General features: G+C 41.9%; 2 protein-coding genes across 2 annotated transcripts; one reads left to right on the top strand and one right to left on the bottom strand.

Annotated features, from left to right (window-relative positions):
• Positions 1-25,080: 25,080 nt before the first annotated feature.
• clptm1l (CLPTM1 like) lies at positions 25,081-55,936 on the bottom strand. The gene is made up of 17 exons (XM_063185590.1): positions 55,396-55,936; positions 55,063-55,157; positions 54,420-54,609; positions 51,775-51,917; positions 50,578-50,656; positions 49,744-49,861; positions 47,851-47,945; positions 42,632-42,716; positions 40,856-40,959; positions 39,456-39,521; positions 31,934-31,984; positions 30,425-30,507; positions 28,204-28,238; positions 28,029-28,084; positions 26,686-26,730; positions 26,391-26,506; positions 25,081-26,023 (listed from the first exon to the last, which is right to left on the bottom strand). Exons 1-17 carry the CDS (start codon positions 55,558-55,560, stop codon positions 25,939-25,941), a joined length of 1,611 nt encoding a protein of 536 aa, XP_063041660.1. The 5' UTR covers positions 55,561-55,936; the 3' UTR covers positions 25,081-25,938.
• Positions 55,937-71,174: 15,238 nt separating this feature from the next.
• Positions 71,175-104,182, top strand: LOC134435977 (E3 ubiquitin-protein ligase TRIM39-like). Its single transcript, XM_063185008.1, has 7 exons — positions 71,175-71,411; positions 87,113-87,496; positions 87,614-87,709; positions 87,828-88,058; positions 88,598-88,620; positions 88,708-88,826; positions 103,638-104,182. The coding sequence occupies exons 1-7, from the start codon at positions 71,175-71,177 to the stop codon at positions 104,180-104,182; spliced, it is 1,635 nt and encodes a 544-aa protein (XP_063041078.1).
• The last annotated feature ends 3,577 nt before the right edge of the window (positions 104,183-107,759 follow it).

Below are 107,759 nucleotides of genomic sequence, written 5' to 3' on the forward strand. Positions count from 1 at the left end.
CAAAAATGTAAGAACTGTGAATTTGGACAAACAGAGAATGACATGATAAGAGACAAACTTGTATTTTCTGTGCCAGGCGTACACGATCTTGAGGTAGAGTCACTGTTCATATCTACAATGTCCTGTACTCAACCCAAACGCACTCATCAAGATAATTCGTGGTACACAACAGCCAACATAAAAGACACAGAGGTCAAGTTGAAATTGGACACTGGGGCAGATGCAAATGTGCTACCTCTGAGCATTTTGCAGAAGATTCCGGGTCCTCATCAGCTGCAACCCACACACATCACACTCGTCGCCTATGGAGGAACACGTCTGAAGCCGGAGGGCACCGTGAAGCTTACCTGCGATGTGGCCAGAACGACGACAGATCTTCTGTTCTTCATCACCAAGCACTCCTCCACTCCGATCCTAGGCCGAGACGCATGTGAACAGCTGCAGCTGGTGAAAAGAATGCAGACCATCGCACTCAAAGCGCCAGCCACGAAAGAGGAGCTAGTGGACGCCTACCCCTCCGTCTTCAGTGGGCTGGGACAGTTTCCTGGGGTGCACCATATCCACACAGACCCACATGTGGCCCCAGTTGTGCACGGCTGCAGAAAAATCCCCATCGCTGTCATGGACCGGCTGAAAACCACGCTACAAGACCTCGTCGAAAGAGATGTCATCGCACCAGTGACGAAGCCTACAGAATGGGTAAATAGTCTTGTCATCACAGAGAAGAAAAACGGGACACTCAGGGTGTGCTTGGACCCTCGAGACCTGGATGAGGCGAACAAAAGACAGCACTTCTCAATACCAACCCCAGAAGAAGTACTACACCAGCTGTCAGGGAAAACCATCTTCTCCATCCTAGACGAAAAGGACGGATACTGGCAAGTGAGTCTGGACCAGCCCTCATCGATGCTCTGCACATTCAGCACACCGTGGGGCAGGTTCCGCTTTAAGAGACTTCCTTTTGGCATCAAGTCCGCCAGCGAGGTTTTCCAGCAAAAGAACTGTGAGACATTCTGCAACATTGAAGGAGTGCACATCATTGCAGACGACATGATCATCGCTGCTGCGTCTGAAGAAGAGCATGATGCCATTCTACAGAAAGTAATGGACACTGCACAGAAAAACAACATCAAGTTCAACAAAGACAAAATACAGTACAAAGTGGACTCAGTCAAGTACATGGGCCATGTAGTCACCTCGAAGGGAGTGAAGCCGGACGAGTCCAAGGTGTTCGCCATCAGAGACATGCCGCAGCCAGACGACAAGAAAGCACTACAGAGACTGCTGGGAATGACAAGGTACCTCTGCCAATACATCCCAAATGAAGCCAGCATCACAAGCCCACTCAGAGAGCTGCTACGAAAGGACGCTGCCTGGCACTGGAGCCACCAACACACCGCTGCATTGGAGAAGCTCAAGACCGCCCTCATGCAAGCCCCAGTACTCCAGTTCTACGACCAGAGCAAGCCACTCACCATACAGTGCGACGCATTGAAAGACGGACTTGGCGCCTGTCTGCTGCAGGAAGGTAGGCCACTGTCTTATGCATCACGAGCACTCACAGACTCTGAGAAGAATTATGCTCAGATAGAGAAAGAGCTGCTGGCAATAGTCTTTTCCACCAAACGCTTTCACCAGTATGTCTATGGCAACACAGTGACTGTACAATCTGACCACAAGCCCCTAGAAGTCATCTTCAAAAAATACCTGAGCAAGGCACCAGCACGACTCCAGCGCATGCTATTGCAGCTCCAACGCTATGACCTGAGAATCGTCTACACAGCAGGCAAGGAGATGCACGTCGCTGATACCCTGTCCCGCGCTGTTGTCAGTGACTGCAAGGATGACGTGAAGGAAGACCTGTTCGAGGAGAGAGTAGTGCACGCAATGGAGGCCACAGCCGCACTCGACGAAGACACACTCTCAAAGCTCAAGGGGGCCACGGCGACAGACAGCACACTGCAACAGGTGATTGAGCTACACAAGAAAGGCTGGCCAAGACGACGGCGCAGTGTTCCCACCAACCTACACCGGTACTGGTCGATGCGACACAACATCAGCATCCGGGATGGCATCCTGATGACTGGTGACAAGATTGTGATCCCACAGAGTGTGAAGCAGCTGATGCTTGACAGACTGCACCTTGCACACCAGGGGATACAGCGGTCGAAAGCACATGCAAGAAAGGAGATGTACTGGCCAGGTATGAAACACGACATCGAAAACCAGGTGGAGAAATGCCGCCCGTGCCAACAACACCAGCCACAAAATCAGAAAGAACCCCTGATTCCCCACGAGATACCTGAGCTGCCATGGCTGAAGATTGGTGCAGACATCTTTGAGCTACACGGACAGTCATATCTCCTGATGGTGGACTACATGTCAAAATACCCAGAAGTGCTCAACTTACCTGACAAAACCGCCCACACAGTCATACGCAAAATGAAGACCATCTTCGCCAGACATGGAATCCCGAAGGAGCTGGTAAGCGATCGCGTCCCTTTCGCCAGCTCTGAAATGCGAGCACTGGCGATTCTAGGGGGGGGCAGGGGGTGGCCAGGGCCACCCCTGGGACGCTATTGTCCACCCTACTGGCCACCCTTGATTCGACAAGTAATTAATTAAAAAATATATTTTTAAAAATAAATAAATAAATATACAATAATAACAACAGTATAAGACCAATAATAGGTAATTATCAGGTAATCGTCAACCCAACAACAAACAGAGAAAACTGTCAATCCATGGTGATCGCTGGCTGACAGATCTAGGGTCAGTTTTACACTTTAACTAACACGACAGTCGTTGGACTGATGCTGCACAAGGCTGATTTCTGATCAGTAGGCTTACACGAGATGACCACTGCGTGTCGCCTGCTGCCCCTATAGTCGCTTATTTATCGTGAAAGATCTGGCAACCCCGCACCAGCGATGCTGAGGAGCACTGTGTCACCTGCAGTTCCTTCACGAGAGACCGCATCCACTAACTGCCTGGACAGTCTAATTTGGACAATAAGGTATGGCAATTTAATGATTTGTTGATTGTCTGAATGTGTTGGAAAACCTAATTTTGAAAACTTTATGCAAGTATTAGCAGCCAGGAAGAGCCAAAATACGAGATAGCTACACGAAACAACAACATGACTAAATGAGAGCAAGTTAGTGTTGTGGCAGCTGCAAACCAAGTTAGTAGCACAGCACAATCCTAACGTGCACGTCAGTTTATTTTTTTGTTGATAACAGGATAGTTAATATGAAACCGTTTGGATAGGGACATGGCATGGATAGCATTGGCCCATTGGCCACACATTGGAAAGGGTAGTCGGTTGTTATCTAACAGTCAGGATCGGTAGGTAGACGTCAGTACCTAGCTCGAAACCTAGCATGTGAAATGAACTAATGCTAAGCTGGACTATGATTGTTGTGATGCCTTCTCTCAGTGAGAAGCTTCTCCTTTGCTTCTTCGATTGTCTTGACTTTTCTTGGAGTTTAAATCAAACTTAAATGAAGTCGGAGTAAGTCATAGTAAAGAGCACCTCTGCCTCTTTAGAGTAAGCAAGTTCACATCAGTCACAGATGTGTTGCCTAAACCCACAGCGCTAGTCCACTTCAGAGTATGACTCCCCCCCCAATAGCTAAATTTGCGGTACATATTTGACCTCAAATGTGTCAATATATCGTAATCCTTTTGTTCAAACGTAACGAAAATAAATCGTCACTCACACAAAATCATGGTACAGATGTCAGTTTGTTCACCAACAAAATTCACGTCATGTAATTTCTTTGCTAAAACCCTGCAGCCACGGCTTTAGAATCAGCCACTGCTCACAGCTGTAATTGCCTTGCAGGCCGACGGCGCCTCAGACTTGAAATTCACGTCATGTAATTTCTTTGTTAAAACCATATGCCACTGCTTTGACATCTGACACTGTCAACATCAATAATATAGTTTTTTTTGTATTCTGACATTGTTAAATGAAGTCAAAGTTGTTACTCTAAGGGGAACCACAACCACGAACACAAAACTCATGAACACAACATGTGTACTCTGCCAATTCGACAATAATCCCTCTGATATTGTAGCCAGTTACTATGCTTAGAAGTGAGTTGATTGAATGATTAATTGGTTGCATTGATTTGATTACATTTCCTCCAGTGAGTGACATTAAGATGAAGAGAAGAAACGATATTGAGAGCTTCTTTCTCAAGAAAAAAAAGAGTCAGAGTCAGCTACAACCAGTACCAGCACCAGTGCAGATGCCCACACAAGCCAGCAGCCTAGGGATAGTGATGATGAGCAGTCCACTACCCCAATACAAGATGGTAGGTTGTGCATGGAAAGTTTGAATTAGTTACATGTAGCCCTTTCATGCACACCGTTCAACCAGTGGAACACTGTTATTGTCATCAAAAAGGTTCTGTCATAGTGCCACACTACATAACACAGGGTCTTTAGTAATACACTATGGTAACTCTGGTAACGACAAAGGTATAACGCCATGCATTAAAGGGTTTAACAGCTGACAAATGTTGAGACAGAAGATGATGAACTAAAGATTTGTATTATATGTATATGTGCATGGACCTGTCTGTCTGTCTGTCTGTCTGTCTGTCTGTCATTTTAAACTATCCTTGTATTACCACAGTTGACCAGCCACATTTGGAGGAGGAGGAGACGGACTGTGAATCTGTGTTGTCTGGATCTCCACCTACTGAGCATGGTATGTCAGGTTCAGATGTCATTCATGAAGTCGGTGTCTACTCTCTCATACTTCAGTTATTTAAAAATGGCCAATTATGCATATTTATATGTGAATCAGTAACGTGCGCTGGCGTTTATGGCTGGTGAGGCACTGACTTTTCCAATATCAGATTTTCAAATATACAGCTACAGTATTAGTAAATATTTGCCAAATAGGCCTACCGATAAGTTTCATATGTCATAGCTTTCTTAACATAAGGTAGGCCTACACAGTGCGGCGATACAGCAAGACTGTTGGGGAAGCAAAAAAAAATAAATAAAAATAAATATAAAGAAAAAGAAACGGAACATTCCCATGTGCAACTGCAACACATATCCATTCTGGCTATTGTATGTTAAAACGGCTTGCCATATGCTCGTGCCGTGCGCCAATGGAACTCTCAAACGCGACAGGCACACACACGCACACACACACACTGAAGGCAGGGAAGGAAGAGGCTAGTTGCCAGACCATGGACTATTATCTCCCGAAAATGTCTCCAGCAATCAAATCATACACCCGAATGTCCACACCTTTGTTTCTATTGACATTTTCATGTGCAATGTCACTCTGTCTACCTCCATCAGACCGGTATCAAAACTCGCAATCAAACTCGCAAAACTAATGACGAGGCAAAATGTGCACACACCGGGGGGAGACAGGAGAGCAAAGAAGCCAGCTGATTGACCATATATTACCATGGCCAAAAATATCATATGGGTCTATCATATCCAACAGACATATCAGATGTCAGTTTTGCAGCCCAAATAATACAAATATGCTGTGATTTTGAATTTCTAGTTGAAGTAGCTTGTAATGATGTAGTTCGCTACATTTTACAGATGGAGCTAGCTTAATATTTCTATTGGATGTAGCTTGTCTAGAGGAGCTAAATGTTAGCTTACTACTAGGTTCTACAAGTAGCTTGCGCTGCGCAGCCAGACACTGTTCTCGCTGCCTCGCACTGTACACTGTTCACTCCAGTCACACGCAGATGCCCAACAAACACAAGCGAATCTACACACATCACATTACATGGTAACTAAACCACCCTGGCAGCCCACCATGAATTCAGGAAAGGTGTGCATTTTTGAAAGTGGTGTTAGCTTGGTGACAGGATAGCACAGGTGCTTTGCTTTTAAGTGAGGGCTAGTTAGACGGAAGACAAGTAGACAGCATCGATAACAACATTGACAACAACATTGCCACCAAATAGTAAACTTAGTGCTTCGGCGAGCACATCAGGGGGGAAACGGATTTCCTACCTTATTCTGTCCTGTTCATTCCTGTTACTTGAAGCTCTTAGTTTCGTTATGAAATCCACTTCCATGGTAGCAGTCAAAGTGAACAAGCTAGCCAACACAAATGACACGACCGACTGAACTTCAGATTCGCTATGACGTAGCTGCCAGCAAGACTCTCAATGCCAGAATGAGATTGCGGCCAGACTGCTGCTGGCCTCAACACTGTATCTTTCAGTGGGCGTTATGCCAAAGCGGTCAGAGTAAAGAAATGATAATCACACGTAGAAAATAGTAAAAAATTATCAGGAAAATGAGGGCACACCATACATATTTCTATTAAGTGTATAAAAACGTTTAATACAATATTACCAGGTTGCATACACAGAACGAGCAAAATGGCGCATGCGCACAAGCTTGTTAACGAGGGATTGCGCAATCCGGCGTGAGGCAAACTAGGAGTTGCCCCAAATTCAGCATATTGGGAGCAATTTGACATGCAATGGGCAAATATTACGATTTTGGCCACGAAAATGATTGAAAATGATTGAAACTGTTTAACTACTGCACAAATGATACTTATGGTGCAGATGCTCGAAAACAATAGCCTAGTTATTATTGTTACATATTTACTGCATCTCATCATTCTCATGTAGGGTTGGTGAGGCACTGCCTCCCCTGCCGTATTGGAGCGCACGTGCCTGATGTGAATGCATAGCATTTAACCAGATTACACTGCACTTTCAATTAAAAGCCTGGCACATTAAAATAACTTAATGAGGATATGTGTGTGCATTTATCTTTAATTTCTGTGAATACGTACATAGAAAACAAAGACCTAAACATAGAACATTTCAATACTATATATATATATATTTTTTATACTACTACAAAATATTGTATTTGAAGTTCACTGGTGCTTTTCTTTAAAATGCAGGAAATAGCATAGAATAAATGCAACATTTTCTGTGTGGGAGGACCCCCGTACGTGTATGTATACCCCCGTATGTATGTATAATTCCATGATTCCATGGCCACCTCAGACTATATTTGTGTGTCGACTTGGCCACCCTAGTAAAAATGTCCTGGATACGCCCCTGATCGTCATGGGGCATAAAACTCATCCACTCCAGCCCTGGATATCCACAGTCAAACGGCCTAGCAGAGAGAATGGTAAAGACTGTAAAACATGCACTTAAAAAAGCAACACAGGCCGGCACAGACCCGCACTTAGCTCTCCTGTCACTCCGCAACACTCCAGTGACTGGAACAGAGTTTTCACCAGCACAAGTCCTGATGGGAAGAGTACTGCGAAGCACCCTGCCGACCTCCACAGCTGTTCTGCAACCAGCTGTGCCACACGGATTCCACTCACGGCTGAAACACCTTCAAGCCAGGCAAGTGCACTACTACAACCACAACACAAAGACACTGCCAGAGTTTGCTCCTGGCACTACAGTGCACATGTCAACACGTCGTGGCTGGAACCAGCTACAGTCCTGAGCAAAAGAGAGGAACCACGTGCATACAACGTCCAGACACCCAGTGGTGTCACGTTCCGGAGGAATCGACGTCATCTGCGGAGAATCCACCCCAGTCTTCATCGAGAGGACGACGACGATCTTCCAGAGCAGCCCATGGCTTCACAGAGAGAGGACAACACATCACAGGCCCAGCGAGACCAACGCACACCAGCCTGTGAACCATCCAGTCCCACTCCAGCTGCGCCCACCTACAGCACCAGAAGTGGGAGACTCGTGAAGATTCCTGCAAGGTTCAAGGACTATGAGTTGAAATAACACTTGAGTCCTGCCTACAGATAAGTCAAGTTCTGACTTTGTTTATGTACAGTATACTTGTTCTTGTTTAATGAGGTGAATACTTACCCAATTTTTCTTCCACAGAGAGACTGAAAATATATATATAGATCAACTGTCTTTAAAAAAAAAAAAAGACAGACACATGAAAAAATAAAAAATAAAAGAATCATCTGTGTCTTTGAAAAAAAAAAAAAAAGAACAGACACATGAAAAAAAAACATCTGTGTCTTAAAAAAAGAAAAGAAAAAAAACAGAAAGACAAACGTGAATGAAAGACTATGAATGATAAAATGTTTTTAATTGTATGCAATGTGATCCACAGGTTGTTTTTTACAGTACAAGAATGTAATTTAAAATGCTTAGTGCAAATGTTTATATCTTGTGGTAATCTTTAAAATGATAATTTAAAGATGTAGAGTTACAGTAAAGTTAAATATGATTCTCATGCTTAAAAAGGGAGGATGTAGTATATTGTTAGAATGTTCTGTGATCGATTGCTTTACCCTATGAGGAGCGCATTCACTCAGTGTTCGATATGCTTTGCCTGACTTCAGTCTGTAGTATGTGAGCGGCAATAAAAGTCACATACAAAGTGTCTCACCAGGTAAACAAGCCTCACCGTTTTATTTTATAAGAGTAACAAGTACTCAACAGACAGGAGCTTTGCCCTAATCTTAAAAAAAAATCACTAACAAGTTCAGCAAAATTTCTGTAACATCTGCTGCTGAGATGTTGCTTGAAGCTGGACCGGACGCCTTGCTGGTTTTTCCTTATGTATGTTTCACACGGACATCTCTGACAGCAAATGTTTGATGTGTGTGGAGGCTTTTGCATTAAAAATAGAAAAGCATAGCACAGCACAGCACAGCAATGCATGTACAGCACGGCACAGCGCAGCATGGCACAGCACAGCACAACAATGCACAGCACGGCACAGCACAACAATGCAGTGCACAGCACGGCACACAAACATGTACGCAGGCATGCAGTGTAGTGCTGTGACGTTCGCGAACTAGCCGATTCTTTTGAACGGCTCCCAGAAGTGAACAATGGGAACCGGATTACAGCTGGGGGAGCCACTCCACCACTCCGCTCGGCGCAACTTCTTACATTGGGGTAAAACACAATTTTCTGCCTTAAAGAGTGGCAGAAATGGTCTTAAGAAGCAGGAGGACAATCAGTTGTTGTTTGGACAAAATTACCGTGAGGCAGAGAGAGAGCAAAATATTACATTCTTAACACTGAATTAATAATTTTAAAAAGAGCCAAAAGAGCCAGTTTTTTGAAAGACGAGCCATTATGATCTGGATCCCGTCAAAGAGCCATAAATCCCATCTCTAACGCAGTGTCTCCCTGCCAACACTATACATGTAGGCCTTACATTTTCCAACTAAGAAAAGACAACAATGACAATAGTCATTTGTGTTGTTAAAGCAAATTATAGCAGGCTACCCTTCCATAGTTTTGTGGTTAGTTTGTGGGTGAAAAATAAAACTGCCAAAACTTTTGGCAGAGTTTAGAATTCTCTACGATGAGAGTCATGGAGAGTTTCTCAAAAGGATAGACACGCACACACACGCACACGCGCACGCACACACACACACACACACACACACACACACACACACACACACACACACACACACACACACACACACACACACACACACACACAGCCCCACCTTATCTTTGTGGGGCCCTCCCATTGACTTCCATTTAAATTAAGTTAACCCTAACAATAGCTAAAGAAAGCTAAACTGTGCCCAAACCAAAACAATCCCTAACCTTTACCTGTCAGGGAGGAAATGTTTTACCCTTTTACTTTTACCAGTAACAACAAAACTACCCCAGCAAAAGGGGTCAAAAGGATTTGGGCCCCACATGGAGCGAGGGCCCCACTTTGTTGGTGTGCTCCAATAGCAGTGAGTGGCATCATGCAGGTAGATTGGTGCAGTACACACACACACACACACACATACACACACACACACACACACACACACACACACACACACACACACACACATACACACACACACACACACACACACACTTTGCTAGTTCATCTCCTGACTGAGTGTGTGTAAATGTGTTCTTTCACATTGCTGAGACATAGTGTATATATTTAGTGGAGAACACTTGGCCCTTTCCTTGTCAACACGACTAAACTTGAATGTGTGATGTTCAACTCTTGCTCACACTTCAAGTCTGTTGTTCAAAACACACGCAGGAAACACCGAGCTGAGACAGTGCTGAATGGAATGCCAAGGCAAGATAACAGTGTGTGTGTGTGCGTGTGTGTGTGTGTGTGTGTGCGCGCGCCGTGCGTGCGTGCGTGCGTGCGTGCGTGTGTGTGTCTGTGTGTGTGTGCACGTGTGTGTGTGTGTGCATGTGCGTGTGTGTGTGTGTGTTTGTGTGAACATTTATTGCCTCTGTGAATTGTGTAGCTCTGCAGAACAGGATCTGACAGTGTATATATTACATCTGGGCTGTGTGAACAATTGTTGGAAATATGTGCGTAATAAAAGAGAATGCATCTAACCTCCCTCTGCTATCTATTACAAAAAGCTAGATCTTTGTCCATGACAACCACTCTTGGTAAGTGAGTGTGATAGTCAACACAGGGCCGGATTAAGATGGCCTGTGGGCCCTAGGCTACAGGTTGCTGTGGGGGTACCCTGGAGGGCAAATTTCGTGACATATTTACATAGACAGTGTCATAGTTACGAGCTGGGATAACATGTCTACCGACTGTAATCAACACCACAGATTCATTTTTAATATTGCATCTTGTCACGATTCTGCGATTTTTCACTTTTGGCCAATAGGGGGGAGGGGGGGGGCTGCCAGGTGGGGGCGCCTAGGCTGCAGCCATATCTAGCCTATGCATTAATCCGGCCCTCTAGTCAACAACAGAGAGGCTTTCAATATCAGCTGCACAGCAATCACTTTTATACCCTGGCTGGCTGCGTTTAGCGTTTAGCCCTTTCTGGAGGCTCAAGGGATATTTGATTTTAAAGGTGCACGGTGTAATATTTTCAGTAGGTTTTTTTTCCGAATTCATGATGCCCATTCAGAAATGTTATCTTTTCCACAAATACTTACCACCACCATCAAATCCTAAGTATGTATAATTACTTGAAGAATTGTGCATTTCACACACATGAAAAGGGGGATCTTCTCCATGGTCCGCCATTTTGAATTTCCAGAAATAGTAGTTTGAACTGTTTGGTAATGCTAATAAATATTAGTTAATTACCGAGTAAACATTCATGAAAAGATCAAATTTGGCTTTTGCACTTGGCTTTTTGGCTTTTGAGCAGCATAGTTGCAATATCTACTCTTGCCACCATCCTACACAATGCACTTTTAAGGTCGTATCTGGATTCTTACTGGATTAACCAGAGTAGCTGAGACACACAATATTTAATATTTAAAAAAAAATGTTTTTGAAAATGGTTATATATCGCATATATGTAGAAAAGATTTCAGGTTTAGGTTTTCATTCATGCAAGACTCTCTATGAATGCACGTCACGTTATGTAGCACGTACGTAGAGATATGAGAACCTGAAACTAACTGATTTTTTCTGTGTGGGTTATTGATTTTTCACATGAGTAAAGGGGAGAGTAGCACTGCTTGACCACCAACTTCAAGAGAAAAAAAAATCAGGAAGAAAAAAGAAAAAAAAAGAGAAAGCATTGAAATCGTAAGGCAACCTTCGAAAGCAGCTGGCATAGCAGGGTTAGACAGGGGTGGGGGGGTGGGTGTAGGGGGTACGGCATAGAAGAAGAGGGGGCGCTGGGGGGGGGGGTTAACGTGTGTAGGTAGGGGTTACGGAATGGAAGAAAAGGGGGGGTACGTGTGTAGGGGGTACGGAGGGAAAAAAAAGGGGGGGGGGGTTACGTGTGTAGGGGGTATGGAAGGGAAGAAAAGGGGGGGGACGTGTGTAGGGGGTACAGAAGGGAGGGAAAGGGGAGCGGGGGGTACATGTGTAGGGGCTAGGGAGGGAAATAAAAGGGGGGGTTACGTGTGTAGGGGGTATGGAGGGAAACAGGAGGGGTGGGGTTATGTGTGTAGGGGCTACGGAAGGGAAATAAAAGGGGGGGGGGAGGTTACGTGTGTAGGGGGTACAGAGGGGAAGAAAAGGATCACAGCCATGTGAAATCAGGTGTCATGGCGCAAGTCGACTCCCCGTCCGCCTGTCCTTTCATCTCCTGAAATGCACTTCAGCACCGGACAGCTCCGTGAGGAGAGGAGAGCAGCCAATAACGAATAGCGAGACGGAGCCTCTCTCTCTCTCTCTCTCTCTCTCTCTCTCTCTCTCTCTCTCTCTCTCTCTCTCTCTCTCTCTCTCTCTCTCTCTCTGTCTCTCTCTCTCTCTCTCTCTCTCTCTCTCTCCCTCTGTCTCTCTCTCTCTCTCTCTCTCTCTCTCTCTCTCTCTCTCGCTCTCCTTTGCCCTTTACCTTTGCTTATTTCTGATTCCAACCTATTCCGACCCTATCTCTCTCTCTCTCTCTCTCTCTCCCTCTCTCTCTCTCTCTCTCTCTCTCTCTCTCTCTCTCTCTCTCTCTCTCTCTCTCTCTCTCTCTCCTTTGCCTTTCTCCCTTTCCCTTTGCTTATTTCTGATTCCAATTCCTATTCTATGCTAGAATCCAAGATCAAGGCCGGCAGTAATCGGCCTGTTTGGCCACCGTGAACTTGGTTTGGACGCGGCGCCGCTGAGCCTGATGGAGTAGAGGTGTTTCCAGGAAATGGAATGAAAGCGTTGGAATGGGGGAAGTGGGATGAAAACTCTATTGCACGATCCAGGGCTGAGCTGGGGGTGAAATGGGGCCTGGGCATTTTTGACTGAAAGCTCTCCCCTCATAATTACAGTGTAGCGGCGCAGAACTGACTCACCGGTAGGCCCCACACGAGGGTGCAGGGGCCACAGGGAAATGCCCGCGATGCCAGATGGCCAGTCCAGCCCTGGTAGGATCTGGTGGTGGGTGGAGCAGCAGAATTTACAGCAGAGTGAACTGGGATGGAAACCCTGTAGGAACTGATGGCTGGTGATAGGAAAGCCGATGGGGGTCGGGGGGCAAGGGGACGATGAGGCAAAGGGGTCAGTTGTCCCGGGCCCAGGAAGAGGAGGGGGGCCCAGAACATAAAAAATAAAAACAAGAGTAACAACATTAACAAGACAGAGTCAGAGAAAAATTAAAACAACAAGACACAAATATTAAATAATTCGATTAAAAACATATCAAATAGGATAAAGGAAAATAAAGAAACCTTAAGCTAAACCATTAAACCATATAATTTTCTATAATCAGTTATTTTGTGAAGATTAAAAAATGGTATGTATTGAAGGGGGCGGGGGGGTGGGGGTCTTTCAGATGACTTTGTGCCCGGGCGCGGTCAAAGCTGCCAACAGCCCTGGGTGGCAGAGCAATTCACATCACATGAACGGAATGAACTGGAGAGACTGGTAGCAACAGGGTGTCTGAGAAGAGAGCAGAGTCAAGGCAGTGTCAAGGAGATCCAAAGGCCCTTGTGTTGTAGCAGTGCTCTGTGCTCTGCAAGGGTAGTGCTAGGCCGCGTGAAGGGCACAGCTAGAATTTCGTGGGGTACCTCCACTGAAAGGAAATTACATTTTTGGCCCCCGACCTAACCACACCGTACCGTCACTGCCAGGCAACCATGCCATCTATGGGCCCCTGTGAAGCGCAATGCAGCGGGATGGATGGGGGCAAATAGATATTGCGAGGTCCCCTGAATGAAATTACATTTTTGGCCACCACCCGACCTAACCATATTGGCTGTGGGCAACCATGTCGTATATAACCCCCCTGTGGTGTTCTGTTGGGCACCGCTTGGATTGTCCCGATCTACACAGCATGAAAGAATTGCCCTCCTGTGCCGTACTTTACTACCCCAATGTCTCCAGTGTTTTATCGTGTTCTACTCCCCATGTCACCAATGTTCGAAATCAAGTCCAGTCAAGTCAAGTCAGCTTTTATTGTCACTTTCTTCATGTGCACAAGTCATACAAGGAAAATGAAATTACGTTTTCTCTCTATACCATGCCAGGACACAGACATATACAAGACTGACATTTTACAGACTGACATAAAGTGCAAGACAGGACAGGTAACAGTTATGGACTGGTAATCTGTAATAAATAATAAATACAGTACAAATGAACATTTAATATTCAACATTGAGCATGTAGACATGCTCCCCTACAGGGAAGTCAGCATGGGTGGGGACAAAGGTGTCAGTTGTCCCAGGCCCTGAGTGAGGGTAGGGGGCAGAATTGCTACCATGGTTTAGAAGCTTCCACTGTGCTGTACTACCAGAGGTGTCCAAGTAAAAGTACATCTGTGGTGTACTGTAAGTACAACACTAGCACATGATATTACATAGCTGTTAGTGTTACACAATCTACCCCATTGTACCTGATGAGGTAGATATATAGACTGTGTTGTTACTGAAAAACACTGAAAACCTAACAAGAACCCACCACAAACTTGATCCAATCAGCGCAGAGTCATCTGATCATAAGACAAGACAAGACAAGTCACATGTGTTGAAGGGAAACTTTGTTTCTTTTTTTTCTTTTACTTTTGACACCTCTGTGTACTACCATGCTTCGAATATTCTACCGTACTGTCTCCAATGTTATTGTTGTAGGCCTACTTTTCCATTTCCTCTCTTCACAATCAGCGTGTTCCACATGAGGCGAGCTAACAATGGCGCAAGATTGTGCAGACCTGCGGCGTAACGATGGCATCTGTGAGTTTTACTCCATACTGATTGCTGTCGTCATGTTTTTTTTGTCTACTTGCCAACGTTTCAAAACAAGGCCCTTGAGCCACCCTACGTGACGAATACAATAGCATCCAACACATGGAGAACAGGACGGGACGGGAACTTGGGATGGAGGTGGAGGTGGGCAGGAAGGGTAGTGGTGGTGGTAAGCCACCCGACGTGACGCGAATACAATAGCATCCAACACATGGAGAACAGGACGGGATGGGATGGGATGGAGGTGGAGGTGGGGTTGAGTGGTGTGGGCAGGAAGACTAGTGGTGGTGGGAACATCCATCCATCCATCCATCCATCCATCCATTGTGTATTGTATATACATTCTTTCCCTCCTTCCTTCCTGCCTATCCATCCATATACCATTCCCCCATGCCAATCCTATCCCACCCCATCCCACCCCATCCCGTCCACTGCAATGTGTTGCGTTAATTTGCTCCCTCGCTGGAGGTACAGATTGTGAGTTTACTCCTGACTACGCAGGAATGCCGCTGCAGCTGTCTTGCTCTCTCTCTCTCTCTCTCTCTCTCCGGCAATCTTGCGGCCGTGATCGTGCCGTTCTACGCTGCGGCATGCATCTGCCCGCACCACCCCCCGTCAGCATGCCATGATGTGCCTGCCGTCCTCGCGTCCTCGCGTCCCGCACGGCGCGGTGCCACCCATGCCATGCTGATGAGATACCCAAAAGGCTGCACGGAGCGCATCAAGTGAGCCACGTGTAATGTACCCAAAACAGAGCGAAGTATATAGAGAATGAATACAGGAAGAAAACTCACTCACACAGGCACACACACACACACACAGTACTGGATGCTGGAGACAAAAACAGATGAGGGATGGGGGTGGTGTGTGTGTGTGGGGGGGAGAGGTATAGACTGTATAGGATGGAGAAAGGAAGACCAAAACAAAACAAAAATTCAAACAAAACAAACAAAAATGAAATGAAAAACTCACTCACACAGGCACAAGCAAACACACGGTACTGCATGTTGGAGACACAAAGACATGGGGAACAGATGAAGGATGGGGCTGGGGGGTGTGAGTGTGTGGGCGGGAGGGTATAGACTGTAGTGTATAGGATTGAGACAGGAAGACCAAAACAGAGCGAAGTATATAGAGAGGAAAACCTCTCACACACAGGCATACACGCACACACACACACACACACACACACACACACACACACAGTACTGGATGTTGGAGACAAAAAGACATGGGAAACAGATGAGGGACGGGGGTGGTGTGTGTGTGTGTGTGTGTGTGTGTGTGGGGGGGGGGGGAGGGTATAGACGGTAGTGTATAGGATGGAGAGACAAGGAAGACCAAAACAGAGAGAAGTATATAGAGAGGGAAACCTCCCTCACTCCCAGACACATGACTGACTGGCTGACTGAGCAAGTCTCTATTGATGATGCTCCGACTCCACACAAGCCACAAAGCCAACCGCAACAACAAAAGAGGAAGAAAAGAAAAAAACTTGGAGAGGAAGAAAGTTTGACATAAAAGCAAGCACAGACTCTGGAAGGTACGGTAAAGGGAAAGCGAGATTGAGAAAGAGAAAAAAAAAAGAGAAGGGAAGAAAAGAAAAGGAGTAGTGCTTTGAAGTTTCCCCCCATTGTTCCTGAAGGTCACTTTTCTTTCCGCACGGTGGAGAGCAGAAGTGTCTGCTACCTTGAGATTTGATGGATGTCTGGCCCCGCCACTGTGGCCGCCTGCCGTAGGAGAGCAAACGCTGTCAGAGGAAGGAGGCAGCGCTGCACCGACGGGAGGGACAAAGGGGTGTGTTGTCCCGGGCCCAGGGAGATAGGGGGCCCAGAATTGGCTCCCCATTACATTGTATGTATTGGGCTGGGGGCCCTTTCAAACAACTTTGTCCTGGGCCCAGGGAAAGCTGTCAGCGGCCCCGCCACTGTGGCCGCCCGTCGTAGGAGCGCGAACGCTGACAGAGGAGGCAGCGCTGCACGCCTGCTCACGCCCTCACGCCAGGGGCGGAGCAATAGGAGAGGCGAGCAGGTCATTTGTCCCTGGGTCCAGGGCCCTCCCGTATTGATAGTGGGGGCCCTATTGTGACCTTGGCAGGCTGTATGGGGGCCCTATCAGTGTTTTGCCCCGGTGCCCGGTGTGCAATTCTTCCGCCACTGCCTCGCGGCACGCCGCTCCGCTCCACGCCAGAGTTATGATCATTTCCAATTAAAAGTCAGCCATTTGCTTGTCAGTGAGGGGATAATGGAAATTCATGAGCTCCCATGCACTCCCAGAATCCCCCTCTCCCAAAAGGTAATACTAAGGTAAGGCAGTGGTGGTTCCCAAAGTTTTTCAGTGGGGACTAGGGCTGCACGACATTAGAAAAATATGCGATACACGATAACATGACTGTATACCGCGATATCGATATTACTCGCGATATTTAATAGGCCTACATACTTATATTTCCCCATCTCAACTTGCCATTCTACACTTCATCATGTATAAAAGAACTGAGAGCAATGTTTTATTGCCAACATTATTTGGTAACACTTTATTTTAGGGATACATCTATTAGCACTAATACATACAATATTAATGCCTGTGTAAGTAACTTGGAAGGCATGTACTAAGCAAAATAAGACAGTTGTTAAGCATGTATTCACAAATGTCTTGTTCATGCCCAATTAGGGATTTATTACTAATATAACCTCAGTAAGGACCAGTAAGCCTATATTTCTATTTATTAGTAAGTAGTAAGTGAAATAATACAATGTGTACAAGCTCCCAACACACTATGTGAACAAACCCTGAACAGTGTGAAAACAGATGTGGAATAAGGGTCCCTATTCTAAAGTGATACATTGGTCAGCCCAAACGGCTCATGGCCTCCACACTACCAAAGTCCCCCTCTTTACCTAGGGCCCCCACACCACCCAGGCCCGCACTACTTAGCACCCCCCCCTGATCTTCAAAGTGTAAGGGTGTATTGAATAATTAACACTCACCCAGTTGAGTTATCTCGTTTTCTTTTGTTCATAACAATAGAAAGAAGGGAACAGGAGCCTTTATATAGCAAGGATTGAACGTACACTTGTCAATGGCGGTGGGTTGATGAGATGTAATTGTTTTCATGTACCACTGAGCACTTTAATTGTAAAAAAACCCCAAAATGAATGCAGAACATTAGAATAATATTTTTGAAGCAAAACTAAAGTATTCTTTTGTGATAATTAAGTTAATGTTTGAGAACATTAGCTTCAAGATGTACAGTGCATGATGGGTACGCAATCTAGGCCAACAGGCAACCTACTCAGCTCTGAGCCTACGACCTTAGCTCCTCCCTTCACTCGTGAAATTGAGTTGCTATCCAAACAATTTGCCATGTACGTAACAACAGAAATATTATCATTGCTGCATTGGCCATGCATTGCATTTCTGACTAAGGGCGTACCCATCATGCACTGCACTTCTTGGAGATAAGTTTCTCAAACATTAACTTATTTATCACAAAGGAATAGCTTAGTTTCGCTTCCAAACTATTACCCATCGTTATATTCTGCATTTATTGTAGGGTTTTTACAATTAAAACTAATTGGTGTATGAAAAAATGACATCTCACCACCCACCGTCATTGAGAAGTTTACGTCCGATCCGTGCTATATAATGTTTCCAATTACTCATCCATGTATTGAGTAGAATAAGTGAAATTTCCATATCTAATGAGACTAATGTAGAATTAGAAATGTTCTTACACTTTGCTTCCCGGGGGGTGGGGGAGTGCCGGGGGGGTGGAGTGGGGGCCCTAAGTAGTGACGGGGCCCTAGATAGTGTGGGGTCCCTAAGCCACCTGGGCTGAGCATCGACTGACTTTAGAATAGGGAACCTTGTTCCAGTCTGTTTTCACACTGTTCAGGGTTTGTTCACACAGTGTACCAGGATCTTATACACATTGTATTCTGGCACTTACTACTTACTCATAAATAGAAATCTAGGTCTACTAGGTCCTTACTAAGGTTATATTGGTAATAAATCCCTTATTGTGCATGAACAAGACATTTGCGAATAAATGTCTAACAACTGTCTGATTTTGCTTAGTACATGCCTTACAAGTTACTTACTAAGGCATTAATATTGTATGTATTAGTGCTAATAGATGTATCCCTAAAATAAAGTGTTACCCATTATTTTTATTAGAAAAAAACATGGCTAATATACAGCATCAACTTAAAATGTCAACCTTTTTAAGGGACACTGTGCAGGAAATGGTCAAAAAAGGTACTGCAACTATGCTGCTAATTGAAACTGGGTTGGCTATCGCCAAATTTGATATTTACATGAAAGTACTAAGTAATAAACAAATATTGTCTAGTATGGTCCAAGTAGAGTCATTTTTGCACCTAAAAATGGCTATTTTTGGAAATTCAAAATGGTGGACCATGGAGAAAATTCCCCTTTTCATGTATGAAAAGTGCAATTTTTCCAGTCATAATGAATAGGCCTACTTTGAATTTGATCGTGGTGGTAAGTATTCATGAGAAAGGTAACATTAGTGAATGGGCAGCATGAATTCTGGAAATAAACAACTAAAAATCTCACACTGTGTCCCTTTAATACCTTTTTTATTTTCACCAAATTTGCTGTTATTAAAATTTAAAAACTAGGTATCGAATTTTAACCAACTTTTGTGATACGTGTATTGCAAGCCGTGATATCGCGATAACGATACATTTTCAATATATATTTCGACCCCCTTTTGTAGCCTGGGCAAAAGCTGACTCCGTCAAACAGTGTGGAGAAAGCTAAGAGGAATCCGTCTGCATGGAGGGTGGGAGATGGTCTGATCTTACTCTGCCATTAACATTCATTGGAGTTCCGAATTCAAATTAAAACTCATATTGTGCTTTAGTAGCATGGCTGTTACGATATAGTGTTGCAAAAGCATACAAATAACTAAACAAAAGTGTGAATAGTGTTACCGTAACCAATCAGTAACGGACTTCACGGATGAGTTCTGCGTCACCACTCTACGTTGTTTGCTGATTGGCTAAACAGTTTGCGAATCGAGCTAGGAGCTGAACGGAGCAAGTATCTTTGGGTGGAGTAGGCCTACATAGGATGGCGTCACCAGGCTACCCCTCTTGGAGTTTAGAATATTTTCGTGACTCCCCACTTACCATTGTCTTCACCTAGCAATGGATTTCTAGCAATATTAGCAGACAAACTATTAGTGGAAAATGTAACAATATTTATTTGTCCGTTTACTATTGCTAGCTTTTCCATTATCCGCTGATATGGCTAGAAGTCAAATCAAGTAGCCTAGGTTTTATTGTCAATTTCTTTACATGCACTGGTCATACAAAGAATTTGAAATTACATTTCTTGCTTTCCCATACATAGAAATCCACAGGACAGCAAATACATCTATTAACGATATAAGTGAATACAAGTCCCTTGTGTCGTCCTCGACCACCCTTCAGTACCTCCACGACCCCACCCCCCTCCCTCCCATTGGGGGTCCCGACCCCCAGTTTGGGAACCACTGTGTTAAAGGGACGCGGAGACACAGGGCCCGCCTGGAAGAGGATGAGAGTGACGATGGGACAATGTGCCCATTCGTTCAGACCCAAAGTACCCCTTGATTTATGCAAAAGACTTTTAAGGAGAGCAGCTGGGGTCGTTAAGAGCAAAGGACGGCGTAAGGGCACGTCAGGAGGCACGGTATGAGGAGGACAGGAAAACAGTAGGCTATGTGATATGCAGTAGTATAACAAAGAAATCATCTGAGGAAGACAGGGGATCCTCTTTCAGCACTTTTCAGCACTTGTGTCACTACGGTAACTATTATTTGTTATTTGATATTTCATAAGAGTATACTTAACTGTGGCATTTATGTGATTGATCTTGATTAATCTTGATTAAATATGTTCATCGATTGACAGCACCAAGTACAATACAATACTACAATGCAATACAACACAGTTCAACACAACAGAGCAGTACACAATACACAAGCACAATGAGATGAAACGTGTGCAGCAGCAGATCACTGGCTTCAATGACCAAGTTATAGTCATGGTCTTCACGCACCTTGCTTGCTTGCACTGCTGTGAATGTGCACCTTCGATATTGACACTGAATGCTTGTGTGACTCTCTCGTTTACCGGGAGTTTTAACAGCACTGACACTGCTAATATTAATTTCTGATCTTGATGCCAACACCATGAAACACTTACAGAGCATACCCAAAGAGGACGATTAATATTATACTATATAAGATAGATTATCATATTATAGATTCTACTCTACTTCTATTTCAGTTACTTTGTTTTTTCCAGCAATGCCCGCATCCTCTGCTTTCTTAAAGATGTTTCAAGATTTCACTCAAGGTTTCATTTACCAACCCCCCCCCACCCCCACCCACCCACACCCACACACACACACACAGCAAACACACACACACACACACACACACACACACACACACACACACACACACACACACACACACACACACACACACACACACACACACACACACACACACCGTCTTGAAGTTATTTAGCTGGTGCAGTACCTGCAGCTCAGTAAGAGCTCATCTGTGATTTGTATATGCAGTAGCTACTGGCAGCAGAGTTCTCAGAAAAAAAAGGGGGAGGAGATTTTGGACAACGGAAGCGGCATTCGTCAATCAGCTTCACATCCCTCCCTTCCCACACACACACACACACACACACACACACACACACACACACACACACACACACACACACACACACACACACACACACACACACACACACACACACACACACACACACACACACACACACACACACACACACACATCTTTGTGGCCCTTGTGGGACCATTCCTCTATCTTTGTGAGGCCCTTCCATTCATATTAACCGTAACAATGGCTAAAGAATGCTAAACTGTGGCCAAACCAAAAAACTTACCAGTAACAACAAAATTACCCCAGAACAATGGGTCAAAACATGTGGGGTCCAGGATTTGGGCAAGCTCCCTCCTCCTGACCCTGCTGGCTCAGAATTGTAATTTAGTAGAAGTACTCTACAGATGTAATTACAACACTAGTGGTAGGCCTATAATATTATATGGTTTTATCAAGTGGTCGAGTTGTAAAACCAAAGCAAGGGGGATGGACAGAGATGGATTCTGATTATTGGGAGTTTGGGGACAACATTCTGAAAATGTAGTTGTTAAAAGTGCAATTTTAACACATTATGTGAAGATGGAATGCCTGTTTTAGAGGGGGGTGAATTTTGACCATTTTCATAGAGGGGGATGATTTTAGACCATTTTCATTGCAGGGGATATGGCGCTTATTATCTAGCTTTTTATGCGTTATAACTACAAGGGTGTTATTTATCTATTTATCTTTTTATCTTTTTCTATACTTATATTTATTATAAGGCATTACAAGCCAGATGTATAGTTAAAACTGTTGATATAATACATCATGAAGCATTATGAGTGTAGCCATAATGCAATGTGACTAATTATGATGCAAAATTATAAATCCTTATAAATACACTCATAATGCACTATAGAATGAGCTGTAAGTAAAGTCTTGCCGTCTTTTTAATTTTTTATTTATTTTTCGTTTTTATTTATTTATGACAGGACAGCGAGAGATTTTGACAGGGAACGTGTGGGAAAGATAGATGAGGAAGATTTGGCAAAGGACCTGAGCCAGAATCGAACCCGAGCAGGTAGCCGACATAGCAGCCTAGTGCCCTACCATTAGAGTCACGGCAGAGATCAGTGTCATGCAACCAATGTCATGAGAGGCGTGGTATAATCATGGTTAGGAGAGCCGTAGTGTAATGGCTAGGGAGTACAGCAATTACCGTGAGAAACATGATTCATCATTGTCCACTGCCACCACATTGTGCACACTCTAGTTTGGCTTGAACGACAACGCCACCTACTCTGTGCGTGTGCGTGTGCGTGTGCGTGTGCGTGTTATTTCCTTTTTTTGGTGCACAGCTTTGAGAAAAAAGTGGAGATTAGTGGACATTAGATTTTCAGAATCTTTTGTGGTTTTAAAAAAATCCAGTATGCATGTGTGTGTGTGTGTGAGCATACATAAATGTGAGTGTATACAAACACAAGCATACAATATCTGTGTACGTGCGTGCGTGCGTGCGTGCGTGCGTGCTGTAACTGAGTCCTGTCTGGTCTTACAGTCACAGTCACTGCCGAGCAAACAGGGACATTGCTTCAGTGGCAGTACAGTCTAATGTTGGCTTCAATGGCAGCACAGTCAACCTGTAGAGGGACAATGCCTTTGTTGTTGTGGAGCGCTGGTGACATCTGCTGGCCAAAGGGTAAACTTGATATCTTTTTCTGGCCAGTTGGTTATTTTTTTCCATTTATTCTGATTGCTAATGGTCATTTTTTGTAACATATGCTGTTACTGCAAAACTCTTCGCACGAATACAACACAACATTAAACCAAATCAGCAAAAATGTGCAGATACACAAACCATAAATACAAATTCCAAGCTACTACAAAACAAATGGTTGAATAGACTACTGTATATACTGTAGAACTCCTGCCAAGCTGAGGAAGGTAGTATTGCCGGAGGACTTTGCTTGGCCAGAGAATGGAAATCAGAAGAACCGTGTGTGTTGGCACAATGGATGAACGGGATTTGTTTGTATTTTTACTATAGAAAGAATCAGTTTTACTTTAAATTGGAAATTAGACAAGATTTGGAAAATTTGGTATGTGTTTTATGATTTTCTAAAAAGTAATATTATTAAAGTAGAGGGCTGGGATACACTGGGAATTTGAATGGGAATTTGTTTTGTTATTGGGATGATGATTATGTTTTTAATGTTTTTATGTTTTTTGTTTTCAAAAATAAGCCTTCTTGGATGCATCTTCTCCAGGTCCACCATTTTAAACTTCCAGTAATTGACCTCTTGAGCAGCAAAACTTACTGTACTTGGGAAGACCAGTAAATATTAATTCACGTCTTTGTGAATGGGCTGCAAACGTATTGAAAATATACCAGTTAAATGACATAGGCCTACTCTACCTTCAAGTGCCATGAATCAGCACATGATCCCAAAGGTCACATATGGTCACTCAGATGTCTGCTACTCCCTCCCTCCACACTTCCCCTGACTATATTAACCTTATATATTTTACTGTTTTTGGCATTACCTTTCTTTTAATGCCTCTAAAATTTCAGCTCGTGTTATTTAATGAGGAATAAAACCCTACGGCTATCATACTGAAATGATCAGTTGGCACTGGGCTGGTTAAACAGGTTCTACAGTACTTAGCTGTAATTGCTGAATAGGCCACCTTGTGGTTCTGTCTTGTTTAATCGGAGGCGATCCATCATTTCATTTGGCCAGACTACTATAGGACAGATGATGAAGAGGGCCCGTTTTCTACATATGTTCAGTTCCACAGCACCTGCTCATGACAGCTATTGTAGGAACAAGATTTATTGATGGCTACAATAAAATCTAGTACTCAAACACAGATAAACACTTTTCACATTGCTACGTCATTGCGTGTCTGGCACACGTTTGATATGGCAGGCCTATCTAGGCACGGCAGTGAGAGATATACTCATTTTCACAAGGAAATACTTGAAAAAGGAAATACTTGTCTACCCAAGTACCTAACTACAGTGCAACAAGGAGGAGCAACATGTGACTGTTTGGGAGAACACAACACCTCAGGATTATTGGCCATCTTTCTTCCGCTAAGGCAGTGTTTCTCAACCTTTTTTTAGGCGAGGCACCCTTTCAATTAAAAAAAATCTCAAGGCATCCCAAACCAACAAGCTGTACCATGGTATTGCACACCTGATACCACACAAGATTAGAAAAGCAGCACATTTGGAGACGTTCGAAGTTGCAGCTTTATCTCAGACAGGCTATGTGTAGGTCATGTGATGATCGAAATTTACCATCTTGTGCATAAATGGTGGATGAAAGATTCCACTGACTAAGCATTCATTTATTAACTTAGACAAATATGTATTATATTACAATATTTATTTATTTAGGTCAATTTCACAAACCGTTATCCGCGGCACCCCTGAGGGAAACACTGAGAAACACTGCGCTAAGGTTATGGCCTTATTATTCAGTTTTCTTGCCACATAGGAAGGTCAAGACTAATGCTCATGTTCATGGGTTTGTTTGTCTGTTCTCTTCCTTTAGATAATAAAACTACCAGATGTATCTGGTATCATAGATATGTACGGTCACTGCGTAACGGAAGTACTTCAGGCACCCCTGCAAGCCACCAAGAATGGCCCCCCGAACGGAGAAAGAGGGCCCAATAATGTGGAGGGGTCCCATTTCTTCAAGTAAAGGGCCTATGTGGGCCCCACACCTCGTATGGGGCCCCCTGCCTCGCAGGGGCTGCGGGGGGTATACTTTACGCCCCTGCAGTCAAATATATGTTCATACGTTCAAGTAATTTGTCAAAACACACACAATCAACATGTAAGGAAGTCAAAACAATGTTTTAATAATGAACCAAACATCCCTTAAATAACTCACTTGTCCACACATGTGAACGCCATCATGCATGGCAGCAGAAATCCTACTTTCCATTTCCTTAGAGAGTCGTAAGTACATGGATCAGCTGAGGAACTCCGGGAGGGAGGTTGGTCAATATTGTACAGAACGCAACGGGGTCACAAGTTCTTTCACCAGCTTCATAAAGACGATTCCATCCATTCAACAGTCTTTTTTTTTTTTTTTTTAAACAACAGTCCATCAGTTTGGCACCACAATGGCATGGCCTTAATTTACAAATACTATCAAGAGTTTCATTTATGTTTTTTTTTTTTACTCAATGCAATTAGACTTCATTTACAATAATAATGATAAAAAAGAACAATCACTCAATCACATACTCATTTCCAACCGTGTACAAACATACTTACATTCATATACATATACAATTTTGTCTATTTTGGCCAGCCAAACACATGTAATCCAGTTAGCAATGTGCACTTCAGCTCGTCATGTTATGCAGAGGTCCCTCTGTTGGCCATGGTGTGTAATTGCAGGCAGGCAGCAGCTATGGCCTGGCTCAATCGCCAACAACTCTCATTGAAACCTGCAGGGAGGGTTGCGTTGCGTCACGTCACAGTCGGGAGATGACCTATGGAGAGTTGACTCCGTATGGGCGGGGTTAAGTCTTCCCAGGCGCAAAGGGGATAACTGCACGGCTCATCACAAGAGCAGGAGGAGGAGGAAGAGGAAGAGGAGGCCCAAATGATCACAGTAGGCTAAAGCAGAGGAGGAGTCCTGAGGTTTATTTCACGGGGCATTTTCCTTCTTCCTTCCTCTTCTTTTAGTCCTTGTGTTTCTTGTCTTTTGGCTTCTCATCGTATGACACCCCGTACTCGTTGACACGGCTCTTGTCCACAGGGTAAAGCCTGAAATCAGAAAAAGAAAATCTTAGCACTCTTAACAAGACGGCCATGTTATGTGTAGTAGTATTAACATTAGTAGTAGTAGTAGTAGTAGTCGTAGTATTAGTAGCAGTAGTAATAGTGTGTGATCCTGCTGTGTGCTTAAGCGTGAGAGCTCACCATCTCTGGTACAGGTCGATAAGGAAGACCACCACTACTACTGTTACAACATATGAGATGTTGGTTCTGTGTAGTAGTATTAGCATTAGTAGTAGCAGTAGTAGTAGTAGTAGTATAAGTAGAAGTATTAGTAGAAGTAGTCGTAGTATTAGTAGCAGTAGTAGCACTATTAGTGTGTGATCCTGCTGTGTGCTAAAGCGTGAGAGCTCACCATCTCTGGTACAGGTAGATAAGGAAGACCACGTCGTCTCTGAAGCAAGCCAGGCGGTGGGACGTCGGCATGGTGATTATGAAGGCAAAGACGTCATCGATGAACGTATTGAAAGCCTGAAGGGAGAGGGCGATAAAAAAGGGAGAGAAATAAAAATTGCTTTAGACATGCTTTACACTTTGAAAACCAAATTAAGCGTGAAATGCTGTGCATTAGAAGGCAGTCCTGAAATGAACAGTGCTTTGAGGAGTATAACATTCATGGCTCTTTGAGGGGTTTTTTTGTTGGTGCTTACCTTGTACATGAAAGCCTTCCATGGTAGGTGAGCCACTGACTTCAGCTGAAAGATGATAAACACAACAGAATATCAACAACATCGGCCACCCTCACACAATATCAACTAATGTCGGCCACCCTCACACAATATCAACAACATCGGCCACCCTCACACAATATCAACTAATGTCGGCCACCCTCACACAATATCAACCAACGTTGACTACAGTCAACACAATATACAACCAACATTGGCCACCCTCCACAAATAGTTATAAGTAGCTGGTATGCTGTATATACAGTATTTAGGTTATCTAACTACCAATTAGCAGGCAACCTTGGAGAAAACTCACCCCTAACACTTTATAATAATAATGGATGCACAACAACAACATAAAAACGAATAATAAATAATTAATTAATGATGAACAAAACATGAACACATTTTTGTAAATGAGTGGGAAATGTTATGCTAATATTTTACAGGTATGTTTTGTTTTTTTTTTTTAACAAACATTTACAGGTTTGTAAAAAAATTGAACATATTATTTGTAGATATTTCATCAAGCATTAATAAAAAATTAATAAAAAAAAAACATGTTACTTTTTAAATAATCGATAATAAAACATCTGTTACTGTTTAGTAGGGCTGGGCGGTTCTGGAAAAAATGTGTATCGCGATTTTCTTGATGAAAATTAATCACGGGTTTCTGCACAATTTTTTTCTCATAAGCGCCAATTTTCCCGCTCCTCAATGTTTCTGAAGAAAAGGCTGAAACTGAATTTAAAAATGACATAAAAATCCTGAATTTGAATTCATCTCCATTTCTATTTTAATCACTTTTTTGGAATAAAAACTAAAAAAAACCCTTCTATCATAAAAAAGTGAACCTTGTGTAGGTGAAAACCGTTATCACGTTTTTTTTAACAGTATACCGCCCAGACCTACTGTTTAGTCATGATTAGTTAACTATTAACTAAGTCTTTATAATGCTTTGTGCATCCATTATTATGGAGTGTTCCCAACTTAAGTGTTCCCAACATTATTATAAAGTGTTCCCAACTACACATTCATAAATATTGTGAAATAAAATTATGAATAAAAACTGATAGTTTATAGGTAGCATAGATTACAAGAGGCTACTAATAATTTTCAAAAAGTTTTAATATAATAATGATGATTTGAAGCTTGGAAGCACTATCACTTGATATCATGTGGTTGTTTTCTGGACAGATGGTAACAAAACTTTGAAAAGGTGTATCACGATACTGCTTTCTTGCATCACGATACAGTATTGTGACTCTGTATGTCACAATTTCTTGGTTCGATACACTATCGTTACAGTCCTATTCCCAACTCACCTTATAGTTGACAAACAGCTGAGGCAGCATGAAGAGGAATCCAAAGGCGTACACCCCTGTAGAAAAGCAAGGCCCCTTGGTCAGTATTCATATCACGAACAAAGGAACAAATAAAGAGTTTTGACTCATTTAGACATGTCAATATGGGTTATGAACGATCACGTGATGCACATACCATTCACCATGCTGTTGATGAGCCATGAGTACCAGCTGTAAGGGGAAAAAAACAGACATAAGAGAGAGAGAGAGAGAGAGAGAGAGAGAGAGAGAGAGAGAGAGAGAGAGAGAGAGAGAGAGAGAGAGAGAGAGGGCGATAAATGGAGGGAGAGAGCGATAGAGAGAGAGAAAGAGAGAGAGGGGGGGGGAGAGAGAAAGAGCGATATGGAGAGAGAGAGAGAGAGAGAGAGAGAGAGAGAGAGAGAGGGAGGGAGAGAGAGAGAGAGAGAGAGAGAGAGAGAGAGAGAGAGAGAGAGAGAGAGAGAGAGAGAGCGATACAGAGAGAGACAGGACTCATTGCATGGGATATATGTAAAAGTCTCTTGTAAGACTAATGTTTTGAAGACCTTCTATGTATAGTTCCATGTAGTTCTATGTATGTTTTTTTTATGCCAGTATAAGTTAAATATGTTGTACTCTGTATCTCTTTATTACATTTAAGTTTGTGCTTCATCCATAAAGTGTACGTCTTGGATATATGTATGTACTTGAAAAAATATATAATAAAAAGATCATCACAAAAAACAATAATGGTGATCCAATGTAATGCCGTATGACGTCATGAAATACAGTACACTCAATCTCATCTCCTTACCTCTTGTACCTCACATTAGGGGTGGTACGGTTCACAAATGTCACGGTTCGGTCCATATCACGGTTTCAAGGTCACGGTTTTCGGTTTTGTACGGTTCTGTTTTTTTGTTTTTTTTAAAAAATAAAATGTATGTATTATATAAAAAATTGAATGAAAATGTAAGCTTATCATGGGTATGTTGAATTTGACTTCATTTAACCCAACTGAAAGAGGAAAGATATCAATGATTTTAACATGCTTCCATTTATTTCACAAAAAGGGAGAACTAAGTCCTAACTTTTAAGTTGACAAATATTCAAATATTACATGCTATAACACATTTGACGTGTACAAATAAAACAGCTACACTCCTGTAGGCAATGGGACCATTAGGTCAGTGCAGTATGACTATTTTGGTTAATGACACACTGAGAACGAATTGCACTTTTATTTTGATACCGCTTTCTGCGAGTTTTGCGCTTATGAATCAGTTGCTTCCTATCATGAAACTGCCGGCCGTGAGAAGCATAGAAGTAAAATCAGAAGTCAAATTCAATTTTAAGTGAACAAGTGATAGGGTTATGTTATGTTAAAATGTGAAAGTTAAGGTAACAAATAATTTTAAAAGATCGTTTTTTTAGAAGTGTATGCACAAGAATGTTTCACAAAACTCCTGTGAAGCTGAGCCTTTTAAAACAGTCAAATTTTATTTTTGTTATAGTGTTAAACATCAATGTTAACTAGGCAACAGCACAAAGTCCCCTTCCGTCCATCAGAGTTTAACTAGCTACATATAATTAGGCCTACAGTTGATTGCAGTTAAGGACAGCACAGTGAATCTGATGGATATGTTCAATTATCTTGCATTTTGCCGTCCGGAATCCCCATTCAATGCCACGTGGATATAGCTTACACTAGGCTACTGTAACGTAAGTCATAGTCTACTTTGTTCTGCTAATCTGTCATTGTTTGTAAATTCATGTTCATTTAATTTAAAATGGTCAGCATAAAGGCTGGGAACAGTCACTTGCGCTAACGTGGAGAGAGAGGGGGGAGAGGGTGACGCTGCTGACCGACCTGCACTTGCTTGTAGGCTACTGTAGCCTAGTCAGCTGGCGCATGCTGTTACATTATGTCTTTCAGTTGGCTGATAGAAATCAGTCTTTCCACACTCAATATCCTACGTAGTCTTTGTGTTTTATGCTTGTAAAAGTAGTAGGATTTTAATAGCGTCGTCCGCCGGTGGTCACTCTATTTTATTATTTTTTTGAAACCGTGGGCACCGTGCGGTTGCCCACTACCCCGTTCCGTGACATGCAAACCGTACGGTCTCGGTTTGCAACGCAAACCGTACCATGCCTACTTCACATAGACTTAGAGAGCGAGAGAGCGAGAGAGAGAGAGAGAGAGAGAGAGAGAGAGAGAGAGAGAGAGAGAGAGAGAGAGAGAGAGAGAGAAAGAGAGGGAGAGGGAGAGGGAGAGGGAGAGAAAGAGAGGGAGATAGGAGAGAGAGAGAGAGATAGGAGAGATAGGAGAGATAGGAGAGAGAGAGAGAGAGAGAAAGAGAGAAAGAGAGAGAGAGAGAGAAGAGATCTCATCTCCTTACCTCTTGTACTTCACATAGACCAGAGCATACACAGCGCCACCAATGCAGAGGGGATACAGCACGTAGGACAGATACTTCATTGCCTACGGAGAAAAGCGATGTAATGAGAGAATAAGACGGCATTTTCAGACTAGAGCAGGGGTGTCAAAGCAAGGGTGTCAATTTGACCGAGGGTCAAAATCGAAATCTTGAGCAAAGTCGCGGGCCAAAATCAATATTTATTTAAAAACTAACGGACTAGAATTGCGCACACACACACTTAATACTCATATTTAAATTTCACAGATTCCCATCATACTTCAAGTGTGCCTGCACATATTCTGAGAAAAGCAATGTAATGAGAGAATATGATTTTTTTTCCAGAAAGTGCACTCAACTCCCAACTGTTTTTCATAAGGTCTTTGGGTGCGAGACATACTCTTGGGAGTAATTATTGTACTTCATTCTAGTGGGTTAGCATGACAGACGATGCTGAAGAAGTCTTAGGCCGAAACGTCCGTCTGTCATGCTAACACAGTAGAATTAAAATACAAGAATTACATCTGAGATTGCGGCTTTTCCACTAAATATGAGAACACGAATTTTTAAACTAGAGGCCAAGAAGAAGCAGCACTTCATCGTGGAGTGAAGGGCGCACTATCCACTTTATAGTGTGCAGTGTACTTGTCTGCATCTGTACAGTGATCTCACACACACACACACACACACACACACACACACACACACACACACACACACACACACACACACACACACACACACACACACACACACACACACACACACACACACACACACACACACGCACACACACACACGCACACGCACACACACACAATCTAGCAAGCCCATACTGCTCAGGAAAGCATTTAATGACTTAAAATGAAGGAGTATAATGTGTTTTAATGCACTTATTTTAGGCACTACACTTCTACAATTGTACACACAGTTCATCTTCATAATTTATTACATTGTTTTCACAAACGACGCAAGATGCATAAACTCATACATATAACAAATTTAGCAGGGTACATGGTGTCCAGAAAAGACATCCATTGAAATACATGTCGGAATATCTAAGCACGTATTCATAGGCAAACAGCAGGGTATTGGCTTAATGATTTATTACATTTTGGACAAGACATTTAGATGTCATTAGATCCAAAGTCTATTATTTATGTGAGTTTGTTAATATTTTACACATTTTAAAACCTTTTAGCTTTCTAGTGTATCACGCTCTTACATCCTCCCTCTTCAGCTGATTAGTTAGTATGGTAACACTTTATATCAATGTCTGCTTATAAAGACTTAGTAACCAATTAACTAATGATGAACAAAACATTCACAAATGTTTTTATTATTAGCTATATTTTGTTCATACTTTTTACATTTGTTTTTTCATCATTTGTTCATTATTTATTAAGTGTTATTAATGCTTTATAAGCAGATATTAACATAAAGTGTCACCGTTATTGTTTATCAGTCAAAAAAAAAAAAACCTTCGCTTACCAGTGTGTCATACTCCTCCGTCCTCCTCTCTGACTCATCTGATTTTCCAAACTGTGAAGAGATATTATTGTCACACGAAACAGCCACAGTAAGTCAGCGGAAAAAGTCTCAAGAAAAAGTAGTCCATGGGCCGGAGCAGAAGTTGGTATCACCTGGGGTGGCAAAGTCTATCAATGTTTTTTGTAATCCTCCATGCCTGAGGGACATTATTTGGTATGATAGCCCTCTGGAAGTGGTAGCTTTCTTATATTTTTATTCACTTTTATAATGACACCCAGTGCATTTCGCAATACATGCCTATATATGGATGTAGGCGTATGCAAGTGTCTGTGATGATGGGATATATTTTTATTGATGTTACATCACATGTAGACACCTTAGGGATTTTAAAAATATACAATTTTGATGGATAATACTCTTTCCTATGAATTATATAGGTCAAAATATATCCGTCATACACCTTTTCAGCAATATAATGCAAGGTTAGATTGATGCAGAAGCCTGTAGGAGGGTGGGTCAAATCCTAACACTTGCTACATCATGTCTGTAGAGTGTGGGCTTTCAGAAAATATATGGGTTTGCTAGTTTAATATAAATTATACACCTATTTAGGCGAAAAACCCATAACTGTCTAATGGATTTCAATGGAAATCAATGCATTTCAATGTAATCTCAAACACATTACATAACTAAGGTATAGAGGAATGTAGGAAGTTGGGAGTTGTCACAAAGCACATTATATCACATCTGGAGTGTGTAGACCTCGGAAAATAAATGGATTGGATAGCTTAATAGAAATTACACAGTTATTTTATACCCACACCTCATGGCCTAAAAATCAATGCATTTCAAAGTACAATGTACTTTACAGAACTTATGTAAGGATAGAGGAAGTTGGGAGACCCCAGGGGGATAGGTTGGATTGCAACTTTTGCTATATCATATCTGTAATATAAGATATCTTGCTATTTTAGGCCTAGAACTCATAATTGTCCAATGGATTTGAATGAAAACCAATGCATTGCAATGTAATGCAAAGTATATTATACAGAAATGTGTTGTAGAGGAATGCAGGAAATTGGGAGCTGTCCCAATGCATATTATATCACATCTAGAGTATGTAGACCTTTAGAAAGTATATGGACTAGATCAATGATTCTCGAACTTTAGGCCTGGGCCCACTGGTTGGCCCTTACTGTATTCCAAGTGGGACTTGAAATCATTTTCTAAAAATCAAAATCACATTTGTTTGTAGTGTATGTTTTGTTTTATTTATTCAGTCAGTGATGATCCCTGAAGATGTATGAACATTTCAAGGGAACCCCAAGTTGGAATAGGTTGGGCACCCCTGGATTAGACAGTTTGATACACATTACAGAGTTATTTAGACCCAAACCTCATAGCCGTCCATTGAAAATCAAAGCATTTCCAGGTAATGCAAAGTGCATTACAGAACTAAGGTATTGCTCAATGTAAGATGACAGATCTCTCAATGCACATTATATAGCTACTGTAGACCTTTGGAAAACAAATGGGCTTGATATGCAGTACAGTTATTTTAGACTCAAAACTCATCTAGCCATTGAAAATCAAATCAAACTAGGCTATATTACAGAATGAAGGTAGGTCTAAAGCGTAACGGAGAAAACTGGGAGATGCGATTGCAATTGCACACACATCAGTTTCAAGAACAGTACATGGAGATCCTGCATAACAGTATTTTCATTTTGTCTGGAACTAAACTAGACCATTACCTTTTCTGAAAATGTGTCTTTTTTAAACATACAATCTGACTTGCTGGGTATGTTAGGTGTGTTGACTGCTCTAGTGTCAAAGACACATAAAACTAGGTACATCATGATACAGACAGAAATGGCATCAGGTGAGTCCTGTTTAATTTCATATGTGTTGTGACTGAGATGTTGAGAATGAGTAAATACATGATGAACAATAACTATACTACAGAATTGTGAGAACACCAACCAGCGGGAATATAACTCCACAAACATGCTGGAGGGAAGAAGGAATCTCATCTCACAGGGATTTGATGATTCATCAAGGAAGAAAAGATATGAATTGAAATCATTGACTGCATGTGAAGTGTGTAGTGTGAAGTGGGGCGTAGAGCAAATGGGGTCCTGATCTCTAAGGAAAAGGATACAAATGAACATCTGCCAGTTCAACACAATTTCCTCACTTACTATTTTGGAAATTAATCTCCTTTTCAGTGTTATTTCACAAAGGATGGCCAATCATGCACATTGATACTGTTCAAAGGGCGGCATGTCTGGGTAACACACAGCATGACCTGACACTAAATCCAAACAGCAAAGCTGGAAAAAAGAACCTCCATGTAATCTTCCTGGATCTTGCTGATGTCTTTGGCGCCATGCCCCATGAGCTCAGTGATGTGCCCCCATTTAAGAAAGTCCCCATTTGAACAGTAACTGGAAAGAGGACTTTCAGCTTACATCAAGATGTGGCTTGAAGTTTCAAGATGCCCATTACCAATCTCACAACTTGACTACATACACAAGGCATGGCTACAGATGACACTAAATTCAGACACACCGTATCGTGAGTCCAGAGATCAGTGGTAAGGGAAAAGGCATCACTTGTGGTTACTTAGTGCAAGTGGAGACCTGCAATGGGAATGAGGCAGCATCAGCTCCCAAGAAGGCTGGAGATATTGGTGTATCTTTCAGTTTCCTATTCATACAGCCATTTCCTTTGGAGATTGCCTCCACATGCACTCAGACAACCATGGAAAGGTACATCACAGCCGGAAAAGTGAAGTCTGCATTGAAGAGGTTAGATGCAGAAGGTTTGTGGCAATATACATCACCAAAACGTCTGAGGGATGTGGGAAGCAAGGGTCTCACAGCCACCAAAAGCACAGGTATGATCACCCTGTCACTTCCCAGTAAGGGTTTTAGTATGAAGTTCAAAGACACCCTCAAAAGCCAGAGGAACTGAGCCAGAGGCCCTTATTGTCATGTGTTCTAAAATCAACTCATTACTCAGAAATTGAAACTGTTCATGAAACTTACCCCTATCATTCTCCAATTTGTTGCGCTAGCAACCAGCAATCACCAATGATGCTGATTGGATGGGGAAAAAGCCACAGGACCCAACAAATGGCAAACAGCTCCTAAATTTAACTTCATCATTTATCATTCACCATGTTTTCTATACAGCTATAGCGCAAACACTGAATCTTTTCATGACTGGGTTTTTGGAAGACTAGATATAATAGCCCAACCTGGCTGATTATGATAATAGTGATGGAGATTTTGATAATTATAATTCACACACATTATAATTTGTTAAAACATACCATAGGTGCAATAGCCATGTTATGTGTGAAGGATTCTGAATGCACTATTTGCATTCGTTTCATTGAACAGTTAGTGTCATTAAATTCTCATTTCTCTGAGTGAGCTGACAATTGTAATATTCTTCTTTTGCAAATGCCATTCTGAGAGTTACATATCCTCTTAACCTCTTGCCTTGTCCTAATTAATCTTGTTTTCAAACACTTGAATGTCCACCTTCTGTACACTCAAGTTGAGCCATTTTTGCAACCAAGACACTATGGTCTCTATCAAGATCTAATATGCCTGGTCAGCCATTGAATAGTACTTTCTGAAAATAACATCCACATGCCCATCAACTAATCATCCACAGGGTGTCAGAAACTTTTTCCATAACTGCAAGTAGGCTATATGATAAAAGGAGACCAGGCAACATGTTTTCACTTCATGGGTCCAATACTACCATTGCTTATGGGTTTGAGGTTCAGAAAAACAAAATTGCCAAAAGAAAATCTCATTTCATGTAAAGAAGTAAGCGTGATCAAGTTTGTATCGATAGCACTCTGGTCCATTTTAGGACATCTTAGCATGCATCTCCAGCACATGCCTACCATCACTTTAATTTATTAGAAATATAGGCTAAATGTGTCCTGGCCCACTGACTGAAAAAAGATTATTTAACATAATGTATGTAGGCTTTCTAAAGATCCACTGCATGTGACATTTGTGTTGTATATCTCCCAACTTCCTTCCTCTACCTTAGCTCTACAATGTAATTGCAGAACTTGCATTTGCAATGCATTTCAATGGTCAGCATCTAAAGTACCTGAATTATGTGCATTTAGCAATCTAATCCATATATTTTCCGAAGGTTCATAATGTGCATTGAAACATCTCCCAACTTCCTCTATCCCTACATATGCTCTGTTAAGTTCTAAAAATGTCATACGTAGCCCCTTAATGCGCGCCGTACCTCCTGAGGCACGCTGTAATAGACATTGAAATGTAACTACCATAGCACTACAATACTATGACACAACACAGGCCCTTTAGTAATGCACCACGACTTGGTCATTACCATACTGGTAACAATGAATTTATAAAGCCGCGCCTTAAGGGGTTAAAAAAAAAAATGATTTTTAATGGACGGCCATGAGTTGTGGGTCTAAAATAAGTGGGTTATTTGTAGTAAGCTATCCAATCCATATATTGTCTTAGGCATAGGCGGCGCTACAGCAAGAGTCTTGGGGAAGCTAAAACAAAACAAAAAAATTAAAAAAAAAAAAAAAAAAAAAAAGGGGGGGGGGGGGCGTCATCGGAGAAACTGTTGTGGTATCAGGGTCAGGGGGCACTGAATCAGTCGCCACGCGAAGCCCTAACCGCGGCTTTTGATATATTATCATGACATTAGATGATGTTGAAACAAAATGATGAACAAATAAAACGGAACATTTCCATGCGCAACTACGGGTCTTCATGCTCGTGCGCCAATGGAACTGTCAAACGCGACAGGCACACACACGCGCACACACACACACACACTGAAGGCAGGAGAGGAAGACGGTTGCCACACCATGGACTATTATCTCGCAAAAATGTCTCGAGCAATCAAATCATACACCAGACTGACATTTTCATGCGCTAGGTCACTCTACCTCCATCAGACCGGTATCAAAACTCGCAATCAAACTCGCAAAACTAATGACGAGGCAAAATGCGCACACACGGGGGGAGACAGGAGAGCAAAGAAGCCAGCTGATTGAGCATAGGTATTACCATGCCCAAAAATATCATATGGGGCTATCATATCCAACAGACATATCAGATGTCGGTTTTGCAGCCCAAATAATAGCCTACAAATATGCTGTAATTTTGAATTTCTATTTGAAGTAGCTTGTAATGTAGTTCACTACATTTTCCAGATGGCTGTAGCTAGCTTAATATTTCTATTGGATGTAGCTTGTCTAGGGGAGCTAAATGTTAGCTTACTAGGTTCTACAAGTAGCTTGCGCAGCCAGACACTGTTCTCGCTGCCTCGCACTGTACACTGTTCACTCCAGTCACACGCAGATGCCCAACAAACACAAGCGAATCTACACACACATCACATTACATTATGGTAACTAAACCACCTGGGCAGCCCACCATGAATTCAGGAAAGGGGTGCATTTTTGAAAGTGGTGTTAGCTTGGTGACAGGATAGCACAGGTGATTTGCTTTGAACTGAAGTGATGGCTAGTTAGACGGAAGACAAGTAGACAACTACATCGATAACAACATTGACAACAACATTGCCAACAAATAGTAAACTTAGTGCTTCGGCGAGCACATCAGGGGGAAAACGGATTTCCTACCTTATTCTGTCCTGTTAGTTCCTGTTACTTGAAGATAGAGGCAAAATATCCATTTAGATTTGCCAAATAGGCTATTTGATAGATACCTGTAGTGTGGTTGAATAACGAATGCTAAAAGAGGAAAATGTCGACATTGTGACCTACATGTATGGCTGGTGGAAAAAAACTAATGATCTAAAAATGAAATGTAGTGGAATCCCAATTCATTCCAAAGGTCAATTTTATCGAGATATTAAATATTCCAGATTACATTACATAAGCAACGAGACTGCCTCACCGCCTGGCTCTGTTGAAGCCAGTAGAACTGACACCTGATTGGTTGACCGCAGCATGACATCGCCGCAACGAAACTAGATCTACTAACAAGGTGGATAGGCCATTCAGCAGGAAACCCTCGTTTTGGTTCATTGTGTGTGCCTGCGACATTCCATCGCTGGATATAAAAAAATATTTTAAAATTTCCTTTTATTTATTTATGACAACTTTGGGGAAGCTAAGCTTCCCCTAGCCTCTTAATAGCGCCGCCCATGGTCTTAGGTCTATACACTGTAGATGTGATATAATGTGCATTGAGGCATCTCACAACTTCCTACATTCCACTATACCTTAGTTATGTAATGTGCTTTGCATTACATTGAAATGCATTGATTTCCATTGAAATCCATTGGACAGTTATAGGTTTTGGGCCTAAATAGGTGTATAATGTATATTAAACTAGCAAACCCATATATTTTTTAATGCCCACACCCTACAGATATGATATAGCACTCATTGGGATTTCACCCACCCTCCTACAGGCTTCTGTATCAATCTAACCTTGCATTATATTGCTGAAAAAGTGTACAACGGATACATTTTGACTAATATAATGTACTTTCCTATGAATTATCCATCAAACCTGTATATTTTTAAAATCCCTAAGGTGTCTACATGTGATGTAACATCAATAAAAACATATACCATCATCACAGACACTTAAATACGCCTACATCCATATACAGGCATGTATTGCAAAATGCACTGGGTGTCATTATAAAAGTGAGTAAAAATATAAGAAAGCTACCACTTCCAGAGGGCTATCATACCAAATAATGTCCCTCAGGCATGGAGGATTACAAAAACATTGATAGACTTTGCCACCCCAGGTGATACCAATATGTGAAAATTTGGCCTCTGGCTCATACCCTAAAGGGGCCAGTTTTCATCCAGCCAGGTCAAAAAGCAAATACTGTTTCGTCATAATGAATGTGAAAACATTTTTCAACTGATGTCAGGTCAACAGTATCTGTCTTTGGACTTCAGGTTCCATAATGATTCACAACATTTTTTTAAGTATACTTTTGGGCTTTTTGAGCCTTAGTTTGACAAGGGCAGTGAAGTAGTGTCAGGAAGTGAAGTAGGGAACTTTGGCCCGAAGGTTCGGGGTCTATTTTTATTATTTCTACCGGCCCGGGTCGGGCTCAGGCTACTTCCTTGTTCTCGTGGCAGCATAGTGCTGGTAGAGAGCAAACCTGTCAATATTCTGTTATACATACACTAAGCCTACCAATGCTTTCTTTAGTGTGTGTAGGCTAAATAATGAAGCTACAAGCAAAGTGACAAACAAACTATGCATTAGTTAAACAATCGCGGCACAATGCCTGCAGTCTGACTACCTCCACTGAATGTAGGCTATAAACCGACAGACTCAAATGTAAGATGCATTTAGGAAACCTGATTTGAGTCTTTTTGGGGGCGTTTGGTAGTTGTTGGTTGCTGCAACAAACCATCCACTCAGCAACATTTGACAAAAAAAGGACTTTGTGAATAATAGGTGGTACAGTCATTTGAGTTTAAAAGAAGACAACGCCTCACCAGGAATGTTGGGCGGACTCCTTTCCACACGATCTGAATCTTAAAGGCCTTCTTCACCTTCCAGACCTGTACACAAGGCGCAGAACCAGAATTAGTACAAGATGGCGTCTCTTCCCTTGCCTGGCTATTGCCCGACCTGTAGTTTCGCGCAGCTTTGTGAGTTTTTCTTCTAGGTCTGGGGACTGTAGCAGGATTCCAATTCTCCAGTCAAAAAATAATCGCACCATTTATTGCTTCAATATAAAAAAAATCCTTCAAAAACATTTTCTGTTGATCTCTAAAGCATCACTATAGTATATGTCCTGTGACTCCTCAATGCAAGCTGCCATTGATATTGAAGCAATGAATGTTCTGATTTTTTTGAAGAGTTGTACAATATGTTGTACAGTATATCCATATTGGAACATTTTGGAAAATTTACATTTTTGTATTGGGCATTCCATTGCATTGCATTGCAAAATGCATTTCATATAGGTTTAAAAAATATGTTCTCAAAATATATTTGAATGGCAAGAATTCACACATAGATGATAGGACTTCTGAATAGTCATTTCCAATATGCAAAAGTAAAAAATGGTGGACACGCCTTTTGCAAGAGATTATTTAATAAACTCTTCATTTTTTTGACTGGAGAAATGGAATCCTGCTACAGTCTCCCAGACCTCTGTGTGTGTTTGAGCTCTGCCAGGGGGGTCCAAATCAACACACAAACACACAGGCCAGGCCATCTCTTCCCCACCTTCCAAAGTCATTATACAAGCACAGACTTTGCATGCTACTAACACAAATGGGGGAGTCAAAGGGACGCACAGCCCTGCACAGCACAGCACACCACATTACAACAATGTCTTCCACCAAGTTCAAGTATTACATGCGATTAACTTAATGAGGTGGTATAAGGAAAAGAAAGGGGAGGGGGAAGGGGGGGGGGGTGTTGCTGCATTGAAGTACATAAGACGAATACATTATGTAAAATAATTAAAGTCTCTGGTTTAAAGTGGAGACAGTGATGTATGGGCATTGGGCAAAGTGTAGCTGGGCTCTATTAACATAATGATTCCGAGGGCTTCTGATGGCGGCTTGACAGCTATTAAGAGAAATAAGTTTGGATTAGCACACAGAGCGGAGAGAGAGAGAGAGAGAGAGAGAGAGAGAGAGAGAGAGAGAGAGATATGGAGAAAAAAAGAAAGACAGACAACGAAAGACAGAAAGAAAGAAAGACAGAAAGAAAGAAAGAAAGAAAGAAAGAAAGAAAGAAAGAAAGAAAGAAAGAAAGAAAGAAAGAAAGAAAGAAAGACAGAGAGAAAGACAGAAAGAAAGAAAGACAGAAAGAAAGAAAGAAAGAAAGAAAGAAATAAAGAAAGACAGAGAGAAAGAGCAAAGGGGGTAGGGTAGTTCACCTCAATCAGGGAGCCGATGCCGGCAGGAATGAGTACCAGAAGACTAGTCTGTTCATCCAGCAGGTAGAGGAATATGACGATGGTACTGAAACACCTCCACAACACTGCAACACAACACCACACACCAGACACATACGGTACTGTTAAGTCAGTCATGATGGTCACTTACAACACCTCATGTCATACGGTACAGTTAAGTCAGTCACGCTAGCCATTAACAACACTTCATGCCATGCGCTAGCTATAAAAGCAACTCTCTTAATTAAAATAATCTTTACAAAATCATTTTGGTGGTTCAACAACTTGCAACAGAGGTGGAGGGTCTTTTGAATTTACTTTGCTGTCCTTCGATGGCGCACTACGCAAGGGTCAAAGACGTGCAAAATGGCATTGTCATTCAGTGTAACGGATACCTTCTGCCAACTGTAAAAAAACATGATTTTTAAATTGTTTCAAGTGAATGGATGACAGCCGAGGCTTTCATGAATTCACTGGAAAAAAATAAAATAAAGAGTCATGTTCTTTACAGTTACAGTCAGCAGAGGGTATCCGTTACACTGAATGACAATTTCATTTTGCACGTCTTTGACCCGCAAGTCAAGACTGTTCTCCGTCACTGTTCGTCAGTGGTGGAACAATCTCTCAGAGGCAGCAATACTAGGCGCATCTTTTTCAACTTTCAAGAAACAAGTAAAGACTCTTCTCTTTTGTGACAATCTACTACACTAATGCTTGAGCTGCCCCAGTCCCGAGCCACACTCTATGGCATGGTGTGTGTGTGTGTGTGTGTGTGTGTGTGTGTGTGTGTGTGTGTGTGTGTGTTCCACTTAACCCTGTGCTAAAAACTAAAAACTAACCCTTCTTAGTATCTGCACTGCTCTGTATATTTCCTGTGCAAAAAAAAACATCTGCCAAATGCAATGTAATGTACGGTAATAATGTAAGGTAACCTCACTACCAAGTCCAATTGGGCCAGTGGAACATCTCTCTGTAGTTCTCTCACACACAGTTTTAGCGCAGCCGAAAAATTAAAATGACTAAGTATTTTTTTTAACACAGGGCAGCGCTTCTGATGCAACAGAAAATAATTTAATACAGGCCTGCATTCTAACGAATTAGGTAATTTTTTTAGTTTAGGTTCAATTTAGTTAGTAAACTTACATATTTAATATTCTACACAGTAGGCCTACTGCAATGTTATCGTAATGTGAATTTAGTGGACATAATCGCAAGTGAAGCTGAAAAACAGTAATACCTTGCCGCCAGAAGACAGTTACGAAAAGCATAAGCGATTGCCAAATAACTCATGAAAACACAGCACAAGCATCCTCAAAGCCCCCCCATGGAAGTGAACTCTGCACTGCAGTGTGTATGTGTGTGTGTGTGTGTGTGTGTGTGTGTGTGTGTGTGTGTGTGTGCGTGTGCGCGTGTGTGTGCGCGTGTGTGTGTGTGTGTGTGTGTGTGTGTTCATGCGTGCGTGTGTGTTTGCGTGTGTTCAGTGCTTTGTAAACACAAACTAGATCAAAGGTTTTACATTTCCGGATCGAAATGCATTTTGAGTGAGCCCATAGAGATAAAATGATTTCTCTAGCTGCCAGCTAAATCACAGCACCTGCTACTCATTACTCACAACTTGTGACAAAAAACAAAAAACAAAACAAAATCAATGTGTGAACTCCTCAAAGCAACACCACATTCATTCAAACGCTGAAAGAAAACACATTTTGCTACGCGTTGCGTCGCGTCGCGTCGCGTAGTGTGGCGTGGACTCCTCACCGGCTTTGCTGGACATGCCCACCATGCTTTTCTTCTTCTTCCAGAAGCTGATGTCATTCTTGAAGGCCAGAAAATCAAACAGCAGCTAGAAACACCACGGAGGAAATAAAATCAAACACTTCATTTCAAACTTACAAAGTCAACAGGAGGTTTAGGCAAGTTCTGACTGTTTCTTTCTTTCTTTTTTTGAATACAGCTTACTCTCTGTTTGGTTCCAGATTCAGAATGTGTTAGACCACGTACATGCCTCCTCCATTCATTTAAAACCCCATCCATTTGGGAAGTCTTCTTTTTGAAGGCACACCAGGAAGTTTCATTGATGTAGTAAATAGATGAACGTTGGAGGCAGACAACGTGTTTTGGCTGACAGGTTGGTCTAGTGCAGTGCTTTTCAAACTTTTTCAGATCGAGGACCACTTTGTCCCCCCAAAAATGTTCAGGGACCACCCGTCAACTTAATTGACGGGTGCTAATTTGACTGCTAATTTTGATGCAGATCACTTACTTTTTATTCACATTTACAAGCCTACATGAGATTTCAGCTATGTTTAGCTTTGTAATAATGTTACAAATATGGCCTACTGCTAACTTGTCTTGGAAAAATAGAAATCCCCTCGCGGACCACCTGAGCTCTGTTGCGGACAACTAGTGGTCGCCGGACCACACTTTGAGAATCACTGGTCTAGCGTTGCACAATAGGTAGAGCAGATAACAGTGGCTGGGCAAGAAACAGGTCCTCCAGTCACATGCCTCTTTCTGTGTGGCTTGTTCTTTTTTGGATCTGTATAGAGAACCAGTAAGGGGCATTTTTGCCTTTATTTTGAGATAGGACAGTATGAGAGGCGACAGGAAGTGAGTGGGGAGAGAGAGATGGGGGGTAGGATCAGCAAATGACCCAGGCCGGAATTGAACCCGGGTCGCCGGCGTAGTAACCCAGTGCTCTACCGTTAGGCCACGGCAGGGCCTTGGATCTGTACCTGCATAGTGAATCGTAGGGGCCACTGACCTACAAACCCCAACTCCGATGAAGTTGGGACGTTTGGTAAACAGTGAATAAAATCAAAATGCTATAATTTTCAAAACATTCAATCTATTCATTAGATGGAGAATAGTGAAAAGACAACATATTAGGTGTTAAAACCGAGAAAAAATATTGTTTTGGGGGACATATGTATTTATTACTAATTTGATAAATCCAACACGTCTCAAAAGAGTTGGGACGGGGACAATAAATGGCAGCAAATGTCGAGGAAGACTAAAAACAAAACAAAAGACAACACTTAACAGTTAAATACATTAACCGATGAGATGATTTTATATAAAAAACAGTGTTAATTCCTATCTTGGACATGATTTCACCAGCTTAAATGGTGGGTGTATTCCTTGTCATGTTTTGCAATGTTTTCCTTTCTGTAGTGCTTACAGTGTGACAGGTCTTGACCAAAAACCCACCATTTTATCACCTGCTGGTCCTTATGATGGAGCCAAACTGTTAAAACATAGTAGAGAATGCAATTTGACCTTACTATGTGGCAGTAATCGAAGATCTCCCTTCAAAATATAATGCATGAGTGGCTTTTCATGCTGTTTAAAACCCATTTATACCATTCAGCACTGTATTTAACTCTACAGATGAGTGAGAACATCTTAACCAATGCACTACTGCACCCGCATGCCATCATGGAGGCTGACTTTTGAAGCTAGCACTAACACAAGTTGGATGGTCCATTTTTACTGTAGCACAGGATGTGCAATGCTCTATTATTGTAAAAAAAGAATGGACTTCTACAACTTCTGCTGACTTCTGTAAGCAAAGGACAGTTTCCCATGTCTTCTGGGTCTATTTCAAGTGAGCTCAGGTGCTTAGGAGAATGTTACACCCCTGTATCATTTTCATGCATTAAGCATTCTTAATATGGTCAATTTTCAATAGCTCTAATTCCTGGAGTGCTAGAGTGAGACTACAGCCAATATATATTTCATGATGTCATGAACCTATACAATGATTTTATTAACAAAAATATGTCTTATATACACTCAATCGTGGCAAATCAAAGGGAATTCAAAAATGTACAGTGCCCTCCATAATTATTGGCACCCCTGGTTGAGATGTGTTAAAAGCCTTAAAATAAATTCAGTGTTTATTGCAGAAGAATACTGTCACACTGAAAATTGTAGGAAAATGTAGCCTTCAACTCAAATGAATTGTAAGAAAATAAAAAAATCCCTGACTAAAAAATAATTATTTTTCATTAAATCACCTGTTCCAAAATTATTGGCACCCTTAACAATTCCCAGGAAATAAATATAATTGAAGCATTTCTGTCATTTCTACAGTAGTTTACAAAGTTTACCAGAGTATGTAGGAACATTTAATTAGTAATTCATCACTTCCTGTTTCCCTGGGGTATAAATATGACGTGACACCGAGGCCATTTCTCTTATCCACTCTTAAACATGGGAAAGACAAAGGAACACAGCATACAAGTGAGGCAGATGTGCGTCGACCTTCACAGGTCAGGCAGAGGCTACAAGAAGATTGCCACTCAACTGCAGCTGCCCATATCCACTGTGAGAGGAATAATTAAGAAGTTCAAAACAACTGGAACAGTGGTAAACAAGCCTGGACGAGGACCCAAGTTTATTTTGCCACCACGCACAGTGAGGAGGATGGTAAGAGAAATCAAAAGATCTCCAAAGCTCACTGTTACAGAATTACAACAAATGGTAGCATCCTGGGGTCACAAAGTCTACAAATCAACCATCAGGCGCTGTCTACACGCCAACAAGCTGTTTGGGAGGCATGCACGGAGAAAACCTTTCCTCACTCACAATCATAAACGCAAGCGTCTGGAGTTCGCCAAGTGGTATTGGGGCTTCAACTGGGACCGTGTGCTTTGGTCAGATGAGACCAAGATTGAGCTTTTTGGCAACAAACACTCTAAGTGGGTCTGGCGTACCACGAAAGATGCGCATGCTGAAAAGCACCTCATACCCACTGTGAAGTATGGGGGTGGGTCAGTGATGCTGTGGGGCTGTTTCGCTTCCAAAGGCCCTGGGAACCTTGTTAGGGTGCATGGCATCATGAATGCTTTGAAATACCAGGACATTTTAAATCAAAATCTGTTGCCCTCTGCCAAAAAGCTGAAGATGGGTCGTCACTGGGTCTTTCAGCAAGACAATGACCCTAAACATATGGCCAAATCTACACAGAAATGGTTAACCAGACACAAAATCAAGCTCCTCCCAAGGCCATCTCAGTCCCCAGACCTCAACCCCATTGAGAACCTGTGGGGTGAGCTGAAGAGGAGAGTACAGAGGAGAGGACCCAGGTCTCTGGATGATTTAGAGAGATTCTGCAAAGAGGAATGGCTGAAGATCCCTCTGTCTGTCTTTTCCCATCTTGTGAAACATTATAGGAGAAGATTAGGTGCTGTTTTGTTGGCAAAAGGGGGTTGTACAAAATATTAACAACAGGGGTGCTAATAATTGTGACACACATTATTTGATGTCAAATAATTATTTCTTTATGTGGGATTTTTCCCCCACTGAATAAATGCACTTGTATTGAAGGTTGGATTTTTCTCTTTTTTTCCATTAAGGTCCCATATTATTTAGAGAAAAATAATAATAATTGGAAGCTAAAAAACACATCTCAACCAGGGGTGCCAATAATTATGGAGGACACTGTATGTAATAACTATGGTAATTATTCCCTTTGCATCTTTAATTCTGAGTGACTCACCCTCTCTGTGATGATCTTATACCTGGACACCTATATTGTCCGTCAGTACAATTCATTTTGAAATGTTCTTCTTTGTTGTTTTATCTTATTTGGATGTTTACTAAATTTCACTGATCCCCGTCCCAACTCTTTTGAGACGTGTTGGATTTATCAAATTAGAAATGAGTACATATGTCCCCCAAAACAATATTTTTTCTCGGTTTTAACACTTAATATGTTGTCTTTTCACTATTCTCCATCTAATGAATAGATTGAATGTTTTGAAAATGATAGCATTTAAATTTTATTCACTGTTTACCAAACGTCCCAACTTCATCGGAGTTGGGGTTTGTAGATACATGGACAGCGGATGTTCATACATCTAGGTCAGTGGTCGGGGCAGTTGGAAAGCCAATTGTCAGTTCCACTCACAACTTTCACCTTTGCTTAGGGTGCTCCACCAGACTATTTCATGTCATGGAGCCTATACTGTCCTACAAAGCTGGTTCAGGAGTAAACCAGGCTAAGTGAAGAGATAAATCATCTAATAGAGGAGCCTGAAGTACTCATTTATTTATAAAAGGAGGACTCTAGGCTCTTCAATTAAACGATTTACTCCTTAACTTAACCTGGCTTACTCCTGAACCAGCTTTGTAGTAAAGGCCCCTAGCCTGGGGTGCTTTTCTCAAAACCATAGTTGCTAACTACATTAGCTACTTTGTTGTTTGCAATGCAATTTTCCATTGGCAACTACCCAAGTTGCTAACTGCCTAACAACTACACTTCCGAGAAATGCACGCCTGGTTTTCCAAGCTGCTGATGCGCAATATGGTTCAGAGCATCATGCAAAGACAACATCAGCTGTTAAACCTGAGCTTAAGTATTGTTTCAGGAGATATTTATGAACATTTCAGATAAATGTGCCTTTATTTACAATTTACCAAAGTGTCCCAACTCTGAAAATGGAATTGTAGAAAGTACTGATGGACATACTGTACTTGGACGCTCCATTGATGGACCACGTGGTTCAGAGCATAGCTAACAACAAAACAACACCAGCACTTAAAGGGTCATTGTGTAATATGCTTAGTGTTTAATTTCCTGAATGAATGCTGCCCATTCACAAATATAACCTTTTTTTTACAAAAGCTTACCACCACCATCAAATTCTTAGTAGTCATTATGACAGGGGAAATTGCACTTTTTATACATGAATATGGGGATTATGGGGATTTTGAATTTTCAGAATTTGGCATTTTTATCTGCAAAACGTACTGTACTTTGGTCATACTAGTAAATAATAGTTCATTATTTAGCACATGAAAAGATAAAATTTGGCAGTAGACAGCACAGTTCCAATGAGCAGCATATCTGCAATACCTACTCCAGCCACCATCCTACACAGAGCACCTTTAAGTCTTCTGTATTAAAGGGTTGGCTATGAGAGTTGACTTTGGTATGGTGAGGCCTTATGAGTAAAGTGAAACGAACTTACATGGAATGTGGCGACGAAGAAGGTCAAGCCGAGGAAATAGAGGTTAGTGTCCACGAATATGGACTTGATCTCATCTGTATCCTTCTCTGTGAATCCTACAGCAGGCAGAGCAAAAGAAAAGGTTGGACATTCATTCCCTGAACATGCAAGATACTTACTCCCTCCTTAAAATAAGACAACGCCTAACATGAAAAATAAGACACTTTACCTCCTTTATAAACCCTGGCCAACGATTGTAACTGTATTAAGCACCAAAATAGTGGCACACCCCTTTAAGCAACAGCAGAGGCTGTAATTTCACTAACAAGGACACAAGCTATTGCAAAAAAACTGTATAACGTAAATGTATAACTAGAAATGCACTCCAAGGAAGCTGTTTGATAGAACATTTGACTGTTACACCGTATTTATTAAAAGCCTTTCTGCCTTCTGTTCTGTCTGTGGAATTAGAAACTGGAATGTCAAAATTCACCCTATCCCGCAAAGGAGAACATTTTTTTAAACAATCCCTGGATCCGGATCACTACCAGAATGTAATCACTTGTTCCTCTTGTCATTTCCAACAACTCCACAAAATTTTATCAAAATCAATGCATAACTTTTTGAGTTATCCCGCTGAAAGACACCAACACCACCGAAAACATAACCTCCTTAGCGGAGGTAATAACAACTAAAAAAAGGGTATATTACAAGGTCACATCAATTCATATCAAATGAGGAACAGAAATAAAATGTGTCATAATGATTCGTGTACTTGTACAACCAGCTGGACAACAGTATTTTCTAGTCAGTCTTTGATGAGTGTTTGCATGCAGAGATAACCAATCACGACAACCACCAAGCACAAGAGAAAGCCAAGAGGCCAAGAAGAAAGGTTGCAAATAACATTCTGCATTCTTGCGCAATGGTTTTGCAATGCAGACAGAATTACACACACAAAAGTGAATATAGGGGTTAAAGTGAAAGTGAAGTGAAAGCCTGTTGGGAAACTCCAACTCCCATTGTCATTGTGACACAACACTCCACAGCACACAACTTGTCAAGTGAACACTGCACACAACGAAATTGTATGTATGCCTAACCCGTGCAAGGGGGCATTACTGAATAGGCAATGAATCAGCTTCCTAATCCACTAAAACAAAAACAATAATCTAATCCATACAATAGTGGCATTAGTTGTTTTTCTACCACCCTGACGTGTGCTACTCCTAAAATATCTGCATCTGTTTCCCATAGTGGGTGTACCTGTAACATGGAACGCACCTAAATCTGATGAAAATGCACCATGTTTCACACAACATCCAATGTTCAGATGAGGCATAAGATGCTTTGAGGGCCAACTTTGTCTTGCGGGCCAAAAATTGGGCAGCTCTGTCTGATCCCCATCCTCATCCCTTAACCCATTTTAGCCTGATGCTGTGTATTATTTAACCTTTGGCGCCTGGAGCGACATATACGCTGCATTCAGGCTCAGGAGATTTGAGACTTTTTTTTATTACAAATGTGGTATAGAGGTAATGGTATAGAGCTGAATGAACACATTCTAATGCAAAATGAGGGTCCTAGCTTTTAAATGCCACTTATTGCATGTTTTTTATGTACTTCAGAGGTTGAGATATTTAGGTTTTAATAGGCAGAGGGCACATTTTCTCAAAAAGGGCCAAGGCATTCAGCAGGCCTTTTTTGCAGGTGCCTTCGGCTAAAATGGGTTACCATGTGATCTCACGGTACTAACATAGTAGAGCAACAGGCGGATGATGTGAAACGGCTATAGCCTCCACATCCCTCACCAAAATGTTCAATAGGGACACAGTGTGGCATTTAACTGTACTAACATAGTGGCACAGCATACGAATGTGAAACAGCTGTAGCGTCCAGCGCCACATCCCTTACCAAAATGTTGAAGGGAGAAGACGGCGTCTTGCATGTGAATCCAAAAGCGCAGCCTGCCCAGTGAGATGGTGTCATAGGAGATTGTGAGAGGAACCTCTTTTGTGGTGCTGTTGATTTCCTGGGGGAATGCATTAAGCGTCACACGCATCACATGCATCAAGTGTCAGTCACACAGAAAGCCTATGGTCACGTGTGCTCTACCAAAAACATGCAAAACTGTGTTTCAAGTCAATGTGCTGAACCATACAACCGGCCTAATTTTATGCCTGGGCCAGGGATATATCAAATTTCACACCAGTTATAAGCTGCCAACAGGTATTTTAGTGCTGACATTTCTTTCCGACATTGTGAAGGGCTCTTTTCGGAAATGTCAACACAGATACGAAATGTTGGGAGGATACGACGGGTGTCGTGAACTTTACATTAATCCACTCTTAATACATGCTGCAAATGTCATTCTCTCTCGTCATTACCAAGTCACATTGTACAGCAGGAGGAGACCAGGGGCCTGTACTAACAAGCTGGTTCAGGAGTAAACCAGGTTAAGTTAAGAGGTAAATCATCTAATAGAAGAGACTGGAGTACTGTGTTCTTAAGAAAATGAGGACTCCAGACTCTTAGATGATTTACCTCTTAACTTAACCTGGTTTACTACTTCACTACTTTATGGGCTACAATCCTACTGGAAAACATTTGTCATGGCGATACTTAGCTGCCTTTTTATACAACAGGAAACCAAAGGGGAAGTGACTCATGCAAACACTGTCTTCCAGAGAAAAACGTGTTTAACATGCTCAGAGATTACAGATCAAATGACGTGAAGCGATTACATACCATCAAGTCTTTCACTCTGTTGCTCAACTCGTCTACAAACAGCAATGGCAAATACACCATCTTCTTCCCATGCTGATGTCTGGTACAGGAATAATATATGTTAATATTCAATACATGAAGAGTTTCGTTGCAAAAAAGGTGTATCCACCATTTTTGACTTTTGCATTCTATTTTTGGAAATGACTGTTCAGAAGTCATATCATCTATGTGTGAATTATTCCTATTCAAATATTTTGAGAATAGACTTTTTAAACCTATATAAATGCATTTTGCAATGCAATGGAATTCCCAATACAAACATGTAGATTTCACAAAATTCAACAAAACGGCTATACACTGTTTTGCAATGAAACTCTTCATATCCAAAATACAATGAACTTTTTCAAAACTCACATCACCCAATACTGTACTTAATACAAAACATGGGTCAGGAGCCATAAACGTGGCGAGGCTATATTGGAACTAGATAATGTGGCTACTGTGTATTATGACTTATATCTATTTATGCTATAAATATAGAAATGACCTGCTATCCATAATGCCCTGCTTCACTGCATACAATAGACTGCTTCCTCTCTGGCCTCTAATGGTGAAGACAGTGTGGGGAAACTTCATTTTCTACAGGAACTAGTTCAAAATTCAGTTCACACATTTCAAAATGAACTAGTTTGTTCATAGTTCATTATTGTTCATAATGAATAGTTCATGCATAGTTTCCAAAAATGAACTAGACATACTGTAGTTTTTTTTTTTTTGCAAGAGATTGCAAAGCCTATATAAAACCACAGACAGGCATTCATTTTTGATCAGAACAGTGAAAATATACGTGTTAGATGTCATTTTATATTAATGGGGCTTTTTTGACATGTATTTGGCTGGGGTTTCACCTGAACTGCTATCAACCAGCCGCTTCCAGGGGATGTCCTAGTGCTAGTGTTGTACTTAAACTATGAATGTACTTCTACCTTTACTTTTGACACCTATGATGATTATGGAATTGGTCATGGAATTGGAAGGTTGCAGGTTCGAACCCCATATTCTCCATGGCTCAAGCTCCATGGAGCAAGGCACCTAACATTGCCCCAGGGACTGCAACCAATACCTTGTACCGAAATAGAACTAAGCCGCTTGGCTGAAAAATGTCAGGTTGGTGTAACGCAATCTGACAATTTAAGGCATAAGTGACTATATACTCACATTTTCAGATAGCGGTGCACATCGGCCGGCAGTGCGTTGCGGTCAAACACAAACTCCTCGGACACCACGTTCAGCGTGAGTCGCGTGCGCCAGTGGGATATGGGTTTCTCTGCACCCTGCTCCGACCTACGCTGCTCCTTGGGCTGGGGAAAGGAAACATTTTAGCTTGCATCTCACTTCATTACATTTAAAAGTATATATTGCCATACAATGATATAATAATGGAATGACCTTGTCCCATCACAATTCATATGTCATTCCATTCTCCAGTTTGCAGACAGTGAAAATGGGATAGACCCCGAAACGTCTGTTACTCCAATTTATGTCCTCAGACGTTTTTAGTTGTTTTTCTGCTTAAAAGGGGCACATGGTAGGATGTCGCTTGCACGGTGCCCGTGGCATGCCTGTCTCAAAATCTACACCGTAATGAAAAAATGCTGTTCAAATAAACTAGCTGTGAGAATGTTTTTCATCACGGAATGCCAGCAGTTGATACGAATTTGAGTACGGTATGTAAAGCGATTTTTCGCATGAAAAGTGTTTCCCACCATGACACTCCTTCGGACTGCTCTGTCAAAAAGTTGCATTTGGGCTTTTCTGACAGCGGACCGTGGAAGCGGCCACGAGAGTCATCATTCAGTTACGAACGATTCACATAACCATTGACTGACTCGGGACGGTGATTAATTAAACCCTTAAAGCCCTTTTAATATACATTTTAAGACAAGCCTTGGCTGATCCTCATTCTTTTGTTAAGTAATTTTAACTTTTTATGAGTGGACACACAAAGTGATACACAATCAAAGATGAGGCACAGGCGCCAACCTTTTGTTTCTTACAAAAAAAATCCTTACAACATGCAGATCATTGTTTTGCAAGAACACACACATACTGTATGGCATTTTGTCTTTGCTTGTACGTATGTGATCCTGCATGGCCAGAAAAGTGAATAGCAATTTGTACCTACGGATTTGGTACAATAACATGGAATTTGCCTATGTGTACTTTGATCCAATCTGTCCATCTATGGAACGTGGGCCAAACAAATCACAAACCAAACCATTTATCATCTGTCAGATAAAGGGGAGGTGTAGTATTTATGACTCAGAGGTCTGTGTTTGGCTTGGCTCTGCAAATATTTTATACAAGTTAGAGGGGGAGGGGCAGCTGCTTTTGGCCTCTTGCCTTCTGTAACAGTACAAATCTCATTCAACATATTGTACTGTAGCACTACTTTCAGTGCCAATACAATGAGCTTCGCTGCTATATACTGCTGCTATATAAGTATTGTACAAAGGCAACTTGGAGATTTCATTACTGCCATTAATGAGCACATTCTAACACCTTTGTTTCCCAGATTCACAAGACCTGCTTTTGTTTGTTTGTTTGTTTTTACAACCAGGGCTCCTAAACCTTCATATTTCACGGAAATGGACATGAACCCACTGACGTAATGTACGAACATCTTCATTGCCAAAAATGATGATGATCGGCCATCCCACCTGCATCCCACCGGCCATCCCACCTGCAAGACTTATGGATGAAGAGTGCGGGAATGTAAGATGTAGGCAATTATATTGGCCTCGAGGAACACACTGGGTGTAGAATATGGACCAATATTGTCCAGATGTCCCTGGCAACATGCCGGGGCCAATAATAAGAACTACTGTAATGTACACTGACATACGTTATTGGCTATTTCACTCCAGTACATTTGCATATTTAGATGCAACCTTGATTAATCTAACACCCCCAACCAAGACCCCTAGCCGCTTGAAGAATGTTAGGTGTGAGTATGATACTTTGGATTTGAAAGTTGTCTTGTAAAGGCGCTGGGGGCCAGATGAAATTGCCCTGAGGGCCGCATGTGGCTCCCGGACCTTAGTTTGCCCACCTCTGATGTAGGCTAGGGGGTGGCAGTGCACTACTCCAAGGGCCAGCTGGTCGTCCCTCGTACCAGGCTCAAGGCCACCAGTGACAGAGCCTTCCATGTAGCTGCTCCTATTCTTTGGAATAATCTGCCCGACCACATCCAGAATGTCCCTTCACTGGCCATATTTAAAGGGACACTGTGCAGGAAATGGTCAAAAAAGGTACTGCAACTATGCTGCTCATTGAAACGGGGCTGCCTATTGCCAAATTTGATATTTACATGAAAGTTTACTAAGTAATAAACACATATTTTCTAGTATGGTCCAAGTACAGTCATTTTTGCAGCTAAAAATTGCTACTTTTGGAAATTCAAAATGGCGGACCATGGAGAAGATCCCCCTTTTCATGTATGAAAAATGCAAATTTTCCAGTCATAATGAATACTTAAAATTTGATGGTGGTGGTAAGTATTCATGAAAAAGCTAACATTATTGAATGGGCAGCATGGATTCTGGAAATAAACAACTAAAAATCTCACACAGTGTCCCTTTAAACAACACCCTAAGACATCTCTTCCTGGAGGCTTATGGCTGCTAGTTCCACAAGCACATTCACTTACATGTGTGCACGCACTCACACACTGACACGCACACACATGCAAACATTCCTACATGATACCTTGTTAAGCGACCTTGGGTGTTTCGAAAGGCGCTATATAAAACGAAAGTATTATTATTATCATCATTATTATTATTATTATTACTAATACTCACACTGGGCTCCTCTTGGCCTGCGATGAGGCTGACCTCGGGTGGTTTGGGGAGCATGTAGGTGGTGAGCTGGGTGACCTGGTGCACCTGCCGGGGGTCCTGCCAGGGAGACACCCCTGCTTGGTGCACAAACACCAGGGCATACAGGGTGCCATTCTTACGAGTCTTCTTAGGCAAGCTGATGTTCACCTGCCTTCATGAAAAAAGAAAAAGATAGTACGGTACAACAGTGAGCATGGATGCTATGGGAAATCATCATTTAAGATTGTAATATAACTGCTCTTTATCATTGTATTCTATATAAAATATGAGGGGGTCTTTTCCTGTCCTATGTCATGCTGTGTTTTTGTCATGGGTGTGTGTGTGTGTGTATGGGATGAGGGGGTGAGGGATTATAGGCCTATTTGTCTTGTGTTTTTTCTGTTTTTGTAACTATCAGATGCACTGGCAATAGCACAGAACACATTTCTGCAAAGACAGATAAATCTATCTATCTATTTGATGTGTGTGTAAATAATTTCATTCTACATTGATTTTACGGAACAGTGATCGTTAACCTATATTCTCCCCAAACAAAAGGACAACATGTAGGCCTACGATATTTATTTATAATTGTGGTGGCCTATTCGCAAGTACATCGGCTTACCTCTCAAATTTGGAATGCAAATCGAAATCCTCCTCTTTCAGAATGAGTGTGTGGCCCCCTTCTGCGTTGTGTCGCACGGCAGTGTACACGCTGAGCTGCAAGACGGGGTGAAATGTCAAAGTAGCCTAGGAATCGACTCCAGCTGCGAGCGCTCCACTAAACATGACGTGTCAGTCAAAATTCGTGCTCTTGACGATCAACATGGTCAATCATCAAACATGATCAGGCAGGAATGCACCTGAATTGATCATTTTGCTTGGGGATAGGTCACAATTACATTACATTTCCCCTGAGTCAAATACAGAAACAAGAAGTCGAGAAAGGCGCGCTTACCTCCAGTCGTTGTTTTCCTGTCAAATACGGGCTGATGCAGCTTTCGCTTTTGGGATTTTCACATGGCTTGGTATATACAATGCCATACATCACCCAGCAAGTATGTAGGACGTACACAATAAAGACGCCAATGATTAAGGTTGTAAAAGACGTTTTGTGAAACATCTTTCTTCCTTGGTCTCCGAGAGTGTACACAAAGGGAGAAAATACTGAAACTGCACGCGACAGCCGGCGAACTATGTGCTAGAAAAGAAAATATGTGTATAAATACGAGAAATAATTATAAATGCCGGTGGGTTCATTTCTCCAGTCTGAATCCGTCGTTAGTGCATGGTACCGATGGAGGAGGCTACAACAGCGTAGCCCACTGTAGCATGTTCATCTACGTCATTGCAAATGATAAACAAACAAACACGCAGGACAGAAACTACACATTTATATGAACGACGAACCTATCATAAGGCATGCACTATCCGAGTAAAAATAATTTGGATTTTTGACACAAAATTATCAGCGTGGAAAAATGACTTCCTTCGTCCATTTCCTGGTGTAGGCGTGTTCGTCTACTGGGCATGCGTGCACTGCGTGTAAGGCCAAGTATGTTCAGATGCAGAATGAGAGCTCCAGCCCCTCCCATTATCCCATACACTCCCATAGCCATCCTCTATCGCAGAGCGCTCATATGGCAAGCCATTTTAACATTTAGCCAGACTGGTACAGGTATGTGTTGCAGATTATCTGTAATTCCGTTTTGCCTAGTCAAAATTAGCAACTACATTCCTCCTATAATAGTCATTTCAGATACCCATAAAGAATTCTGTATGAAAGCGAAGTGAAAGCCCAACTGGGAAACTCCAACTCCCATTGTGACACAGCACACAAGTGTTCACTGCACACAACGAAATTGCATTCATGCCTCAACCGTGCAAGGGGGCAGCCCCCAATGGCGCCCCTAGGGAGCAGTGCAGCGGGACAGTACCATGCTCAGGGTACCTCAGTCATGGAGGAGGAATGGGGGAGAGCACTGTTTAATTACTCCTCCCACCAAACTGGCGGGTCGGGAGTCGAACCGGCAACCTTTGGGCCACAAGTGTGACGCTCTAAAAATATATATTATTTTCTAGAAAGTGCTCACACAAATGGGAAGAAATATATCCAGAAAATCTTTGCAATAATATGTGTCTTTACTTTGAAAATAGAACAACAACATAAGCTTCCAAATCTTTCACAGCTTTTGCATGCCCTCACACACCCACCCTCTACACCAGCACATACATACATCCAATACAACACCTACTTCACACACACATACACCTACAGGTGAGCTATAGAATGTCTCTTTCTCTTTCTCTCTCTCTCTCTCTCTCTCTCTCTCTCTCTCTCTCTCTCTCTCTCTTTCTCTCTCTCTCTCTCTCTCTCTCTCTCTCTCTCTCTCTCTCTCTCTTTTTCTCTCTATCATTGTCTCGTAAGGTTTCAGTTGAAGTGCTTTTTTAAAATTATTTTTTATTTTATTTATTCTCTGTCTTTGTTGGTTTGTTTGTTTTTGTCTATATGTTTGTCTGCGTCAACTGTCTATTGTCATTTACGTATTTGGGAAAAAAAAAAAAAAAAAAAAAGTTTATCTGGTAGTAGGCTGAAAAGTCATTGAATTATATTAAGAAAAAAATTAAGAAGAAACAAGAAGAGAGAAGGGGAAAAAAGGATGGTGATGATGATCATGACGATGACGATGATGATGATGATGATGATGAATGTGTTATATTGAAATGAACTGTAAGCCTTGTGAACAATCCTACCAATAAACAAAGTAACAAAAAAAGTGTGACGCTCTAACCGCACATGACTGCCCCTGTATAGAGCAAATGACGTCACTATTGCCATTCATTTCAACGGGTGACATCATTTCGGATATCCACAACATTGCAAATATCTGCAACTGAATTATATCCTCGAAACGTGGAGCGTTTGTGCGCTATGTCCGCGTCCGCCACGTTAGGTCTTTGTGTTAACACGATAACTTATGAACGGATGGTTGGATTTGTCTCTAGGGTAGGTTCATGAACTGATTAGATTTTGGAGTCCAACACTGTCAAGATGGCTGAATTCAAGATGGCTGAATTTTTGTTGGCCCATAACTTCTGACCAGTTGGATGGATTTGTCCCAAATTCGGTGTGTTAATGCATAGGTCCGTTAACTGATTAGATGTTGGAGGCCAGCACTTTCAAGATGGCTGAATTCAAGATGGCTGAATTTTTGTTTGGCCCATAACTTCTGACCTGTTGGATGGATTTGTCCCAGATTCGGTGTGTTAGTGCTCTAAGGTAGATTCACACACTGATTAGATTTTGGAGGCCAACACTTTGAAGATGGCGGAATTTTCATTTGGCCCATGACTTCTGACTGGGGAGATTGATTTGCCCGGTAACATTTAATTTTGATGGTTCACTATTATAGTGGATCTACCTCATTAGGTACAGTGTAATAACCAGTGTAACAATATGTAATTGCATGTAATACAGCTACACACAAATACATGATGTAAGTACAAAATTGGTACATGGTGTTACACTACATGGTTTTAAATATTGTGACACTGGTTATTACCTTGTACCTAATGTGGTAGATCCACTGTAATAGTGAACCATTAAAATAGTGTTACCATTTGCCCCATATTTTTTTTGTTTCGTTTTCACAATAGTCGTTTGGTTTTAAGCACGTCACTGATCTATGATATATATTAAATATATTTATTTTATATTTTGTATTCAATATATAAGTTTATAAATAGGAGGAATGATGGGGGACTGGAAACATCACATTTCGGGGATATACCTTTAGCAGTCGGAGCCGACTGCATAGGCCTAGTTGTCACTAAGCTTTGGTTAGAAATCAGTAGCAAATATGGAGTCACTCACGATGGTAGGGTGTTTATTGTTGTTTAAAAAAAACGGCCATCTTAATAGCCTACTTTTCTTGTAGCACCCATCTCAAGTCGATGTTAAGAAATTGGCACTTAAAAATATCTGGCTTTCAAACTAGACGGTGACCCCAGAAGAAACACTTTAAAAAGTAGAACCATTCAAAGATCTACTGTACTTTGTGGCATTAAGACAGAGATTGCCTGCTTGTGACCTCATGACGTCACCGACGACAGAAAATTAATTCAATATCTTGCAAAAGCACAACTCTAATGTAATTTCCTCATTTGCAATTGGGATGGTGAATGTTTTAGTCCCCCAAAAATTGTTTTGGTCAGGCTGACTTTATCGTTTTCTCGAGGTGGGGCGTCCGCAAAATACAAGGCAACAAGCACAAGTGGAGGACGGAAGTCTGCATATTGAAATGCACCCATGGATGAAGAAGCTGATGAGAATTCTTACAGTAAAAGTGTGCTCAATGTGTAGCCTGGCAAGCCAGACTACATGTCAGATTACATGTGAATATTTAGTCTGGCCCCGATCAATGAGTTATCGGAAGATTGTTGATGGGAACATCCTGTTGTTTTTCAAACTGTATCTGTGCCTATTGGCCAACTCTTTGTCGTCACTCCCTCAAAACCCTGTCTGCTTTGCATCCGAAAGATTCAAAACAAATCTCCTGTGTTGTGATTGGTCTGCCAGTTTCAGGGCATGGGGCTAGAGGCTAGACCCACTCGCAGGCAATAGGCTCGGTCGCAACCACGCAGGAAAAGATTTGATCAAAACGTGATTTGCTAGGTCTTAAAAAGGAGGGGATAACTGCGTCGCAACCAAGCTGGACACATCAGGACGACGAGATTTCAACAGCGGCAAAGAAGGTGGATCTATAGGTCTGTGGGTGGATCTACCTTTTTTGACAGCGGGGCGCCCTCTCGTGGAATTAAATAATCATGGCGCTAATTCCATGGCGCGCTTACCAACGTTGGCACATGCTTGTGAAATCCGAGACTCTCTCTGCTTCTCGGAGAGAAATTGGGTGGTCTTGAGGTAGAGATACAGGTTACCACTCGGTGAATCATGGTACAACTCTTAGTTAAATTTGTGATGATTTGGCTTCACTTCCATGTAATAATTCAGTTAATTAGTACTCACTTTAGGCTATTCATTTTGTGTTTTGGGACCAAAGTCGTCATTCAGATAGAACCGTTTAAAAATTACTTAACAGCGCCAACCCCTCCTGCGAGGATTGAACCCAGGTGTTCAATATGTAGCTTTACCATGGCGCGCCAACCACTTGCGTCCTCCACTTGTGCTTGTGGCCTCGTTCCGCCTTCTGGCCCAACCTCCATGGACAAAACAATACATTTTCCCCGCTGTAAGCCTAGCCACAACCACTTTTGGGGGACTGTTTTTCATTCACCATCTCAATTCCAAATGAGAAAAAGACTTTACAATTGAGCTTTTGCAAGATATTGATATATAATGCTGTTGTCAGTGATGTCATCATGATATACCGGTATTACGTCCTGGTTCGAGGCCACAAGCACAAGTGAAGGAAGCAAGGTTGCATATTGGAACGCACACAATGTGGGGATAAGTGGTAAGAGCAGACGGCACTTGCTCCAATTCCAGCCAGATACAGGCCTATAGGATTTAGGTCACTAGCGGCACTAGTACTTTAGGTGGCAGCAGTGCAACATTTCGGATACCAGCTCATGCTCCTCAGTATGGAAGGAATGGCCCCGCATCCCCCTTTGAAATAACCCTGTGCCAGTGATCCCTAAGAGCTGGAACAATTTATATTTTTCCAGTATATAAAAACTGTTTTTCAACTTGCGAATACACACACACACACATACACACACACACACACACACACACACACACACACACACACACACACACACACACACACACACACACAAACAAACACACACACACACACACACACCACACACGGGAGCATGTACTGGCCCAACCTGCTGCTCTCCTCATAGAGGTACAATTATATTAGTCTAACCCTTTCATGCACGCACCATGATATTGATTTTCTCACTCATAATGAAGCTAATATGAAGAATCTGTTGGAATTTTTCGAAAATATCTTTTTATGTCAAAGTTATTTTACTGCACGTATGTGGACACTGCGCATCAAACGAGTGAAAAGTTATACAGGCCTATACTTTCAAGTTCAAAGTAAGCTGTTTTATTCATTTTGTATGGCATTTTATGTTATATAACAACACAATATAACACTTTAACACCAGATATAACTGTAATTAACCAACAAACATAGCTTTATAAAGAAAAAATGTAGGCCTAAAATCAGCAATGTTTATATAGGCGGCTATAGAAAAATATGTGTGAAATTTAAGTGAACAAAAACCTCAGTTTGATTCAACACATGTGAACAAAAAGCTCCGTTTGATTCAGCATGTATTCTAGGCCAATCCTACATCGTTTATATTGTCCCTGAAAGATAATATGAAATTTGCCTCCAGACACATGCGTTCTGTCATTCATCAGCATTTTCAAGTATTTTCTGTAAAAATATAGTGTTAAATAGACCCCCTATTATAAAAGTAAGTTATTTTACTTTACCAAGGACAGGCACTGCGACAGATAATTAAATCCATGTCTGAAGCAGCTGAAAGAAGCAGCCAGTGGATTGGCTGAAGCGGAAGGACCCCTGCTGGGCTCAAAAAACATCAGGACCCACTCACTAGGCTCACTCACCCAACACCCTTTCTCCCAACCAGGAGATAAGGGACCAAGGTGTGCGGTCAGTTCCAAGCCTGACTCAGGGGAGTGGACGCCCCTGCCGTGCATAGTACAATGGACTTGTAATCGGGTATGGGACACAATCTCGGGCTTGATCACCCCATAGCTGGCCACCTTTGATGAGGGTGTCTAGTGTTGAAGGGCCGAAACACCCCCTGATTCGAAGGAACACTACTGACGATGTGTCCTAAATTGACAAGGTACAACCCCCCACACCACTCTCACCATCAAGGAAGCTTATGTAACTCATGTGTTACACATCTAATGGCACAATGGATAGTAACACCATCTCGTCCAGTGTTTTATGAATCTATGTTACCTTATGTCATATTACAGACATTTACACATTATATATTACAATATTAAACCAACAAAGATGAAAAAAAGAAAAAAAACTGTCAATTAAGCAATATTTCGCTATGGCAAGATTTTTGGGAAACCTTTTTTCATGTGGAAAAAACCTTCAATTCTGATAGAAGACACATCTGTATTTGATTCAGCACGTATTCTAGGTCAATCCTACTTCATTTATGTTGTCCCTGTATGGAAGGTAATATGAAATGTTCCTCCAGACACATGAGTTTTGTAGTCATTCATCAGCATTTTCAAGTATTTTCTGTAAAATATAGCCTAGTTTAAATAGACCCCCTATTATGAAAGTAAGTTATTTCACTTAGCCTACTTTCCATATTACCTTATGTCATATTACAACTTTATATGACACTTACACACTATATATTGCATTATTTAACCAGCAAGGATGAAAAATATAAGAAAAAACTGTAAATTAAGCAATATTTAAATACACAGCTATGGCAAGATTTATGGGGATTTTTTTCTGCATGTGGGAAAAACCTTCAATTCTGATGAAGACACATCTGCATTTGATTCAGCATGTATTCTAGATCATTCCTACATCATTTGTGTCATCTTTGTGGTGACAGAAACCTGAAATATGCCTATAGACACACACATGCGTGAAACACTAATTTTAGGTAGTTTTTCCTGAACTTATGAAATGAAAAGTGTTTAAATGTGCCTTAGCGCAGGACTATGGCTCTCTGTAATGTCATAGCAATGCAGTTATGATGTAGTTAAGCATTTTCAGCAAGTGAATAGGTCAGTGACCCCTGCTGCAGTAAGAGGCTACATATGTTTAAAAAAAAACAATAATTTATTCCACACTATAATCATTATAAATGCTAATAACACATATAGTCTAGAGGATATGTCGAAAAGATGTTCACTTCCGGAAGAAAGCACGAAAATTGGTATACAGGGGGTTTTGGGGATGCTGATTCCAATTAGAAGCGGCTCCACGCTCGCAAACGAAGGGATCTACTTCAAAAACATGAAATCCAAGATGGCCGCCATCGCAAAAAACTGTATTTGTTTTGAGCCATAACTTTGGATCTGGTTGTTATATGAGCATGATCTTGGTGTCAAAATTTAGGTTTTGTGGCCCAATAATTTCATTTAAAGGCAATATAAGCCTCTAACTAAAGATATGACAAAGATATAGGGTGCAACAATTGCAGCAATCACATTGACGCATTTGTGTGAACTGTGCTGATTTAAGAACGCGAGACATGATGATTTATGTTAGGCTTGGTGTATCCTATTCTAAGGTACTAGGGATTTGTAAGTATGTATTCATGTTCCTGGACTCAAATACAGTGTTGCCAATTTGGTGACAAGATTTTTTGGTGACTCTGGCTACTTTGAAAAACTCTTCATTTAAGTGACAAAATCATTGTTTTTCAACATAACTGCAGCTCTGCGTAGCCGTGCACACATCTTTTCTAGAGATTTGCGTTGCATGCGTGATGCTGTGACGTCATACGTAACGTCATCTGGTGACTTCTAGCGACTTTTCAGAGAGCCAATAGTGACTTCTGCTGAATTTGTTTTGGCAACACTGCTCAAATAAGCCTTTACATCATGTTTCAACACATTCCAACACAAAGCGTGTCCTGCATGTCCTGTGCAATATACCCCCGCAGGAGATAAAAGTACTGATCTGAATGTACGCATCATGAGATATCATTCAACTTGATTTGTTCAGCTACTGTATATGGCTGTATATGGCTGCATAAAGCCTATGTGATATTTAGCACCCAACTTGCAACTTTGAGTTTATGAATTTAGGATCATGAGTATCAACTTTTTTCAATCAAGCCATATTCTGTTCACTCATAATTTATATCTGGAAGAAAATAAATCAATAATAATAATAATAAGACTGCATTTCCAGAGAGACAATGCTATTAGTATGCTTGCGGCTTATGCACACACACACACACAGAGCTGTTGTATACACACACAGAAACACGAGGGAAAGAGATCGAGATCTGTGTGTGTGTGTGTGTGTGTGTGTGTGTGTGTGTGTGTGTGTGTGTGTGTGTGTGTGTGTGTGTGTGTGTGTGTGTGTGTGTGTCTGTCTGTCTGTCTGTCTGTGCGAGAGAGAGAGAGAGAGAGAGAGAGAGAGAGAGAGAGAGATGTGTGTGTGTGTGTGTGTGTGTGAGAGAGAGAGAGAGAGAGAGAGAGAGAGAGAGAGAGAGAGAGAGAGTGGAAGAGAGAGAGAGAGAGAGAGAGAGAGAGAGAGAGAGAGAGAGAGAGAGAGAGAGAGAGAGAGAGAGAGAGAGAGAGAGGTGTGTGTGTGCGTGTGTGCATGTATGAATATGCTTCAGGTGCCTTTCAGCAATGGGTGGGTAGGGAGAGGTAAGGGTGGGATTCGAACCTGCAACCCTCTGACAGACCAACACCCTACCCAGTAGGCCACTGCCACTTACTGTATAGAGTGGCCACAGCAGAATATTAGGCCACGGTTGCCCAGGTGACAGCAGAGGTCTAAAGTTCTACAAGGCTGCGTGTGTGTGTGTGTGTGTGTGTGTGTGTGTGTGTGTGTGTGTGTGTGTGTGTGTGTGTGTGTGTGTGTGTGTGTGTGTGTGTGTGTGTGTGTGTGTGTGTGTGTGTGTGTGTGTGTGTGTGTGTGTGTGTGTGTATGAATGAAGATTCTAATGGTGACAGTTTGGCAGTCAATAGCTGAGTAATATGTGCAGCCTTATTTTTACGCTGTCATATCTCCAAAAGTTTTGCAAGTTGTTAGATGATATTGACACACAAATGGCACAACCCTGCTCTTCATGTCAAAGCTGAGATCACTTTTCTAGGCCAAATGGTTCAGTCAAAAAAATGACATATTCAGGCCTATGCGCTGAGCTGTTCACACATTTTTTTTCTAAGTGAATGAGGTCACATCATATCATCATAGGGATTTTAAAACTGTTCTCTCTGGAACATTTTTAAGAGTTGGCTTATGATCTTCACACAGTTTGTATTCAGAGACAAGACCTCTCTGACAATGCCTTTACCTAGTTGATGCCTAGTTAAAAACCCCAGGACAGATCACCTCTCACTCTAACTGCCACAGTTTGTGACATCATCTTGACCATTCTACCATTCATTTCAATGAGGGGGAAAATAGAGAGAAAACTGAGGAAAAACAAGTCTGGTGAACAAATGAAAGGGGGTAGGCCAGCGAAAAATACACCACCCTGGGCCCTTTTCGAGCCGTTCGTTTTGGCACTCGAACCGTGTCTCTATCTCGAACGCTGCAACGATTCAAAGCCGCCATACTAATGAATGGCGATTCCTATAGGCCGAGGTGAATGGAAAAATGTAGAATAATAATAAACTCTTGATGACAAATTAGTATGCTTTCCCGCAAGCATACTAAATAAACTGTTGTAGAACAATTAGTATGCTTGCTGGGGGCAAGCAGAGGCCTTTGGCAAGCATACTAAATAATACTATAGGACTATTTCATACATGGTAGACATGGTAGATCTGCTGTTATGAGGACATCTCTGTCATCTGGGAACTGTCCATTTGTTACCAGCGTAGTTATCTGCATTTCCCAGAAATCCCTGCCAATCTGGTAACAAATGAACAGTTCCCAGATTTGGACTACACTACCAAAGTTATTATTATTGATTTACTTTCTTCCAGATATAACATTTTTAAGTTGTGAATAAAATGATGGACTGACTGAAAGAAGCTGGTACTCATTATCCTAAATTCATAAACTCAAAGATGCAAGTTGGGTGCTAAATATCACATAGGCTTTATGCAGCCATATTTGTGTATAGGTATTCTAAGTATCTGTGTGCTTCAGGGATATTCTGAACAAATCAAGTGATAACCCAGGCTTTATTTACAATAACTTGTAACAATAAGTTATGTTTCATTGCAACTTTGAGGGCATTTCCACCTTTTATCTTAAAAAAGCCCGGATTTAGCTCTTCATTGGCTAAAAGTGTGTTTATTACATAGTGTGTTGTTAATCTGGTAACCAAACACTTAGCTCATCGGTTTCTTCTCTTCATGCTGAATCCATACATATCTCCTATGTTAAATTTGGTTTAACTAATCAAAAGTAATAACAGTTTATATATTTTAGAGCGCCCCCCGCAGGCCATTTTGTTATCTGTGTGTTTGACACTCGAACTCAAATTGTTCTATAGACCCTAAACTTCAACTTGGAAGTGAAAACAAAACTTAAACACCAATTTGAAATGACTGAGCCTAATACGACCCCACTAAAAGGATCTACAAGTATAAAAATATAGCTATCGCAATTGCGGCCATCTTCAATTTCTCAAATTTGAGGTGAATCCTTAATATTTTGAAGCTCAAATGGCTTACTCATGACTTCAGCGATAACCAAAACCTACAATTAGTCATCAAGATCAATATTCTAGTGCATATTCATCCAAAGTTGTGGATAACTATATATTTGGCCATCGGAGATGTCGGCCATCTTGGATTTCTCGATTTTCAGTGTGGTACCTAGGTTTTGCAAAGCTAAATGGCTCATAAATTAATTAAGCAATCCCAAGAAGCCACATTTAGTTGCAGAGGTCAGGATTATATGACATATGCAACCTAAGTAATGAAGAATTGTTAATTTGGCGGCCATCTTGGATTTGTCCATTTTGAGGGTGATCCCTTGATTTTTGAGCTTGGAGCCACTTCTTATCGGAATCAGCATACCTGAAAACCTTTGTATACAAATTTTCATGCTTTCTTCCGGAAGTGAACATCTTTGCCAAAAATCCTGACATATCCTCTAGACTAATAGTATTCGCCCAAAATGAGCAGAATATTCTCAGGGTAATCATAAATGATATTAACCCCTTAAGACGCGGCTTTATACATTTGTTGTTACCAGTATGGTAATGACCAAGTCGTGGTGCATTACTAAAAGGCTTGTGTTGTGTCATAGTACTGTAGTGCTATGCTAGGTACATTTCAATGACTATTACAGCGTGCCACTGGAGGTACGGTGCGCATTAAGGGGTTAGACAGGTCATCAGCTGGGAAAATTAGGCCTTTCGTCCTACCACACTTTTCTCTGTGGATTTCTGACCAGAAGCCCTATTGGAAGAAATTAAAAGATGGGGCCACGTCAATTTTTGCTCAGAATTCAATATGGCCGTCATTTTCCAAAATGACTTGTTTTCATGCATTATTATATTGTACTATAAGGTGATATTCATTAACGATGAACTACTTTCAGCACTATTCTGTCCTGTTTCCTTACATACATGTTTACAAAGGTTGACTAAACTAAAAGAAATGAAAATAAAGTTGGCCACCTTGCAATATCCAAATGGAAGTGCTGAAAATAATGATTGAAATGCACATACAGAGTCTATGGCTGTGGAAATTAGGCCTATTGTCCTGTCAGGGTTTTCACAGTGGATTACAGACCAGAAGGCCTATTGAAAAAGATTCACCAGCTGGTTGCCATCTCAAATGTGCTCCAAAATTCAAAATGTTCTCTGTTTTTCAGAATGGCAGACTTTCATACATTTTTCTCAATACTGTAAGACCATAATAATCAATAAAGATAACCTATTTTCAGTGAAATCTCCTATCTACAGACGTGAGTAAAAAGGTTGGCAACAGAAAGATGTAAATTTCCTATAGACAATATCCTAAGGATTGTTGTCAGAAAATGATTGAGTTACACATACACAGTTGACTGCTGAAAAAAGGCTATTGATCTGCCAAACTTTTCACATTAGATTTCTGACCAAAAGTTTTTCAGGCCTAATTTTTTTTGCATAAAGCAAGGGTGAGTGTGCGTGCGTGTGTGCGTGCGCGTATCCCCCGCTCATCTTTCCCCTGCTCTACAGTGTCTTTCCCCCACACACTATTCTGCCTCCTCCACCCCCTCACTCATCCCCCCCCACACACTATTCTGCCCCCCAACCCCCTCACTCATCCCTCCCATGCTACTCTGCCCCTCCACCCCTCACTCACCCCCACTATTCTGCCCCCCACGCTCAACCCCCCTGACTCATTCTCCCCCCCCCCCCCAAAAAACACCCCCCACCCAATGTGAAAAGTTTGGCAGGTCAACCCCCCCCACCCCCCCCCCACCCCCCGACTCAACTTACCCCCCCCACACACACACACACACACAAACACACACATTATTCTGCCCCCCCCCGAACCCCCCACACACTATTCTGCGCCCCCACCTCCTAATTCAACCCCGACTCATTCCCCCACACCCCCACTCTGCCCCCCTACCCCCACTCACCCCCTCATTCATCCCCCCGCTCCTCCACATCATTCGGTCACCCCTACCCCCCCCCCCCCCACCTTACACACCCCCCCCCCCCCCCCCCCCCCCCCCTCCCAACACACACACACCCGGTCTACTGTGTCTATGTCAGTGTGTGTAAAGAAGCACACTGGCCACACACACTTGAGAAAAGCGCACTCAGGCACACGTACACACACATACAAACGCACACACACACACACACACACAAGCGCACGCACATACACACACACACACACACACACACACAAGCGCACGCACATACACACACACACACACACACACACACACACACACACACACACACACACACACACACACACACACACACACACACACACACACACACACACACACACACACCCACACACACAGAGTTTGGCAGGACAATATGCCTTTTTTCAGCTGTCCATTGTGTTTGTGAAATTCAATCATTTGACAACATTCCTTTGGATATTTCAAAGTGGCAAGATACAGGGGGTGGACAAAATAACTGAGACACTTATCATTTTAGTGTTGGAAGTTTAATGGCTCAAGTGGACCAGCCTGTTGGCCAATCTTCATTAATGGCACATTGCACCAGTAAAGTGAAGTGTGAAGGTTCAATTAGCAGGGTAAGAGCACAGTTTTGCTCAAAATTTTGCAATGCACACAACATTATGGGTGACATGTCAGAGTTCAAAAAGGTGTAACTGTTGCATCTTTGACCGAGACAGCAAGTCTTTGTGATGTATCAAGAGCCACAGTATCCAAGGTAATGTCTGCATTACCACCAAGAAGGATGAACCACATCCAACAGGATTAACTGTGGATGCAAGAGGAACTAAATGACACTAAAATGACATGCGTCTCAGTTATTTTGTCCACCACCTGTATATATATTCATGATTGGACAATTTAACTGAAAAATAGGTCATCTTTATTGGTAATTATGGCCTTACAGTATTGAGAAAAATGTGTGAAAGTCTGCCATTCTGAAAAACAGAGAACATTTTGAATTTTGGAGCACATAGATGGCCCCAAGTTTTCATCTTTTTCAATAGGCCTTCTGGTCTGTAATCCACTGTGAAAACCCTGACAGGACAATAGGCCTAATTTCCGCAGCCATAGACTCTGTATGTGCATTTCAATCATTATTTTCAGCACTTTCCTTTGGATATTCCAAGATGGCCAACTTTATTTTCATTTCTTTTAGTTTAGTCAACCTTTGTAAACATGTATGTAAGGAAATAGGACAGAATAGTGCTGAAAGTAGTTCATCGTTCATGAATATCACCTTATAGTACAATGTAATAATGCATGAAAACAAGTCATTTTGGAAAATGGCGGCCATATTGAATTCTGAGCAAAAATTGACGTGGCCCCATGATTTAATTTCTTCCAATAGGGCTTCTGGTCAGTAATCCACAGAGAAAATTGCGGTAGGACGAAAGGCCTAATTTTCCCAGCTGATGACCTGTCTATATGTTTATCATTAGACTCCTTTGATGCGCAACGTCCACGTGAACAGAAGATATATATTGTATAAAAACCTACATTTATTGTAAATGTTTATTTTAACAACATAGACTTCTCAAGTGAACTGTACTGAACATCATCATATTTTTTTAACCTGAACTTGCCCTTTGGTGTGGTTGATTTTCAGACTTAAACGTGGGTTGTTATGGTCATAACTCACTTGGTGGCCATCTTAGATTGATGATGTCATCAATCACTTAATATTTAGTGTAAAAAGTTCTAACTGCTGTTAAAGTATTGTAATGAACCTCGTGGTACTTCACATATACAATTTGGAAAAAATAACCACAATTTACCTATCTAAAATGGAGTTAGAATTACTGTCCTCATATGTGGACACTGTGCATGAAAGGGTTAAACAGTGCTAGTCTTCCCCATATGGCATGTCAACATTTGGGTACAACTTTGGGGAAATCATCATTTCATTGAGCTTTTGAATTTGGATATGAGAAACATGTTATAAATGAAACAGTGCCGTTAATAAAGATTACTATTTGTATTCAAACACGTGTCCCTGTTGTCATTTTGTCTTTCCTTGAGATGTGTGACACGAGGACAATTCATACGACCAATCAGCTGTCAGCAGATGTGAAGCTCATCAGTCATGAGGGGTTTGTTTTCATCCTCCTCACCCACATGTGCTACAAACTAACACAGTTTTCAGTATTATGACGGTATTTTTGAAAAGGTGTGTTGAAATAGTTCTAAAGAGGTGTAACAGCTGTCGCAGATGTGGAGTTCAATGTTCAGGTTTGTTTTCATCCTCCTCACCCACATGTGCTCCACATCCCTCCAGCCCTTGGGCCTATATTAAGAAGCTGGTTCAGCAGAAAATCAGGTTAAGTTAAGAGGTAAATCATCTAATAGAAGAGCCTGGAGTCCTCTGGGTTCTAAAGACAAAGAGGACTCCAGGCTCCTCTATTAGATGATTTACCTCTTATCTTAACCTGGTTTACTCCTGAACCAGCTTCTTATACCCCTCTTGTCTCCCAGGTAGGGGCGTCTCCTCAGTGGGAATGAGGTCCATCAGGTTGACATATTATGTTACTTCTCGCAACCTTCTATTTTCAACTAACTACATAGTGACATTCAGAAGACAACTGTAAATTAATTGCTTTGAATGATTTGTTAATGTTATTGTCTGACCTACCTGCCTACTGACCTATCTCCAGCAGTGGAATACCAGACGGTACAGTACCTGCTGCTTCTGCCTGTCTGAGTCCCTCCCTCTTCCCTCCTCCCCCTGCCTCCTTTGGGAATGAGGAAGTGAAGGCTAAGGTACAGAGTGCGGCTTTTCCTCCGTAACACTTGAACAGGTATGTGACGCTTTTTTCTTAAAGAGAAGATTTTTTTCCTTTTGTTTAATGGCTTGCAGAATGAACGGGGCATGTTTATACAACAACTGTATTACTACAGTTGAAACTTTGAGATTGTTTCTTATTCCACCAAATCAAAAGTGAAAGTGAACGGGCTGCAGGTGTCGAGAGCTGTTGTACCATAAGTACTTTAAACTTTGGCTATTGTGGAATTGTCTTGCACTGTTTTGATTCAAATGTTGAAATAGGTTTACCCGAGGTAATACCTTGGAAAGGAAAGTCCCCATTTTATGATTTCATTTCATGTGCATAATCAGCTTGTAAAATGCTTTCATCTAGATAATTGTACAGCAAGAAACACAGAGAGAGAGAGAGAGAGAGAGAGAGAGAGAGAGAGAGAGAGAGAGAGAGAGAGAGAGAGAGAGAGAGAGAGAGAGAGAGATGAAGAGAAGATGAGATAGAGAGAGAGAGAGAGAGAGAGAGAGAGAGAGAGAGAGAGAGAGAGAATGTACATAATTAACTGGGAAATGACCTGCAGCGATCTCTCATGAAGGATTGGAACAGGTATCCATGACTATGTTTTACTGTTTTATCTTGTATAGGAGAAAATGGCATCAAAGTTTGAAGAAGATCTTACCTGTCCTGTGTGCTGTGACATCTACAAGGATCCTGTCATACTGACGTGTGCTCACAGTGTGTGTAAGGCCTGTCTGCAGCAGTTCTGGGAGAAGAAGGGATCCAGAGAATGTCCCTACTGCAGGAGAAAATGTTCAAAAGGCTGGTATCCACCCAACATTGCATTAAGGAACCTGTGTGAGACCTTCCTACAGGAGAGGAGTCAGAGAGCTTCAGCAGGGTCTGAGATGCTCTGCAGTCTGCACAGTGAGAAACTCAAGGCCTTCTGTCTAGATGATAAAGAAACTGTGTGCTGGGTTTGTCGAGACTCAGTGAAGCATAAAAATCACAACATTAGACCAATAGATGAAGCAGCACCTGAACGCAAGGTGAGAAATTATTCATATAGTTACATGGTGTTGTAACCTAACCCCTGTAATAATTTAGCAAATGTTATTTTGACTTTATTTTGTGACCTACAATAGTGTTCATTCCTTTAAGGATGAGCTCAAGATCAAACTGCATCCCTTAAAGGAGAAACTGAAGACATTTGAAGAAGTTAAACTCCTCTGTGATCAAACAGCAGCTCACATTAAGGTAGACATGGATCAGTACATTAAGGAAGAAGTGTCATGTTGATTTGAGGGTTTAAGATAAGCTTTAATTGACTAATTGTAAGATGTTTCTGATGTGTTTGTTTATAGACTCAAGTTCATAACACAGAGAGGCAAATCAAGGCAGAGTTTGAGAAGTTTCACTACTTTCTACGAGATGAAGAAGCAGCCAGGATATCTGCTCTGAGAGAGGAAGAGGAGCAGAAGAGTCAGATGATGAAGGAGAAGATTGAGAAGATGAGCAGAGAGATCTCATCTCTTTCAGAATCAATCAGAGCCATAGAAGAGGAGATGGAAGCTGATGATGTCACGTTCCTGCAGGTAGGTTACACTCCGTCTTTAGCCACTGAGATTATTATTGTGCTTTCGCCTGCCGGTACGTAACTTGGGTTGTCCGGCTGTGCGTGACTCCGTGCAGCACTGACATATTTAGTTTGTTTGTAATGAATCAGACAGGCACTAGAATAAATGCTTTTGCTATTTTAAAATAATGAGATGTGCTCAATCATAATATCATATCTTTTATTTCTGAACCTTCCAACAGACATACCAATAACCTCTTGACCCCACTAGTTACATTTGTCAACAAAGGTGTTAGAAAAAACCAATAGATAACTTCACAGACGTACTGGCCTACTGTATATGCATGTGTGTTTCTATGGCATTATTGTCTGTATTGTATTGTATTGTCTTGGTGTGTGGCACATAGTGTTGAAAGGCATGGTACTGCAGTTGGGTACTGATTAAGGAAAATCACAACAATGAATTAAATAAATAAATAAATAAATAAAAAACAAGGTGATTTTAATATTCCATTTCTTTCCAGAACTACAAGAGCACAATGAAAAGGTGAGTGATGTGCCTCCTGTCTCTCTCTTGTATGTGGTTGTTACGACCACCTAGCTCAAGGTAGCCACAACATAAAAGGAGGACGGAGTCAGGTGTGCAATATTAGTAGTCATGATTTATTTACATGTTTCAATGCACCAAAAGGCAAAGTTTCCAACGTTTCAATATTCAATTGCACAACGGACCAAATATTACAACGCACATATTCAACGGACCCACGGACTAATTCAACGGACCAACGGACTATACATTTCAACTGACCAACGCACAATACTTCTAATATTCAACGGCACATGTTAAGGAAGGGCATCCTGGGTTTTAAGGCCCTGAAGGGGCAAGCAACCCAGCCAGCAACAGAGCGACACATGCTCTGCCTTCGCTGCCTCCCTCTCTCTCTCGAATGTGGCTTCAGACTGGCTTTTAAAGGAGGTGGTTGCACCTGTGCCCAATCTCCACTCATTTGGTCATCAGTCATCAGGTCACCTGCCAGCAATCAAGCACCTGAAACATATTGACACCAAGAAGCAGCAGAAAGGCTAGCCACGCCCCTTGGGGCGTAACACCCTCCCCCTTAAGAAAAGGAAACGCAGTTTTCTGAGCACATAATTAACACAATACAAATATAAAGGGCAAACAAAAAAACTTGCACATCCACCCAATAATCAATGAAAGTCACATTCACTCCGCACATCACAAACAGAGCATCTGCCATCATGCTCCATTGGCTCGTGCTGTGCCAGACATCCAAATTAGCACACAAAAAAAACAAAAACAAACAAAGCCAAAAATACATTGGACCCATTTGACTCTATATATCTGGGTGAACGACGGGGTTTTCCGATTTTGAACGGCGAAATGAAATGCGCTCGTCTCTCATGTCCAACGCATCCGACACCGCAACAGCCAGATCAACGGAATTTGAAATGAGGGAGGTTTTCTCCAATTTAACAGACCCTATGGCAGCCAGACTATTAGCAGAGGTCATGCCCGCCACTCTGGCGGAGAGAATGTGTGGAGCAGGGTTACCCCCACATCGCCAACAGAGGTTTGCCTAAATTGTTCCAACATCATCAATTCAATCAACTGATCAATGGACTCAATATCAGCTGACTTTTCCCACCAATACATCAACGTCAGACTAAATGGCTAATCATAGTTTCGTTAATGCAACAGATTTAGTTTGCGTGACGATCTCGCCATCTCGCCCCTCCTTAATAAGTGGGAGATGGTGATCATTAACTTCTGACGACGTTTCTCGCCCATCATCCCCCCCTTCAGGTAAACGTTGGCACTGAGTACATGGGTAATCAGTGGACTTTGGTCACTTAATTGCACGCCATAATCAAATGGCATCGGCTATTAGATGGAACCTGTGCAAAATCTGCAGTCATGGCACATATGTAGATCAAACAAAATAGAAAATTGTGCAGCACTAAACGAGAAAGAGGACAAAATACAAATCCCCAATGCCCTACTAAACCCACACCCTACTAGATTGTAGACCCTGTCTCTTCAGACGGCGTGAGGCCGGGGATTTTAAGCACTGAGCCCAGAAGCCTGAAAGTGGTCAATGACACCTCAAACAGACCTTGGAGTGCCCCCGAGACAACTGCTACTAGGCCCCTTTACCGTCACAAAAACAAAAAAATGTGCACCCGAAGATGCACACTGAGCCTACCATAGAGCAGAGATTTAAGGGGATATTTAATGCTGCACAAGTAAATCAAAACACAAATCAAGCCAAGTTACCAGCGAAATTGCACAGCCTCCGTCCCCCCGGTCAAGATGAATCTCAAATGCAGCGACAAAATTAATCGAGATTGCACAAAAGACTAAAGGTTTGGACGAGCCCCCATTATGTTACGACCACCTAGCTCAAGGTAGCCACAACATAAAAGGAGGACGGAGTCAGGTGTGCAATATTAGTAGTCATGATTTATTTACATGTTTCAATGCACCAAAAGGCAAAGTTTCCAACGTTTCAATATTCATATGAATTAAGTTCATTATGTCTAACTGTTTAACTTAAACACTTAGAGGTTTCTTTTGCCTTAAGACATGTAAAAGTTTTTATCTTTTACCTGACATGTTTCGACGGTGTTACTTCCGTCTTCATCAGAGGGTCACTGTGATGTTGATGAGTGACGTGGTAAAACAGCTGATGTTGTTGTGGAGCGAGCCACACAGGAGAACCTCAAATCAGCCATAACTGACCACTGTAGGAGGGAAAATCATATCATGGACTGGGACAAGGCAAAAGTCATACAGCAAGAGAACAACAGATACCACCGCTGGATTAAGGAGTCTATGGAGATCAGAAAGCGTAGCCCAAGTACCATGAACAGGGATGAGGGGGCATACATGCTCTCACACACCTGGACCACCATCCTAAGAGGACAACTCTAACAGCAGGAGGTGTGACCAACCTGTCATTATTGACAGGGAGGTCACACCTCCACAACAACATCAGCTGTTTTTAAAGCACGTCACTCATCAACATCACAGTGACCCTCTGATGAAGACGGAAGTAACACCGTCGAAACATGTCAGGTAAAAGATAAAAACTTTTACATGTCTTAAGGCAAAAGAAAACTCTAAGTGTTTAAGTTTCAATATTCAATTGCACAACGGACCAAATATTACAACGCACATATTCAACGGACCAACGGACTAATAATTCAACGGACCACAACTCACTATACATTTCAACGGACCAACGCACCAATACTTCAAATATTCAACGGCACATGTTAAGGAAGGGCATCCTGGGTTTTAAGGCCCTGAAGGGGCAAGCAACCCAGCCAGCAACAGAGCGACACATGCTCTGCCTTCGCTGCCTCCCTCTCTCTCTTGAATGTGGCTTCAGACTGGCNTTTAAATGAGGTGGTTGCACCTGTGCCCAATCTCCACTCATTTGGTCATCAGTCATCAGGTCACCTGCCCTGCCCTTGGGGTGTAACAGTGGTTCTGAACCCAACCCCACACAGCAGCACTGACTCCTGAATGTTATTCCAGAGCCCAGTGCACACTGCAGAATCCAGAGAAGCTTTCAGGAGCTCTGATCAATGTGGCAAAGCACTTGGGCAACTTGAAGTTCAGAGTCTGGGAGAAAATGCAGGAGATTGTTCAATTCAGTAAGTAGTGCAGACACACTCACAAACACACACGCACGCACGCACACACACACACACACACACACACACACACACACACACACACACACACACACACACACACACACAAATATATGTACGCTTAATTAATTATGCAAATACACACCCGCAGGTGCACGCAAACACACTCAGACACACACACACACACACACACACACACACACACACACACACACACACACACACACACACACACACACACACACACACACACACACACACACACACACACACACACACACACACACACACACACACACACACACACACACACACACACACACACATGCAAATGTACAGGCAAACCTACAACTTCATCAATCACACGCACACACACACACCTCCCTGGACTCTCCTCCGCTGTCCTGTGAGACAACCTGACTCTAAAGCACTATCAGGAATACTACTCTTATATATGACTCTATACTACACGAACACTACTGTTATATATCACTCTCTACTATCAGGAATACTACTGTTATATATGACTCTCTATAGGCCTACTAGAGGATGACATTTTTCAGGAATTCCCGTGGGTCCCGCGGGTCCTGCTGGATTCCCCTCGGGATGGGAGTCAAAATTTTAAAGATGAACGGGAGCGGGCAGGAGCGGGAATAAAGATGAATGGGAGCAGGCACGAGCGGGAATAAAAATGAACGTGAGCGGGAATGCCCTATTTTTTCTTTAAAAAACGAACAAAAAAACCCTCGTTGTTTTGAAAGAACAAGATTGCGGTTGATTTTGAGTGAGAGTGGGCAGGATTGGTAGACATTCTTTTCAGGAGTGGATGGCATGGGATTTGTTTCTTTTACTCCAGTGAAGAAAATAAGTTTCTACTCTAGTTCTTTCTACTCTAGTTCAATGGTTCACATAAGAGTGTATTAAAATGACTGCTTGTGTGTATCATTTGAGAACAAAATTGCCTTTTTAGAAGAGAGTACATTGCTTTGAGACAAGACATGCATTTTTCAGAGGTAGTGAGGAGTTTTGCCCGCTGTGTGTGAGGTATGGAGATTTGTGTGTGGAGTTATGAGAATTCGAGAACTGATTCCGAAAATTGTGTGTAAGCAATCAGGAAAAACTGTAATATTAACGCTTTCTTTCTACCGTAGTGTACGGCTACCCTGTTGTTCTCCTCAACCGAATGTTTTACACACATTGGCAGAGTCAAATGTTTCCATGCATGCATTTTCTGCAGTTTGTGTGAAAGTACTTAGCTAACTGAGCTAGAAAGCAACGATGCTTAATAATGGTGGTCAATATTGCTTAGTAATGGCCGCAGTGCTTGCAATGTAGTGAAGGTAATCGCGCTATTTGAAATGTGTCTTGCGACATGAGCCAGATGGGCGCAGTTGCATAAATGCAAAGCTGGTTCGTGAGTCACGAACGAATCGTGACCACTCCCAAGCGACATTTGACGAGCAGCGTTGCTGAAGTCTAATCTGCCCTTTACACTGTGCACTATTTGTGTAGACTTCTTGCACACCTCCTTTAGCCAGGTGTGTAGGAGTGGATCCCCTGGGTCAACAACCATGCAGCCTTTACGTTTATTTGTAGGCCTATACCTGACTACCTCTATTCGCCCTATAATGACACTTTGATTCTTATGACACCACGTTTTAGGGTGACCAGATTTGGGTTTGTAAAAAGGAGGACACTTTTTTTGGGGGGAGGGGGGGGGGTGGTCATCGGTGTATCTGTGTATCTACAGGTATGAAAGTATATGGGCATGAGGTATGATAGTATGCCTATAAAGTATCAACGCATCCAAAATGCGTCATTTGTTTTAAAGCCACTTGAACTTTTTGGCATGCACATTCATTTGTCTACCATAAATGACAATTAAAATCTCTTCCATTACGCCTATAGGCCTATCACATGATTTGTGTTATCATATGATGCAGAGTGTGCCTTTGTTACAATCCTAGATAGTAGGCCTAACACCTATATTGGAGTAGCTTAACACCATAACAATGCAGCTCAGTTTCATAGGCCTATTCTAATTTCTGCATTATGTTTTTAAATATAGATTCACCATCATGTAGGCCCATCTCAGCCATTCCCCACAAAGATGAACAGCATTAGGCTATATAACATTGGAAACTAAATATAAAAATATAAAAAATAAGTTTTCAACTGAATTGATAATGAAGTTCTATTAGGCTACATTTTAGGCTTAATATGTTTATAAGACACCTCACAATTTACCCCTCCACTGTCATCCATTAGGCCTACTTAGCTAGGCTATTTGTAGTGGCGCTCAGAGATTAGCAATGAGCGCTGCAGCCATTAAGAGAGGAACTGGAGTTTTACCTACCATTAATAAGCTAACCCATACAGCGTTATCAATAACAGCAAAGGCAATAGACAGGAAAAGAAGCTTAATTTCTTAACTCAGGAATGAGTCCTTCTAGCTCTGGGAAATTGCTTTTCCAAATAACTTGGAAATGTCAGATCATGAAAGAATTTTTAGGCTAAGTCTTGTGACAAGGTGTAACAAAACTTGTACCTCCCTAAATTATGGATTTGGTGGTGTTACTAGGCTTACTCCTGTGTTAGATTACCTTCATACCTGGCTTCACACGCGGGATTTTTTTTTAAACTCCACCGCGAACGTGCATTTGCGTTTCTATCTGCATTGCAGTCCGTAGAACCGGCGGACAGATGCGCTTTCGCTTGTAAACATGGGGTGCACTGGCTTGTCCCCTAGGCTACTTCTGCGTTCAGACCAAAGAAACTCAAGAGAAAGAACAATCTCATGGCGGGGAATGCATTGGCCACGGTGTAGTACGGGGGCGTTGCCTGAGGACACGAGTGGATGGAAAATTAACTCCCTTGCGCATGGTCATTGGTCATCCATCCACGATGGATGCCATTTTCGTACTCCGTAATTTGTGGCCAAGTAACGGCAGCTGTTAGGGTAATTAAGGACAGCTGACAGACATTCACGCTGTCCTATGACCTCAGGGCCGGTTCTGGCTTATTTGGTGCCCTAGGCGAGTTCGAGTTCTGGCGCCCCCCCCCCCCCTTTCTTATACCTTACAGATCACAAGAGTAATATCCGTAGTAAGCTTAACTAAATAGCATCAAGAACAATAACCGTTTTTCATCAAATGGATTTGTGGTTCTTTTTGACAGGCGACCAACACATCAGATTGAGTCGCATGAAAGTAGCTTCACTGTGTGGTATGTTGGATGTGATGGTGGTGGGGCCCCCAACCCCAGATGAGATGGAGGTTATCAATGTGTTTGAATTGTAACGTGAAATTGAAATGCCAGGAGAGTGGTAGGCCTACATTTGCATGTAAAATGTATGTGTAGACAATAAGCCTACCAAGGAGGTCTGCATTGATCTACACTACCTACAGCATCACAAAGCATGGCAGCATAACAATTTTAATAAGCTACACATTTGTGCTGTCTTCCAAACCAATTTCATTTCTGGACTGGAAATAGTGGTGCATTTGAGTAGGAGAATGAGAAGGGGGCTATCTATGTGTTTGAACTGGAGGGACAGGGTGAGAGAAAGGGAGAAGAGCTGTCACGCTATTGAATTTCATAATATACAAAATAAAGTAAATAGCCTCACTTGTCTGCTGTGCATGGTTCTGTTACATGATTAATGTAGGCTATGTCATTCTGGTCTGGAAATTAATGTTTTTTTAAGCTTACAACAAGCAGGTAATTCATGTGGATGGAAGGAGATATGGCAGCTAAAATTGTTTTAAACATTGCACCAGTCTTACTTTACATTGCTTGTCAACCTAAGCAAGTAGGCCTATTATGATATCAGGTGGGTGTTAGTGAGTAGTGAGTAGGCTACTAACAGCTACTTTACTGGATTTCATTGCATGGCATACTTGGCTAATGTTAGCATGCTAACTAGCGATTTCTCTGATCAAAAACAAAGCTCTTTTTCTCTCTAATTCCAAATAGTAACCTCATAACTATTAGGCTTTCCATAATCACAAACGGTTGCTGATTAAATCACATAGTTCCAAAACACCCTCTGAAACTCCTGCATCATGCAATGAGTGGTTTAATGAGAACATAATCTCCATCCAGCAGAGCAGCACTATTGTTTGCGCTTGCCCTCTCTGTCTCTCGAGTGAGTCTCCAAATTCAAAATAGAGCGCAGGCTGTCACTCGTCCCGCCCCCTTTCTCAGAACTGTCTGTTTATTGGTTCACAGACTTCCCAGAGACAGTTGGAAGCGATATTACTATTGGCTGTGAGGAGCGCTTTCGCCACTCTTTGTTGATTGCGACTTCATAAAAAAAACTTCATATCGCAAAATTACGCATAGGAGAGCGCCATTTCGGCGCCCCTTCTTCACATGGCGCTCTAGGCGACCGCCTAGCCGGCCTATGCTAAAAACCGGCCCTGTATGACCTGTTCCACAGTGAATAACATTTCCGTACTCCCCTCGCCATCATTTCCTACTACGCTGTTATGACGTGAGTAAGCCCTCTTGTCTCAAGCCTCTTTGTTTCGGACGCACGGTGCGAAGTGGCTAGATTTGATGAGAAGGGCGTGACTAATTTGTGAACGGTAGAGAGAAACCTGGAGTGGAGTCAAATGGAACGGAGTGAAAATTACAGTGCAGATGAATTAGGTATATATTACAGCATGGGCGTAATTTATGGTGGGGACGGTAGGGACACGTCCCCACCAATATTTAGCCCCCTACTGTGTAATCACGACCAGTGTTGCCGGTAACGTTGTCGCACTACTTTTTTTTTCAGTAACGAGTAGGCCTAGTCTAACAACTACCATTTCAAAACGTCAGATTAAAGTTACTTATGTAAGACACCGTGCGTTACTATTTCTGGTACATAGGCCTGCCTACAGTACTTTTTGTTTCAAGCGAGGAGTTTGTGGCGACGCCTGAGTATTTCAGGCAGTCAAACGAAATCCCGGATATTTCTGAAATTCCCCCCGGACATTTTTTTAGGTCTCAAAAGTAGGACATGTCCGGGCAAACCCGGACGTCTGGTCACCCTACCATGTTTGACTGCTTTTTGTATCTCTTTCTTCTTCATTTACTATCTGTATGCGCCCACACACAAACACAAAATTGTACAGCACAGGGACGTCCACACACACACGAATCCAAACACCTCTCCACTAAATACTCTACAACATGTGCTGTCCCACACATACAGCCATGCCCCCGTCCCTTACCCACAACACACACACACACACACACACACACACACACACACACACACACACACACACACACACACACACACACACACACACACACACACACACACAAACACACACACACACACACACACAAACGGTCATACAGGGCTCTGCACTGTTCTATATGTGACTATTAGTTACCCAGATAAACCTGCTGACATCCACATTGTCGTCATGGTACGCAGAGGAAAAACCAAGTATTGTTCAGTTCGCATTGCAAACCAACTTTCTGGTCCCGCACGCTCAGACTTTCGGTTCGAGATCGGGTGCAGGAACGGGCACCGGTATGGTTCTATGTCGGCCTTATTGTGCATGAACAAGACATTTGCGAATACATGCCTAACAAATGTTTGATTTTGCTTTGTACATGCCTTACAAGTTACTTATACAGGCACATTGTATGTATTAGTGCTAATAGATGTAAAATAAAGTGTTACCGCACAAATATACAGCACACAATACTGTACATTACACACACACACACACACACACACACACACACACACACACACACACACACACACACACACACACACACACACACACAGGGCTCTGCACTGTTCTGTATGTGACTATTTGTTACCCAGATAAACCTGCTGACATCCACATTGTTGTCATGGCATGCAGAGGAAAAATATTGTTCAGTTCTCATCTATGTCGGCCTGAACGTGCCTTTATTGTTCAGCTTCTGTGTGTTTTCTTCCTCTCTGCAGCTCCTGTTACTCTGGACCCCAACACTGCACACCCAGAACTGATTCTGTCTGAGGATCTTACCAGTGTGAGGAGTGGTGATGTGAAACAGCAGCTTCCTGGTAATGCAGAGAGATTTGATAAGTATGGCTGTCTTCTGAGCTCTGAGGGCTTTAACTCAGGGACACACTGCTGGGATGTGGAAGTTGGGGACAACACAGGCTGGAATGTGGGTGTGATGACAGAGTCTCTCCAGAGGACGGGATACCTCGACTCCTTGAGTGGACAGTGGTATGTGTTTTATTATGATAGTAATTATGGAGTGCATACCCCACCACAGCTCCCCACTGTCCTCACAGTGAAGAAGAAACTCCAGAGGATCAGAGTGCAGCTGGACTGGGACAGAGGAAAGCTGTCATTCTCTGACCTCGATAATAACACACATTTACACACCTTCACACACACTTTCACTGAGAGAGTGTTTCCATATTTTAATACTGATTGTAATGCCTGTCCTCTGAGGATGCTACCAGTGAAGACCTCTATAAAAGTAGAGCAGCACAGGTAGACAAATTTAGCTGTGTGTGTGTCTGTGTGTGTGTGTGTGTGTGTGTGTGTGTGTGTGTGTGTGTGTGCGTGTGTGTGTGTGCGTGTGTGTGTGTGTGTGCGTGTGTGTGTGTGTGTGTGTGTGTGTGTGTGTGTGTTTGCATGTGTGCACAACAAGTTTTTTTGCATATGTGTGTATGTGTGTGTGCGCATTGATGTAATACCTGTGCTGTGCTATTGGCATATTGTACTGTATGTTAAAGTCCTTTTCAATAGTCCATAATGTCAAGACCACCAGTCCAGGGTCAGGAATTAGTGAGGCCTTACAGGCCAAATTAACATTTTTAATGGCATGCATGCATGTCTAAATAACACTTTGTCTTTAATTACTTTCTAATGGTGTATAGAATATTAGTGGTAGAGTGGTGTGTTTATGTGTGTGTCCTCTGGGAGCATCTACTGTCTCCAACCTGCTGCTCTCTCCTCATAGAGGTGTGAGGAACTGACACCACACATAAATATTAGTCTAAACAGTACTTGTGTTCCCCACATTGCATTAAAGGGTTTGGGTATACCTTTGGGAAAATCATTACATGATTTTATCCTTTGTTGAGCTTTTGACAAATCATCTTCATATTCACATAAGAAATGTGTTAACAGTGCTATTAATAAAACTTACTATTTGCTTCCAAACTCTTGCTATTGTCATTCTGTATTTCCTTGAAATGTGCAACTTGAGGCCAATTCACTCAACCAAAAAAAAATCTTCAGTACGGGTCTCTGCATACATTTGATACATTTTTGATATAAGCAAGGCATTTTTTTGAAAAGGTGTGTTGAATCTGTGCAGATTGAGAAAGCATTCATAGTTTGAAATAGTTGCAAAAATGTCCAACAGTGTTCATTATAGTTTTTTAAATAAAAATAAAGCCTAATGGGAATCCCATGTTTGAAGGCAAAATAGGTTTTGCTTGTGGCCTAGGGATGCAAGGCAAAGTTTTACTCACCAAAGCACAATTCAAAGGACATTTTCTCATTTGCAATAGGGATGTTGAATTGGTAAACGTCCCCAAAAAGTTCTGCTCATGTTGACTGTGAGGTGGGGCATCAATGAAGCATGAGTACGCAAGCAAGAAGAGAGTGCGGGAGGTCTGATAATGACCCCTTGTTGGGTGTGTCCTGACTCCTGCCTGCAAATAAAGTCAGTACTGCATGTATCCAGCAGATGGCAGCAGCAGAGCAAGGACTAGAGTAGAGTAGAGTAGAGTATAATTTATTACACGCGGGTAAGCTGAGACACACACATGCAGAGGCACACAGGCCTGCACACCCATATGGCACATTCAAAGAAACATAATATTAGACACAGTGACGTGCTGAAACCCTGACACACACATAGAGACCATTCAGTTCAGTGTTCAGCTCATGTGTCTTACTGTCATTCACATCACAATTCCACACCACTCATACTGCCCACACCAGTCAGAACTAAAGTTCTTACCTACTAACCACCTACGGTCATACCAGGCTCTGCACTGTTCTGTATGTGCCCATTTGTTACCCAGATAAACCTGCTGACATCCACATTGTTGTCATGGTACGCAGAAAAAAAAAACAAGTATTGTTCAGTTCGCATCGCAAACAACTGTCCAGTCATGCACGCTCAGACTTTCGGTTCGAGATTATGTGCAGGAACGGGCACCGTCACAGTTCTATGTCGGCCTGAACGTGCCTTTATTGTTCGACTTCTGTGTGTCTTCTTCCTCTCTGCAGTTCCGGTTACTCTGGACCCCAACAAGGCACACCCAGAACTCATTGTGTCTGAGGCTTGGTGATGCGAAACAGCAGCTTCCAGAGAGAGAGAGAGAGAGTGCACAGCACTAAGACATTATTTGCTGATGTAAGACTTGTGTTGATATGGTCTTCCTGTGTCATGTTACAGTCCTTGACCACCAATACAGGGTCAGACATTACTGAGACCTTAGAGGCCAAATTGACCATTATTTAATGACTGGAATGTAGTTGATTCCTAAAGAAAACTTTTTGTTAAAATTACACTTGTTCATTACTGATTGCATCTTTCTCTTGTCTAATGGTGTATAGAATAGTAGTAGTAGATTAAGGGTGTGTGTCCTCTGGGAGCATGTACTGGCCCAACCTGCTGCTCTCCTCATAGGGGAACAAGTCCAAATATTAGTCCAAACAGTGCTAGTCTTCCCCACATGGCATATAAACATTTGGGTACACCTTTGAGGAAATCATTGCATTATTTTATATTTCATTGAGCTTTTGAAGCAGCATCTCCATTTGTGTATGAGAAACATGTTAAATGAAACAGTGCCATTAATGGAGATTACTATTTGTATTCAAACAAGTCTCTCAGTTCTCATTTGGTACGTTTACATGAGGCATTTAAATCCGATTTAACTCACTTTAAATCTCATTAAAACTTAATTCCACTTTAAAAACATCATGTAAACACTTACCGAACAGGATTTAAGTTTATTCCGATTTAAACTTAAGTCCGATTAAAGTGGGTGGTTTATTCTTCTTTTAAATCCGATTAAACACGTTCCTCTGTCATGTAACCTTTTAATCAGAATTACAATAAATCCGGTCGTTCCACGCATGCTCGTTGACCACACGATGGCGCCAAGAGCCCGTGCTCTTTGTCAGTGAGAAAAAGATGGCGGCACTTCCTGTTGATTTTCACATGAAAGTTTTGCTTAATTTAAAGTCCCTAAGCGACTATAAATGTTGTGGCTTCCATATATTGATGTAAAAGTGCCCCACGAAGTAATTAAGCACAACAAAGTTACTCCACATCACCCTTTCACCAGTTCGTTTTTCTAAGCTAGGAGGGTGCTAACTAGCATTTGAAAGAACCAGACCCAGTGGGATTTTACCAGCCTTGAGTCCACTGAGGGAATTCATTTTTCGGGCTGAAGATAAGCTTGTGTCCCAGTAGTTCCCCGGAGGTTTGGCGACCACGCCCCCACGCCTTATTTGGCTCACTCAGCACGTGCGTCCTCAGTCCAATCGCAATGCTTTATTTTCCCCAGACGTTTAATCGCATTTAAGTGAAATTGCCATGTATACACGTCGCAAAATAACTCTTAATTCGATCTACTTAAATCCGATCTATTAGATCCGATTCAAAAACATCATGTACACGTAGCAACTTTGTCTTTCCTTGAGATGTGTGACTCGAGGACAATTCACTCGACCAATCAGCTGTCAGCAGATGTGGAGCTCATCAGTCATGAGGGGTTTGTTTTCATCCTCCTCACCCACATGTGCTACAAACTAACACAGTTTTCAGTATTATGAAGGTATTTTTGAAAAGGTGCGTTGAAGTAGTTCTAAAAAGGTGTAACAGCTGTCTGCAGATGTGGAGCTCAATGTTCAGGTTTGTTTTCATCCTTCTCACCCACCACATGTGCTCCACATCCCTCCAGTCCTTGGGCCTGTACTAAGGAGCTGGTTCAGGAGTAAATTAAGTTAAGACGTAAATCATTCAATAGAAGAGCCTGGAGTCCTCTGGGTTCTAAAGACAATGAGGACTCCAGGCTCTTCTATTAAATGATTTACCACTTAACTCAACCTGGTTTACTCCTGAACCAGCTTCTTAGTACAGGCCCCTCTTGTCTCCCAGGTAGGGGTTTCTCCTCAGTGGGAATGAGGTCCATCAGGTTGACCTATTATGTTCCTTCTTACATCAAAACCTTTTCTTTTCAAAGATCTACTGTACTTTGTGACATTAGTGTGACAGTATTTTTCAACTGTGAATTTTAATTAATATCACATAATTATCTTTGAAACACTATTTTTTACAAAATGTCTATAGGTTTAATACCTTGTATATTATGTACTGTAGCTCAGTCATGTATTATTTCTTGTTGTGAAAATCCTCAGAAATGTGGAATGTCAAAATGGGGTCTTGTGACAAAAAATGTTTGGAAACTTTAAGGAGATTGAGGAGACAAAACCGTCTTTGAAGGTTTTGCTGATGTTACTGACCTACGTTAGCTTGACTATCTCCTGCAGTGGAATAGCTTGGACAGTACAGTGCCTGCTGCTTCTGCCTGTCTGAGTCCCTCCCTCTTCCCCTCTCCCTCTCCCTCTCCCTTTGGGAATGAGGAAGTGAAGGCTGAGGTACAGAAGGCACTCGTAACACTTCAACAGGTGTGTGACACTTTTTACTTTAATAGTAATAGTAATAATACATATTTTCCTTTCGTTTAATGGCTTGCAGAATGAATGGAGGATGTTTTCATTAATATATTGACAGTTAAAACTTTGAGATTGTTTCTTATTCCACCAAATCAAAAGTGAAAGTAAACTAGCTGCAACAGGTGTAGAGAGCTGGTTTATCCTCCTACGTACTTTAAACTGTGACAATTGTGGCATTTTCTTGCACTGTTTTGGTTCAAATATTGCAATTAGGTTGACGTAATGTAATATTTTCAAATGTCCCCATTTCATGAATTCATATCATGTTCCTGATCAGCTGGTAACATTCATTCAGTGGCCATTAGTTGTACGGCAAGACATACACACACACGCACACACACACACACACACACACACACACACACACACACACACACACACACACACACACACACACACACACACACACACACACACACACACACACACACACACACACAGAGAGACAGAGAGAGAGGGAGGGAGAGGGAGGGAGAGAGGGAGGGAGAGAAAGACAGAGAGAGAGAGAGAGGGAAAGGGAGAGGGGAAGAGAGAGGGAGAGATGAGTGGAATAGGTAGGCCTATCCATAACTATGGTTTTCTGATTTATCTTGTATAGGAGAAAATGGCATCAAAGCTTGAAGAAGATCTCACCTGTCCTGTGTGCTGTGACATCTACAAGGATCCTGTCATACTGACGTGTGCTCACAGTGCGTGTAAGGCCTGTCTGCAGCAGTTCTGGGAGGGGAAGGGATCCAGGGAATGTCCCTATTGCAGGAGGGAATGCTCAAACAACTTTGATGTCCCAAACATGGCGTTAAGGAACCTGTGTGAGACCTTCCTACAGGAGAAGAGTCAGAGAGCTTCAGCAGGGTCTGAGGTGCTCTGCCTTCAGCATGGTGAGAAACGCAAGCTCTTCTGTCTGGAGGATCAAGAAGCAATGTGTTTGGTTTGCAGAGACTCAAAGAAACATAAAAATCACAACTTCAGTCCCATAGATGAAGCAGCACTTGAACACAAGGTAAGAATCTAGTAGTGTAAATTATAACCACTCCAGTAATCTAATCCCTTAACTAATGTAGCGATTATTATTTTTTTATATTGTGATCTGTGATAAAATAATGATCATTCCTTTCAGGGAGAGCTCAATATCAAATTGCAGCCTTTACAAGAGAAACTGAAGAAGTTAGAAGAAGTTAAACTCCTCTGTGACCAAACGGCAGCTCACATTAAGGTGAGACATGTTTCAAAGAAAGACGTTCATTTGAGGGTTGGAGATGTATTACACATTTACCTGAGTAATTATGACATTTATTTGTGTTGTGTTATTATTATATGGTTTTTGTTTTTAGACCCAGGTCCATACCACCGAGAAGCAAATCAAAGAGGAGTTTGAGAAGCTTCACCAGTTTCTACGAGATGAAGAGGCATCCAGGATATCTGCACTGAGGGAGGAAGAGGAGCAGAAGAGTCAGATGATGAATGAGAAGATTGAAAAGATGAGCAAAGAGATCTCATCTCTTTCAGAATCAATCAGAGCCATAGAAGAGGAGATGGAAGCTGATGATGTCACTTTCCTGCAGGTAGGTTACACTCCGTCTTTAGGCAATGAGATCATTATTGTGTCTTCGCCTGCCGGAAGGTAGCCTAACTTGGGTTGTCCGGCTGTACGTGAGTCTGTGCGTTTGTTTGTTTGTTTATTTGTTGTTTGTTGTAATGAATCAGACACACTTGCATGAAACTACTGCATTAGAATCAGTGCTTTGGCATTTTAAAACAGGTATTCAATGAGATGGCCTGAATCATAAAATCATACAGTATGTTTTATATCTGAACCTCCCAACAGATATTATCAGTAACCTTTTCACTCTTTATTTGTCCATCAGTTACTGTGGTGAACAGAGCTGTTAGTAAAAAGTAAATGAAAAGATAGCTTCACAGACTGAGAATATTACAGGATAACACAAAATACTGTGTGCATGTGTGTATATATGTCATTACTTGTCTGCATAAGTATGTGTCATCGAGTGTTGAAAGGCATGGTACTGATGAATGCAACTCACAAAATGAATAAAATAAATAAATGCAAAGGTGGTTTTAACAATATTCTATTTCTTTCCAGAACTACAAGAGCACAGTGAAAAGGTGAGTGATGTGCCTCCTGTCTCTCTCTTGTCTGTGGTTCTGAACCCAAACCCACACAGCAGCACTGACTCCTGAATGTTATTCCAGAGCCCAGTGTACTCTGCAGAATCCAGAGAAGCTTTCAGGAGCTCTGATCAATGTGGCAAAGCACTTGGGCAACTTGAAGTTCAGAGTCTGGGAGAAAATGCAGGAGATTGTTCAATTCAGTAAGTACACACACACACACACACACACACACACACACACACACACACACACACACACACACACACACACACACACACACACACACACACACACACACACACACAGACACATATATATATAAAGTGCAAATCTACAAGCAAACATACAACTTGGTCAATCACATGCACACACATACACACCTCTGGACTCTCCTCTGCTCTCCGGTGAGACCACCTGACTACTGTTATATACTACTGTTATATATGACTCTATACTACACTATCAGGAATACTACTGTTATATATGACTCTATATACTACACTATCAGGAATACTACTGTTATATATGACTCTCTATAGGCCTACTAGAGGATGACATTTTTCAGGAATTCCTGTGGGTCCCACGGGTCCTGCAGGATTCCCGCGGGATGGGAGTCAAAATTTTGAAGATGAACGGGAGTGGGCAGGAGCGGGAATAAAGACGAATGGGAGCAGGCAGGAGCGGGAATAAAAATGAACGTGAGCAGGAATGCCTCTTATTTTTCCTTTAAAAAACAAACAAAAAAAGCCTCGTTGTTTTGAAAGAACAAGATTGCGGTTGATTTTGAGTGGGAGTGCATGGGCAGGAATGGGAGACATTCTTTTCAGGAGTGGACGCGATGGGATTTGTTTTTTCTGGGACCGGGATGGGATGAGAGTGAAATCCACTCCCTTGTCATGCTCTAAGGCCTACTACACGATCAGGAATACTACTGTTAGATATGACTCTCTATATACTACAATATCAGGAATACTACTGTTATATATGACTCTCTGTATTACACGATCAGGAATACTACTGTTATATATGACTCTCTATACTACACTATCAGGAATACTACTGTTATATATGACTCTATATACTACACTATTAGGAATACAACTGTTATATATGACTCTCTGTACTACTGCACAATCTTCCCTCTGGACATTTATAATCTTTTAAAATCATTTCTGTACTACCACACACCACACTTTTAAGCCTGATTTATGCTTCAGACGCATAGCCTCTGCGTCCGTCAAATCTGTGGCTGAGCGCGACCACGCCCCCCACGCAGAGGCTCTGCACCTGTCATCCAGCGCCTCAAAAAAATCCTGACCATCCGTCGGGCGGACGCGAAGGATGCAGACAAGAAGGCGCTGTGATTGGTCATCTAACTACTTCCTTATTCTCGTGGCAGCGCAGTGCCGGTAGCTAGAACAAACCTGTCTACAGTCCCAGGAAAAAGTTTGTACACCCTTTGAAATGTCTTACATTTCTGTCAAAATTGGTCATAAAACATGGTCTGATCTTCCCGGAAATCTCAAGAAGGAACAATCAGAGTCTGCTTTAATTAATTCCACCCAAACATTTACATGTTATCATATTTTTTTTTCCATAAGGCCATAACATTCACAGGAGAGCAGGGCATAAGTAAGTACACCCTTGCATTAAGTAGGTTTTAACCCTCAGTTAGTTGCAATATCATCAACCAGACTTGTCCTGTAGTTGCAGATCAGATTAACAAAACAATATGTTTGTATCTTGTCTCCCTCTTCTTTAGAGAACTTCCTCTCGTCAGCAAGGTTTGTGGGATGTCTGGAGTGCGTAGCTTTCTTGACTTCATGCCATATAATCTCAATTGTTTTTGTCAGGGCTTTGACTGGGCTATTTCAAAACGTGTATTTCATTATTATGAAGACATTCTAAAGTCTATTTGCTTCTAAAGTATGGGTTGTTGTCACATTTCAGGACCCATACTCGTGCTTCAACTGTGTGACAGACTTCCTCACGTTTTTTTTTTCTGTAAAATATCACAATAAACTTGAGTTCATTGTTCCACTGATAATAGCAAACTGTCAAGGGCCTGAGGCAGCAAGGTAGCCGCATATAATGATGCTCCTGCCACCATACTCAGAAGAGGAGATGTAACCAAGAAAAGCTAAAAATGGGATTCATTCTGCCAATCTAAAATAAATGGGGTTTATGTCCCAAAAAATATTGCTGCACCTTTGAGGTTTGCGAAAAAGCATTTATATGCTTCATAGAATTACTGCAAAATATTCTGTAGACCAACGTTGAAACCAAAGTTGCATTGTTCAGGGGAACACACAACGTCATGTTTTGAGGAGAACTGGAGAACCACACCTTTAGTACATGAGCCAGAGGCCAAATTTTCACATATTGGTATCACCTGGGGTGGCAAAGTCTATCAATGTTTTTTGTAATCCTCCATGCCTGAGGGACATTATTTGGTATGATAGCCCTCTGGAAGTGGTAGCTTTCTTATATTTGTACTCACTTTTTTTAATGACACCCAGTGCATTTCGCAATACATGCCTGTATATGAATGTAGGCGTATGCAAGTGTCTGTGATGATGGTATATGTTTTTATTGATGTTACATCACATGTAGACACCTTAGGGATTTTAAAAATATACAGGTTTGATGGATAATGTACTTTCCTATGAATTATATCAGTCAAAATGTATCCGTCGTACACTTTTTAGCAATATAATGCAAGGTTAGATTGATGCAGAAGCCTGTAGGAGGGTGGGTCAAATCCCAATGATTGCTATATCATATCTGTAGGGTGTGGGCATTCAGGAAATATATGGGTTTGCTAGTTTAATGTAAATTATACACCTATTTAGGCCCAAAACCCATAACTGTCCAATGGATTTCAATGGAAATCAATGCATTTCGATGTAATGCAAAGCACATTACATAACTAAGGTATAGTGGAATGTAGGAAGTTGTGAGATGCCTCAATGCACATTATATCACATCTACAGTGTATAGACCTAAGACAATATATGGATTGGATAGCTTACTACAAATAACCCATTTTAGACCCACAACTCAAGGCCGTCCATTAAAAATCAATGCATTTAAAAGTATGAAATCTTTAGGACTTTGCAGAGCTTATGTAGGGATAGAGGAAGTTAGGAAGTGTTTAAATGCACATTATGAACCTTTGGAAAATATATGGATTAGATTGCTAAATGCACATAATTCAGGTACTTTAGATGCTGACCATTGAAATGCATTGCAAATGCAAATTCTGCAATTACATTGTAGAACTAAGGTAGAGGAGTGTAGGAAGTTGGGAGATATCACAACACAAATGTCACATCCAGTGGATCTTTAGAAAGCCTACATACATTCTGTTAAATAATCTTTTTTCAGTCAGTGGGCCAGGACACATTTAGCCTATATTTCTAATAAATTAAAGTGAGGGTAGGCATGTGCTGGAGATGCATGCTAAGATGTCCTAAAATGGGCCAGAGTGCTATCCATACAAACTTGATGACGCTTACTTCTTCACATGAAATGAGATTTTCTTTTGGCAATTTTGTTTTGAACCTCAAACCCATAAGCACTGGTAGTATTGGGTCACCCATGAAGTGAAAAACTGTTGCCTGGTCTCCTTTTATGATATAGCCTACTTGCAGTTATGGAAAAAGTTTCTGACACCGTGTGGATGACTAGTTGATGGGCATGTGGATGTTATTTTCAGAAAGTACTATTCAATGGCTGACCAGGCATATTAGATCTTGATAGAGACCATAGTGTCTTGGTTGCAAAAATGGCTCAACTTGAGTCTACAGGAGGTGGACACTCAAGTGTTTGAAAACAAGATTAATTAGAACAAGGCAAGAGGTCAAGAGGATACGTAACTCTCAGAATGGCATTTGCAAAAGAAGAAATGAGAATTTAATGACACAATGACTGTTCAATGAAAAGAAAGCAAATAGTGCATTCAGAATCCTTCACACATAACATGGCAATTGCACCTATGGTATGTTGTTTTAACAAATTATAATGTGTGTGAATTTTCAAAATCTCCATCACTATTATTATAATCAGCCAGGTTGGGCTATTATATCTAGTCTTCCAAAAACCCAGTCATGAAGAGATTCAGTGTTTGCGCTATAGCTGTATAGAAAACATGGTGAATGATAAATGATGAAGTTGAATTTAGGAGCTGTTTGCCATTTGTTGGGTCCTGTGGCTTTTCCCCCATCCAATCAGCATCATTGGTGATTGCTGGTTGCTGGCGCAACAAATTGGAGAATGATAGGGTTAAGTTTCATGAACAGTTTCAATTTCTGAGTAATGAGTTGATTTTAGAACACATGACACTAAGGGCCTCTGGCTCAGTTCCTCTGGCTTTTGAGGGTGTCTTTGAACTTCATACTGTAAACCCTTACTGGGAAGTGACAGGGTGATCATACCTGTGCTTTTGGTGGCTGTGAGACCCTTGCTTCCCACATCCCTCAGACGTTTTGGTGATGTATATTGCCACAAACCTTCTGCATCTAACTTCTTCAATGCAGACTTCAATTTCCCGGCTGCGATTTACCTTTCTATGGTAAAATGTACTAAATAATGAGCTGGTTGTCTGAGGGCATGTGGGGGCAATCTTCAAAGGAAATGGCTGTATGAATAGGAAACTGAAGGATACACCAATATCTCCAGCCTTCTTGGGAGCTGATGCTGCCTCATTCCCATCGCAGGTCTCCAATTACACTAAATAACCACAAGTGATGCCTTTTCCCTCACCACTGATCTCACAATACAGTATGTCTGAATTCAGTGTCATCTGTAGCCATGCCTGGGTGCACTGCAAGTTGTGAGATTGGTAATGGACATCATGAAACTTCAAGCCACATCTTGATGTAAGCTGAAAGTCCTCTTTCCAGTTCCTGTTCAAATGGGCACTTTCTTAAATAGGGAGGTACATCACTCGGAGAAGCTCATGGGGTATGGCGCCAAAGACATCAGCAAGATCCAGGAAGATGACATGGAGGTTCTTTTTTCCAGCTTTGTTGTTTGGATTTAATGTCAGGTCATGCTGTGTGACATGCCGCCCTTTGAACAGTATCAATGTGCATGATTGGCCAGCCTTTGTGAAATAACACTGAAAAGGAGATTACTTTCCAAGATAGAGATCAGGACCCCACCTGCTCTACACATGCAGTCAATGATTTCAATTCACTTTGTGTGCTTCACTCTACTATTAGAATCGGAGGCAACAATCAATGCAAGGCACATGTACTAGTTTCCCTTGAATATCTTTTCAATCAAATCCCTGTGAGATTCCTTCTTCCCTCCAGCATGTTTGTGGAGTTATAGTCCCGCTGGTTGGTGTTCTCACAAGTCTGTAGTATAGTTATGTACTTACTCATTCTCAAACATCTAGTCACAACACATATGAAATTAAACAGGACTCACCTGATGCCATTTCTGTCTGTATCATGATATACCTAGTCTTATCTGTCTTTGACAGCAGTCAACACACCCAGCAAGTCAGATTGTACGGTATGTTTAAAAAAAGACACATTTTCAGAAAAAGTAATGGTCTAGTTTAGTTCCAGACAAAATGAAAATACTGTTATGCAGGATCTCCATGTACTGTTCTTGAAACTGATGTGTGTGCAATTGCAATCGCATCTTCCATTTTTCTCCGTTACACTTTAGTCCTACCTTCATTCTGTAATATAGCCTAGTTTGATTTGATTTTCAATGGCTAGATGAGTTTTGAGTCTAAAATAACTCTACTGCATATCAAGCCCATTTGTTTTTCCAAGGTGCAGTACAGTAGCTATATAATGTGCATTGAGAGATCTGTCAACTTATATTGAGCTATACCTTAGTTCTGTAATGCACTTTGCATTACCTGAAAGTGCTTTGATTATCAATGGACGGCTATGAGGTTTGGGTCTAAATAACTCTGTAATGTGTATCAAACTGTCTAATCCAGGGGTGCCCAACCTATTCCAACTCGGGGTCCCCTTGAAATGTTCATACTTCTTCAGGGCTCATCACTGACTGAATAAATAAAACAAAACATACACTACAAACAAATATGATTTTGATTTTTAGAAAATGATTTCAAGTCTCACTTGGAATACAGTAAGGGCCAACCAGTGGGCCCAGGCCTAAAGTTCGAGAATCATTGATCTAGTCCATATACTTTCTAAAGGTCTACATACTCTAGATGTGATATAATATGCATTGGGACAACTCACAATTTCCTACATTAATCTACAACACATTTCTGTAATATACTTTGCATTACATTGCAATGCATTGGTTTTCATTCAAATCCATTGGACAATTGAGTTCTAGGCCTAAAATAGCAGCATACCTTATATTAGGCGATCAAACCCATGTTTTTTTCTGAAAGCACACACTCTCCAGATATGATATAGCAAACGTTGCAATCCAACCTATCCACCTGGGGTCTCCCAACTTCCTCTATCTGTACTTAAGTTCTGTAAAGTACTTTGTACTTTGAAATGCATTGATTTTTAATGGACGGCCATGAGGTGTGGGTATAAAATAACTGTGTAATTTCTATTAAGCTATCCAATCCATTTATTTTCCAAGGTCTACACAGTCCAGATGTGATATAATGTGCATTGTGACATCTCCCAACTTCCTACATTCCTCTATACCATAGTTATGTAATGTGTTTGGGATTACATTGAAATGCATTGATTTCCATTGAAATCCATTAGACAGTTATGGGTTTTTGGCCTAAATAGGTGTATAATTTATATTGAACTAGCAAACCCATATATTTTCTGAAAGCCCACACTCTACAGATATGATATAGCAAGTATTAGGATTTGACCCACCCTCCTACAGGCTTCTGCATCAATCTAACCTTGCATTATATTGCTGAAAAAGTGTATGACGGATATATTTTGACTTATATAATTCATAGGAAAGCACATTATCCATCAAAACTGTATATTTTCAAAATCCCTAAGGTGTCTACATGTGATGTAACATCAATGAAAATATATCCCATCATCACAGACACTTGCATACGCCTACATCCATATATAGGCATGTATTGCGAAATGCACTGGTGTCATTATAAAAGTGAGTAAAAATATAAGAAAGCTACCACTTCCAGAGGGCTATCATACCAAATAATGTCCCTCAGGCATGGAGGATTACAAAAAACATTGATAGACTTTGCCACCCCAGGTGATACCAACTTCTGTTCCGGCCCATGGACTACTTCACCAAAACATCATCTCCATCTTTGAGTATGGTGGCTGGAACACCATTATATGCGGCTACCTTGCTGCCTCAGGCCCTTGTCAGTTTGCTATTGTCAGTGGAACAATGAACTCAGAAGTTTATGGAGGTATTTCACCGAAAAAGTTGAGGTAGTTTGCCACACAGTTGAAGCACACAAGAGGATGGGTGCTGAAATGGGACATGAACCTATATTTTAGAAGCAAATCGACTTTAGAATGGCTTCATAATAATGAAATACACATTCTGAAATAGCCCAGTCAAAGCCCTGACAAAAAAACAATTGAGATTATATGGCATGAAGTCAAGAAAGCTATGCACTCCAGACATCCCACAAACCTTGCTGACGAGAGGCAGTTTTCTAAAGAAGAGGAAGACCAGATACATCCAGATTGTTTTGTTAATCTGATCTGCAACTACAGGAAACATCTGGTTGAGGTTATTGCGACTAATTTAGGGTTAAAACCTATTGAATGCAAGGGTGTACTTACTTATGCCTTGCTGTCCTGTGAATGTTTACATCTTATGGCCAATGAAAATATGAAAACTTGTAAATGTTTGGGTTGAATTAGTTAAAGCAGACTCTGGTTGTTCCTTCTTGTGATTTCCGGGAAGATCAGACCATGTTTTATGACAAATTTTGACAGAAAGGTAAGACATTTCAAAGGGTGTACAAACTTTTTCCTGGGACTGTATATTAACGCTTTCTCTCTACAGTAGTGTATGGCTACCCTGTTGTTCTCCTCAACCGAGTCAAATGTTTCCATGCTCTCATTTTCTGCACGTAAGACAGACTGGGTATGTCAAATAATGATACCAGTACATTGCCCTTGCAGTTTGTGTGAAAACACTTAGCTAACTGAGCTAGAAAGCAACGATGCTTTATAATGGTGGTCAATATGGCTTAGTAATGGCCGCAGTGCTTGCAATGTAGTGAAGCACGTAGCTGCAGCGACTCCTTACTCTCCCAACTCGCAGTGTTTATTTGTGTTATAATGTGTCATTCGAAATGTCTATCGTCGGAAACTATGTCGGAACGCATGTACAGTCGGCAACAGCTGTTGCAGATAAGAATGGACAACTTCAGCGATGTATTGGATATACCAACAGAGCTACTGGAAGAACTGGGGATACTACGACGGCATACATCGGACCCGTCTGCTTCGCCTACATGGAGACGGCGAAAGAGGTGCTCCAGAATTAGGAAGAGAGGCAAACGAGGTGGCGTCGAAACACGGCTTGCAGCCAACCCAACTCGTCCAGCAATACCATCAATTCTCTTGGCAAACGTAAGATCTATGGACAATAAGATGGATGACATACGGCTACTAAGATCAGCGAACAAAACTGTGAGGAATTGCTGTGTGACCGTGTTTACAGAATCATGGCTGAACGACGGCATACCCGACTCCGCTCTACAACTGGAGCAACTTACGTGCCACCGAGCGGACAGAGCCCTTGCAGAGAAAAAACGAGGGGGAGGAATATGTGTTTACACACATGATGCTTGGTGCAAAAATGCTACGGTGATACAGAGACACTGCTCTCCACTAGTGGAGTTCATGATCATCAAGTGCCGACCCTTCTATTTACCAAGAGAAATATCCGCCATTCTACTGGTCGCAGTTTACCTCGCTCCTAGCAACACCAATAGCGTCAGAAGCGAGGCACTGAACGAGCTGCATCGGGGAATCAGTGAACAACAAGATGCACACCCAGATGCCTTCACAGTGGTCATGGGAGATTTCAACCACGGAAATCTCAAAACAGTACTTCCAAAATTTCACCAACATGTTAACTTTCCAACAAGAGGACAAAACACCCTGGACTTTGTTTATACCCCAAAACAAGGAGAATACAAGGCAAAGCCCATCCCCCACATCGGCCTATCAGACCACCTAACGATTCTGCTACTGCCAGCCTACAGACAAAAGGTAAAACTCACCAAACCAGCTCTGAAGGAGGTGAGAAAATGGCCAGAGGGAGCCGTGTCACGACTACAAGACTGCTTTGAAACCACAGATTGGGACATGTTCAAAACAGCTGCCACCCACAGCAACCACATTGACATTGAGGAGTACACAGACACCGTGACCTCCTACATCACAAAATGCATTGATGATGTTACAGAAATAAAACGCATCACCACCAGGGCCAACCAGAAGCCATGGTTCACAGGAGACGTTCACAGACTGCTGAGGGCCAGAGACAAAGCCTTCAGAGCAGGAGACGTAGCTGGCCTAAAAGCAGCAAGGGCAAACCTGTCCCAGGGCATCAGGAAAGCAAAAAAGGAATACTCGGACAAAATAACAACACACTTCAAAGACAGCGGAGATGCACAGAGCCTGTGGCAGGGCATACAGGCCATCACGGACTATAAGCCCGCACCACGAAGCTGTGACAACAACACCTCTCTGCTAAACGACCTGAACAGTTTCTTTGCCCGTTTTGAAGCACAAAATGACACTCATCCACAGAAAACTCCCCCTCCCCCCCCATGATCAACCCCTGTACCTGTCCTCTGCCAGTGTGAAGAGGACACTGGCCACCATCAACCCACGCAAAGCAGCTGGCCCAGACAACATACCTGGCCGAGTGTTGAAGGATTGTGCAGAAGAGCTGAAGGATGTCTTCACAGACATCTTTAACATCTCTCTGGAGCAAGCAGTCATCCCATCACTTTTCAAAGCTGCTACCATCATACCCGTGCCGAAGATATCATCACCATCATGCTTCAATGACTACCGTCCTGTAGCACTGACGCCCATAATCATGAAGTGCTTCGAACGGCTAGTCCTGTCACACATCAAAGCCACCCTACCCCCCACCCTGGACCCCTACCAGTTCGCATACCGAGCCAAGCGATCCACGGAGGATGCAATCTGCTCTGCCCTCCATCCAGCCCTCACCCACTTGGACAATAAAGACTCATATGTGAGAATGCTGTTCATTGACTTCAGTTCAGCATTCAATACCATAATACCACAACAACTCATCAGAAAACTGGACAAACTAGGTTTCAGCACCTCCCTCTGCAACTGGCTGCTGGACTTCCTGATGCAGAGACCACAAGCAGTACGGGTAGGGAATAACACCTCAAGCACCCTGACCCTGAGCACGGGGGCTCCGCAAGGTTGTGTTCTCAGCCCCCTGCTGTTCACGCTGCTGACACATGACTGCACAACGACCCACAGCACTAACCATCTAGTGAAGTTTGCGGATGATACAACACTGGTGGGCCTCATCACTAAGGGCGATGAGACCCACTACAGAGAAGAAGTAGACCTGCTGGCCAGATGGTGCAAAGACAACAACCTCCTGCTGAATGTCAACAAGACCAAGGAGATTGTTGTCAACTTTCAGAGGGTCCAAAAACAACTGCCACCACTGACCATCGACGGTGATGCTGTGGAGAGAGTGAGCAGCACCAAGTTCCTTGGAGTGCACATCAGCGACGACCTCTCTTGGACCACCAACACTACATCACTGGCGAAGAAGGCCCATCAGCGTCTCTACTTCTTGCGCAAACTAAAGAAGGCAAGTGCTACACCCTCCATCATGACAACATTCTAAAGAGGAACCATAGAGAGCGTCGTGTCCAGCTGCATCACAGTGTGGGGAGGAAGCTGCACGGAGAAAAACAGGAAGACACTCCAGCGTGTTGTGAACACAGCGAAGAAGATCATTGGAGTATCACTCCCCTCCCTGCAGGACATTTACACCGCACGCCTCACCCGAAAAGCACTGATGATCATCAAAGACACAAGCCACCCTGCACACAAACTGTTCAGCCTCCTGCCCTCTGGAAAGAGGTACAGGCGCCTCCGTTCCCGTACCACCAGGCTTGCAAGCAGCACGATGCATCAAGCAATCAAGATACTGAACACTCAACCCACTCTCCCTTCACTGTCAGCCTCTAGCCAGCCAGGCCACTGACAACGCTCCCCCCCCCTCATCCCCACCACCATATCTGCGACTGAACATTCCACCTGCACTACTACATCTGTGACTGAACTTTCAACCTGCACTAACTCAAAACATACACATGCACACACACACACACACACACACACACACACACACACACGAGTGATTCTCTAATTCGCCTACACTTTTAAGTCCGTGGATTTTATTTGGCAATTTCACTAACTATTAACTGCATCCAATGATGTTTTGGACATTAGAAAACATTTATCTTTCATATAATACAGAAAGTGTAGACATGGCATTATGTCCCTCAGCAAGAATGAATATTTAATACTGGTTTTGGGCGTTTTCATGCCGTCCTGTTTTCCAAATGTCAGATTCAGTCTTCATATTAGCATGTAAAGAAACTTGTTTTGCCCAAGACGATTGCAAATGTTGATTCACAGTAATCATCACAATATGACAAAACTGTCAGAAAGACCAATGTCCTTTCCATTATACATGAAATTTGCCATTTTGTGTGTGTCCACGAAAACTGTGTTAACCGTGTCACGGTCTGAAACCTCCTCCATAAATCAGTAATGGTTTGGTCTTAGGCCATACGAATAACATCACGTGATGTCATAACCTCTTTGGCAGGATACGGGAAGACTTTTTGATAAATTTTGAGCTCCATCCCTCCATAATTTAATCCATTCTTTTTCATGTTCTCATAGCGGGAAAATTGCCTGTCAACAGTGTTATCAACATATTCATAAGAATCTGAATTAGAAATCACATGTAGAAAAACACAGATAAAGCATACAGATACATGAATTGATTAAGGTGTTGTGGTGGAACTTCTGAGGTCCTCAGTTAGCACAACACCATAAAAATGGCTGAAATGTCAACGGTGTTACCGTCAATGGTGTTACAATTAAGTATGACAGTCAGGGTTGCCAGATGAGGCTGATGATTTCCAGCCCAAAAAATAATCAAAATCCGCCCTAAAAACCCGCCCAATTCTATTGATTTATATGGCAGTGGGAAGGTTTTTCTGATAGATGCCATTTTTACCCGCACACGGCCATCCTAAGCAGCCCAATTGGGCGGGAACCAGCCCAATCTGGCAACACTGATGACAGTTGAGGAGGAGTATGTTTTTGCCAATTTATATCCATATTGACAGACAAACAAACAAAATAATTTGTGTTCTAGGGAGATGGGTTTGTCTGCTCTGTTTTTTTCTCCTAAAAAAGTGCCGACTTGTTCCCCTGCACTGTTGACCGTAACACAGTTGAGTTACACCGTTGACTGTTTTGAAAGTGTTTTTGTGCTATTGATCCCTTATGTGTTGGAAAAATCCTATGAACATACACTAGGGATTATCTCTGGAGAAGGAAGTCTTGTGTAAGGAGGGTGACTATATTCAAATCAGACGTTACAGGGATTTATGATGAAAAATGTGTCAGTCTGTATCACACTGACTCATAAAATCCTACTTATGAAGCTCAACAATCACATTTTCTATATCAGTTGCACAGATTAATGACAACATTACTGCTAAGGGACATAAGCACTTTCAAACATATATTGTTTCAACTCTGTAGTATTTTTATATATGTTTGAAATGACATAGTATTTGTCCATAACACTGTTGACAAAATAATTACGCAAATGTTCGCTTTCATTAGAGTATTTATCAAATGATTTAAGATTAAGCTTGGCAATTTGTTTGTTTGGAAACTTAAAAATATACACTATGTAAACATCTAGGTCATTTAGTTGAAAAAAAATACTGATAATTGACATTTTGCTTTTGCCAAAAGCGTAGGGAAATCGTAGAATCACTCACACACACACACACACACACACACACACACACACACACACATACACACAAGCACACTGCACTTTCTGCACTAAACCCAAACATACACACACTGACACACAACTCATACTCACACACATACACACACACACACACACACACACACACACACAGGTACACACACACAGACGCACACCGCACTTTCTACCTGCACTAAACACACACACACACACACACACACACACACACACACACACACACACACACACACACACACACACACGCACACAAAACACATACAAACACACACACACACACATACTGCTGCTGGTGTATTTTTTTTTAAAAAAAACCTTTTTTAATTATTTATTTTCTTCAAATGCTACTATTACTATGTCAGAACGCTATAAAGGACTTTTAGAAAAAGCACAACAAAATACCTCCTCTTAATGTATGTTCTCTACAAGTCTTCTGTTGTCCAGTCTTGCACTTTAAATGTCTGTATGAGCAATGTCTACGTCCATACTGTCTATGTCCATGTATGAGTACTGTCTATGTCTATACTGTCTATGTCCTTACCTAGATTAGTCTATGTCTGCATGGGAGAGCAAGAAACGCAATTTCAAATTCTTTGTATGACCAGTGCATGTAAAGAAATTGACAATAAACTTGACTTGACTTGGTAATCACGCTATTTGAAATGTGTCTTGCGACATGAGCCAGATGGGCGCAGTTGCATAAATGCAAAGCTGGTTCGTGAGTCACGAACGAATCGTGACCACTCCCAAGCGACATTTGACGAGCAGCGTTGCTGAAGTCTAATCTGCCCTTTACACTGTGCACTATTTGTGTCGACTTCTTGCACACCTCCTTTAGCCAGGTGTGGAGGAGTGGAACCCCTGGGTCACCAACCATGCAGCCTTTACGTTTATTTGTAGGCCTATACCTGACTACCTCTATTCGCCCTATAATGACACTTTGATTCTTATGACACCATGTTTGACTGCTTTTTGTATCTCTTTCTTCTTCATTTACTATCTGTATGCGCCCACACACAAACACAAAATTGTACAGCACAGGCACGTCCACACACACAAATCCAAACACCTCTCCACTTAATACTCTACATGTGCTGTCCCACACATACAACCATGCCCCCGTCCCTTACCCACAACACACACACACACACACACACACACACACACACACACACACACACACACACACACACACACACACACACACACACACACACACACACACACACACGGTCATACAGGGCTCTGCACTGCTCTGTATGTGACCATTAGTTACCCAGATAAACCTGTACTGCTGATATCCTCATTGTCGTCATGGTAGGCAGAGGAAAAACCAAGTATTGTTCAGTTCGCATTGCAAACCAACTTTCTGGTCCCGCACGCTCAGACTTTCGGTTTGAGATCGGGTGCAGGAACGGGCACCGGTATGGTTCTATGTCGGCCTTATTGTGCATGAACAAGACATTTGCGAATACATGCCTAACAAATGTTTGATTTTGCTTTGTACATGCCTTATAAGTTACTTATACAGGCACATTGTATGTATTAGTGCTAATAGATGTATCCCTAAAATAAAGTGTTACCGCACAAATATACAGCACACAATACTGTACATTACACACACACACACACACACACACACACACACACACACACACACACACACACACACACACACACACACACACAATAAATGTTGTGGTGTTAATTCAACACTTAAAGAGTTCATTTAAGTCCAAATGATGTCAAATCAACTCTCTAAGTGTTAAATGAGCACTGCATAATTTACTGTGCACACACACACACTCATACAGGACTCTGCACTGTTCTGTATGTGACCATTTGTTACCCAGATAAACCTGCTGACATCCACATTGTTGTCATGGTACGCAGAGGAAAAGTATTGTTCAGTTCTCATCTATGTCGTCCTGAACGTGCCTTTATTGTTCAGCTTCTGTGTGTTTTCTTCCTCTCTGCAGCTCCTGTTACTCTGGACCCCAACACTGCATACCCAAAACTGATCCTGTCTGAGGATCTGACCAGTGTGAGGCGTGGTGATAAGAAACAGCAGCTTCCTGATAATCCAGAGAGATTTGATCGGTATTACAGTCTCCTGGGCTCTGAGAGCTTTAACTCAGGGACACACTGCTGGGATGTGGAGGTTGGGGACAACACAGGGTGGCATGTGGGTGTGATGGTAGAGTCTCTCCAGAGGAAGGGAGACTTCAGCTCCTTGAGTGGGCGGTGGATTGTGTATTATTATGATGGTAACTATAAAGCGCGTGCCCCACCACAGGCCCCTACTCTTCTCACAGTGAAGCAGAAACTCCAGAGGATCAAAGTGCAGCTGGACTGGGACAGAGGAAAGCTGTCATTCTATGACACCGATAATAACACACATTTACATACCTTCACACACACTTTCACTGAGAGAATGTTTCCCTATTTGAATACTGGTTGCAAATCCTGTCCTCTGAGGATGCTACCAGTGAAGACCTCTATAAAAGTAGAGCAGCACAAATAGACAAATTGAGCTGTGTGTGTGTGTGTGTGTGTGTGTGTGTGTGTGTGTGTGTGTGTGTGTGTGTGTGTGTGTGTGTGTGTGTGTGTGTGTGTGTGTGTGTGTGTGTGTGTGTGTGTGTGTGTGTGTGTGTGTGTGTGTGTGTGTGTGTGTGTCCATTCGTACATGCGTGCATGTGGGCGTGGGTGCATGTGTGTGTGCATTCATATGACATGCATGTGTGCACCTTTTCTTGCATGTGTGTATGTGTGTGTGCGCGTGTATCGATGCAAGACCTGTGCTGTGCTATCATCAAATTGTACTGCATGTTAGAGTCCTTTTTTATTGTCCATAATGTCAAGTCAATAATGTCAATGTCAAGTCAAGACCAATCCATCCAGGGTCAGGAATTAGTGAGGCCTTACAGGCCAAATTAACATTTTGTAATGGCATGAATTTATTTGACTTTGTGTTAAAACTGTGTCTTAATTACACTTTGTGTTTAGTTTCTCTTTCTAATGGTGTGTATAGAATAATAGTGGTAGAGTGGTGTGTGAGTGTGTGTGTGTTTGTGTGTGTGTGTGTGTGTGTGTGTGTGTGTGTGTGTGTGTGTGTGTGTGTGTGTGTGTGTGTGTGTGTGTGTGTGTGTGTGTGTGTGTGTGTTGCCCCTCATTGTATTAAATTAAAAGGTTTGGGTAAGCCTTTAGGGAAATCATTACACCGTTTAATCCTTTGTTGAACTTTTAACAAATAATCTTCATATTCACATACAAAATGTGTTCACAGTGCTTTTAATAAAACCTACTATTTGCTTCCAAACTCTTGCTACTGTCATTCTGTATTTTCTTGAAATGTGCAACTCGAGGCCAGTTCACTCAACCAAAACAAATTCTTCAGTGTGCGTCTCTGCATACATTTGATACATCAATTCACTTTTGATATAAGCAAGGCGTTTTTTGAAAAAGAGTATTGAATGTGTGCAGATTGAGAAAGCATTGATAGTTTGAAATAGTTGCAAAAATGTCTAACAGTGTCATAGTTTTTAAAATAAAAATAAAGCCTAATGGAAATCCAATGTTTGAAGGCAAAATATGTGTGGCTTGTGGTCTAGGGATGCAAGGCAACGTTTTACTCAATATCTCACCAAAGCAGAATTCAAAGGACATTTTCTCATTTGTAATAGGGATGTTGAATGGGGGAAACGTCCCCAAAAAGTTGTGCTGATGTTGACTGTGAGGAAACTTTATTGTTTTCCCCATGGAGGTGGGGCATCAGTGAAGCATGAGGATGTGAGCAAGAGGAGAGGGCGGGAGGTCTGATAATGACCCCTTGTTGGGTGAGCTGTATGAGTCCTGACTCCTGCCTGCAAATAAAGTCAGTACCGCATGTATCCAGCAGATGGCAGCAGCAGAGCAAGGACTAGAGTAGAGTAGTAGAGTAGAGTATAATTTATTACACACACGTAAGCTGAAACACACACATGCAGAGGCACACAGGCCTGCACACCCATATGGCACATTGGAAGAAACATAATATTAGAGACAGTCACACACTGAAACCCTGACACACATAGAGAGACCATTCAGTTCAGTGTTCAGTTCAGTGTTCAGCTCATGTGTCTTACTGTCATTCACATCACAATTCCACATCACTCATACTGCCCACACCAGTCAGAACTAAAGTTCTTACCTACTAACCTCCCACGGTCATACCAGGCTCTGCACTGTTCTGTATGTGACTATTTGTTACCCAGATGAAGCTGCTAACATCCACATTGTTGTCATGGTAAGCAGAAAAAAACCCAAGTATTGTGAAGTTCGCATCGCAAACCAACTGTCCAGTCATGCACGCTCAGACTTACGGTTCGAGATTATGTGCAGGAACAGTCCTCAGTGGGAATGAGGTCCATCAGGTTGACATGTTATGTTCCTTCTTGCATCAAAACCTTTTATTTTCAAAGATCTACTGTACTTTGTGACATTAGTGTGACAGTATTTTTCAACTGTGAATTTTAATTAATATCACATAATTATCTTTGAAACACTACATTTTTTTTTTTTTTTACAAAATGTCTATAGGTTTAATACCTTGTATATTACGTAGGCCTACTGTAGCTCAGTCATGTATTATTTCTTGTTGTGAAAATCCTCAGAAATGTGGAATGTCAAAATGGGGTCTTGTGACAACAAATGTTTGGAAACTTTAAGGAGATTGACAAAACCGTTAATCAGTTGCTTTGAAGGATTTGCTAATGTTACTGACCTACGTTAGCTTGGCTATCTCCTGCAGTGGAATACCAGACGGTATGTACCTGTTGCTTCTGCCTGTCTGAGTCCCTCCCTCTTCCCCTCTCCCTGGCCCTCCTTTGGGAATGAGGAAGTGAAGGCTGAGGTACAGAAGGCACTCGTAACACTTGAACAGGTGTGTGACACTTTTTACTTAAATAGTAATAGTTATAGTAATAATACATATTTTCCTTTCGTTTAATGGCTTGCAGAATGAATGGAGGATGTTTTCATTAATACATTGACAGTTAAAACTTTGAGATTGGTTGCTATTCCATCAAATCAAAAGTGAAAGTAAACGGGCTGCAACAGGTGTTGAGAGCTGGTGTATCCTCATAAGTACTTTAAACTGTGACAATTGTGGAATTTTCTTGCAGTGTTTTGGTTCAAATATTGCAATTAGGTAGACGTAATGTAATATTTTGGAACGTCCCCATTTCATGAATTCATATGTTCCTGATCAGCTGGCAACATTCATCCAGTGGCCATTAGTTGTACGGCAAGACACACACACACGCGCGCGCGCGCACACACACACACACACACACACACACACACACACACACACACACACACACACACACACACACACACACACAGAGAGAGAGAGAGAGAGACAGAGAGAGAGGGAGAGAAAGACAGAGAGAGGGAAAGGGAGAGGGAGGGAAAGGGAGAGGGAAAGAGAGAGGGAGAGAGGAGTGGAATAGGTATTCATAACTATGGTTTTCTGATTTATCTTGTATAGGAGAAAATGGCATCAAAGTTTGAAGAAGATCTCACCTGTCCTGTGTGTTGTGACATCTACAAGGATCCTGTCATACTGCCGTGTGCTCACAGTGTGTGTAAGGCCTGTCTGCAGCAGTTCTGGGAGAAGAAGGGATCCAGAGAATGTCCCTACTGCAGGAGGAAATGCTCAAAAGAGTTTCTTCCACCCAGCATGGCGTTAAGGAACCTGTGTGAGACCTTCTTACAGGAGAGGAGTCAGAGGGCTTCAGCAGGGTCTGATGCACTCTGCCTTCATCATGGTGAGAAACTCAAGCTCTTCTGTCTGGAGGACCAAGAAACTGTGTGTTTGGTTTGCAGAGACTCAAAGAAACATAAAAATCACAACTTCAGTCCCATAGATGAAGCAGCACTTGAACACAAGGTGAGAATCTAGTAGTGTAAATTATGTCCACTCCAGTAACCTAATCCCTTAACTAATGTAGCGATTATTATTTTTTGATATTGTGATTTGTGATAAAATAATGATCATTCCTTTCAGGGAGAGCTCAAGATCAAATTGCAGCCTTTACAAGAGAAACTGAAGAAATTTT

Source organism: Engraulis encrasicolus, chromosome 20 (genome assembly GCF_034702125.1).
Source record: "Engraulis encrasicolus isolate BLACKSEA-1 chromosome 20, IST_EnEncr_1.0, whole genome shotgun sequence".
Lineage (NCBI taxonomy): Eukaryota > Metazoa > Chordata > Actinopteri > Clupeiformes > Engraulidae > Engraulis > Engraulis encrasicolus.

Bases quoted from the DNA above. Each gene is read 5' to 3' on its own strand.
- clptm1l (XM_063185590.1), bottom strand. From the start codon at position 55,560: ATGTTTCACAAAACGTCTTTTACAACCTTAATCATTGGCGTCTTTATT. The intron at 51,918-54,419 runs GTGAGTATTAGT...TCCTTTCCCCAG, and splicing joins CAGGCCAAGAGGAGCCCAGT to CCCAAGGAGCAGCGTAGGTC. The intron at 28,085-28,203 runs GTATGTGCATCA...GCTTTTCTACAG, and splicing joins CATCAACAGCATGGTGAATG to GGGTGTACGCCTTTGGATTC.
- LOC134435977 (XM_063185008.1), top strand. From the start codon at position 71,175: ATGGCATCAAAGTTTGAAGAAGATCTTACCTGTCCTGTGTGCTGTGAC. The intron at 88,059-88,597 runs GTAGGTTACACT...ATTTCTTTCCAG, and splicing joins ATGATGTCACTTTCCTGCAG to AACTACAAGAGCACAGTGAA. The intron at 88,621-88,707 runs GTGAGTGATGTG...ATGTTATTCCAG, and splicing joins TACAAGAGCACAGTGAAAAG to AGCCCAGTGTACTCTGCAGA.